General features: G+C 39.6%; 3 protein-coding genes across 12 annotated transcripts; 1 reads left to right on the top strand and 2 right to left on the bottom strand.

Moving 5' to 3' along the window:
- The first annotated feature begins 31,189 nt into the window (after positions 1-31,189).
- Positions 31,190-86,350, top strand: tnrc6c1 (trinucleotide repeat containing adaptor 6C1). Of its 5 annotated transcripts, XM_047800784.1 has the most exons (23): positions 31,190-31,736; positions 41,864-41,895; positions 42,218-42,320; positions 48,617-48,638; positions 60,759-61,064; positions 68,422-70,776; positions 72,016-72,201; positions 72,918-73,081; positions 73,220-73,297; positions 73,412-73,469; positions 73,556-73,704; positions 73,789-73,917; positions 74,020-74,160; positions 75,192-75,311; positions 75,432-75,515; positions 75,753-76,005; positions 76,121-76,285; positions 76,389-76,577; positions 76,704-76,853; positions 77,824-78,039; positions 78,684-78,754; positions 78,845-78,984; positions 79,067-86,350. In XM_047800784.1, exons 3-23 carry the CDS (start codon positions 42,258-42,260, stop codon positions 79,434-79,436), a joined length of 5,409 nt encoding a protein of 1,802 aa, XP_047656740.1. In that variant the 5' UTR covers positions 31,190-31,736; positions 41,864-41,895; positions 42,218-42,257; the 3' UTR covers positions 79,437-86,350. The 5 variants fall into 5 exon arrangements, with proteins under 5 accessions (XP_047656740.1, XP_047656739.1, XP_047656741.1 ...); XM_047800783.1 differs by lacking the exon at positions 41,864-41,895; XM_047800785.1 differs by lacking the exons at positions 41,864-41,895; positions 60,759-61,064.
- A 3,993-nt stretch (positions 86,351-90,343) lies between these two features.
- znf207a (zinc finger protein 207, a) lies at positions 90,344-100,432 on the bottom strand. 6 transcript variants are annotated; one of them, XR_003444590.2, is made up of 13 exons: positions 100,278-100,432; positions 98,511-98,637; positions 98,267-98,405; positions 97,987-98,160; positions 97,651-97,726; positions 96,607-96,677; positions 93,495-93,655; positions 93,054-93,134; positions 92,381-92,578; positions 92,038-92,194; positions 91,749-91,938; positions 91,459-91,545; positions 90,344-90,755 (listed from the first exon to the last, which is right to left on the bottom strand). XR_003444590.2 is itself a non-coding variant. In XM_027171763.2 (12 exons), the coding sequence occupies exons 1-11, from the start codon at positions 100,316-100,318 to the stop codon at positions 91,778-91,780; spliced, it is 1,386 nt and encodes a 461-aa protein (XP_027027564.1). In that variant the 5' UTR covers positions 100,319-100,432; the 3' UTR covers positions 91,229-91,545; positions 91,749-91,777. The 6 variants fall into 6 exon arrangements, 4 of the variants coding, with proteins under 4 accessions (XP_027027564.1, XP_027027563.1, XP_027027562.1 ...); XR_003444589.2 differs by having other exon boundaries at positions 91,754-91,938; XM_027171763.2 differs by lacking the exon at positions 90,344-90,755 and having other exon boundaries at positions 91,229-91,545.
- Positions 100,433-108,974: 8,542 nt separating this feature from the next.
- Positions 108,975-121,322, bottom strand: slc25a23b (solute carrier family 25 member 23b). The gene is made up of 10 exons (XM_027171693.2): positions 120,605-121,322; positions 115,234-115,357; positions 115,018-115,105; positions 114,816-114,927; positions 114,567-114,725; positions 114,096-114,242; positions 113,225-113,338; positions 110,284-110,451; positions 109,896-110,046; positions 108,975-109,808 (listed from the first exon to the last, which is right to left on the bottom strand). Exons 1-10 carry the CDS (start codon positions 120,803-120,805, stop codon positions 109,627-109,629), a joined length of 1,446 nt encoding a protein of 481 aa, XP_027027494.1. The 5' UTR covers positions 120,806-121,322; the 3' UTR covers positions 108,975-109,626.
- Between the last annotated feature and the right edge of the window lie 22,857 nt (positions 121,323-144,179).

The following is a 144,179-nucleotide window of genomic DNA, read 5'->3' as shown; positions in this document are numbered from 1 at the left end:
CTAAAAGCAGAGACGAAATCCTGTGGTCCCCAAACCGGACTCCCTCCGGCCCCATACTGTGCCTAGAAATCCTGTCCATATAAGTAATGAACAGGACCGGTGACAAAGGGCAGCCCTGTTGGAGTCCAACATGCACCGGGAACAAGTCTGTCTTACTGCCGGCAATGCGAACCAAACTCCTGCTCATATAGGGACCGGACAGCCCTTAACAGAGGGCCCCAGACCCCATACTCCCAGAGCACCCCCCACAGGTCACCACGAGGGACACAGTCGAAAGCCTACTCCAGATCCACAAAACACATGTGAACTGGTTGGGCAAACTCCCATGAACCCTCCAGCAACCTGGCGAGGGTATAGAGATGGTCCAGTGTTCCACGACCGGGACGAAAGCCGGTCTCCGTAACCACCCGGGCTGAAGCTCGCTTGGCCCTTCAGTACCTATCAGCTGCCTCTGGAGTCCCCCGATCCAACCAGGCTCGGTAGGACTCCTTCTTCAGCTTGACGGCATCCCTTACTTCTGGGGTCCACCACCGGGTTCGGTGATTGCCACCCCGACAGGCACCGGAGACCTTACGGCCACAGCTCCGAGCGGCCGCGTCGACAATGGAGGTGGACCACACGGTCCACTCGGACTCAATATCTCCAACCTCCCTCGGGATCTGGTTGAAGCTCTGACGGAGGTGGGAGTTGAAGATCTCTCTGACCGGAGGCTCTGTCAAACGTTCCCAGCAGACCCTCACAGTACGTTTGGGTCTGCCAAGTCTGTCCAACTTCCTCCCCCCCATCGGATCAGGTGGTGATCAGTTGACAGCTCCACCCCTCTCTTTACCCAAGTGTCCAAGACATACGGCCGGAGGTCAGATGAAACAACCACAAAGTCGATCATCGACTTCCGACCTAGGGTGTCCTGGTACCATGTGTACTGATGGACACCCTTATGCTTGAACATGGTGTTCGTTATGGACAAACTGTGACTAGCACAGAAGTCCGATAACAGAACACCACTCGGGTTCAGGTCGAGGGGGCCGTTCCTCCCAATCACGCCCCTCCAGGTGTCACTGTCACTGCCCACGTGAGCGTTGAAGTCCCCCAGTAGAACGACGGAGTCCTCGGTCGGAGCACTTTCCAGCATCCCTTCCAGGCACGCCAAGAAGGTCGGGTACTCTACACTGCCATTTGGCCTATAAGCACAAATAACCATGAGAGACCTATCCCCGACCCGAAGGCGCAGGGAAACGACCCTCTTGTTCACCGGGGTGAACTCCAACACATGGTTGCTGAGCTGGGGGGCTATGAGCAAGCCCACACCAGCCCGCTGCCTCTCACCATGGGCAACTCCAGAGTAGTAGAGAGTCCAGCCTCTCTCAAGGAGTTGGATTCCAGAGCCCAAGCTGTGTGTGGAGGTGAGCCCAACTATATCTAGTCGGTATCTCTCAACCTCCCGCACCAGCTCAGGCTCCTTCCCCCCCAGCGAGGTGACATTCCATTTCCCTAGTGCCAGATTCCATGTCTGGGGATTGGGTCGCCGAGGCCCCCGCCTTCGACTGCCACCCAATCCACATTGCACCGGCCCCTTACGGTTTCTCCTGCAGGTGGTGGGCCCACAGGAGATCGGCCCCACGTCGCTCTTTCGGGCTGAGCCCAGGGCTCCAGGGCGGGGGCCCCGGTTGCGCCTTACCGGGCGACGTCACGGACCTTGGTTTGACTTTACTTATAAGGGTTTTTTGAACCGCTCTTTGTCTGGCCTGTCACCCAGGACCTGTTTGCCTTGGGAGACCTTACCAGGGGCAAAAAGCCCCAGACAACATAGCGCCTAGGATCATTCAGGCACGCAAACCCCTCCACCACAATAAGGTGGCGGTTCAAGGAGGGGTTAATGGTGTATAGGTGAAAATGCTTATTTTAGGAACAGTAATATGATTGTGGGGGTGTGTGTGGAATGTAGAAAGAGATGTAGAGGTCAACATGAAAAACAAAAGTAACTATTATTCAATTATTCATCCCCTGGTTGCATGCAAGAGATACTGGATATTGATCAGCTACCTTTGTCACGAACGCGAGAATAAGAACATGAGAAAATTAAACACATAAGGACCAGGTGTACCGAGGTGGGGAGGAAGAGACAAGGGCAGGGCAGACACCTGAACACAGAACATAAACAAAAAGCACATGGCCAAAGTGCGGGCTAAGTCTTGACAGTACCCCCTCTCGAGGCGTGGCTCCCGACGCACCAATCCGTCCTGACAGTCCCGACGGGGTCAATGATGGGGAAACGAGGCACACGGCAAGGCAGGCGGGGAGAGCATGGCACACGGTGAGGCAGGTGGGGGGAGCAAGGCACACGGCAAGGCAGGTGGGGGGAGCAAGGCACACGGCAGCGTAGCCATAGAGGACCGAGCCGAGCAGGAGGGCTGAACGTCGTCCACAGCCAAGCAGGAGGCCCGAGCAACGTCCACAACCGAGCAGGAGGGCTGAGCGAAGTCCACATTTGAGCAGGAGGGCCGAGCGCAACCCACGATGCACCAGAGCCAGACCCAACTCTTGGAAACCAGGAAAGGGGAGGGGGGGGGAAATCCTCCTCCACAGAACATAAATATCAACAAAAAAGAATCCATGGGGGCAAAACACGGGCCTGCAACACCCCCACCTGACAGGTGTGGGGCGATGTCGCTTTATCAGTGACATGGCCCGCAAACAGGAAGTGAGGCAGCACCCCCCGTGGAGCAACCAGAAGCGGAGCGGCGTCCCTCACCAGAAAAATGCGATAAGAAAAAAAAAAATGCTCCCACCATTGGCCGGTCAAAACTACAGCTAACCTGCTGGGTCCTGATCTGGTGGAATCCTTCTGTCAGTAGCGGGGGAGTCAAAAAGGACCCAAATGCAGTATAGCGTAAAAGAAAAACAGGTTTAATAACTAAAAAACATGAAACACAGACACGACATCAGACGACAAACCGAAGATGAGGATCTCGCGCTGCCTTGGGAAACGAGGCACAGTTAAATACATGACAAAATTAAACACATAAGGACCAGGTGTGCAGAGGTGGGGAGGAAGAGACAAGGGGGATGCAGACACGTGAACACAGAACATAAACAAAAGGCCCATGGCCAAAGTCCGGGCTGAGTCCTGACAACCTTACTAATAAACCTAATGTAATTATTGTACTGAAATATAACAAGAAAAGGACATCCCTCATTTGTTTTGCTAAAACATGGCAAAATGTTTTATTGTGCATTTGGTATGAAAACAAACCGATTTTTCACCCAAAGTAAACCATGGCCTTGATGAAATGTGGTTGTGGTAGCATTGTGCTATTGGCCCAGTTTCATCCATCCATCCATCTAATTTCTGTACTACTTATCCTACACAGAGACACAAGGTGCCTGGAGCTTATGCCAGGGACTTTTGGAGAACACAAGGCAGGTGACAGCCTGGACAGAATGCCAGCCCACGGCAGGGCACAATATCATGCCCTTTCACACCAATCTACCAATCACCATACTTCTGTTAGCTAGCTGAAGGTGATGAAAAATGTCACCTTCCAAGCACAAATACAACTCAAAGCACGGATTTATGCAAATAAAGGAAAGGCTTCAGAACTACAAGATCAACATTTTTGAATGAAAGTGCGCAGGTTTTAATCCTTTGATAAAAATGTGATATGATTGAAAGGAGCTATGCACAGGAGATCTCCTTGTAATTTGATAGATCTGGATTGTTTTTCACATTTTGTGACACATCAAATATACCTGCTTTTTAACAGGGGTGTATTTATATCAGTTTTCATTTTGAATAGACAATAAGAACTATAGAATTATAGCCATATTTTACCTCCTTTTTGCATTTAATTTATGCCATAGATGTTTGTGTTGTGGCTTGAGCTTGGAGTAAGGACTAGATTGTATCAGATATTGATGGTTAAGGTTAAAGGGTCAGTGGGGCCAGACAGTGTCCTTGACCTTGGGGTCTTGCCCTTGGGTCTTGAGTCTGGATTTAAGGTTAGTAATAAATCTCTGCAATTACTTTGTCTGGCCAATAGGACAGGTCACAGTAATGAAAAATATAAATGCTGCCACAATTTCACACATAAACACATATAGGCTTATTTTAAACATATGGCATGCATTTGGTGCGCATAAGATGTTTTTTCATCTAATAAAGGCTTTCCTTGTCTAATGAGCACAAGCCCACGCAATATAGTGAGAAGAAACAAGACACAACAGGATCTATATCCTCAATTATGGCCTATAGAAGAACCTGCTGAGATCAGTGATGCCAATGTTAGAGGCCCATTATTCCAGTCTCAAACTTTAATACAAATAATTCTCTGAGTATTTAGCAGATTGACATTCTAGTGGTTGACCTGACACACATTAGCAGAACGCTGTGAATTTATATGGCACATGTGTAAGACTGCTGCTTGGTGTTATCCCAGGCGTTGCACCTTAAGTCGTTAATCTGATCCAAACACATTCAAGTCAAGAAGTCAAGTCAAGAAGCTTTTATTGTCATTTTAATCATATATATATATACAGTGCATGGTGAAATGAGACAATGTTTACATAGAACAAGGAAGTGTATCTGTGCAAACAAACGATAGAAAACACTACAAGACAATACACAAAGACAATATACAAAAGCAGTGCTGACCAGAGTACATACTGTTTATTCTATAGTACAGTACCTGTGCAAAAAACACAGGAATGAACACAATATAATAGCAGCAGTTGTATGAGGTATTGTAATGAGTAATGAGCAATTGACTGATTGTGTAAGACAGCATGTGCAAAGAGCAAAAACAATGTGCAAAAACAGCATGTACACAGTTTGATATGGGTGGTGCCGTAGACATGGATGTATGTTGGAATATATGTTGGAATAGTGTGTATTTGGTGCTGATCAGCACAGTGCAGTGTGTGTGTGTGTGTGTGTGTGTGTGTGTGTGTGTGTGTGTGATGTGCTTGGTACAGTTCACTTCAGTTCAGTGTTTGGTGAACTGGGATGTCTGAATGCTGTCCACTATTGCAAGTTGCTCAGGTTTGCAGACTGTGGAGTGGTGGGACACTTTGCATCCCAGGAAGCCTTCATGCCTGCGTCACCTTTTGGCTCTAACCTTAGTTATGCTGTCGTAGCTACATCGTTCATCACCTGATTGGAGTCTCATCGCCTGGTGGTCACCCTGCTGGGGATTGATCCGCATGGTCAGCCAGTGTCTCATGAGATTGCTGTAGCTGGAGCTGCCTGGAGACTGTAATGCCTTCTTTGAACTATTGTTGCATCAGTCAGCTGAATGGTCTGGTCTTTATCAGCAATCATTTGAAGATTTTGGCAGGAAGGAATTAGTGTTGGACATACTGTATACCTATTAGTTCCTCAGAAGCTCTTGTGTGCACAATTATAAACTGTTGTAGAAAGTATTACTATTTACATTTACTGTATTTATCATCCAGTCTCACCCAAATGAGGATGGGTTCCCTTCTGAGCCTGGTTCCTCTCAAGGTTTCTTCCTCATATCATCTTACAAAGTTTTCCCTTGAAAACCGTCACCTTCGGCTTCAAATAAATTGAATTAAATTGAATTGAATTGAGTCTGATGGCTTGCAGGAAGAAGCTGATACACAGTCTGATCGCGAGGGCGGAATGCTTCTGGACCTTTTTCCAGATGGCAGGAGGGTGAAAAGTGTGTGTGTGGGGGGGGGGGGGGGATCCACAATGCTGTTGGCTTTTTAGATGCAGCTTGTGAAATCAAATCAAAAGAAATTTGGTGCTCTTGACAATCTCTACAGAGGATCCGTCAATATTCAGAGGAGAGTGGTCGCTCTGTGCTCTTTTGAAGTCAACAATCATCTCTTTAGTTTTATCAGAATTAAGAGACAGGTTGTTGGCTTTACAACAGGCAGCCTCTTTGTATGCTGATACATTGTTCTTGCTGATGAGACCCACCATGGTCATGTCATCTGAAAACTTGATGATATGGTTCGAGCTGTGCATTGCTATACAGTCATGAGTCAGAAAAATTAACAACAGTAGGCTGATGGGCTCCAGTGCTCAGCATGGTGGTGCTGGAGATGCAATTCTCGACCCGGACTGAGTGAGGTCAGCCAGTCAGTCTACATTGTCCATGCTACCAGGTGGATATGTATTCAATTAAATTTAATTTAAATATTCAGCAACTTCACATGCTATAAATCCACAGAAGTATCATGTCAACCTTATAGTATCTTATCTTATAGAGCTACCATGCTACACATATTAATGTACTATATATGTACCATGAATTAAAGTCAAAGTAGGTAGACACAGGCAGTGAACATGGAGAGAATATAATCAGAAAGTAGATAAACAATTTTGAAATATAAGACTTGCCATTTCAGGAGATAAGCCTATACTGACTGATACTTCACACTGATTGAGGGTTACTAGGTTCTTAATATAGTGTGTAGGTGATTGAATCCAGGTGTGCATGATCAGTAATCTTGAGTGTGTGTGTTGGGAGTCAGAGTCCTTGGAGGCTATGTTTGTACTCCAAGGACTCTGACTCCCAATACACACACTCAAGATTACTGATCATGAGTGTGTGTTGGGAGTCAGAGTCCTTGGAGGCTATGTTTGTACTCCTCTGTGCCTCTTGGGAGTTGTAGTTGGACACAAATTCCTATGTTGATGTGCATATAATGTGCATTTAAACATCAGTGAAAGTGAACGTGACATACAGCTAATTCAGAATTTGTTCTCTGCATTTAACCCACACAGCAGTGAATACACACAGTGAACACATACCCGGAGAAGTGGGCAGCCATTTATGCTGCAGCGCCCGGGGCGCAGTTGGGGGGGTTCGGTGCCTTGCTCAAGGGCGCCTCAGTCGTGTGGCCGGCCCGAGACTCGAACCCACAACCTTAGGGTTATGAGTCAGACTCTCTAACCATTAGGACAGGACTTCCCCATTTCTTCGCATATCCCAGGCTTTTATGAGCCTGGGGTCAGAGCGCAGGGTCAGCCATTGTGCGGCGCCCCTGGAGCAGGTGAGGATAAGGGCCTTGCTCAAGGACCCAACGGAACCCAGAGCCTGGACTGCTGGACCATCACGTTCTTACAAAGGACTAGCTGTAAGTGTTTACAGATAGTCAGTGTCCCTGATTGTTTACTATACATTTCTCAAAGTGTAAAAAGGTGTGAATGAATGAATGAATGAATGAATGAATGAATGAATGAATGAATGAATGAATGAATGAAATGCTGGATTACCCTAACAGACTATGCTAGGGTCAATATTGAGTTATCAAGAAAAAAGAAAATTCAAACATTTCAGCTACATGTTATTTAATCACCACTGATAACACAAGCAATGTCAGACAGCCAAATCACAGCTGTACTTGCTTAGAAAAACCTTATATGGCCTTCATTCCAGACAATAGTAACAAGCCAGACAGCACTCTAACTGCTTCACAGTGATTGCCTGAGTGAGAATAGCTCGGAGAATGTGTTATCTAGCTGTGCTTTTATGTGTCAGTTTTATACCCAAGCAGGCACTTGAAGAAGTGCAACTATTTTATTTCATATTCTACACCACATAAATAAATGATATGTGTGGTGGTCTGGGAAAACCAGTCAGATGTTGCTGTGGCAAATAACCAAAAAAGATTAAAATACAGTTTATAACTTTGATGCCTCTACTTTAAAAAATTATAAACATATTTCTCAAGTAAACTGCATGTAGCAGTCTGCATAAAGATGCTTAATCATTGATCATGTTTGATCAGTTTTTTGGATAGCTGCAATATGCACCTTTGCAATATGTGGTAATGTAGTGGTTAAGGTATTGGTCTAGTGATTTTGTAGGTTGTGAGTTTAAATCCCTGGTCCAACAAGCTGCCACTGCTGGGCCCCTGAACAAGGCCCATGTTGTATAAAATGTAGGTCACTCTGGATAATGGTGTTTGCCAAATGCTGTACTGATGTTAGGTGTATTCAGTGGGATTGAGGTCAGGGCTTTCTGCAGAAGGATACTTGGGTTCTTCTACAATTTGGTAAATCATATCATCATGAAGCTTGCTTTATGCACAGGAGCACTATAACATGTTTGGCCAGATTAGTTCCAAAAAACTACATCACTGTCTATCTTTTCATTTTCTGTTTATTTTCAACCCTAAAAGGTTGAAGACACTGGATACACAGGAAGTTAGGCACTGAAGTCTATATATTTGGTAACAGGACACATTTTTGTTGTGAAAAGAGGCAAAGTCTTACAGATTCTTGATCAAAACATGGAACATTTAATTGGTTTCTGTGTGCCTACTACCTCAGAATAGAAGAAAAGTTTAATCACGTAATTCAAGCCTCAAATCTATCGCTGTGCAGCCTTGATGGAGCTGGCTTACAGATCAAATACTGAGAGCTGTGTCACTGTACTCTCTTGCATTTCATCTGCACACTGTTATTTGTTCAGGCTGTCTCCTGAAGGCCTGCAGTTTCATTGGATTAATTGGATTATGTGCCACAGGAGAGCACCTCCAGATGCTGCACAAACAGAGCTAATAAAATGTGTGCTGGAATTAGCCCTATCATTTTCACAGCAAGATTAATAGAGATTATGTTGGAATTAAACGAGCGCAGTCCTTAGTTGTTACTGTTGTTAGTTACTATTCACTGCAGCTGTGTAGTCAGTAATGATACAGACAGTGACATCCATGAAAGCAGTTTAGAAGAGACAATAAAGTAAGTTAAACAAATTTGGGTGATAATTTGTGTAAAATTGTGATTTATTAAAAAAGTTTTTTTTTTTTTTAGTATTTTTAGTATTATAGTATGAACACTGAAAGAAAATCTAATTTTATTAAATTTATTTCCTATTACAATTACAAATAGGAGATTATTTTCAACACAGAGTTGTGCAATTCTCAAATCTGATTAGTCAGATGAATCTTTTTTCATTATTATTATATTGTTTTATTTTTATTTATTTATTTATTTATTTTGCATTATTGTCTGCCTCAAACTATTCTGTCTTTGGTTTTATATTATGTGTAATTGTGTCATAACAATGATGCTGAGATATAACAAAAGTGCAGGTTAGTGACTTTTAACAACAAATCAGGCAACAATTCCAAAATGTAAACCAAATTCGAAAGTGAAGAAACAGGTAGTAAGGTGATCAGCAAACAGGTAGGGTTAAAAAAAAGTAAGCAATGCAAAAACCATCCATCCATCCATCCATCCATCCATCCATCCATCTATTCTCTACACTGCTTATCCTGCTTCATGGGGAAGGCAGGGACTCCCAGCAGACTCCATGGAGACTCGGGGCACAAGTCAGGGGACACCGTGGATAGAATGTGCTTGCGAAAGTGAGTGTACATTGTGGGAAATGGAGTCCAGTGGGGCCATGTTTCTAGGTCTCATTGTGGTTGTGCTCACAAAGGTTGTGGTTTGGGTAGACCTAGTCTCTCAGCCTCAGACATCTTGCTGACGAACCATTGGCTGAACATCTGATATTACACACAAAATTGGCAACACTTCAGGAGTTTCGCAGGCATCATCTGATCGGTTTCTACCGGATTTCTGGGAGTTGTGTGTGTCACATTTTTTAACACTCGACTGTCACATTTGAGTAAATATCATTTTTGATTGGAGTATCAGTCTGTATGCAGGAGGTGTTTAACATAATCCTGTCAGCAGTAGATCATCAGTAGCACTATGAGAGCAGAGAGAGCTCAGGCTAATTGAGTCCCATTGCTCTGTATGTGAGTGAGATTTAATTACACATTCACTCAGCCTCTGCCTCAGGAGCTGGACAGCATGCACACACAAACACTCACACACATGCAAGGAAGTGAAGTCGTGTGCTTAATAAAACTGATTCAAAAGCATCCAGAGCTAGGAATTGGTCAGTGTGTTATTGTATTATATTTCCTTTCTTTTTTAACCCTGCAATACTTTTTTGACCCTATTCTATTAGACTCTATTCGATTTTGAAAATAATAAGGAAAAAAATGCTATAAAAAATATAAAACACACATTGTTGCTGCTCTCAGAAATCGAGGACTAGTCCATTTATGTGTCCCCATTTATGCTTGACCTTTTTTGTCAGCATGCCCTCCTCAGCTCGCCTTGACCTTTGTGCCGTCTGTGTTGGAGCTGCAGTGGGATTTGATTGTGATTGCAGCTCTCACACTCCTGCTGCATGATTTATTCACCAGCTAATCTCTGTCTCCAACCCCCCACACACACACGCACACACACACCCAGACATACAGACAAACACAGTGCATTGCTCACAATCCCCTGGGGTGAGCACACACCACACCACACCACACCCACCCACCCACACACAAACACACACACACACAAACACACACACATGCAGAGCTAAAGCGCACTCACTGAATCTCCTCCTTCTCTTCCTCTGTGGGCAGTGAAACACAGATCACGTCACTGGCTCTCTCAGCTCTGGTTGTTTGCATTTCATTAGCTCTAGTGGGGATGCAAGCAGAGTGTACTTACATGTACATGCAAGCACATGCATTTAAACCAAGCAAAACAAACACATTCTTATGAACTTTCACTGTGTCACAAATGCTTACACATGTTGTGTGTAATGATTGCATTGGCTTTGCATTTTTTAAATCTCATTAGCACATCCACACAAATGAGGGTGTCTCTTCCTTAAAGGACCATGTCTTCATTTTTCTTACATGAAAATATAATTTTATATATTATTGCTGTTCTGGAAGTGCTGATAAATCAATGTGCAAAATAAATATGTGGAACATTTGACATTTTTAGATCTTTCAACTCTTTCATTACAACTTGCATGTCAGCTCAGTTCAAATCCCCGATTGTGGAACTGAGAGCATACAGCATGGAAGCCTTTGCCTATCATCAGATTCCTATGATGTTATAGCTCACTAAGCTACTGTCTTTGGACAGAGGATGCTATACATCTAAATCAGTGTCTGGGACACATCTATCTTCTTGTTTGGGATTGCTTTTTATAAAGTATGATTTAAAACCTGCCATGTGGCAGAAAAGGTGGCTATAAAATGATGCTGGTGGGAGATTCTTACACCTTGTTGGATAGTTTGTTGATACTTTCTGGCTATTCTAATTGAGTACAATAATTTAAAGAATCGTGCATTGGATTTGGAGCTCTTTCTGTAAAGGCGGGATTAATTCAAACTGAAACTTTATTAATTGCACACGCAATCATACACACTACCACATGCAGACAAATGTTGTTTTTTTAAATTAGTGTTGTTATTTTTTATAGCATTTTTTTCCTTATTATTTTCAAAATTGAATAGAGTCTAATAGAATAAGGTCAAAAAAAGTATAGCAGGGTTAAAAAAAGAAAGGAAATGTAATACAATAATACAATAAACAAAAAATGAACAAAATAAAACAGTAAGAAATGATATAAGAGATTAAATAAAATGGCGTACAATGCAATTTGCTGGGTAAAATAGAGTAGTTCAAAATTAATTGATAAAGTTAATTAGACCGGTGGAAGATTAAATAGAAAAACATACAGCATATGAGAAGGATACAATTCAATTCAAGTTTATTTGTATAGCGCTTTTTACAATTGACATCGTCTCAAAGCAGCTTTACAGAACATAAACATAGAACAAAGGCTTATTACAAGAATAATATAAAGATTAATAGAATACAAAATTCAAGATTAATATTAGATAGATTTAGTTCACAATGTGTATGTATATATCCCCAATGAGCAAGTCTGAGGTGACTCAGGTAGCAGTGGCAAGGAAAAACTCCCTTAGATGGTAAGGAAGAAACCTTGAGAGGAGCCAGGCTCAAGGGGAACCCATCCTCATATGGGTAACACAAATACAGTGTACATTGAAATACAGTGACTTATGAAATACAAAGTATAGAATGACTCTTATGAATAAAGAGCATATGTGTAATTGTGTGCAGTTTTTAATGTAAAATTCAATGTGAACAGTGAGTAGATGTTTGTACAAAGAGTCTGTTTTGTGTTGGATTAGTGATTAGTATTCATGCATGCATGGTTATGGTAACCGTACATATTTGTTAGCTATGGAGAGAGAAACTAATTTTTTTAATTTGTAACAATTTCGTACAAAATAATTAAGTGTTATTAATATTAAGTGTTTATGTCATCTGTTATGTTATGAATGTAGTTTTAAATATTACTATTACTTAATTAATTTTTTTCATTTCTGGTATGTGGCAATGATATAAATGAAGGAGGGAGGACTGACATTAACAAAAATACAGTGAAAGAACACTCACATCACCTCTAACTGAGACAACACAGCATCAAGAAGTCATGTGCACCACCAACATCTCCACCACTATCAACAACAAATCATTAGAAACCCTGTTATCAAGGTCAGAGCAGCCTGAGAATGCTTTTCCATAATGCCTGTCCTGGTTATGGATGATCACACACACTGAGTGCAGTGACTTGATTACATTCAGCCACATTTATACACCTGTGTGCGGTCTCCTTGTGTTTTGTTTTTTTTTTTCAGATAAATAAAAGGAGAACAAAGAAATGTTGCATATATACAGTATGTCTGCTTTCAGTGGTTGTATCATGTGTAGAATAATAACCTCCATATCTCCATGCAGATCTTGATCATATTTTGGATAGGATTAGAAGAGAAAGGTCAAAAGCAACAGGAGCTGAAGGGATTCTCTAATTTGGGTCTGAGTGATATTTAATGAGTGTGTGGATTTTAAAATGGGATACAGAACAGAGCATGTTTGAGTCAGTTGTTAGGTGATAGCTGTTATGGTTTTGTCACTGATATGGATAAACAGGGTGTGAGGGCTTTGTTGTTCTGTGTGTGTGTGTGTGTGTGTGTGTGTGTGTGTGTGTGTGTGTGTGTGTGTGTGTGTGTGTGTGTGTGTGTGTGTGTGTGTGTGTGTGTGTGTGAGTGTGTGAGTGTGTGTGTGTGTGTGTATGTTCATACAGATTTTTGTTAGTAAAATTTCTTCTTCCAAATAGTACTATTCTAAGATGTCTAAGCATAAACATTACAGATTCTCTATCGCATCTCCATGGGGATGGGAGTGTGTCTGTTCTTCTCTCCTCATTCTGATGCCAATTCCTCTGAGACCCCAGGCTGAATTTCATTGCTTGCAATGATCTGTGGTCTGCACATGCACCAGGATCAATATTTGGATAGGAGAAGTGTGTGTCTGGCCAGCAGTGCCTTGTCTGCGATCCAGACCCGATCATGAAACCTCTGTTAAGTAACCAGGGGACGATAATAGTGGCTGGAAGAGAACAAACATACACTAAATTATGTGTTTGTGTTTGTGTTTGTGTGTGTGTGTGTGTGTGTGTGTGTGTGTGTGTGTGTGTGTGTGTGTGTGTGTGTGTGTGTGTGTGTGTGTGTGTGTGTGTGCGTGCGAACATGTTAAGTCTCAATATGCTTTGCCTGCTTTCAAAAGAATCATATTATGAGGCAGTGTGCCATTTGCTCTCTTTGTCCTTGCCCATGCACTCCATTCCTCATCTCTCCTGCCTACTGGCTGGAACATTAACAGCACCTTCTCCCACACACACACACACACACACACACACACACACATGCAGACACACACACACACACAGAGCGCTCTACTCTCAGCTTCACCCAGGCTTCACCATATCTACATACTCAGAGTAATTGACATTTTCCATTTGGCGGCTTCTATAACTCCTGCCCGCCGTTGCTGTGGTAACAATCTCTGGGTCCCAGCTGGCACATTGACGCTGCCCTGTAGGCTACCACTTCTCTCCTCCCTGCTTGCCTACCCTTTTAAAGGACTATTTAATAAGGCAAATAATAAGACAGCCTTATTCATTCAGTCAGCTTTGTTATGAACAGGTATCTGATTACTCTTCAGTCAATAATATGATGCTGATATTGTATGATATTATATGATGCTGATATATCTTTACCAGATAGACACTTGACATAAGAGCTGGTGTGATATAAATGTCAGCAAAATATGTTGTGCTTCAGTTTAAAGTAAAGTCACAATAGTGTGTATTTCCATTTGGTTTCTATATATCCTAAGAATATTCATTTATAAAATGAGAGTTCATTTTAAAGAGATTTTATATGTATATACACACAAGATCCTGAAAGAGATATCCATTGTTTGACCCTAAACTAAATATACACCTCATATATATAAGTTTCCTGTGGAAATTGTGACAATTGACATGAACCTATATATATATATATATATATATATATATATATATATATATATATATATATATATATATCCTACAGGAGCCACTTCTACAGGATTTTTTAACAGGATCCATTTGGTTTTTTATTCCAGTCTATATGAGAAGTCACTGTGATATTTCTCAGAAAATTTGAATCAACATTTAGTTCAAATTTAGTAGAAAAATTACTATTCTCTAATTTTGATCACTGTGTTTTCCACAACATAAAGGATTTTGTTGAAGTACCATTGTTATTTTTTTAAACATGTTAGTAAAACAGTGATTTAGCCCATAGCTAATATTCTTTCACATTTTGAGCAATATTGTAGTAATTGAGTAATATTATAGTAATACCGCACCCACTGTCGTTTCCCAATAACAAGACAATTATTCCAACAAAATAACGATTTCATATAGATATATTCCCAAACAGATTTTAAGACCTTATAGGACAAACTGATATCCAATATTTTTTTAAACTGGTAGATCAAGACCAGCATGTTTTGTAAAAGAAAATGAGGAACCTGGAAGGAAACCCACGCAGACACAGGAAGAAATCTTGTGAAACTAAATTGCATTTGCTAATGAACCTTAAAGGCCCAGTTAACTAATTCCTGGTTTCACTCTGGGAAATGAGAATAATAAGATCAATCTGTCTCTCTCTCTCTCTCTCTCTCTCTCTCTCTCTCTCTCTCTCTCTCTCTCTCTCTCTCTCTCTCTCTCTTTATTACTGAGTGGAGTTTCACCCCATCTCTCTCTTAATTACAGCCAAATTACCTCGAAGTCCCCAGTAACTGATGAGACGGGTGGGATCACATACTGTAGGGTGATGAGCATTAATCCCATGTAGAGTTAATGTGGGTGTGTGTTCTTTATGTAGCAGCATTGAGAGTCTGATATGTAAAGATAAAAGTACTTCAGGTTATACAGCAGTATGAATTGTTACCCACCTACCCTGTGCCGGTGGTATGTGCTACTCTTGCGTTTGGATATCATATAAGTGTGTGTCACATTTCTTTTGACATGATTTTTGCAGTGAGGAATTTGCACTTGTGGCACCTGTTTGAAAGTGGGAACTTTTTACCAGCTCCCTAGAACACAATCTCAGCATTTTTTCGACTTATAAAAAGTCCCTAAAGTACCAGACACAGTTTTATTTGCTGACAGCACAAATTTCACGAGGCCACTGGGACCCATAAAGTAAAAGGTTTTGAAATGACAACACTAATAATAAGAGCTTGCTTTAGGTCAGTCTTAAATATCAACAAAACTATGCATTTTGTGGGTATAAAATCCATGTCCATTGATCAAGTGATTGTTTGGTCAATCTGGCTGAGGTTCATAGATTAAAGAGCTAATGGCTTTGTCCCAGGGCTTGTATTTACATTTACGGCATTTAGCAGACACCCTTATCCAGAGTGACTTACAACTGAGGGTTAAGGGCCTTGCTCAGGGGCCCAGCAGTGGTAGCTTGGTGGACCTGGGGTTCGAACCCATGACCTTCCGATCAGTAGCCAAACACCTTAACCACTGAGCTACCGCATCCCCGTATTCTTCTGTTTAGATGTGACTTGGTTTGCTGAAAAGTCTCTGTAAAAATTTAACCTGTGAGCCTTCTATCCATCAATTCTATACACTTCTACTGAGTCTTGGGGAACTTGGAGTATATCTCTAGAGAGTCGGGGAACAAGGTAGGATACACCCTGGACAGGATGCCAATCTATGACAGGACACAATTGCACACACACTCATATACTCATTCAACTACAGACAGTTTCGTGATGCCAATCAACCTCGATTTCAGGACCTGAATCTAATATATGCTGGGTATAATAATAATAATAATAATAATAATAATAATAATAATAATAATAATAATAATAGTGTAAGAAGTAAAAGGCAGATTTAAGCCTTAACAAAGGGAGATTTATTGAGGTGTCTCTACCTTATAAACCTACTAATTTTTTTTTATGTATTTAGACATTTATTTATATTTGTAATTACTAGGTACTAATATCTGAAAATAATACAATAGCAACTCAATGTAACATTTCTATTTTTTATTCTTTTATTTGATTGTCATTTTGACAAATAGGGCAGGCAAGGTAGCAAACTTTTGATATTCACTTACTCATTTAGGTACGTAAATGAAAAATATGTGATTGTTGTGCAGTTTGCTTTGTGTATATACTGCCTGCATGTCATTACTGTTGTTTTGCTTGGTGTGTATTGTAATTTGTTGCTAGCATTCTTTATTTTTGTTTTGTAATCATCTTAGTACCTTAAAGCATAAATCAAGGTTTTAAGTGAGGTGGCATTTAAGGTAGCATGGCTGCTTCACAGCTCTAATGTTCTGCCTCCAGGTTCTCTGGATTCCTCAGATCTCCCAAAACAAATGAATTCTGGTGGTCTGACGGTGATCAGTTGACCCTGGGGGTAAATGTGAGAATGTCTGTATGGATTGTTAAAGATGATGGACTGGCGGGACGTCCATGGTGCCATACCACAACCCTGATTAGAATAGTGGTTATGAAGACTAATGAATGAGTAAATCAGTATGATAGGGTGCAATTTCTCCGTTCTGAAACCAAAACGAATGTAATATAACCATCAGAGACTTAATTTTGCATTACCTGTGTTTTCCTCTACCATGTCTGACCTGAGAATTCTGCAGCTTTGTGTTGTAATTTTATAGGATACACGTGTGTATCTACAAGTTTTCAAAGTGAAAGTATGTACATAAAATTTAATTCTATAATAAACCTATAATAGTCCATAACTTTTTAATTTATGTGGAACTAGGGACTTTTTTTGGACAATCATTGGATTAGAAGGCAAAAATAGAGCCCTTTGTTGGAATCATCTTAACTTTACCCTTGTTGATAACAGTCCACAATTTACTGCAAACCAATTAATGCATTCCTGAAACACTTTTATTTGTACCAAAGCCAGGACCTACAGAGCAGTTAAATGCTGGGGCACAGCATGTAGGCTAGAGATACAGTAGATAGGAGGAGGGAGTACTGTGGTGAATAAAGAGGGGTCCTTGTTAGCCAGGACTGATCCTGGCACTCTGTTATGAGTTTGTGTGTCCTAAAAGTGGCAGCGATTTCTCTCTATTAAACACAGCGAGAGCCTTAAAAGGCTGGAAATATTCCTGCAACACTACTATGGCAATGTGTAATTACACACTGAGTGCTCATCAGACACACAGAGACCAGACACACTCACTGCCTGTGCCAGGTTGGCCTTATTATTAGGCATTTGCTTTATGCAGCCTTCTTCCCTCTACCAGTTTTTTCAATGAAGACATCAAAGCTGGGAAAATAGAGATGCAAGTATGGAGCAGGATGAAAAGGTACCATGTGGGTGAAAAGAAAGAAACCTTTCACTTAGCCACAAAATGGTCTGACATTTGCAAATTAGTGACACAAATGTTGATGGGGATATTTTTACCTTGGCAGCATAGCCCCTGGGAGAAGATACCTGGAAATTCCATGGGTCAGTCTCCTTTAGTAATAGAATTCATTAGCATGAAATTATGTAAAACTGTTCAAATCAGCAAAGCTCATGGATTATTTACCATTTTTTCCTTCACTTCTCTTTAGGAGGGTAAATCGTGTAAAAAAAATTACAATGGCAGAATGACTTCTATTAATTAAACATTTGTAATGAACATTACTTGACATGCACTCTATTTTCTTGCTTTCACGTTTTTTGTCTTTGCTGCAAGAAATGCACAAAGCCCTATGTTCTGAGTCCTTATTCAGTTTATTATCATGCTTAGATTATTTGGATGGATGGAAGGAAGGAAGAGAGGAAGGAAGGAAGGAAGGAAGGAAGGAAGAAAGGAAGGAAGGAAGGAAAGAAGGAATATGAAATATGCAAAAAACATCATTATGCATGTGATTTCCAGAAAGACTGCATTATTTTTATATAAAGACTGTTTCAATCATCACTTTTTCTTCCTTTTCTCATCTCCATCACTTCGTTGCTAGACAACCAGTCCCTCCTCACCCTCTTCATCAGTGTGTGTGCAGCACAGGAGCAGTATGGTACTGCATGCTGAAACTGGCCTTCATCAACAAACATTCAAAAACAACTGCATGTTGTGTTTACTTGTGTTATCTTTGACTAATATTTAATAAATAAATAATGTTTTATTTATTTTTGTTAATAGTTCTAATAGATCTCACTTGTTATTGTCCTCTCAGTTGAATGCTGTAGTATGCTGTGTGATGCTAGTAAATAGAAATCAGTGCTTAATTACAAACAACTATACTAGATTAAAGAGTCTAAAATCAACCAACTTCCAAACTACGGGACTACAAATATTTAAATCTTAAAATATTTGTATTTTTAAGAAAATGTAGGGAACTGATAAAAAAGGAGAATATTTAATCTTGATATTTTCAGATTTAACCTGATATTCTAGTGTTAAACATAATGTCATTAAGGATCTTTGAGGTTGAGGTGCAGTACAGGGTGCAGTCTGGAAAGCACCGGGGTTTACCATTCAGTCACACTGAGATAACACACAGACAGGACAATGAGAGTGAAACTACCTATAACTTCTGTTCACACAATGTACTTCATTGTCAGCGGAAATCATAAAGAGTGGCTCAAGATTAAATTGGTATTTGGTTAATTCTATAATTACAGTAGGATGCTGATATTACATTTACCAATAAGTGCAAAGTAAAGACAAGACATTTTAAACATCCATAACGTATGAACATATTTCAGATAAATATCTTAAAAAGTTAATAAAACACGTCCCAACTACCACTAAATTTGATCTTAAATTATAATAATTACAATACTTGTTTTTTGTATTGGATTTATTTAGCATATATTAAGCATCATTTTCTACATTATGAGCCATGCATTAAAGTGTTGTTTTTTTGTTTTTGTTTTTTGCTATACACTGCTATATAATGTGGTATGTGGTAGCTCAGTGGCTAAGGTGTTGGGTTACTGATCGGAAGGTCATAGGTTCGAACCCCTGGTGCACCAAGCTGCCACTGCTGGGCCCCTGAGCAAGGCCCTTAACCCTCAGTTGCTCAGTTGTAAGTCACTCTGGATAAGGGTGTCTGCTAAATGCCGTAAATGTAAATGTAAATATAATAAAACCTGGCACCTTTTATTTGAACTCACCTTTACTCTTTTTGTGATCAAAAATATTGGCACCTCTGACTGAGAGGTGTTTGTCATTACTCAAGTCTGCCTTATGAATGTGTCTGTGAGGATCCTGAGGCATATACCAGCTCCAGTTGGATTCTGCTTCATGAGGATTTCAGACATTTAAAGAGAAGATGCCAACTACATGCGGTCATTAAGTACAACAACCTCCTAATCAATACACAATTGTCAGACTGTATCTGACTGTAGAAAGGACATTATTTATAATAACACTCTCCGGTGTTTATAACAGTTTAATAATCACACCCTTTAGTGCCACCCAAATGAGGATGAGGTTCCCTTTTGAGTCTGGTTCCTCTCAAGGTTTCTTCCAGTTCTATCTTTTTTCTCACCACAGTCGCCTCAGTCACCTCAGGCTTGTTCATTGGGGCTAAATACAAACATTTAAATATAAGTCTAATATTAATCTTGAATCTTTGTATAATACCAAACTTTGTATAATGTTAAACTTTTTGTACTTTTTTCATATTTATTTTGTTCTGTGACAAAAGTTCTTTGAGACAATGTCCATTGTTAAAAGCACTATACAAATACATTTTACTGATGTATTAAACAGCCAGACGTCAAACAGGTCGGCAAAGGAAAACAATAGCAGTTAATAGCCAGAAGGCAAGATTAGAATTTGCAAATAAATATAAGGTTCTGAAACCAAGATGAAACTTTAGCAAAGTGATGAAAGGGGCAAAGTGTGGAGAAAGAAAGGATCTGCTCGTGATTCAAAACTTACAAGCTCTTTGAAAAAGTGGAGGTAGTGTCATGGCTTAGACTCACATGGTTGCTTCTGGAACATTCTCACTAATCTTTATTGATGATGTAACTCATGATGGTAGCAGCAGAAATAATTCAGAAATCTACATGTCTGCTAGTTTACAAAGAAATGCATTCAGTCAAATTAAAAGGAAATTTATGGATCAGAATAACAATATGACCCAGAACACACTGGCAACAAAACAAAGACTTCATCTTCCTGAAGAGGAGACTGAATTAAGAAATTCTGTCATGTGATGTAAGTTCTGTTGATGTAAAATTCTGTCATGTGATGTTAATGCATTGGGTCAAATGAGTGTTTTATTTGTTACAAGGTTTACATGGTCCCACAATTAAGGGATTTCTTATTTGGGATTTATTACTTTTTTATTTATTACTTATAAGCATGTATGGTCATTACCTCCTCCTTCCTTCCTTCCTTCCTTCCTTCCAGGATGGTTGTGTATACATGAGCAGAGATGCTCTCCAGTTATGCAGATATACAGTGCAGAGATCAGAGAGGTTTTCCAATCATCATGCAGGACTGAACTAGGAGGCTGTGCAGTGTGACGGGTAGGGTGTATGTGTGTGTGTGTGTGTGTGTGTGTGTGTGTGTGTGTGTGTGTTTGGGATAGGGTGTCCCTTTCACATCTATGCCTCTATGCCTCTGGTTAATAACTGCTAGCAAATCGTCCTCATCCAACACACACTTACCACAAATACACAAAACTAACCACATACAGTATTGGCAGTTCCCTTCTTTCCACTGTGTCTCTTTATTATGTTCTCTCTCTCTCTCTCTCTCTCTCTCTCTCTCTCTCTCTCTCTCTCTCTCTCTCTCTCTCTCTCTCTCTCTCTCTCACTCATTCTTTTGTCCCTTCCTCCCTCTCTGTGGCATATGGTAGCAGAAGCAGGGTTGCAAATCTCAAGGCAGCGCTTATAATTCTTTGCCCTATGTATAAGAAAAGAGAGCAGGAGAGACCTGGGATGGAAAAAAGGAAAGAGGAGCTCTTTGAAAAAGATTCTTCAACAGGATTTAGATGACAGCTACACACAAGCAATCATAAATAACGACTGCTGACTTGCTAATCTAGCTTGCATTTTTTTAGTTAGCCATTATATCAGTCTTTTTTAGCTAATAATCTTTATCTGTGCTTTGTGCTACACTGTTAGTCTGAAGATCAATCATATTCATGGATTCCTACTGATCCTCATCAACCTTTGTCTATAGTACTGGCTATAAAGATGCTTCTTGCCGTAATTTCATTGTCATTACAGTATATCTGATGACTGTTAAAGTCAAAATACAAGTCAAAACTTATATTTCTGAAGTATATTGTTTGCCAAGTCCACCTATGATGTCACTAACAATACTGTAGTAAGAGTAAAGTCAGGTTTTATTGTCATTTTGTCCATATATAGCTTGTGCAGTACATAGCAAAATTAAACCACATTCCCAGTAGGACCCTGCAGCTACATCAAGACACATCGTTACATAAGACAAGACTTTTCGACTAAACAATTTGAAATAACTATTAAATAATTAGCTGTATGGTAGCAATGTCTTTGGAAACGGTAGAACTGTCTGACTGATCTGCTGTTCCTGAACCCAATTCCAAAAGTCCTGGTTTGTGGGATGAAGAGTAATTGAAGCTGTAACATTTTAGTTTTAAACTATAAATTGCTCATTTTTCCTGAAATGTACATTACTTCCATGAGGTAAAACAATGTTCAATAAATCTTTTTTTTTAATATATTTATTCTTTCCTATTGCTTAATCTTAGTGTGCCTTCGGTTCCTTCCCTTTGTCACTATAGAACGGGGCTCATCAATTTTCCCAATGAGGTGAATTTGATTTGTTAGTATGTAACAAGGTAAAAAATATTCCCTTCGAGTGCACTTTATTTAAAAAGCCACTTCTGCTTGACATATTTTATATAAAGTGAATGATCATCCAATTTATACTTCTTGTGGAATTTGTATCGTTACCCAGTACATAGTTTTATGTAGTTTTAGCTACGTCATGAGATGTTTTTAGCTAGTCGAGTTGCATGAGATCACATCAGAGCAACTATTTCCTCTTCAAACAGACATTAGTTTCATGTGGTGTGTTACGGTGCTGAAAAATCAGTACAGTCACATCACAGCTTTTGTCATCTTTTTATGTGTAGTGACTTGAGATATGAGTTTAATTTGTAAAGCAGCGAATAATGCAGCAAAACAAACATTATGAATGAACTTTTTTATTGTCATTGAGTGCACACAGTGGTATAATATTAACAATGAGTAATTAAATAGTTAGTAATATACAGTATAGAAGCTCACATAACATTAAAGACAATATAAACAGTAGTGCAGTGACAGCATAGTGTCATAAGTGATAATAGTCCAAGAGGCGGTGCACATACTGTATGTTCTTGTGAGTTCACTATATATGCACAAATTCAACAATGTAAACATTACAGACATTTTGATGATTGTAACAATTTATACATAAACTGTAGTCCAGCATGTTAAACTACAAGAACAGTATTGTATGTGTGTGTTCATGAATTGTAAACAATGTTCACTGTTATGTATAAAAGACTGTATGTAAACAGTACACTCTGAACATGTGTATTAATAATTATATTGTGAGGTTTCCAGGTTGATTTAGAGCAGTCACAGCTCTGGGAAATAAACTGTTCTTGAATCTGGTAGTGTGAGGATAGACAGATTTATAATGCGTGTCTTATGGCAGAAATTAAAAGAGATGGTGGCCTGGGTGTGTGGAGTCCTTGCAAATACTAGTTGCCTTCCTGAAACACCGCGTTCTGTATATATGAGGCCCGTTGATTCTTTGTGCGCTGGAGACGACATTTTGGAGCGCTCTCCTGTCCAGTGTCATGCAACTGAGATACTGTATAGAAATGCAATATGTCATGAAAGTTACCAGCAGTTTTTGTGGTAGTTTGGCTTTTTTCAGTGTCCTCAGGATAAACAATCGCTGCTGTGTCTTTTTCAGTTGTGTAGTGGTGTTTGTGGTCCAGGTAAGATCCTCTGTAAAATGCACTCCTAGGAAACAGATGCTGGGAGCCCTCTCCACCCTCTCCCCAATGATGAAGACTAGAGCATAATTTCCATCCTGGGATCTCCTAAAGTTGATGATGAGTTCCTTGGTCTTTACAGTGTACAAAGACAGGTTGTTCTCCAAACAACAGTCCACCAATTTCTGTACCTTCGTTCTGTAGACTGACTCATCAATCATGATCAGCCTCACTACAGTGGTGTCATCTGCAAACATCACTATGATATTGTTGTCAGATGGAGGAACACAGTGTTATAGTGTCACAGTGTTCCCAGTGGTGAAGAGGGAGTACAGGATAGGAACAAACACACATACCCGGTCTGTACCAGTGCTCAAAGTAATGGTGGAGGATGTATAGGGTCCTAGTCTTACTACCTGGGGATGATCTGCCAGGAAATCTAGTATCCATTTGAGAGTATTGGACACTTAGTCCACGAATAGTGTCCTTACATGTTCTGTTTGTCCTGTTCTTCTCCAGATGATTGAAAGCAATGTGGAGAGGCAGGGAGATGGCATCATCTGTGGACCTGTTCGCTCTGTATGCAAAGTGATGCCAGTATGGAGACTTTGATGTGCAAGAGGACCAAAACACTTAAGAGACTTGAGTGTTGAAGAATATAAAATGTTTTTCCATGGCTATAGGTACTTTTTACGTAGTGTGAGCGTCTGTGTCAGGAGGATCTGCATTTTACGGTTTGATGCAATTTTCCCAGTTTTGTCAAGAGATGAGTTGTGAGTTGTGCAGTGTGCATTCAGATGACAAGATTTGTTTATTATTACAGTCTGAACCCAGCTCTATAACATTCAGCCTTTTCAGCTAACAATAGGAGTTTGTTTTCTCTAACAAATGTTCCTAACATTAACAGTTAACAAAAGGATTGTGTGTCTGGAAGTTCACATGTAAATGTTTTCTTACTACATCCTCATCACATGTCTAAAGAGTGATAATATCATCTATATGTCTAATATAGTTATAGATTCAGATTCATATAGAACAGTTTATACATAATTCTAATATAACCGTAAACTTATAAGGGATGAGAAGAGAGAGACAACTCTATAGTAGTGTATATCAATAGTGAAATGTACCCTGGTGTTAGACACTTTTCCCCTTGGGCCATTATCTCCCCATCACAGTCAGTTATGCAGTTGTGGTTATTTTGTCAGCTCATTAATAAACGCTCCTGTTTCTTCCAGTCTCCTGCTCTAATTTACAACATACCTTCTTCTCACATGCCTCTTTCCATTGCTGCAACCTCACCCCTCTCTCCACCTTTCCTTTTCTTCAGCCATATCTCACAGGACTACTCCAGTCAGTCAAGGTTGGACGGTTTTACCTCCAGTTTCACGTTTGAACACACACACACACACACACACACACACACACACACACACACACACACACACACACACACATCTCCTTTATGCCCGGTGCTGATGTTTAATAAATGTGTTGTCGCTTGCAGTGAAGCATGTCAGATTGGCTGGGTTTGTCGTGTGTGACAGAAGGGAATGGTGCTGAGTGGCACCGCCAGTCTCTGCAAGAGGGTTATGGAGACTCCAGCACGCTCTCCTTCTGGTACTTACTCATCCACTATTGGACCGTATTTTACAATATATTGCATTTTATGGCATGAGGGTTAGGATGACCCCAGTACTATTCTGTCCTCTGCTCTCCCAAGACACTTGTGTCTGGACCAATGGCATTAAAAGCCAGTTTGATTACATTTGAGATTAAAGTGGGTGCAGGCTGGATGGAAGTCTGCAGGGAATGAATTATGCTGCTGTTACCTGCTCAGGCTGGGAGTGATGCAGCTGCGGGGGCTTCATTCCATTGCGCTCATGACCTTGAGGGTCATAGAGGGGAGGGATGCATTTATCACAGGTATGCTGAAAGAAAGAGATGGCAAAGACTCTGTAGACATGGCTTCACACAACTAGTTTAAATGGGCTTCTTTCTGAGTAGGTGTCTTTGTAATAAATATATAAATAAATGCTTTAAAAAAATAACCATATAAATTTTTCTACAAACCACTATCCAGCACACCCCTTGTTCTCTTTCTCTTTCCTCATTCCCGCCTCTTTGTCTACCTCCGTCGATGCAGCCTAATGAATAAGAAATAGAAAGGCGAGTCTCTCTGACTCAAACCCTCCCTTCCCAAGGCAGCATATGAGACAACTGATTAGGGGAATCAAGGTCATATCCCTTCTCTCTGCCTATAATCTAACACATCTAACAGGGAATTACTGCCAGCCAGGCCTCACCAAACAGGTCATTGCAGTCTGATATGCTGCTCTGGTGTTCAAAGGTCTCTCTCATGTGGACTAGCAGCTAATAAAGTAGTAACTAGTAAACTAGTAAGTATTTTAATCTAAGTAACTAATAATTCAGAAAAGTAGTAATTTCCATTGGTAAAGCAAAACTGACTGAGGACACCATTATTTTAGTTGTTTTATTTATTCATTTATTTATTTATGTAATGCAGTTAAGCTCAGATAAACAGCAAGAACATGCCAAGTTCTAGCATTATTTAGCAAGCATATACTGGCTACAATTGACATTTCCAACTTTAAAGCCTTTATGGGCCATTTACAAAAAATTAATAAATCTGTGCCCTAAAAGTGCAAATAAATAAATCTGTGGATCATATTACTCTATTCAAAAAGGGACATTTTTTAAACACACATACTTGTGTACAACCTTGAAGATCAGCCATAATAATTAATTTTGGAAATAAGACTGCACAGCATGAACAGTCATGGCATCAACAGAGCCCTCAGTGACCGCTCTTCCTGTGACTGGTACATGTTATGTCTACAGCAGTGTCTGAGAGGATGTTCTAGACTGATAATGACCCCTGAGCTGAACCTCCATGTTAAACCTAGCATGCGCATCTTAATTTACTGTAAGTGGAAATTCTTTATGCTACAGTACAAGGATTTATGTTAATGTTATTTAGCTTTGAAGGACAACAAAAAATTACTCTGGGAGGATTCCCTCAGCATAGTCCTACACATTGTGTAGCTAGTACTCATGCCACAAGCACGTAAGCTGCATTGGTGTAGACATCACTTCTCTACCATTAAGCTGCAGGTCACTCTGCTCATGTGAGAACATATTGTAAATAGAGCATGACATCTGTCAAAGCTGTTTATGTCACTTTATGACTGACATCAGTCTTAGAGGATTTGGGAGTAGGGCTCTAACATGTGTGTCTACGTTCCTATCGAACATGGCATCTAGGATTATATTCCAGAGTTCAGTTTTAGACAAGACAAATAACATATTTCATGTAGGTTTTTTCCTGAATACAGAAAGAACTGGTCATTTTGAATATATGAAAAAGAAAAAAATGACATCTTGGTATTTGATGAAGAAAGCAGAAATATTGTGGTGCATATTGCGACTGAACATTCAGGATGTTCAGGGTGTGTGTTCACGGTGTGTGTGTGTGTTCACTGCTATGCGTGTGCACTTTGGATGGGTTAAATGCAGTATGGGTCACCATACTTAGCCATATGTCACGTCACTCACTTAAGGGTGTTTTTCCCTCTAATATAAGCAGAACAGATTTGTTTCTAAAAACTCCATTAAGTCATTAAATCAGGCACCTCAGGTCTTTTTTCACACCAGAAGTAATTTTGCACACCCAGCACATGCAGCCGCTAAGTAATACCTGTCTGTCATGTAAAACAAGAAAATGAAAGGAATATTGTTTTAGTATGATACACCTTTTCCCCAATTAAGATTAAGAATTCTCTTTATTGTTTTATTTCCTCAGAAAAGCATGCTAGAGGGATAGGATACACTAAATTTCCTCTAGGTGAGAATGTGTGTGTGTGTGTGTGTGTGTGTGTGTGTGTGTGTGTGTGTGTGTGTGTGTGTGTGTGTGTGTGTGTGTGTGTGTGTGTGTGTGTGTGTGTGTGTTGCATTGTAATGAACTTGCATCTCATCTAGAGCGTATTTCCACCTCACACCCTTAACCAGGATTAACTGGATACCGATGATGAACGAAGGAATGAATTTCCAACCTCTTTGTTCAATTTCTGCTCTTGAATCTCTTGTGTGCTCCTCAGGGTTGCTACAAAACCACAACATATGCTATTATAAAAATGTATATATAGTTTTGCTGGAAATTCTATTTTATTTTGTTTGGTTTTACTTCCTTAGAAATCGGATGCTATATTCAGCCCATTCAGAACAAACCCTATTACTGTGAACATCAATCAGCTAGAGACGCTCATTAAACAAATCAGCAATTTAATACATATTAATAAACAGACAATCGTACCACAGTATCATTTGAGAGAAGAACAGAAAAGTGCTTGTATACATGCCACCTTCAGTGGGTTAAGAGAAAGCTTAATTGGCTCTGTGGGGTTCTTATCTTCACCGTTACAGCAGCTCACTCGCAGGCTTGTGATTAGAAGCAAACACTAGCTGTTATAGTTAATTGCTCATTTGAATCCATAAAGGCAACCAATTATGTTTATGTGCGTTATAAATCTGATTAACCTCTCAGTACTGCTCCCCAAACACAGTGGTCTAATGCTTATTCAATGGGGATGCGTATCTCTGTGTGACAGAGAGAGAGAGAGAGAGAGAGAGAGAGAGAGAGAGAGAGAGAGAGAGAGAGAGAGAGAGAGAGAGAGAGAGAGAGAGAGAGAGAGAGAGAGAGAGAGAAATAATTATGTCTAATGGATCTGTAATTATTTTATAGGTTAAAAATAATAAAGCACTGAGGCTAATTACCGTAACTCTTTTCGGAAATAAAAAATCAAAACTGAATCAAATTCAAAATAGCAAAAAAGCCACATTTAATAGGATATAGAGTTACTGATGCTATAAAAAGAATGGTTTTCTAATCAATGCATTAAAAATCTGTGAAAATTTAACCTGATTTCTGACAAACTGTAAATAGTCAGACATATTAGTTCAATTTAACCAGTTAATGCAATTCATAGCCTTTTTAAACATTTTTTTATTTTATTTATTCACAACACAATCAAGATTTGGAAACCTCTGTTATGGCTAAAACAATGTTATGGCTCTGTTATGGTAGCGAGTCTCTTTTTAAGGAATTTGTTTTCCAATGCATTGGGCTAAATATGCATTTCTATAGGATATTTGAGCATTCTGTGATATGGTGCAGAAGCAGTCCAGTGAAATAAGAAGGCAGTGTAAGGGCTTAATTTTATCACCAGCCATCCAATCAGATGGAGGTATTTCTTGCTGCCATCTTATCCCCCTCTGTCTGCCCTCACCCTCCTTTCCAACCTCAGGGGAAATAAATCCAAGCCAGAGATGCCCAACCTATTATGCTGGACTGCCAGTCATAAGAGCCCTCCCCTAACCTCTCTCTCTCTCTCTCTCTCTCTCTCTCTCTCTCTCTCTCTCTCTCTCTCTCTCACACACACACACACACACACACACACACACACACACACACACACACACACACACACACACACACACACACACACACACACAAATGCACATGCCACACACTAAATCACTGCTTCAGTCAGAGTTCTATATCCGGTCCTATAATATTCCACATGGGCTGTTTAACACCACTACTACTGTTGTGTGGTTTGTAGTTCAGTATTTACTTTATTTTCAGACTGTGTAACCAAAGTCTCATATACACACAAACAACTAGTGACTACCTATCAGTAACTTGTCCGTACTATTTCTCACAGGCAGGAAATTATTATAGGAAAACATGCTCATTAGAAGACTTAGCGCTCCTACATCCTGTTTTTATGGCAGTTTCAAGTGACTTCATAGATAGTAAACAGAAAGACTGCACATTCTGCCAGCCAGCTCTTGATACACATTATTAAAGAGGATCTGGATGCATCATTGAAGCAGGTTTAAATAAATTATCCCTATTTACCATTTGCTGTGTGACTCTACACTCTGGGCTAGAAAGAAATTAGCCCCAACCTGTCTATTTTTGTTTACAGCCTTTGGCGATCATTTACATCAAATAAGATCCTTTTTAAAGGTATTTTTTCCTTAAAGGACAATGAAGGCTTGGCCAATTTGTACCAGCTGACTCTGTGAACTACAAAAGCAACAGGAAAATCTATTCTCTCTTATATATAAATAACATCCTTATTGAGTCAAGTCACTGCCAAACCACGAGCATTGATAAAGTTTATGGTGAGCTTTTAACTTTTTGCCTCAAGGCCAGATGTTATGTGCTCTGAAGTGACTAAATCTCATACATCTTTCCTCTGACTCCTTTTGACCTTAATCAATAGAGAGGGGGAGATTCCCACTTAATTCAGCACTCGGGGTCAAGTCTCTTTCCTGAGGTGACAGTTAACAGCCTGCTGCAGCTTGGGCTTCGATGCTGATGAATTATGGATCTGAATTGAGATGAAAGATGAGATTAATTACCATAAGCTCCATGGCTTTCTACCTGGATGAGTAATTGAGATTGTTTCATTTACAGCAAGGGCTATACTCCATATGCAGATTACATGAGGACAGATTGTTACTTCATAATTGGTCTTTCACCTGGTCTTTACACACAAGCCTATGTCCTTTAACTAACCTGTCAAATCTTTTCTCATTTACCTGGCTAATTTGTCTAGCTAATAGCCTGACTGTCAAAGGTTGAAGATGCTAGTGAGATGTATCCTTCGTAGTTGCTGTGCACTGCTCGTACTATAGTTTCATATTTTAAATTGTGGTTTACTGACAAATTTGTCCCTAAATTTTGTCCTAAATTTAATTTAATTCAGCCATCAAGCTAAGATGTAGGTTTATACCACTTTCTGTGTGATCAAGAAGGTGTTCTGATTTTCTATAACAGCACAGATCTGAAAGTTCAAATTACAGATCAAATCAAAGGCTCTCTTTCTAAAATCTTATCGTTTCTATGGTTACTAAGTTTCTAAAGAATATAATAAGTAATTGACAGGGTTTTGAAGTCAGAAACTCATATAAATCAAATTTTTGAAATGTGAACAAAATTCTATAAAATGGTGTTGTTTCATAAAAGAACATTTATGGAAAGAGTCTGCCATGTTTGTTTGTTTTTTTCTGGTTTCTCTGTAACCTGACAAGCTACAAGAGCAAAAATATAGACATTAATTAATAAAAGTCAGTTCTCAAGGTTTATGTGCCTCAAAGTTTAAGCAGGAAAAATTGGCAAGTGTGAGAATCTGAATTGTTTGGATCTTTGACAAAGGCCAAATTGTGATGGCTAGACGACTGGGTGAGAGCATCTATAAAATGGGATGGAGGGTTCCCGGTACTCAGTGGTTAGTAAGTGCCAAAAGATCCAAGGAAGGAGGATCGTTGAAATGGTGACAGGGTCAATGGCACCAGGTGCACGGGAAGAAGGCAAGCATGATGCTTGAAGTGGCGTGTGATGCTGTGGGCAATGTTCTGCTGGGAATCCTTTTGTCCTTGGGTGGATGTTACTGGCATTTATGAGTCTGTGTGGGTTCCCTTTGTGTTCTGTGGTTTATACCCACAACCCAAAACGTGCCAGTAGGTGGGTCGGCTTAGATAAACTGCCCGTAGGTAAGTGTTTCTTTGTGTGGTGCCGTGCAACGGTCTGGTGTCCCACCCAGGGTGTTTAATTCCTGCCTCAGAGTGAAATAATCGAATGTGCTTCCAGTGGACTGAGCCCTGTGTCGAAACTGCGTCCCCTGCTGATGAAAAGGTTTCACTTTTTTGGGTTAAAATGGTCAAAATAGAAGCTGCACCTGTGACTGGTGCAGTCTGGAAGTGTTTGTGAGGGAAAAACGTCTCAATGTTTGTCAAAACAGGAGGTCAAATGCCTATACACAGCAGAGACAAACATAAAACGAGGACGAAAGGGAGATGCATTGAGATGGCTCAGCAGGCACTTGTGAAGTCCGTTACTATAGTAACTAGGAGGCGGAGCCACTTTTTTAGGCTTGTTTGCGCCTAGAGGTCACGTGACACGGCGCTGGGGAATGGGGCACTTCCTGTTTGCAGTGAGCTGCTGTTGTCAGTTTCAACAAAATGGCTGCTAGAGGACCGCAAACGCAAGCCCAGTAAACGCCTTTATGTCACTACAGAGCAATTTAAATGGACATCTCGGAGTTTTTTTCCACTCAGAGCACGTACTCGTGTGGACTCGTTTGCACGCGTGTTAGCGAGATAAATGCACGCTGAGAACGTTTGTGCACTTTTATCGCCTTGTCGAGATGAACACGTCATTGAAAAGGCGCAGCGCGCGCGGTGGAGCTGCTGCACGCGCCGAACACAAACACTGAGCTGCTCGTCTGCGTGCTCAAAGCGCTTGTTTCCTCTGTTTGCACTGGTTGTTTTTGTTTGTATTGTTTTATTTTCTGCACAAAAAAAAAACGGACTGAATCCCTGACGTGGAAAAGCCAAGCTAGCTGTTTGACTGCAGTGTTGAGTCGCCGGGGTGTCAGTGCGGGTGTATAAACACGTCCCCGGGACACGAAAACCTTTCTGCACTAAACCGCCATTGCTGGACGTGTGATGTAAGGTAGGCATTAATGAGTCCAAAAATGAGTTCAACTCCGTAGCGATAAATCCGTGTAAAAAGGTATTTAACGCGGTGGCACGTGCGGGGTTTTGGTTGGTTTAGGATGAGTTGAACAGCCTGTGTGTAAACAGTTAAACCGTCCAGTCTGTAGAGTTTTATCATGGATTTGTTCACGTCTGATTTGTCAACATCACATCCAGTTAAATGTTGTGTGTTATTCAGTGCGCGAGGCCACGTTGTTGCTGTGCGCTTCTCTTCTGTGATTGTTTAATCTACACGTTTACTGTTCACTTCTGATGCAGAACAACACACAAACTGGTATAATAAACCTTGCAGGCTGATTTGACCAGATTATCTTTTGCTTATCTGTGGAGCCCCCGGTTGTAGCTTACGTCATCATTTCCCCTCAGACGTCACAAGTGTAAACACGATGCAAATTGAAAATAAAAGATGCAGCAGAAGGTAAATAAATACTGCATCTGTTCCCAGTGATAAATACATCACCTGAGACTATACAGGGGAAGATTTTTATACAGACAGCACCGCTGAGAATAGTGACAAATATTTGTGTGTGTGTGTATATATATATATATGTATATATATATATACGCGTATATATATATATATATATATACATATATATATATACACACACACACATATATATATATATATATATATATATATATATATATATATATATACACATACATGCATACGTACCTATTTATTTATACCTATTTATTTATTTATTTATTTTTTCGGAAATGTACGAATAAGTACTCAAATAAGTATTCAGATATTTTTCATAATGTATATTAAAAAATCCATTAAAAGTTTATTTCACTTAAGGATTTTGGACATATATAATTATCATGAAAATACCATGTGCTTTTTTACATCTATTATTTATATTAAATTATTATTTACTACTATTATTTAAAATATTATTTCATCAGTACATATATATATATATATATATATATATATATATATATATATATATTTATAACTTTTATCCTGACAAACTTAGTTAACTTCTAACTTGATTAATTGCAGCCATGAGAATAAATTAATAAATTGAAAAACAGCCCTTATATTGAGAGAGAAATTTGTAATCGTGAGTGCGATTTTTTTTTTTTTTTCAATTTTTATATATATATATATTTTGTGCATGCACAAAACCCACCATATATTTGTGTGTGTATATTTATTTTATTGATTTTGTAATACTGCAGTACAGCAGTGAGATTTAACAAAAGTTGTAAAACAAATAATCAAGACGTAATTGTCACGTATGTCAGGAAACAAGCTTTTCAGGGCTATATGATTTAATGTGACTCACGCAAGTAAGTTTTTTATTTGTTTTTATTATTTCTTTTAAGCTTAGCTTCAGAAAATACAAGGTCACATAGAGAAAGAACAAGGAAATAAACATGACATTTAAAATCGTACTTTAAAAGAATACTTTAAAAGTCCAGTAGTGCAGTGCTGCTCAAAATCTGGTTCATATCTTTCATTTTGTTGCAGCATCATTCAGATGTTTTCTATTTATTATTGAGTTCTTGCAGTTCTTATCGTTATGACTATAGACTCTGATTCTGAGTCTTTCTGGTGTGGTCACATGGTTTGAATTTAAATCTTAAGTCCCAAACAAGGCAGTGGATAAATAATCAGTTGGGACCCAGAGAGTCACCGAGGTGTTCTTATTGTAATATACATTACAGCATAATGAAATTCTTTTCTTCACATATCCCAGCTTTGGTAATCGGGGCCGGAGTACTGAGTCAGCAATGATGCAACACCATAAGTCAACCTGCAAACCTACGACCTTTTAGTAGTCAGAACTGCGCCAAAACTGTCAGTGTATACATCAGGAATGATTGGTACGCTCTCGGTTGTCTCAGTGGAAGCCCCGCCCCCTTTTCCCTGTCTCACACAAGTAAAGGTTTTCGTTGTCTGCTAAGCATATGCATGAAGAAATAGACCTATGACAGAGACGCATCATGATGTCCAAATGTCAAATGTAGAGAATAAAATGTGCCTTTAAGTATATAGAGATTTTCATGCTAACTACCAGGGCAAAACACCACAAGACCCCAAGACCAAAAAGGTTCTATCTCCGTTTGTGGTGGTTTCCACTCCAGCAGACGTTTCCCCAGATTTCAGACACGTTCATTCCTCAAATTCTCTGCTGCATTTCCACTACAAAGTTAAATTCTGTTAAATAAAGTAATTACTGTACTTACTGTAACACAGTGTGATGTTTTTAATTGCAAAATAAATTTTACATCTTTTTAATTTTACATTTTATAAATTAAACATGTGCATCTTATTATTTTGTACTGGAGCACATGTAAATATTAAAGTTTTGGTCCGTTTTCCAGTACAAAATAATAAGCAACAGGTTTCCTCGAATCTCCTCATATGTTAATTTTATACTATCATGGCACAGGATGATTCAGCTCATCAGGTGGTTGGCTAAAATGCCCTTCCATTAATTGTGTTGCTTTGGAAATGACAAACGTATGTGTTCTCTGCAATGTCGTAAACAGTAAATACTGGACCGATTGAATTTCCCTCGTAGGGTTCGCTGTTCTTATCGAGATGTGTTTTATCATCGACTTTTATCCAAAGTCTTCATAGAAATCTGATCTGAATTTATTCTCATGATTTCTTCATATCCAGAGCTGATCGGTGAAGCATGAGAGAGCTCATTCATGAAAGGTTTTAAACATGCTTGCGTTAACTGTTTGTTTTATCCGTAATGTCTGGTTTCTAGTTGAACCAGAGTTTTTTTTTTTTGTTTTGGCCATCGTGCCTCTAAATGAAAATCTTTGTAGAAAGCAGGTTTTATTTTTATCTGAAAAATAAACCAGTGGAGTTTGAAACTGAACAAACTAGACTAGTCAAGTGTACTACATGCTCACTGGGCAAGTCGTGGTGTAATGGTTAGAAAGTCTGACTCGTAATCCTAAGGTTGTGGGTTTGAGTCTCGGGCCGGCCACGACTGAGGTGCTCTTGAGCAAGGCACCGAACCCCCCAACTGCTCCCCAGGCGCCGCAGCATAAAAAAATGGCTGCCTACTGCTCTGGGTGTGTGTTCACGGTGTGTGTGTGTTCACCGCTGTGTGTGTGCACTTTGGATGGGTCAAATGCAGAGAACGAATAATGAGTATGGGTCACCGTTCTTAGCCATATGTCAGGTCACTTTCACTTACATCACCCCTTTATTAGTAGGTAACATTCTGTCCTGTGTAATGCATATACTAAACATTATAAGGCTCATGAATAAACACACACTGAGGGTTTCCATTTATCGTCATTCACAATTAAAAGTGATGCTTGGCTACAAAAAAGTTTTAAAACCACTGTTTTGTGTTTAGTTAAATATTTGGCTGCATTTGGTATTAAATGAGTTACAGACATGCTAGTAGGGGTGTATACACATGTGCAAACACAGATTTTAAACACTAGTGAACACTAGTTACTGAGAAGGACAGAGTGCAGTCCTGCTGACAGGATCAGCTTATTGTAAGAGTTTATCTGCAATCTGATTGTTTTCCTCTCGCAGCTATTTACTCCTAGTTGGTGTGGGATTCGCAGATGCTTTGTGGGAAACGTGTACAGGACTCTGTAGAAACTGCTGACGTGCCGTTCCATGTGCGAGCCCCCCTGGCCTCATGGCTGGCCAGTGCGGTGCAGTAGTTGCTAATTTTGGAGTGCAGATTCGGCCCCTTCGCAGGATCAGGGCCCTCCTGTCAGCGTGCAAGCGTTTTAGAGAAACAGTGTACTCTCTGCCAGTGAAAGAAGCTATTGGTTAAGCTAGACAAAAAAGAGGCCACATAATGCTCAGATTACCACACAATATGCTTTGACTGCATGCTTTTACACAGTGGTGTTGTGGCCTTGTGCACTGTGCTGAGCTTAATGCAGCTGAATGTTGCTGTTTGAATAGAAGAAGGAAAAAACTCTTATACTGTTGCTGACCAGGCAAAGACAGCTGTGAAGTGCAGTCGCTGGCAGAGACTCTACTGGTGTGACAGTTTAGATGGAAAAGCTGTAGAAAATCACAACATGCTGCCAAATACATAATATGCGTCCCAGATCGCATACTTGTGTGCTGTACTGTGCCATTTTGTCCTATTACCCGTGTGAGTATTGTCTTCTCTGTGAAAGTTCGAACAAGAAGTGCACTTCAAATACCAGGATGATGCACGTACTCAACTGAAAAAGAAACAAGTGTGGAAGCTTGGAAGAAGGTCAGAGCTAGCATGAGAAAAGACTTAAAGATACAACGATGAAAAATTGAAGACACATTGGTGCAGAGGACGTCTTTTTTTTTAAAAAAAAAAGAAAGAAAGAAAGAAAAAGGTAAAAGATCATTGTATGAGTGTTTGTCATCATTTGTCATAGGCTAAAAAACTGTTTACACTTCCAGGTAGTAATAAAATAATAATAATATGCTAGTGTTCCATTTGAGACGATAGAAATGTATACACTAGATGCTAGAGCACATAATGTAAGTGTATATCATGTAGTACGCCATTTAGGACACAGCTTCAGTTCATATGCACTTCTTTTACTATTTGGTAAACTAGTATGAATGAACACTCCAAGGAAAGAGTGTGCAATAAAACAGCGTGAAAAGCCCAATCTTAGTAAAAGCAGAGAGCCGTGTGGACCAAGCTTGCTGGGAAGTAAAAAATCTACATGGCTGTGGTTTAAAATGATTCTTCCGGAGCTGTATACTGTATATGGCTGAACTTTACTCTTATATTGTTCTTTAAATCCAGTATCGTGTCATATAAGACATATAAGAAGAGACAACCTGCAGTATCAAACACTGCTTTATTATCAGCAAAATACTACAACACAAAAAAGCGAGTTGTATTTATTTCTGCAGCACATAGCTCCCTGACCCCGAATAGCCATATTTGCTAAGCCTACTGATTTATTCAAATGTATTTATTAAATATAAGCTCTTTATTATGATGTTTTATTATTCATGAGTAAAATATTCCAGTAATTGATGATAAACGATCTTCTCCTTTGTGCCCGCTATCAGTATGAAGGCATCGTGACACCGGTGCCGTTTGTTCGTACGAACCCAGTTACTGATCTGACCGCACTGAATGGGCTTGTGCTGCATTCATCATAGCAGAAAATAATGAAGTTTTCAGGTCGGCAGAAAACATTTATTAATATCAATATTACAATGTAGGTGAATTTATCATATCCACTAGTGCAACGAAATCTTTCATTTGCTCCAACTGGCAACTAGATCCTTTTTTTTTTTTTGCTGATATACCCCTTAGTACACCTTGTTTGTGTCCCTGATGTTGACTGTGTGTATTGTTTAACATATGGAAATCACATCTAAATCTTAGTGGGTGGGGCTAAACAGCTGTGCAGGAAAACCTGACCAGTGGACATGACGCCACAGTCCCGCCATTTAAAACCTTGTAGAAAAGTCTCCGAACTCGAGAAATAGCATTGTTTTAACCCACTTCCCATCACTGTGCCATAATTCACCTCTGTGTAGTGACGAGTATCATTTTCTTTCTTTCTTTATTTTTAAACCCCCTTCCCACAGTGCACACCCAGACAAACAGTGAATAGATTAATAAATTGAAATAAAGTTGGAAAAAGGACATACTAAAAACAACAGAAAAGAGTACATAATCACAGACAGACAATAAACAAATGAGTAAAAGACGACCAATTTTAGACCTTAACAACAGCTTGTTTTTTTGGGACCCCCATGTTTTTATATATATTGGTTATAACGTCCTGACACTAAATATGACACTCAGCAGAAGTTCTACCCATTTATTTGTAGGGTGAAGGTGTGTCTGACTTCCACTGTCTCAAAATGTCCTTACATGTAGAAAGCACAGCTGAAGAGAACTGTTCATTTCAGTTTGAACACGTCGCACATTTAAGGTTTTGGATGAACTCAACCCTCCTACATGGAACACAATCGAGAGGGTTGGCAAAACCACATGAGAACATCGGCACCCGAAGGACACGTAACGTGATATAACAAGGTAACGTCGTGTGTGTGCAGCCGCTCTCGCCCGCCACACCACTACAACATGCCCTAAGCACAAGGATCCTGCTGCTAACACTTTTTCCTCTAAGACAGAATGAACACCCCTGCAGTTTAACCTCCTCCAGAGTAGCGAGTTTTGTGGGATTCATTAATTGCATGTAGGTTTTGCGCTTCATAGTATTTTCTTGCGAGACAGGAAACTTGAGAGTGGCGTCATATGTTGAGGATGTGTGACGTTTTTTTATATATATATATATATGTATATATACATATACATATATATATATGCCTGTGCATTTGGCCATTTTTATTCTTCAATCTACACAACAGACATTAAAGAGCAAAATATTTTTTTGTGTGAAATTTTAATAAATACTTGGCTGATCCGAGCAATGACCATGCTCGTGCTACTGGTCAATGCGTCTTGATGTGTAACGTCCACCTGGATGTTATGATCTAAACTAACCTAGTGGCAAAGCCTGCAACTATGTTGGGTACGTACGTGTCGCATACCCAGCCCACGCCTGCCTCTTCTGTATTTAAATTCCACTCGTTCAAGATTAAAAGGTTTCTTTTCGAGCTTCATGACTGCCGAGGAACACGTGCATGTGCCACTTACTGCATCCAGTGTACTGTTGGCTACCGCTGTCTCGTGTCCCTGTCTAACCTCTGGACGTTCAGCCAGCACCATGTAGAGATCGGGGTTCTGGGTACTCACTCAAATACACTTGCTCTTTTAGCCTAGACATGCAGATTAAACCAGCAGAGAATGAAAGTTAACCAGATTTCCTGTTGTTTTTTTCAAAGCACAGTCTTCGTTTGGTGTGTATAATTATTCAAACGTAGTGTGGCACCAAATCTCAGTGTATGCTGCACTACATTCACCAGCTGAAGTGCGACCTGGCTGATGGCAGATCGTTACCGGGCGGATTCATTCGCGTGTGTAGATGGCGGTCATAATTCTCTTCTCTGAAAACACAGACTCGCAGACTTGAAGGTTGCGATTTCAAATCTCAGGTCCACAAGCTGCCCTGAGCAAAGGCCCTTAACCCCCTCAATTGCTCAGTTGTATTAACTGAGATTAAAATATGTAAGACCAGGGTGACTGCAGGCAAATGCAGTAAATGTCTTTGTATCCTATAGCTTTATAAATTCCTTTCACTTCAACTAAGTGGCCCAACTAACCTGGTGAATGAACACCTCTCAGATGTCAAACATCCCAGCTTTGGAAGTTGGGGTCAGAGAGGTATTAAGGCCCAAAATTGGCCCAAATAAATCCACTCGCTGAAAGCACTTGCACATCTTTAGCCTGTGTTGTACAATGTGCACGTTTAAAAGTAATCATCTTGTCCGTTCGTGTTTCTTGAAAATGATTTGTAGATAAATGGCCTCCCACAAGTTTCCTCCTAATGCATTTTATTACTCCAGCCATTAAACACCCTAAGAGACGCGAGTGGAACGAGCAAAGCCTTTATAAAGGATGTTTGTGTGGTCTTTCGAAGGCAATAAATTGGGAAACCGCTTGTGAAAATGCTTTTATTAGCAGCTACTTGAAAATAAAAGTTGCCAGGGTCGTAACAATGGTGAATCAATCAATGGGTGCTGTTTTTAGCTACTTTAGGTGTAAAACAGTTCCGTACATCAGTTCAGTTCATCTTTACACAACTACATCATATATAAAAAAAAAAAGAAAGATGTGAAATATTTCAAATGGAATTGTTTACTTTCACTCTTGGCTCTGTCCTGTTCTCTGCCTTTGTTCGTTTTCACGTGCGATTCTCTCTCTCTCTTTCTCTCTCACACACATACGCACACAGAGAGGATTTTGGGTTCCCCGAGGTTGGACGGAGCATCGGCTTTACTCTTCACAGATGCCACGGCTATGTAACACTATGTAATAGCACTGTTTCTCTCTGACGGTGAAGCTGCAGGTTCCTTCCACCGCTGTTACTAGTCTCTGGGCTCTCTGGGTTTGTAGCAGTGGCATTTTTGGCTCGGCGCCCAGAGAGAATCCAACCCTACCCCCAACCCTCCACCCCAGCCCTCCATCCGCGCCCCACTCTCCCCTTCCATCTACTCCATCTTGTGCGCTTGCACCAGGCTCCCTGTCGATGCAGGTTAGTTACAGTGCTGTTTCATCCAGCTGCACAGAAAAAGAGGAAAAAGCATATAATTTTACTGTCGAGTTAAAATACTTCAGTTTTTAAGCTGTCTGTGTAATGATTGCCTTTAGAGTTACACATGGTTTTAGTGAGTACACCAGAGCCGAGAGCTTGTGCACTGCGAAATGAATCAAATCACCTTATTAGCTTCTGTAGTCATTTAATCGTGGGTTGGGGGGGGTGTACTGTATGCAAGCTGTATGTTAGTGTTAAATAAATTGGGAAAATACAAAAAAAAAATTATGGTAAATTGTGGTATAATTTGTTCTTGGACCAATTAATAATTACGAAATAAACCATGAAAGGATGAAGGGGTGTCCTGTAAAGTTTACCAGCCCCAAAATAGATTATTTTCCAATAACAGCACAGCCTGTTGGCTTTTATTGTTTGAATTGTTATCCGTTTATAGTTACGCTATGCTGTGGAAACTTCAGTGGCTCCAGTTAGTTGTTCCTGTTATCATTTTTTCTCGCTCCTTCACCCAGCCTTTTTATTTTCTTCTTCCTTGAAGTTAATAATACAAAAAAAAGACCAGCTGATGTTCATGTTGCCCAGAAACTTCCCTGTTGCAAAGCACAGACACTGGAGACTCCTTTGAACAACGGATAAGAAAAAGCCTTTATTACCTTCTCATATACATTACAGCATAATGAAATTCTTTTCTTCACATATCCCAGCTTTGGTAATCGGGGCCAGAGTACAGAGTCAGCAATGATGCAACACCATAAGTCAACCTGCAAACTTACGACCTTTTAGTAGTCAGAACTGCGCCAAAACTGTCAGTGTATACATCTGGAATGATTGGTACGCTCTCAGTTGTCTCAGTGGAAGCCCCGCCCCCTTTTCCCTGTCTCACACAAGTAAAGGTGAATGCATGAAGATGCGTCTTTGTCATAGGTCTATTTCATCATGTCCAAATGTCGAATGTAGAGAATAAAATTTGCCTTTAAATATATAGAGAATTTCATGCTAACTACCAGGGCAAAACACCACAAGACCCCAAGACCAAAAAGGTTCTATCTCCGTTTGTGGTGGTTTCCACTCCAGCAGACGTTTTCCCAGATTTCAGACACGTTCATTCCTCAAATTCTCTGCTGCATTTCCACTACAAAGTTAAATTCTGTTAAATAAAGTAATTACTGTACTTACTGTAACACAGTGTGATGTTTTTAATTGCAAAATAAATTTTACATCTTTTTAATTTTACATTTTATAAATTAAACATGTGCATCTTATTATTTTGTACTGGAGCACATGTAAATATTAAAGTTTTGGTCCATTTTCTTTAATATTTACATGTGCTCCAGTACAAAATAATAAGCAACAGGTTTCCCCGAATCTCCTCATAAGTTAATTTTATACTATCATGGCACAGGATGATTCAGCTCATCAGGTGGTTGTCTGAAATGCCCTTCCATTAATTGTGTTGCTTTGGAAATGACAAACGTATGTGTTCTCTGCAATGTCGTAAACAGTAAATACTGGACCGATTGAATTTCCCTCATAGGGTTCGCTTGTCTTATCGAGATGTGTTTTATCATCGACTTTTATCCAAAGTCTTCATAGAAATCTGATCTGAATTTATTCTCATGATTTCTTCATATCCAGAGCTGATCGGTGAAGCATGAGAGAGCTCATTCATGAACGGTTTTAAACATGCTTGCGTTAACTGTTTGTTTTATCCGTAATGTCTGGTTTCTAGTTGAACCAGAGTTTTTTTTTGTTTTGGCCATCGTGCCTCTAAATGAAAATCTTTGTAGAAAGCAGGTTTTATTTTTATCTGAAAAATAAACCAGTGGAGTTTGAAACTGAACAAACTAGACTAGTCAAGTGTACTACATGCTCACTACATCACCCCTTTATTAGTGGTAACATTCTGTCCTGAAGTGTTTTATTTCTCTTTTACCACAGCAATGTCGTAGAAAAACCAACCCTGGTGCAAGGTTTGTTCCTGTCCTCACTTTTGCTATAGCAGCTATAAACCGTGTCACTTGTCATTTGATTCAGTTCTCAAGTAACCACAGAGCTGGGAGAATGTATAAAGTGGCACTGCTTCGTTTTTAGTAATTAGTGTGTATTAAGAGAAATAAAAGTCTTATATTAAATTAAGCAACGTGTAAATTAATTTCAAAAACAGCTTGTCCATCGCAGATGCCTTTTTTTTATAGCTGTGTACAGTAAATACTTCCACTTCTCTCCTGTGCTGCATATTGCCTTAATGTGTGAGACACAGTTAACATTTGCCCACTCTGCCTTTTCTCACAGTCGGGAGACGAGGCAAGAACCACGAGAACAGACCCATTTGATGGAAGAAAAGAAAAAGAAAAAGCAAGAGGAAAAGAAGAAAAAGGAAGTCGCTCAGAAAAAGGTGAGGTGTTTTTTTTTCTTTTCTTCTTCTTCTTGCCCTTGCCCTGGGGTTTGTGTAAAGTATGTTTACTTAGCACCTCCTACATCCTTTCTATACTCTGAGGCTGGAGGGGGATTTCCACCCGTCATCTTTGCAGTCGGGCCGTATTACGTACCCAGGAGTGCTGAACCCTACAAGCCCTTAGTTCTCAGTTCGGTGTGAATATAGTGTATAGAATTTTAAAACTTTTTTAAAACAAGACACACAAACGGCCTGGTAACAGGTTTCTCAGCGCTGCAGATAGACGTCTCATGTCCAGGTCAGCCCTGCTGAAGGGCGCTCTAGCTTTGTGAGTCCATATGCGTTATTAGACTAAGTAGATATAGATTGTATTTGTTATATCAGTCTCCTTTAACTGACTTTAATATGAACAAATCTTGCAAATAAACTAACACTTGTATAGACGGTTTCTTCATATAATCAGCATCTGCACTGACTATTTTTTGATCATGGTTTTTATTTGGATTGTTTGAAATATATAAATGAAATTGCTCATGGTTTTATTAAGCATTAAGTAAGCAATAACACAACAGACTGTTGGGGGGGAGGGAAGGAAATCACGGAGGCGTGACCCTGGTGGTGTAGCCCACGCACTCGCAATATTTCCACAAAAACGATTATACCTAATGATTATACCTACTTTGTTAAACGCACATTTTTATAAATCATTCATTATCCTTTAGATTATGTGTGCAGCAGCAAGAAGTAACTGTACGAGCTGTTGCTATGGAAACTATGACATATCAGCTGAAGCACAGTGATATCCTGCTACGACTGGAGCGACTGTCCTGGTACACACCTTCTGACCAATCAGATTGGAGCATTAACCATGCTGTGGAATAAATAGTGTAGAATTAACCAGCATAGGAATGAACCTGGTGCATGGTGGTCTTAGTGGTGTGTAGAGGTGGGCAAAGTTTACTTCTTTGATAACATTGGTGTTTTTAGTTAAAAAAAAAAAAAGTTATCGAACAGAGCAACCAAACAAATTTCCCTATTTATGCAAATCTACAAGGATACAAAACCTGAAAAAGAAAAAAGCTCAGAAAAAATTTTCACAATGTGCTCTTCACATGTGGGTAATTCCTTTAAAAAATAAGAACAATCCAGCATTGGTGGGGTATATGTATATATGTATGTATATATGTATGTATATGTATATATATATATATATATATATATATATATATATATATAGTGTGTGTGTGTGTGTGTATGTATGTGTGTATATATATATATACACACACACGCACGCACGCACACACACACACGTATATGTACATGTGCTCTGATGATCACGTCAGCTTCCCAGTTTACATAGATGCTTTGTCGGTGCTTAAACAAATTTTCCTCGACATGCCCCATCTCGTCTTTGCATATTATACAAACAACTGTTGTTTACTCCGAGTCCACCGTGTAAAAAAAAATCAGCCATTCTTTATAACTGATGTTGAATTTGTTAGGCACCAAATCCTCCATGCTACCGGGCTGCCACGCAAAACAAAGAGGAAACTTACAGGTCATAAGTTACATCCCTCTTTGCTAATTGTGCACAATATTATAATAATTTATAAAAATACAAGTTGTTGATTTTTTGTTCTCCCCTGAATTTGCACAAATGAACCGGTTTAGGTGTTTACTAGGGGTGGCACGGTTCACAAAACCCACAGTTCGGTTCGTATCACGATTTTAGGGTCACGGTTTTCGGTTCTGTATGGTCCATCAATCCATCCATCTTATACCGCTTATCCGGGGACGGGTCGCAGGGGCAGCAGACTAAGCAGGGATGCCCAGACTTTCCTCTCCCCAGACACTTCCTCCAGCTCTTCTGGGGAATACCAAGGCGTTCCCCGGCCAGCCGAGAGACATAGTCCCTCCAGCGTGTCCTAGGTCTTCCCCGGGCCTCCTCCCAGTTGGACATGCCTGGAACATCTCCCCAGGGAGGCGTCCAGGAGGCATCCAAAACAGATGCCCGAGCCACTCGATGTGGAGGAGCAGCGGCTCTACTCTGAGCTCCTCCCGAGTGACCAAGCTCCTCACCCTATCTCTAAGGGAGCGCCCAGCCACCCTATGGAGGAAACTCATTTTGGCCGCCTGTATCCGGGATCTTGTCCTTTCGGTCATGACCCAAAGCTCATGACCATAGTTGATGGTTGGAACGTAGATCGACTGGTAAATAGAGATCTTCGCCTTGCGGCTCAGCTCTTTCTTCACCACAACAGACCGGTTTATCGACCGCATCACTGCAGAATATACACCGATCCGCCTGTCGATCTCCCGCTCCATCCTTCCCTCAATCGTGAACAAGACCCCAAGATACTTAAATTCTTCCACTTGAGTCAGGAGCTCACCGCCAACCTGAAGAGGACAAGCCGCCCTTTTCCAGCTGAGAACCATGGCCACGGACTTGGAGGTGCTGATTCTCATCCCCGCCGCTTCACACTCGGCTGCAAACCATCCCAGTGCACACTGAAGGTCCTGATTTGAGGAAGCCAACAGGACAACATCATCTGCAAAAAGCAGAGATGAAATCCTGTGGTCCCCAAAACGGACTCCCTCCGGCCCCCGACTGCGCCTAGAAATCCTGTCCATATAAATAATAAACAGGACTGGTGACAAAGGGCAGCCCTGTCGGAGTCCAACATGCACTGGGAGCAAGTCTGACTTACTGCCGGCTATGCGAACCAAACTCCTCCGGTTATATAGGGACCTCTACAGCCCTTAGCAGAGGGTCCCGGACCCCATACTCCCAGAGCACCCCCCACAGGTCACCACGAGGGACACAGTCAAATGCCTTCTCCAAATCCACAAAGCACATGTGGACAGGGTGGGCAAACTCCCATGCACCCTCCAGCAACCTGGCGAGGGTATAGAGATTGTCCAGAGTTCCACGACCGGGACGAAACCCGCATTGTTCCTCCTGAATCCGAGGTTCGACTATCGGCCGAATTCTCCGCTCCAGTAACCTGGCATAGACTTTTCCGGGGAGGCTGAGGAGTGTGATCCACCTGTAGTTGGAACACACCCTCCGCTCCCCCTTCTTAAACAGAGGGACCACCACCCCAGTCTGCCAGTCCAGAGGCACTGTCCCCAGCCGCCACGCGAGGTTCTCGGGGTGGATCTCATCCACCCCCGGTGCCTTGCCACTGAGGAGCTTCTCAACTACCTCAGTGACCTCAGCTTGGGGGATCGACGAGTCTACAACCGAGCCCTCGGCCTCTGCTTCCTCAGTGGAAGACATGTCGGTGGGGTTGAGGAGATCCTCAAAGTACTCCTTCCACCGTCCGAGAATGTCCCCAGTCGAAGTCAGCAGATTCCCACTCCCACTGTAAACAGTGTATGCAGGGCACTGCTTCCCCCTCCTGAGGCGCCGGACGGTTTGCCAGAATTTCTCCATGGCCTCACCGAACTCCTCCCAGATCCGAGTTTTCGCCTCCGCAACCACCCGGGCTGAAGCTCGCTTGGCCCTCCGGTACCTATCAGCTGCCTCCGGAGTCCCCCGAGCCAACCAGGCTCAATAGGACTCCTTCTTCAGCTTGACGACATACCTTACTTTCCGGGGTCCACCACCGGGTACAGGGATTGCCGCCAAGACAGGCTCCTAGCAGCCGCGTCGACAATGAAGGTGGAATCTGGTTAAAGCTCTGCCGGAGGTAGGAGTTGAAGATCTTTCTGACCGGAGACTCTACCAAACGTTCCCAGCAGACCCTCACAGTACATTTGGGTCTGCCAAGTCTGTCCCACTTCCTCCCCCACCATCGGATCCAACTCACCACCAGGTGGTGATCAGTTGACAGCTCCGCCCCTCTCTTTACCCGAGTGTCCAAGACATACGGTCGGAGGTCAGATGAAACAACCACAAAGTCGATCATCGACCTCTGACCTAGGGTGTTCTGGTGCCACGTGTACTGATGAACACCCTTATGCTCGAACATGGTGTTAGTTACGGACAAACTGTGACTAGCACAGAAGTCCAAAAACAGAACACCACTCGGGTTCAGGTCGTGGGGGCCGTTCCTCCATCACGCCCCTCCAGGTGTCACTGTCACTGCCCAAGTGAGCGTTGAAGTCCCCCAGTAGAACGTCGGAGTCCCCGGTCGGAGCATTTTCCAGCACAACTCCCAGAGATGCCAAGAAGGTCTGGTACTCTACACTGCCATTTGGCCCATAAACACAAATAACTGTGAGAGACCTATCCCCGACCAGAAGGCGCAGGGAAACGACCCTCTCGTTCACCGGGGTGAACTCCAACACATGGTGACTGACCTGGGGGCTATGAGCAAGCCCACACCAGCCCGCCTCCTCTCACCATGGGCAACTCCAGAGTAGTAGAGTCCAGCCTCTCTCGAGGAGTTGGATTCCAGAGCCCAAGCTGTGCGTGGAGGCGAGCCCAACTATCTCTAGTCGGTATCTCTCAGCCTCCCGCAACAGCTCAGGCTCTTCCCCCCCCCCCCAACCCCCCCCCCCCCCCCCCCCCCCAGCGAGGTGACATTCCATGTCCCTAGAGCCAGATTTCGTGTTTGGGGATTGGGTTGCTGAGGCCCCTGCCTTCGTCTGCCACCCAATCCACAATGCACTGACCCCTTACGGTTCCTACTGCAGGTGGTGGGCCCACGGGAGATCAGCCCCACGTCGCTCTTTCGGGCTGAGCCCGGCCGAGCCCCGTAGGGAAAGACCCGGCCACCAGTCGCTCGCAAGCGAGCCCCAACCCCGGGCCTGACTCCAGGGTGGGGCCCCGGTTGCGCCATACCGGGCGACGTCACGCACCTTGATTTTAAATTATTCATAAGAGGCTTTTTTTGGTTCTATACGGTTCTTATTGTTATTTTTTTCTTTTAATCTTCAACACTCCAGAAATTTCCTTCAGCATTTGATAGCTTATTAGCTTAATTATCCACAATTTAGGATACAGTATTAACATTTTTGTAATGTAATCATGCACTAACTGAATTTGACTTGACTAAGCACATTATTGGGACCATCTTTGAGTAAAAGCTAGGTGAGATTTTGATACAGCATGAGAGAAGACATTGATGATGACATGCTTTTCGTTTATTTGGCAAAAAAAAGGAGAATGTGTATTATCTCTACAGGAACTTGTGCCTTTTTAGCACACAAAGTGAAATTAACTTGCATTTATCAAACTGCCAACTTCAGTGTAGCTCTTACAAAAAAAAATAAAATTAAAGAAAAAGAGAGGAACTCTTACAAGCTCTGTCTTTTTAAACAAGTCAACATATTTTAAACAAATATATAATATAATGTAATAACATAATATAATGAGGCTATAACAATAACAAAGGCCATAATCATAAAGTCAGGCATAAGTTTAATAATAACATTGCACATGCGTCGAACCATGCGACGCACACACGAACCGAACCGAGACAAGCGAACCGAACGGTTCGGGGCCACCCCTAGTATTTACACATGCTTGATTTCTCAATACTGTGTTTTGTTACCTAGATGATTAACGACTGAATATTTCTTCATGAGTCCTTTGTATGTCCTGAGATGTTAAACATTCTACAGTTCTTCAGAAATATCCTCCAGCTCCTGCACATTCTTTACTTTTTCATCATCTGACCCCTTTCCAACAGCGACTATATGAATTTGAGGTCCATCTTTTCCCGCTGAGGATAACTGAGGGACTCATACATGACTAGAACACAAGCTGCAAACATTCGCTGATGCTCAAGGAAGCTCCTGATACATTAAGAGCCAGGAGGGGTGTAAACTATTGAACAGGAAGATTTGTATATTGATATTTTTCCCCCTCTCCTCTGTTTCTATACTTCTGTTAAGCTGCTTTGGGACAATGTGAATTGTTAAAAGCGTTATACAAATAAATAGAATTTGAATTAAAGTCTTTGCTTCTGAAGCACTGTTCTAAATAAAAATATGATCTTTAAAGAAAATAATTCATAAGCTCACTTGTATTCCTTTTAAATTAGTAACATTTTGCAGATTCAGGTTGGGAGTGTAAACTTACGAGCTCAGCTATGAGCTAAGGAAACATTTCTACTTGTTAGAAAAATGCCCTCATATCATGTTCATTGACTCTTTTTTCTCCAATGCAGCTTTGTTTCATAAAAATGTAAACAAACCTCAGTTACAATATTTTCTGGGTTTTTTTTTCAATCCTACATTTACATTCTTTAAGATGGAACCAGAATGACAAATGTTGTAAATCAACCTAGGCAGTGATGTGTATTTGGTGGCCAACCTCCTAATCCACTTCTAATATTTCTTCCCAGGCTGCTGAACAGGAAACCAAAGGTGAGTTCTCAACCTTATGTCTTTAAAACACTTTCATAGTAAACGGACAAGGTTTTCACAAGTCAACACAATGTTTTATTGCCCAAATGTATGATTTATCTCACTACACAGTTTCAGCTGATTCGTTCATTCTCTAGTAACTGAGGGCAGATTGTCCGACTAGAGGCTTGTGACCCCCGAGTGATGAATAAGGATCGATCGAAAGAAATCAAAAGAAAATTACACCGTATTAAAGACCGAAAATAGGTAAAGAAAAGGTTGACAACTTGGTTATTATTAAAAAAAATTCTTCTTATTAAAGAGTAACTGTTTAGTTCATTTAGTTATTGGATCTGCGTGAATATGGTTCGATCTTGTTTCTGCTCATTTTTTGAACAGTGTTAATAAGCTATATTTTCTCACCAGCTCCTCTTTCCGCCCTGTTAAGAAACGCTGACATTAGAGACTCCTTCTGTAAATGTTAAACATCTCTTCACAGCTTTAGCAACAGCTTTGTGTTTGTTTCTGCAAAATAACACATCATTCAGTTTAGTTATTATTAAGCTTTTGACATAACATTAGTGCTTTAATATATTCAGTTCAATTTTATTTGTATAGCCTTTTAAACGTGTGATTTGTTATACAGTCAGAGCTGCTGTCATACAACACCTTCTGACCAATCAGAGTTTAGTTCAGGTGCTTTCTTTTTGCATGTGTAGTGTTTTTTAGCAGTGGACATTAATGACTCTTGACCATTCCAGACAGAATTGCAGAATTATTGTTGTTGTTGTTTTCTCCCCTAATGAGAGCCTGTGGTGGTGGTGACAAAAAAAAAACTTCCTGAGATGATGTAGAAGAAATAAAAAGGCAGTTTCTAATCCTGTGCTTAGAAATAATTTCACATCATTTAATGTAGGAATGATTAAAGCCAATTTTTAGAATATGTTGTAGCTTAATATTTTTGATGTCCTGGGATGCCATATGTGTGTGTTTTCTTCAGTTCTGTAAATTCTGAAGGATCTCTATAACTGGATCCAGCAAAGCATCCATAGCCAGATGTTTCTGTTTCTGCATTATGTAAAACCTTTTTAAAAGTGTCCAATGAGATCAGCTCTTGAAGTTTCAGCTCATGTTCCAGACAGCGGAAGCAGCAAATTTAAACGCCTCTTTATTCCCAGTTCAGTATGCACCGATGGAACAGATAGTAATAGGAGTTCCTGTTTTGGTTTGGTTTTTTTACATACATCAACCAATGATGAGAGAGGGAGGGCTTTAGAATTTGTGATGAACCTCTGTAAACAGTGTCCAAAGAACGTAGACACTGAGAAGATGCAATATAGAAAAACCACCTGGGAAGCTTGTGTGTCAGCCAGAATTCAGTTCTGTTAACAAGAATGATGTGGAAGTACGTTGGTCATTTTAATGATAGGAAGCATATTGAGAAGTTACGAATAAGAGAGCGCATTTTAGGTGAGAGAACTGTCCGCTTCAGCCGAGGCACAGTGTCTTTAATAACACTGTGCAAAAGCAGGCTGAAGTGCTATCAGGGAGAACCGGGGTCCACCTGGATCGTAAGTACTGAGCATGCCCTTTTCACCTTGTGGCATTAAGACCTCAGCGAGGCCGCCGTGTGAGCTGTTTGTGACCAGATGGGAGAGGGGCTTACGACACATAAAATGTAGACACTCATAAATCTCATTAGAGCATCTGCTAAAGCTGGAAGCCTCCAACACTTAGCCTGTACACAAGGGGAAGCTTGTGTCTGCGAGCAGTTCACCGTTAATGGTGTTGAGTGTGATCAAGGCTGAACCTCTGTTGCCTTTAGACTCTTCTAATTAGGGTGTTGTAGAGCACTCGCTCGCTTTTCTTTCTGCTTGCATCTGTCTTTGTTGACACGTGAGTCATTCCCAGAGACTCGGTCAGGATACGTCTGGGGAATCGGCACAGTTCCTCTAATGAGGTCTAATCTGATTTAGCTTTGTTTCGTGGTTCTCCGTGTCCTGTGGCCATAGCGTGTAGTAGCCACAGAGCCAGCTTTGCATCTAGCCACGATTCTGCTCAGTGTTCCTGATATGTGTGAAAACATCACCTGTCATTAGTGCACACTAAATAGCCTTAAGCTGCGTCCCAAATCACGTGCGTTTAATCACTACTTTACGCCAGTTTGTAGAATAAATAGTGTTTGAAACTTGGCATGGAATATTGGATACTTTCAGCTTTGGCTTACCTAGTAGAAGAGGGGTGCAGCTACCAGGCAAAAAATGACTAGACTGCTGGAGCCACTCTGGTGGACAAGACATCTTACAAATTTATTTTAAACGAGCTCACGCATATTGTGTGATTGACTCATTCCATTAGAGTGATTAATTCATACCAAAGCCTGGGATACGGCTTACAGGTCTGGTTAGTTAAAAACAAACAAACAAAAAACTGTTATTTTAAATATATACGCTAGACGCTGTAATGTGTAATGTGTAGAAGGTCATTCAGAGTTCAGCTTTAGTAAGAAACGTCTTTGCATTGTCTGTAGTACAGCAGCTGCCAGCATGGGATGTCCTCATGTAGAGAAACTATTGTGATTATCAAAAACAAAATTAAATGGAATTTTGCCAACTGAGAATTTGATTTAATGCACAGTTTCTTCTTGGCGCACCAAACTTTTACTGATGCCACAAAGCGCAAAAGCCATATTAACTAGTGCCCAGAGGGACTGGACGTCTCAGGGCACAACATTGCCATTGAGTTCTACTTCACAGAAACTGATGACTTTTAAACTGTTCGATAAAAGTAAAAGTGTTGTTGCTGTACACACGATTAATACCTTGCTGTTGCTGCTGCATACAGAATATTTTCCTGTAGTAATGAACATGCTTTTTAAAAGTGTTTTCATTATGAGCTGTAGATATAAAAAGTATTTGTGTGTGCATGCTGTGTGTGCGTGTGCATGCGTGCTGTGTGTGTATTGGATGTGAAATGTGTTTTTATTTATTTGTTTGTTTGTTTATTTATATTGAAGACCTTATCTTCTCCAGGATGTCTCAGGGATACACACACACACACACACACACAGCTATAGAGAGAATGGAGAGCAGTGAGCAGATTGAAGGCAGGAGAAGGTGAAGGTCGTGTTAGTAGAAGGAGAAAAACCCTGACACGGCTGACAGAACGAGACCATGAGTGTTTGTTGTATATGTGTAAGGAGGGAACGGTGTGAGAGTGAAAACACACTCTGCTTTCCTAACTTCGTTCTCTCTGGGTTTTTGGCAGGTGTGCTGCTCGAAGGCTCTTGCGTTTCTCCAGCTGACAGAGAGCTCTTTTGCTCCCGCTAAGTCCTCCATGCTTACACTCAGTCACCTTTTTTTTGTGTGTGTGTCATCTTGTTAACGTTCATAAACACACCCTGGGTTCAAGCTGTAATTAGGTTGTGTAGATTGACTCAATTCAGGAATTGAAATATATGATTCCATAATATAGGCAGAATATTGAGAACCGGAGAATATGAATCTCTGTAAAAGCAGCCGTTCCTGTCGAGCGCTGCCGAAGTGGCTGAAATGACCACATAACTACCAGCCTCCTCCAATCAGCCTTCCTTTTTTACCCTTTCTATTTTAAATATGACACAAGCATCACGTACAAATGCTCCCTGCTGGTAGCCGCTGGCTTTATATCAAAGCAAACCAAAAGCATTGGTACGCTATCTCGAGTTTACGATCAGCAGCACGGACACGTTACAATTAAAATAACCGTCAGAGCTCGTAACGTGATGGCACTCGCTTCGCAAGATTCAAAGCCAAACTGTCTCACAAAATAAATAAATAAAATAAAATAGGTAGCTAATGAAATATTAAAATATAAATATTTAGTCAACATTCAAAAAAATTTGTGCTCACGTGTATAAAATGTTCAGGTCATGCAGTGCTTCTGCTGCTGCTCAGTTTTGCTCAGCTTCAGGCTCTGCTTTCGAAAAGACAGTGTGAACAAGTATAAATTTTCACCTACAGTTTTTTTTTTTTTTTTCTTCTTCTTCCTTCTTCTTCTTCTTTCTCTCTCCCTGAACTAAGTGGGCAAATATCATAGCTGCTTTCTATGACAATGATTTCTCAGATACACTATAGAAGTGTTTTGACACTCGGCTGCCATCGTGTTATGCCCGTGATCTCGGGTAATTACTCAGAAGTGTGTTTGTGGACTGTTGTTAATTTCCAATTTTCTCTGTTGCTATTCTGTATTCTTAGCAGTCATGTGACATTCTTAAACACAGTTACTGCATTTGTAATAGTCTATGTAAGTGACTTCAATCGAATAGAAGTAGAATGTGAATTGAATATTGAATGGGAATTGAATAGGCATGGAATAGAAACAGTATGGATTACAATAGAAAATGGACTAGAAACCAAAATGGAATAGAAACGGAAAGGAATTTAATAGAGATGGAATTGGAAAGAAATAGAATGAAATGGGAATTAAATGTAATGTATTAGAAAACAGAATTGAATGGAAATGGAATAGAAACAGAATAGATTTGAATATAAATGGTATTGAAACCGGATGGAATATAAAGGGTATAGAAGGATCTGAAATTAAGACTCTTCATTTTTAATGTTCTGTGTGCCGGAGGTTTGATTATAATGGTGACATTATTCTCGAACGAGGAGTGATAATGGTGTTCGGTACTGTTAGAGCTTTGATAATGTACCTTAAGTATAGCAATCTTTCATACACTTTTACTTTTTACTCAATATGATCAATTATCGGCACACATTATAGTAGGTAGCTACAGTACATGCTAAGGCTACCTTTTTTCTGTGTCAATGATAAAATAATGTTATGTACTTTCTGTTATTCTCGATTGCAACCTCCGTTTATACAAATTACACGGAGCTGCACGTACACTTTGGATTCGCCGCGTTTGGGTGCCAATGTAGGTTTGCAAAGCCATGAGCTTTAACAGTAAAGCAACATTTGCCATTGTTGATGTGTTTGTGTTTGCCGCTGCTGAGCTAACGTTGCTGGGAAAGATGAGACGTATTCAGTGATGTAACACTTGGCTCTGTGATGGCTCTCTAGCCGGTGGAAAGGCAAACCGGTTCTTAGAAGGATCGCCAGTGGAACTAACTTTGAACTAGCACCAGCATTAGCTCTGGACCAGCACCAGGTTCTTTCTGGTGGAAAAGAGGGCAATTGTGAAGATGTGACATGATGTGGCCAAAGTCCAAGCGTTTCGTGTAAATTTTCCGAAAACCAAACTTCCAGAAAATGTTTTATTCTTCTAGGCAATATTTATTTACATTTATTACATTTATTAATAATGTTTAGTTGCTGGTGTAAAACATCTGCAAAATGGGAAAAGTTCCTTAGATAATTCGTTATAGCAGCTAGAAATGGTCAATCCCTCACAAGCCACAGAAAATGTCACCAGATCATCAAATGCATTATGTGCTGCAGTATGTTCTATCCCTTTGAAATTTGTGGGATTGAAGAAGTGTACAGTGGAAAAAAAATCGACCTAATTGCACTCTACTATCAGCGAGCGTTCCAAGTGTCTCAGAGCCGTCCCACGAGGCTCATCCCCGATCGCTCTGGCTTCACGTTTATCGAGCCGGTCCCAGCATAGCGGAGCTCAGGGCCTTTTCATCTCCTCTTTCATCTGTCTCTCTCTCTGGCTCTTCGCATGCCTCTGAGAAAAAACAAGCTTTAAATACAGCTGCGTTATTTAAGCTCAGCTAATTAAGATCCTCAGACGTCTACTCAGCGTTCCGAGGTTAAAGACGAACAATAAAAAGGGGCAAGAAATGGAAGTGCTGGCTTTCAGGCGCGTCTTGACGGTGCTAATGACGAGCTATAAAACGGGTTCCAAAAGGCTTTGCGTTTTGGCGTAAATGTTTAAATGTACACACAGAGCAGATTTCCAGTTTGCACCGGCTCTGCCTTTATTTACCCAAAAAGACATACTTGATCTGTACATTCCCCCATTTCTTTTCCCCTTTGTTAGCTTCACCCCTTCAACCTGAGTGATTTGCCTTAACTGCCCCTGGACGTTAGTGAAAATATTTCTTTTACTCCTTTAATAGTTTTTAATTGACATTTTAATTGACACCGCCTCGCCTCGCCTCACTTGGTCTTACAGCCAGGATTTCATGCTTTGTTTCCAAAAGCCTTTAAAAAAAAAAAGTGTATTAAAAAGCTACAGCAGATATCATACACGGCAATGGGTTCGACTTCGTCACAGTCCATGTGCCTAAATCCAAATTTTTACCGTTACTCTCTGCTTACTAAATCGGTTATTCACTATTGGAGCTTTTGTTGTGTCATTTGTTCTTGGATGTTTCTCCTGCAGTGAGTCTGGTGATGAGTCTGTCTGCTCCAGCATAGTATGATTAGCTAGATTAATAGACTTACATTGAAATGCTACAGAATTCTGATTTCTAAAATATTTAGAAAATATGTCCTTGACCTTCGGCTGCTCGCTGTTCAACAACACAGTGGAACATCAGATCCTCCTCATATTTGTTTTCAGCACAGGTTTTTTTTTTCTTTTCTTTTTTTTTTTCCCTCTCTCTCTCAAACTCTGCCCTTTCGTATGCAACCCTCCCAGTTTACACGAGCTTGGGACCGAGGCTGAGAGTGAACCCCTCAGTGGCTGGTTGGTTTCCAGCCCAGGAATCAATCCCGGTGTGTCAGTGACATTTTCGTCTCTGCCTTGTCAACCCTGAGGTTCCCTGAACACACACAGCCACTTAATACCTGTTTATGGTTTAAATCTGATATAAAATCTGAAACTTCATCTGTGACAAACACATCGCTGTGAGCATCCCAACCCCCATCCTGTGACGGTGTACACTGAAACAGTACACACTGGCCACCACGTGTGTGTAGTGTGAACACAGTCCGGACATTATTACACCCACTGTCTTGTTAAAGTCATGTGATCTACGATGTCATTATTACCCCCCCCCCCCCCCCCAAAAAATCCACAATTTTTTTTTCTCGTTTAAAATGTACAATTTACTGAGTACAGCTTAAGGACATGAAACAACATTTCATCCCTCTATCACTTGCACCGTGTCCGTCCCATTGCATCATGGGACAGTGCAGTGTGCATTGACTCCATGCTGCAGAATCTCAGCAAAAGCAAATCAGTCTGGGTCATTTATACCTTTTTTTAAAATATTAATCCTACTCTCACTTCTCTCTTTTTCTCTCAGTATGTTTTGCCCCCCCTCCTCCTCTCTCTCTCTCTCTCTCTCGTGCTCTCTTTTGCTCTCTCGTTGTTTCTCCTTGTCTGTCTCTGTGTGTTTCTGTCTGTCTATTTCTCTCTCACTCTCCCTCTCTCTCTCTAACCCCTCCCTCTCTTTCTGTCACCCCCCCCTCACACTCTCACTCTCTTACTCACTCACTCACTCACTCATTCCTCCAAAATGTTTTCATGTCATTCTCTCTTGTTTTCTCTCTCTCTCTCTCTCTCTCTCTCTCTCTCTCTCACACACATTCTCTCTTTTGCTCTCTAATTCTCTCTCTCGCTCTCTCATTTTTTCTCCTTGTCTGTCTCTCTGTGTGTTTCTGTCTCTGGTCCGTCTCCCCCCCCCCCCCCCACTCCTCCAAAATGTTTTCCTGGCATTCTAAAGCAACTCATTATTATGAAATGTACTCATTTTATTGCATTTTTCTAGTTAACACCCGATGAATCGACTTATCAATGTTATTATTTCACCAAGCTCTAGGTTGTATTTTTCAGTCTTATGTTATGCTATGTTGCGAGTAAGCAGCAGATGATCGGCTCTGACGATCTACGGGAGGTCTGTGCACCGAAGAACGGGGGAAAAAAACGTGTAAGGTTGCTTGCATCTCCATAGCAACAGGGAGACTGTAGGACCTAGGGACCCACCAGGCTTCAGAGGGTTTCGCGTTAAGTGGCACCCCAAGGAACACGTTCACACACACACACACACACACACACACACACACACACACACACACACACAGTTCTGACACTTCACACTATTAAAAAAAATTGTTTGCGTAACTAATCTGTTCGAATGCAGTTAAACTCAGACATCATTTCTCCTGTTATTGATACGCTGTGCGTTTTGAATTCAAAAAGTAAACAAATTTCTGTAGCTAATCAGCAGTTCATTTAAAAAAGAAAAAAAGACTAATTTGCTGTATAGAGTCGTGTAAACGAGCTCAAGCGGATTCAGGTGTTGCCGTCGTGACTCTGCTGATCTGCGTGCTCTGAGGAGAGAGCGGTGTAGCACAGCCCCAGGCCTCAGTTCAACATGAAGCACAGATCAAGTGCTCTTTAATTAGTTGGGAGTTCTGTGATTGAGACTTGAGGAACTGGACCTTTGGGGGACATATTTTCAACCTTCCCATTTTTTTTTTCCTTTTGTCTCAAAAATGTCACAAAGGCAGGTGGTGGTTTAGAAAAGACGTGTTTTTTGTTTGTTTGTTTCACACTTAAATTCTACCCCTTTTTGATGAAGTCCAGAATTGACTCACACTTCACTTCAGCTGTTTTTGTTAACAATTTTATTTTTATTTTATTATTATTATTATTATTTTTTATTTCAGTTTGCTAATCACACCAGAAGGGAGCAATAACATAATCTTATGCAAATAACATCATCTCATGATGTGCTCCTGAAGCCACAATGATTTTAAATAAATAAATAAAAACCCAATACTTTGCTAAGTCTGTATTTGTAGACCTGCAGGTGACGACCCTCTCCATGGAGACTTCAGCATTTTTGTTAGGCTTTTTTGGTGCATGGGCTTTCAGCTGTGTGTGTGCGTGTGTGGTTGTGTGGTTGTGTGTGGTTGTGTGGGTGTGTGTGGTTGTGTGTGTGTGTGTGCCCTTCACAGTGTGTCGAGTACAGCAGATCTCATGATCTCACTCTTTCCTCTCACGTTTCAATTCACACTTTCGATCTAACAGTTAGAGATATGAACCTATTTATCACAGAAACGGTGCTTAAAAATAATCCACAGCGGTTGAGAGTAATTAAAGCATTTGTATTGACTTGGAGCTAATAATAGCATTGTTGGTGGGGGGTTGGTGTGTGTGCTTGTGTGTGTGCAGCCAGCTAGTTTAGCACACACACACTCAGCTTTCCTCAAACCTCCCCATGCTAACGCTGCTCTGTCATTGGCTGAGCATATGCAAGCTTCTAGAAGGCTCTTAGGAAGGTCGAGTCAGTCAGTGTGCTGGACCGACCTGCAGAAGTAGAATTCAAAAAAGTGAGGGATCCATTAGATATAGAGCGGATCAGTCAGTCATCGAGGACGTCTTCTGTTTCCTAACTCTTAATCTATAATCAGCAGGAACAAAAGAGCAGCTCAGACATGCAGAATGCAAGAGAGAGGGAAGAGTGGAGGGCGGGTGAGAGAGTGCAGGAGAGGGAACGGGGAGAGAAAAACAGGGAGGGAGAGAGGGGAGGTGTGTGCGTGTGTGTGTGTGTGTGCATGTGTACACGTGCAGGGGAGGGGTGTGTGTGCCTGCAAGAGAGAGAGGGGAGGGTTGTGTGTGTGTGCTTGCACATGAGAGAGAGAGAGAGATAAATGATGTGTGCTGGAGGACTCTCCTCCCCCTGCTGCTTTTCCTCCGCTCGTGGGAGACGGACTGAACTGGAATTAATCAGCGGCCAGCTTCACCGCCTCAGGACAGCAACAGCCGACTCCGATGTCATCGCTGTACTTTGTGATTGCGCTTGTGATATATCTTTACTTTAGCTTGTGTCACATGTGGCTTGTATTTATTTTTGCTGATATCTTTACACCAAAACGAACAAACGTATAATAAAGTTAGTAAACCATAAAACGTTGACGCTAAATTGTGTCCTAAATGATTCAGCTAAATAACCAACTCGAATCATCACCGAATCCACCTGCACATCACGCTTACCATTTTAATTGGACAAATCGGATAAAGAATCGTGATTTTCTCAAAACCTGTGTTATGTACTTCAAGCTCAGGTTCTGCATCCGAGTCTAACCAGCATTCCAGACTACTGTCAAGCAGTAATATAAAGCATATATATACAGTGATTTACAGTAATTAACTCTTAATTGCTATGCTGGGGTGACCAGGCCAAATGAATTTAGGGTGTTTGGCACCATGACACTTAAGCTTGATCACCTTACATTGTTGGACTATTAAGTAAGCGTCTTTCACACCAATAAAGTTCCCACTCATTTTATTCAACTCTGATGCTGCTGCTGTGTTGTGTTAGAAAATGCCTTAAATTCCTCTCAGCAGCATTCATGCTTCTTCACTTGGCAAATTTGTTACCTTTAATATTTTCTAAACGATCAGTCAATCCTCAGGCACTAGCTAACTCTCCCTTCTCATTTAACATCTACCAACATGTCATGTGAAGCTCTTAAAACTTTGCAATCTGCTACTTCATGCAGCATCACAGGGCATCGTAACGCAGGGGCTCAGTGACTCACAGTGGCCTTGTGAGTAACAGAATGGAGGAAGTATAGCAGCCCTCCCATCCTGGCAGCACAGCTTCTCATGGACTTTGATCACGGCTTGGTTCTTGGTGCTCGGCTGGTTTGAGTATTTCATGATCTCTTGAGATTTTCACACGCAGAATGATGCAAAAAGCACCCAGAGGCCGATCTGCCAGCAGAAATGCTTTGTTTATGATCAGAGAAGAACCCAGATTGGTCTGAGCTGATATGAAGGCTAGCATCTAGATGCAAACATCTAGACGTGGTGAGCAGAAAAGCATCTGCAAGGCTTCAGTGGGTGCAGGCTTTTTCCAGAACTGGGCAGTGTGTTCCTGTTAATAAACCGCTCCACACTCAGATGTATTTGACGGTAAACTATGGAAAATTAATATTAATCAGTGCCATGTTCCCTCACAGTCACTGGATAAACATGTAGCACGAGAAAAAAATTTTCTTGTACACTATTTGCTTCTGCATGTTAATCATAAAAGGTGTAATTCTACGCCGTGAAATGTGAACGAATGCCAGTAATGTGTCTGAAATCTTTCAGTAAGGCGTGATTTTCAGTGCAATGAGCAGAAGGATAGAACATCGGTCCCTGATCCCCGGAATACCTGTTCATTATGGTGTTGTTTCCTCTCATAACACTGGTTACATTAACGTATGTAGGATGGTACTGGACTTTTTTTTTTTTTTTTTTAAACGACAGCTTTATACAGGGCTACTGGGGTTGGACAAAATAATGTGAACACCCTTTTTTATAGGGGATAATATTATTTGTGTAGACTACTGTGAAAACATAAGCATAAATAAGTGATTATTGGTCTTTTAGTGACTTTTTTTCCTTCTGAGAGCTACTTTGATAAAAGCATTAAGGTGGCCAAGAGCTACTGGTGTTCGACTATTAGGCCCATTTATTTATGTAGCTTATTGCCATAAACCAAACTAGTTGATTGAGCAATTTCTGCATGAATTCAATATTAAACAGTTGTGTTTTGCAAATACATATTTTAAAATTCATATAGCAGTATTTTAATTGTTGAGTCGAGTTAATTGATTTAACACGTTATCAGTTAATGTTGTCAGATTTTGTTCATTCACACGAATCCTGTTGTTTATCAGCAAATTGTTAGTTACCCTGATGGCCTCAGCAAGACCGAAAATACAGTGAATATACAGTTGCAATGAGAAATATTAAATAGTACATCTATGAAACACCGCTTGCACTAATAAGAAATATCTACAGCAAACCCGTACATCTTCATGCAGCAAGCATGAAGCATTCATGCTTCAAGCATTTTCATTCAACTGTTTTGCTTTGGCAGCTTGGTATATTGGTTTGACTTTATCAGCCAAGAAGAACTGTGGACGACAATCAAAACTAAAGACTTAGGCCTATTTGTTAATTGTGGCTGGTGTCGTTGGTAGAGCTAGTGCAAAGGTGTTTAATTTGTGACTTTTGAGTCGTGGCCTTGGGCATACAAATGGATGTATGCTGAGGTTTCTTTAGGATTCTCCAGGTGAAGACCAAAAGCAGCAGCCGAACCAAATTTTCACCAAAGTGAACTCCAGTCTTCTGTCACAAATCCACTTCTATCTCCAGCGTCTCCTCTGATGCTTGAACTGACTCCTTTGCGCTTTGCTTTTAACCCAAGTATCACAATCCTCTTTCATCTTTGTTCACAGTGCCAGACTCTGCCAAGCCCAGCCCTGCCCCTCTTCCCCCTGCCAATCCCAGCACTACCAGCCCCTCTGTGCCCTCGGCCAGCAGCAGTGGTGCCAATGGCAAGCGTGCGCCCTCCAGCACCCAGCAGCAACCGCAGTCGGCAGTACAGCGATACCCACCTCGAGAGGTCCCACCACGTTTCCGCCAACACGAGCACAAGCAGCTACTGAAGAGAGGACAACCTCTGCCTCCTGGGAACCTTGCTGTTGTGCTGCCATCCTCAAGCAATCCTACTGTGCAGTCCTTCCCCAGCCAGTCACACCCAGGTCAGCAGCTGGTCCAGTACACTCACCCATCATTTTGAGAGGCAGATTAGAAACAAATGGTCTCGGGGTGAATAAATCAGAAATTGATTAGTTAGCCAAACTGTGCTGCATATTTTCATGTTCTGTTTGCATATGATAGCATAGACATGACTAGGGTTAAAAATAAGCTATTATTGAGCCTCAGGAACGGGTGACTTTGGAGCACCAGGGAAATCATTATCTTCTCCTGGTAATGCCTCTGGTGATTAAAAAGGTTTTAATTTTCCCCTTAGTTGAAATGCTGTAGTTTAGTAAACACTTTCCACATCTTTTCATAGTCCTGATTCCAGAAACATTGTCTAGAGTCTGTTCAAGCTCTTCAATATGGCTCGTTCCTACCAAGAGCCAGTAGCAGCAGGTTGTGGGATTTGAAAAAAGAGTAGCACTAAACCCAGCTTTGATGAGTTGGGAGTTTTTCTCTTGATACTCTCGACTCCTGTATTAACATACCACTGCAACTGCTTGCCTGTAAATGCATAAGTGACGGATTGGATACCTAGGCTGCTTGTCAGAGCAAGAAAATTGCAGCAGCCCAGCTTAGTGAGCTGCGGTGACTCACTGCTCATGGTATGTGAGACGTGGGCTGCTTTTGATTGACCCAGACCCATCTAAACCCTATTTTGAGGCAAAAGAATCGATTCCCTGCCCAGGACTAGATTTTGATTGGTCCCCGTGGTGATACAAACCTGTGAGCTTGTAAATAGGCAAGTTGAGACTTTGATAATAAAGTGGTCCCCTACCCTGCTGCCAGCAGTACACTCTCCTTTCATTCCTGTGCACATTTTCCTCCTCCTCTGCACTTTCTACCCCCACACAACCCAAAAGGTTTTCTCTCGAAGGAAAGTGGTGATTCAGAGAGAAACAAGTCCAGGTCTGATTTGATTTCCTCTGCCCACGTCACTCATTCTGTCTCCTTGTAATCTGCCTGTGCGACAAACAGTTGTTCCACTGCACGTTACTTAACAAATCGAAACCCAGCTTCATGATAAAGGCGTCTTTATTTTCACATGCAAGCATTTTTACCAAAAGACTGAAGTGTACCCAGAGCTCTAATCAAAGCTGGAGGCAACCCAGTCCTGTATTTAAGTCTTTCGCTTTTTCTCTTGTCTTCATGTTCTTTGCCGCTAGTATGGGTCTTTTGGTATTTGGGAGTTTTTTGTTTTTCAAATTAAAAAGAACTCAAATGAAAAAGGAAACAAATATCAATTCATTTTAACAGTTCTGTAGGAAAGATATCGTGAAGACAATGTTTTCCCCCCACATAGTATGTAAGAAAAACATTGCATAAAGAACACCAGTGTTTAGAGAGCATTTACACTTTTTTTTTTTACACACCTTTTTAAAAAAAGTACGTGGCTATAGATCATAGCAGTACGCTAGCTGGGGCGTTCCTTGTAGAATTTAGTGAAAATCTTCCACAGTCATCACCCTATAATGTTCATTAACATTCATATTATTTGTGGGGAGACTCAAGACTTCCTCTTCATACTTATTGGTTGAGCATTCTGGGTGCCTGTTGCCCCTTTGCCCCATCGGCCTGCTATAGAGATTGGGGTTATTGGCTTATTGTAAGCCAGTTACAGTATAACCAAACACACACAGCAGATTTCTGAGTGGCAGGCAGACTGTTATCCCAACACTTCTAAATTAGATTTTTTCCCAGATTCACATTAAAGGTTAATAATAAAGTTTCAATAGAGCAAATGTGCTGTGGATATCCTGTGTGTGTGTGTGTGTGTGTGTGTGTGTGTGTGTGTGTGTGTGTGTGTGTGTGTGTGTGTGCGCGCATGTGCGCGTGTGCGTGTGCGCCTCGTCCCCTACAGTCAGCTGCTGGATCTGGCTAGAGTGCAAGCTGATGTGCGTCACATCCTGTGCAGGAGGAATGAAGCGAGTGTGCTACTAAACTATAGTTGCATAAGTCTCCCACTTACCAACCCCCTTCTTGTTGCCTCCTTCCTACAAGCCTCTCTGTACCCATCGCACACGGCTGTCAGCACAGCTCCCTCAACACATTCGCACAGTGCTTCTATTGTTCTCTCTCTCTCTCTCTCTCTCTCACTCACTCTCTCTCTCTCTCTCACTCTCTCTCTCTCTCTCACTCTCGTGTGTGTGTCCGTGTGTGAACTCGCTAACATGCTCTGAGTGGAGCAGGTGGTAACATACCGTTCTCAAGGGTTTTTCGCTTCCTTATCCAGCATCACACAAGGCCTTGTTGGACATTTCAGATTAACACGGCTAATGCACCTCAGCCGTGATCATATTTTACCACCTAGATGTTAAAAGCATTTATTCAGTTATATTCTGTGTGAAATGTAATTCTAAAACGCAAAAGCCAGTCTAATACAATCTGTCAAATCTCATTGGCACAGTAGAGCTTAATGCTTTTGATTTGTTGATATCAAACACTGTATTGCTATTAGGACAGTTGTGCTTGAGTGTTAGCAGAGCACTAGTGGTATGTGTACCGCTGTGCTGGGACGTGTGTCTGAGATCTAGTCTACTAGCAGGGAGTCTCAGTCTCATCCTTAAGACGTCATACCCAACCATTGGCTCAGCGTCTGATGTATATGCCACACAAAATAGGACACTTCAGTAGTTTGAAAGTCAGTTGACAGGATTTTTGGTAGATGCGCGTATCACTTTGTGTTTTTAGAGAAAAAAGAATCAGGAGCAGGCCCTGGTTCTCACTAGAGACCATGGGGAAGAGCTCATTATACCCACTGCATACTTATCAAAACAGAATGAATGGATGAATGGATGGATGGATGAATGAATGAATGAACTTTTGCTTAGCTTTTTTTTTGGGTTCCCTAATTCAGCAAAATTTATTTAGAATGAACGTTTTCCAGTTTCTCATTACATCTAAGAATTAGTCAAATTTTAGACAATTTATTTCCTGTAAGAATGATGTTATATTAATTTGTTAAGGAAACTTTGTGTATAAACACACAATAAATGGCATTCATTGCTAAATCACACAGGGCCCGACATTTATTGAGCAATTTATATAAATGTTATTCATTTATTTATATTTCTATACTACTCTAAAGGTCCTTTTGAGACAATGTGAATTGTTAAAAGTGCTAATCAAATAAATTCAATTGAATGGTCTTTTTCCTTGTGACAAACTTTGTTGTTGAGTTCCCAGTATGTTTTGACTCAGTGACTTGCTGCATGATGAATTCTGCCGATTAATAAGGGCAGTGATTGCTCAAATGGTTAAGGCTCTAGATTAATCAGAGGATCTGGGGAGCTGGGTTCAAGCCCCGGCAAGTTACACTGTTGGGCCCTTAAACAAGGCCCCTAACCTCTCTGCTCCAGGGGCGCTGTATTATGGCTGACACTGCGCTTTGACCCCAACCTCCAAAGTTGGGATATGTTGAGAAAAAACTTCACTGTGCTGTAATGTATATATGACAAAATAGGGGCTTCTTCTAATTTGGACGTATTTCTCTGTAAATTGGCATATTTGTAAGAATGTTCCAGAAACAACCATGTAAGTCTAAGCTATGTCTCTTCCACCACAATGCTTCATAGAAGAGCTTGTAGGTTTTGAATCATGAGCAGATGCTTGCTTTCTCAACACTTTCCATTGCTTTGTTATCGCTTCATCTTGGGTCTAGAACTTTTGTGGTTCATCTCTGTATTTCACTGCTAATTCCAGTCCGGTTTTCCTTTTTTTGATAAGTGGAGATCGTATGGCCGCTATATTTCTACCCTCAATGTCTTTAAATGGTGGATTATGATTCCATGACCTCCATCCTGTGGAGGATGCTGGTTATGTCATTGAGGTTTTCTTCACAGCTCTCACAATGTTCAACATTAGCTGTGGTACTTATTTTTCTAAATCGATCCGTTCAATACATGATACTCTATGCAGCAGTTGACTCTTGCTGTTTCAGGAAATTCCAAATTGTTGTTTTGGCTATACCCTCTGATGTTGTTTTGGCTATACCCTCTGATAGATGTTGTTTTGGCTATACCCTCTGATAGATGTTGTTTTGGCTATACCCTCTGATAGATGTTGTTTTGGCTATACCCTCTGATAGATGTTGTTTTGGCTATACCCTCTGATAGATGTTGGCTTATCCTTCAAAAAAAATAAAAGAATTAGCCTTGTTTCCTATTGCTTCCAACATATCCTATTTCTTCACAACACATCCACCTTTTTTACATTTCTGACCTATATTTCAAACCCTAGCAACACTGCTGACTTAATTAGTAAGGCTTAATTACATGGTGTTTCCCTAAAGAGGTCTGACATTATTTTTGAGTAAGTAAAAAAGTCTGATCTCTGTAAATGTAATCAATGGACAGTGTTTATTAGGCATTTTGTAAATAACACCATCCATTTTTTGTCAAAAAGTGGTGTTCTCTCATCACTTGGTCATCTTGCTCCCCCTATGGTCTCTCTCTCTCTCTCTCTCTCTCTCTCTCTCACTCACTGACACACACATGCACGCACTATTTCCTCCCCCACTTCTTCACAGAGCATGCACACTGCAAAGACATTTAGCTCTTGGCCACCTGCCTGCATCCATGTCAGCCTGTTTCCCATTTGGCGTTGGAGTGTTTCTCTTTCCTTTTAAAGGTGGGGGTGGGTGCAGGAAGCCTTCATCTGATCTAGAGTGTAACAGTATTATCCTCTTTTCTTTTCAACAAAAAACCGATCATTTTAAACAAGCATAGTAACAGTAAGCGACAGAGAGTGTATGTGTGTGTGTGTGTGTGTGTGTGCAGCCTACTGTATGGACTGACGCTGTACTGCTTTTGTCTTTGTGCTGCTATTGCTGGAGTTTGGGATATGCTAATTGCAGCCCAAGCGGTCTTGGTTTAAGATTTTGTGAAGATTTACAAGCATAAAATTAGCCATGAACAATGGCAGGAAAAGAAATCTCTGCTGTTTTCCACTCTTGTGTGATTGCATGCTGTAAAGCACTCCCTGTTTTAACCTTCACCCGGGGTTCAATCCCTGCATGCAAGCACAAGCACAAGCACGAGGCTGCTCTCTGCTACAGGAGCATAGAGATATATAAATAAGGCTGGAGTGAGGGAGCGGGGTCGGATCCTGTCTTAGCAGTGTGGGATGAACGGGGCGGTCGCTTGCACGCTGTGCCGCAGTTTCTTGGCAGCGGTTCAGAAGTGAGCCTTGGAAGACATATTGTAGGAGACATATCGTAGCAGGAATGCCTGACGTTCTACACACAACCTAAAGCCCATGGGACGATGGTCGGGAGGCTCCTCTCTTCAGGTACTTTTCCACTTCGTCATTTCCCCACCCCCTCTAGACATTTCTCTTCCGCTCTCTTCCGCTCTCCTCTCTGCAACACCGCTTCTGTTTATTTTGGTTTCACAGTATCCTGATGACTACAAATAAAGCACAAAGCCACAGAAGGCAGTTTTATGCAGGGCATAAGTGTTCTTTGTTGAACATGCTTCTGAGCGATGCTGATATTTTGACGACAGCTCCAGGCTGTTTTGGCTACGTTTCAGGCTTGATAAAATGGCGTCCTTTGCTACGCAGTGACTCTTCAAAAGGATGGTGCTTATGTCAGAAACGCTGGCTTTACTATCTCTCTCTCTCTCTTTCTCTCAACAGTTATGTTCTTTCACTTGCATACAATGTGTCACTGTTTTTATCTGATCGCTGGTTGAAAGTGTGTACTACAACCTGCCTGCTTGGAGTGCAGGACAGCCGCTGATTTCCCTACAGTTCAAGCACCCTAAACAGTGTATTCACATGCAAAGACACACAAAAACAGCAGAGTTGATCCATGGGCAGTGATTGCCAAGTAATTAACTGCTCATGATCTTTGAGCGAATGCTTTCAAATGTTACTGATTTATTTAAAAGGCCTTGGTTCTGAAGGTAAAGATTGTGCAAATTTATGTATGCAGAGAAGCTACTGGTTTTTTTAAGACCTACATGCTATGTTTAACAAGTAGTACCTGGTAAATATTGGGTAGAAATTTTGTTGCTGTTTTTGGATGTGTAGATTTACTATTAATTCAAAATAAATACGGTTGATTGATTGATTGTTTTGAAAGGAATCCAGAGCAACAAAATCTACAAAAATAAATTGTATTTATTTAGCTTTTTTGTTGTTGAGAATTTAAAGATGTGGAGGGTTAAGTGGAAGACATATAAACTTTAAGGTAAAGCCTAACATGCTACACCTGTCTAATTGGATAAATCCAACTATACCACCAGTAATTATTACTGGTCAGTCACCCTGTTGATAGACAGTACAGGGACATCACAGAAAAGCGTTCACCCTATCATGAAGAGATCATGAATTCCCCACAGTTCAAAAGCATAAGTGGCTCCCAGTCAAGTGAGCCAAAATGGCAGTGCTCTCTTGGTGGAGATTCCATACTCACCTGGCCCTGTCAGTCACCACAATGCTAGCCAATCTTGGACATCTGTGAGCTCATGTGTGCTGAGGCAAGCAAGTACTGCTTTCCTCCGAGTGTGTTACATGCAGAAAGCAGCAGTTTGAAAAGATATGGTCAGTTGTCTTGGCATGTTTCAGAGAAAACACTAATTATTCTTCCAACAAACACACTGTATTTAAAACAGTGCAATTTTTGTGCTGTTCAATTCCTAAATGCATTTTCTCTCAATTTTATGTGATATATTTTACACATTTGTGTTGTCCAAGTGTCTTTTTCCCCCACACATGTGCAAATACTCGATAGATGTACTAAAAAGTAAAAAAATTGTGACCTTGGTTTTTTTTTGTTTTTTTTTTGTTAAAAATCTTAAAATACTTTGATTAAATGTCCTTAAACTATCTTACTCTTCAGGTATCGTTTTATATAGTAATATATAGTTTCTAAATGTGATCCTGCAAAATTATAGATCTATGGATGGTTCTGTCTTCTAAGTACTGCTGTTATCATAAACGTTGTAATGTGCAAAAACCCTTTACACTTTATTTTTTATTTCAACCAGATTCAGACTTTTCTTCCCTCATTTAATATGAGCTTTTCCTTGCCACTGTTGCCTCTGGCTTACTCATTGTGGATCTAGATCTGCAAATGTACAAATAAAGTTCAATATATGTGTAGTCAGTTGAATTGAATTAAAATGAATAATGATGTTAGTAAGACAATACTCAGTGGGTCTCTGTTTTGTCTAACAGTTAATTAATGAGTATTTAACAGAACCGACAATAGACAGTGTTCTTCACAGGCTGCATTTATGGTTTGCCTACACTTGTGTATATAAATGAAGTCACCCAGTAGTTATTTCACTATTATGCTATTTCATAAATTTTTTCCCTCATTGTCTTTCCTTTTCCTTATTGTCTTTATAGACCTGCCCTTGCAGAGTGCCCATTCAGCACAGTATGAAAGTCCCCACTGGGGACATACACCAATCAACAGCAGTGCTACTATAGTCACAACCAATAACGGTGGCTGGGATCAACTGATTATAGACAAAAGTGATTCAGAGGAGTGGCCTTCTATTTCTCACAGCGAAAGCCACATCCCTGCAGGATGCCCATCAGATACTGAGATTATCAACAGCAGCACAGACATCATGAGTATGGCCACAGGAGGCAGCCAGCAAGGACACTTTCCCACTAATCATCCCAGTAAAGCCAGTAACAGCCACTCAGGAGGTATCCTCTCCAGCCAGAGTGGGGCCAGTAGAGGCTGGGGCTCTGGTCCATCTCCTGCCATTGCTGGAGAGGGAAAGGGTGAGAGCAACAGTGCATCAATGGGAGCCAGGACCTGGGGCTCCTCCAACTTTAACTTGAATTTGAATCCCAATGCTAACCCCTCTGCCTGGCCAGTCCTGGGACATGAGGGGATGGGCGTGGGTGGCAGCTCTGGAGTATCCAACCAAGCTCCATCTAATATCTGCAGCCCACCGTGTGCTCCCTCCTCTGGACCGAGCAGTAGTGGAAATTTAATTGGTGACAATGGAAATTCTGCTGGAAACTCTGGTAACGGTAAAGGCAGCACCGCTTGGGGTGGTATGGTGTCTAATGACACCTCTGAGCCACACTCCTCTTCCACGAATGTGTCTTTTAGCTCTGAACCTCAGAACCTTAACACTGAAGGACCAAATCACACTAAGCAGGAGCCCATGAGCCCTGCCAATAGTATGCCTAACTGGAATGTCAACCCTGTTGGCATGGGCTCTTTTGTCCAGTCTTCAACAGGAAGCTCACAGGTCAATGGGGAGGAGGGGTCTGTGTGGGGTAATGGAGATGCCAAATCTGCCAGTAGCTCTAAGGATTCTGGATGGGATTCAGGAAGTGGTTGGGGTCAAGGAGTAGCTTCAGCCACCCCTGGCTGGGGACAAGCCACATCCAATGGGGACTGGGGCAAGCATTCCACTGAACCTAAAGGGTGGGAGTCTGCAGGATCTCCCACTCAAGAGCAGCCACTAAGTTCTTGGGGCAGTGGGGCTAATGCTCCAGCTAGTGAGGGAAGCAGTGACAGCGTGGATGGTCATTCTCACAGGAGGGAATGCTCATCAAGAGATATGGCCCCACCTCTCCTGCCTGCCCAGGACATGGACCCAAGAGTTCTGTGCAACACAGGATGGGGACAGACTCCAGTGCGTCAGCACACAGCATGGGAGACGGAAGAAGCTGCACACTCAAATAACAAGAATGATGCTGGTACAGAAGCATGGGGCTCATCTTCAAATGCACCTCATATGGCACAACCATCATCTCATGGTAGTGTTAATCCAAGTTCTCGACCTGATTCTGGGGGCAAGAGTGATGCACATCGCCCTGCTGCAGCAACTCCATCAGGCTGGGGACCGTCCCCCACTCAACCCTGCTCTGGATGGGGTGACAATGCCAAGAAACCCACTATTGGTTCTGGGGGCTGGGGCAACGCACCACAAGGAGGCCACAGTGGCAACTTGCAAAAAAGTGGGCAGTCTTGGGGCTCTGAAGACAAATCTTCTAATTGGGATGACTCCCATTCCAAGGCTAAATCTCAGGGTTGGGGAGAGAACCCCAAGCCATCCCATGGTTGGAGCAGTGAGCGAGGAGGGGACAGTGGAGCTGGAGATGAGTGGGGTGACTCTGGAGAAGGGAAGAAGAATGGGCCATCCAGCTCTTCCTGGGAGGGAGATGGAACAGGGTGGAAAGAAAGCCCTCGTAGTTGGGGAAAGCCATCCCCTGGTGGTGGATGGGGAGATGAACAACGCTCCAATGCCTCAACACAGGGGTGGCGCAACAAGTCTCAGGAGGGTGGCAATGGCAGCAGTACTGGTGCGAGCATGGGTTCATGGGGAGGATCAGGCTCTGTCAAGAGTGGTTCAGGTTGGGGGGGAAGCAATGGGGGAGGAGTAAAACATAATCATGCTTCAGAGCCAACGGGATGGGAAGAGCCGTCCCCACCGTCCATCCGACGCAAGATGGAAATTGATGATGGTACCTCAGCTTGGGGTGATCCAAGCAGTTATAATAAGACAGTTAACCTCTGGGACAGGAACAATCCTGGAATGCAGAGTAAAACAGGCTCTGGGAATGCTAACAATCCCCCCAGCAACCATCACCACCATACCCACCATAATCAGCCTCCGTTGCAGGGCCATGGACATGGAGGGCCAGCTGCAACCAACAGCCATATCACTCCTGACAATACAAGCCCACACCAAGTTGTGGCTCCTCATAACAGAGCACCCCTGATGACCACAGGTAAATTAACTTCCTTGTCTCTTGTTTACTGTTGGAAAAAAAAAGCTCTATACAACTGCCTTGAAATAAAAAAAAAGTCTCACTTTCCCTATGGAGAAGTCTATATATATTCTACATCCATATTGACTATATTTTTAGTTGTTCCTGTATCTTATTTCTTATAGTAAATAGTTGATGTGTCCACAGGTTTTCAGAGTCTATTTAACTAAACTGCCAATATTAAAATAGTAAAATATGTAATTAGGTGTTTTTTATGCCCAATGTCTATAGGAATTCACTTAGAAAATGACGTTACAAATGAAAAGCTGGTGGAATCTGGTGATATTACACAGAGAAAGTCATGAGGGGCCGAACATACTCTAGCAGTTTTGTGGTCATGTATAAGCTGTATGTGTGTATTAACTCTTTTTAGTATAAAGTATAAGTGTAAACATTAGTGAGAAGGCACATGCATGTGGGGCAGGTAAAATGTGTAGTTTAAAAATACAGTTTAATAGATTTTAACTATTTTAATGCATAGACTTGTATGGTATCTCCAAGCATTATTAAAATTCCAAAAGTAGTCCTACAGTTTAAGATTGCAGAGGAGGAAAAAAGACTTGATTAGTGAGACTTGCCATATTAACATAGATGTGGCTTGTAATAAAACATTTAATTAAAACTTGGTTTTTCTTGCATGTGTGAGACTGTATGAAAGGTGTATTGAGAATTTTGGAGTACTTGCACAGAAATTGAGCAGGTTGTTGGAAAGGATTTGATGCCCTCTACTGCTGGTTTCCTGCTATGCAGCCACTCTTCCGATTCAAGACGTAGAAGGACAGCTGGTGCCAAAAGTTACACTTCATCTATCATTCACTCGGACTATAGTCAGCTGATGGTTACATTTAAGGAGCATTTTTACAATGAAACATTGTGACAACGTTGTCACAACTTTGACCTCTTCAGTTTGAATTACTGCCAGGGTTCCCTTCCGTGCTTAGGTCTTTGCAGTGTTGTGTTTCTAAGCTAATTTGTGTGTTGCTACTGTATGCCAAGTGTTGCTTTTTCCTGGTTTTTACACGATATGAGACACATGCTGTTTAATAGCTGATTGACTGTTTACTAAGCATCTAGCTGTAAGTAGTGTTCACACAATAAAACCAACTTCATGGTTGTAGCAATAAAATCCTATTGTTCATTTTTTTAAAAAGTGTAATTGATCAGTGTAATGTTCCTGAAGTTACCTGTGCCTTTGTACAGGATGGGGGGAAATGCCTAATGTCCACTCCAAACCTGAGCCTTCATGGGGAGAGCCAGTACCTTCTCCAGCAAGCGTGGACAATGGCACATCAGCCTGGGGCAAACCCAGTGGGGGCTGGTCTGACAGTAGCCCTGAAGGCTATGGCCGAGGTGGAGGCCCACCAGGATCTGCCCCCTGCAAACCAGGTTGGATTTCACCATCATATCTACATGTCACATGTTCTCTGTCACATGTTCTCAGCATGGTCTAATCAGTATTCAGGGAATGTAAGATAACACACAACAGACCATTCACTTATCCAGGCATATTCTTCAATAATTTCTACCTACAGTTAATGTTGTGGAATGTAAAACAGGTTAATGTTATCACTTCGTACCATGTTAGACTAGATCTAAACATTCATTCCATCCTTTTCTCTTGAAGTTTGTTAGACAAACATGGCAGCTTGTCTTTTTACTAGGACACCACAAATCCGTTTGTACTCTCATGGGGCGAGAAGCTTCGGACTGTTAAAAAAAAAAAACAAATTTGGATCCTGGTCAATTTGTTCTTTTAGAAATCATAAATGATTAGATTATTTGATATATTAATATACATCTGTGATTTGCAACCTGTTGTCAAATCTGTGCTGTTACAGCAAACATCTGTTCAAACACACTGTAGAACTCATCAGTCCTATGTGAGGTCAAACAAAAGGTTCATATTGAGATTTGTTCTTTTATCGTTGGCTTAATGCTAACACATCCCAAACAAAATAAGGTTTCTGAACTACACTGACCTCTGCGTTGAGTCCGTTCATTACAGGATATTATGTATTTCGTCGCATTTTAATTTTTAATAAGGGCCGGATCATTGGGTATTTGCCATTTAAGTTGTAAGAGGAGACTGTTTATATTTACAGCCTCTAAAACTATGCAAGAAGGCTGGGGAGGTGGAGAGGACATGAACCTGTCGTCAGGGCAGTGGGAGCAGGATGAGGGTGACATGTGGAACAGTACAGCCTCTCAGGAGAGCAGCTCATCCTGTAGTTCTTGGGGCAACCAGCCCAAGAAAGGTTCTCAGAAGGTCAGAGACAAATTTATACTTAGTCACATTCACCTTCTTCTTTTTCAGCATTATGTGTAATTGGTGTGCAAGTTAATTTTTATTAGAATAATGTAGACTACGATATAAAACATCGTTTTTTTCCCCCTGATCTTACAGCCGAAGGTTCCTAATAAACAAGATGATGCTTGGATTATGACCCGTCTGATTAAGCAGCTGACCGATATGGGTTTCCCTGTAAGTCATGCTTCATTTTTTAAAAGTAATGCTTAATTAATGGACAGAAATTCCGCAAGATCAATATGGGATTTTAATGCATAACGATGCATTTTCCTTAATGTGTGTCTACAGAGAGACCCGGCAGAGGACGCTTTGAAGAGCAACAATATGAACTTGGACCAGGCTATGAGTACGGGCTTCACCATGACAGATTCACCTCAGTGGAGTCATTTCAATGTAATTTATAATTTATTTATAAAAACTTTTTTGTTGCAGCTGCCCTGTTAGAAAAGAAGACTGAATTAGATAAGCGAGGGTTGGGAATATCTGACTACAGTAATGGCCTCATCAACAAGCCAATGAGCTGCAGGCCTTCGATCATCTCCAAAGACTCCTCCTCAGACCGTCCTGCCTTCATGGACAAGGTATTCATTTTATTCTTACATGTCTGTAAAACGTGGCATGTTTTTTGCACTAAACGGTATAACGTAGGACATTCTTCATTGCAGGATGGAGGATTAGCGGACGATGCCCAAACTTCACCATTTATGCCTTCTCCCAGCCTGAAGCTCCCGTTGGCTAGTGCTGCCCTCCCTAGCCAGAGTATTGGGGTCACAATGCAAAACTTGAACAGACAGGTCAGGGAGTGAAAAAGGAATGTTGGCTGTTGTTCGACATACCCCTGTGTTTTCCCTCAGTCATTCTAAATGTTGCTCCTCATTGTTGTTTGGGGTGTATAGATGCAGAGTGGCATGTTTGGCAGTAGTGGAACAGCACAAGCCCGGGCCCTGCAGCAGCCTCCTCCTCAGCCAGCAGTGCCACCTCTCAACTCCTCCCAGCCTAGTCTACGTGCTCAAGTGCCTCAGTTTCTCTCCCCTCAGGTTTTGCTTTTTCTATTTTTTTTTTGTTGTAAATAAAATCGATATTCTTTTGGCCATTATGGGTCAATAATACACAGCAGTAGAATAAGTGGTGGTATTTACAATGTCCTTGAGTCACAACTACCAGTCAGCTATTCTTGTGATATTAACATTAATCGGCATAGGTAATGAATTATCTTCATGTTCGTTCCAATAAGCATGATTAAAATAACATGCTAGAAATTAAGTGGAAGATTCATCCTATCTTTTTTAAAAGCAGAACTGTTCTTAATTCCTCTTCAGGCTGCTACTGTACATATTGAAATCTCTGTTAGCCTCAGAATGTGACTAGACTGGCTTCCTTCCTTCCGTTTTTCCTTCCTTTTTTCCTTCCTTTTTATCTGCAGTCTATGCAATCTCATATATATATATATATATATATATATATATATATATATATATATATATATATATACACTGTTTTGCACACTTTTCTGCTGTTTTTGCACATACTGTCCAACATTCCATCTGTTTTTGCACATATTGTACAATATCTCAGCCATTACGCACATACTATACAATATTTCAGTCATTTGCTGTTTTTTGCACAACTCTATATATTATCCAAAGGACCTGCTGCTAAGAAACTGTGTTCATTCTAATGTTACTGCACGAAATATTGTTTGAACATTCAGTATTTACACTGGTCAGTCGGCGCTGTTTCTGTTACTGTTTATTGTCTTTTGTGTATTGCATTTTTTGTACTTTTTGTATTGTCTTGTAACTTTGTCTGCACTGTTTTTTGTCCTGCACTGTCTTTTGTCCTGCACTGTCTTGTTTGTCTTGTCCTTCACTGTTTGCACCAGGTCACACAGTTGCACATTATGTGGCTAAGACTACTCACATGTCCTTAGTCCTGTCTTTGTTTTATGTAGCACCATGATCCTGGAGAAACATTCTCATTTCACTGTGTACTGCAACAGCTATATATGGTTGAAATGACGACAAAAGCTTCTTGACTTGACTATATATGCTATTTTGTTGTCTTACAGGTTCAAGCACAGCTCTTACAGTTTGCAGCAAAAAACATTGGTCTCAACCCTGCACTTTTAACCTCACCAATAAACCCTCAGCATATGACCTTGTTGAACCAACTCTACCATCTGCAACTGGTGAGTGTTAGCATCAGTCAGTATGCTGTATGTCCAGTATTGTGCTTTGTAAAGTGCTGTATGTCAAGTACTGTACTTTGTAAAGTCTTAATTGGCGTGCGGTGTTCTGTATTTGTGCAGGCATACCAGCGTTTACAAATTCAACAGCAGATGTTGCAGGCACAGCGTAACGTTTCTGGCCCTATCAGACAACAGGAGCAGCAAGTAAGCTCATCTTTCCCTTTCTGAAAAACCTTTACGTCTCTAGTGGCCTTTTATAGACATATTAGTTTTGTTAATGGTCGTTTGTGGTTTCCACAACAGTAACATAATTATAAAACGGCAAGCACTCATGAACCCCTGTGAGAACAATGGATGTAGTTATTCAGTGGTTGTATCCTGACATATTCTGTTGGTATTTGACAGTGACATCCTTGTTTTGTGTGTGTGTGTGTGTGTTAGGTTGCACGTACAATCAATAACATGCAGCAGCAGATCCAGCAGCACCAGCGGCAGCTGGCCCAGGTTCTGCTGGTGAAGCAGCAGCAGCAGCAGCAGCAGCCTCCTCCTTCTCATCCTAGCTTGCATCCCAGCACAGGCAAATCAGCACTGGAAACGTTTTCATCACACCAACAGGCATCAGGCCTAACTGTCTCTGATCTGCCGACCAAAGAGCCGCAGTCGTCTCCCAACACATTCTCCTCTTACACTCTCTGTGAGTTGGCTCTATCTTTCTGTATCTTTCTGTAACTTTTAGAGGGAAATGATTATTTTTTGTTATTTTGTTGCCAGTGTTCTGTGAATTAAACATCCTACGTTTTCTTGTATAGCTGGACTGAACCCCAACATGAATGTAAACTGCATGGAGGTGGGAGGTCTGTCTATGAAGGACTCTCCTCAGCCTCAGTCGCGCCTGTCACAGTGGACGCACCCCAACTCCATGGAGAATCTCTCTGGCAGCTCCTCACCTATGGAACCTGGCCACAGCAAGCATGGTACAATTGCCACAGATCTGCTTTGGTTTTCTACATCTCTACATCTAGCTTATGCAAAGTCTACCTATTACTGTGTCTACTTATTACTCTGTGTTTGTCTCAGGTGCCATCTCTGTAGGTCCAAACCTTGGTGCTTCCGGTAAACCCACTATGGACGACTCCTACAACCCGTATAACCTGATGCAGGGCACCGACTCTCCTGCTAGTTCAATGGTGACCCCGGACAGCTGGGGCCAGGGAAAGAATAACAGTGACAAGATGTCCAATGGGACCAACATCAGCTGGCCACCAGGTCAGTGATTGTTGATCTTGATATTGCTCATCCCTCTGAAGTCCAATAATTAACTAAAATGCAGTATGTCAGTTTGTCATTCAGTATGTGAGTCAGTCTTGTAATAACCAATTTGAACTACATCAGAGTTCTGCCCAGGAGTGCCCTGGAAAGGACTACAGAATATTGACCCTGAGACTGACCCCAATGTGACCCCAGGAAGTGTTCCCAGTGGCCCCACCATCAACACCAACATTCAGGATGTGAACCGCTACCTACTGAGAGACAGGAGTGGAGGTGAGAAGTCACTGTAAAGAAGAAAATATTGTCTAAGCAAAAAATTGCCTTTATTTCATAGTTATCAGCAACAGTTTTTGTTTATTGTTTGTTTGTCCCATTTCTTGTGTTCTTTGGGACACAGCGTTGTTGGTTGTTTAGGACATGATAAATATAAAACAGTAAGTTTTTCTTCTAAAAGTATTTGCAGGTGGGAAAGTTGCCAAATGGAGTTGAGATGCTATTTGAGGAATCCTTCAAACTAATTGTCTGGATGTGTTGCTTTATCACATTATACCTAACACTCTAAGCTCAGTTGTTCTTTGTCACACCTTAGTTTGTCACTAAAATCTGATGGTTTGTGTGTCACTAGCGTGAACTGGGCTTAGACTGCAATACAATAATTCTCCCATCACAGTGTAATCCTTCTGAAAACTACAGTGTTCCACTTAAACCCATTGTGTGGAGGAAGACACTGGAATTTTAACAGAGATTTATTCAATTGCTGAACTCAACAGAAAACAACAAAACTCGCATCTTTTGCTTGGCCAGGTTCTTCATTTGTCGTGCATGCCTATTTGTATGTAAACATATTTTTGATCTGCGTAATGTCATTCAGCATTTTTCATTTGTATGAAAAGTATCATTTAAAGAATGATAGATATTGTGTAAATTGTTTTTTAATTCCTATATGCCATGAAATATCCCATGAAGCCGATATATCAAACTTAAATACAACACCACAAAGTGTAGACTGCTAGTAAAGGGACACGTGAGAATCCTCATGTGTTGACCTGCCTAGTCTCCATCTACAACTAATGCTTCTTTTTTTTTTTTGTCTTGTGTGTAGCATAATTACCAGCTATACATTGGCTTGAACACCAATTTCACTGAGTAGATTTTAACTAACAAAATGCATTACATGTATTAGCATGAAGTTCTCTTGGTTTTTTTTTCTTTTTTTTTCTCATACCTCTGTCTGCTCATTAAGGCAAACTGCCAGACCTGAAATCCACTTGGTCGCCAGGACCCATCTCACACACGCAGGCCTCGCTGTCCCATGAGCTGTGGAAGGTGCCTCAGGGACCAAGGAACACTACAGCCCCCACCCGTCCTCCACCTGGCCTGACCAATACCAAGCCCTCCTCCACCTGGGGGGGCAACAGCCTAGGCTTGGTGCCGGGCTGGAGTGGTTCTTACTCTTCAGGTACTTACCTGCTTTATGAAACAGTTTGAATGTATGAGGGGATTGCTTCCTGCTCATTTGTGAATCGCGTTCTGTGCATTTGTGAATCACGGCACGCATTTGTGAATCGCGTTCTGTGCATTTGTGGATTTGAAACATTTCTAACGTCAAGACGTGCACAAGAATCCACTAATAGGTGAGCACTGACATACAAATACTGCATGACTTTAGATTAGAGATAAGAATGAGACCCCAGATAACAGGAGGTGTATCATGGCTAAAGTAGTGCTGTAGCAGCGCATCTACCACGCGAAGCAGAAAACACTACTCTTTCAGCTCCTTGCAGTTTGCACACCTGCGTACAGCCATGCTGTCTCATTAAACCAAACCAGCAAGCCTAATGTTGCCTGCTGTTATATGCATATCATCAGAAGGCTTTTTTAAACAGTTTGTGACAGCTTTTTCAAAATCCATTTGTAATGTCCCTTACGTTTACTTCCATTACAGCCAGTTAAAGGCAATGACAATTCAGTAAAGACAGTTGGCTGTGTTCAGAAGACTGATTCTGTTGTACCTCTAGAATCTAGGCAAACATAAAGGTCTTTTTTTTATAAAGAAAGATCATTAGTGTTATTCTCTTTATCCTGTGTGTTTTATTTACACAGGTACCACATGGAGTACAGACAGCTCCAACAGGACCAGCAGCTGGCTGGTTCTAAGGAACCTTACACCCCAGGTACAACAGGAAGACTAAATACACCTGCACAGATTGTTTTCTGGAAATAAAATACTGATTTGAACGCATGTAACGGGGTCTGTCCTCCAGATTGACGGCTCTACTCTGCGGACGCTGTGCATGCAGCACGGCCCCTTAATCACATTCCACCTCAACTTGACGCAGGGCAACGCCGTGGTGCGCTACAGCTCCAAGGACGAGGCTGGCAAAGCCCAGAAGTCCCTACACATGTATGTGCTGCTATTCTTCTTCTTTCCTAGATTGTATTTAGTGGAAGACCTTCTGTGTAGCTAAGTGATGCTGTTTGTGCAGGTGTGTGCTGGGCAACACCACCATCCTAGCAGAATTCGCTGGAGAGGAGGAGGTGAACCGCTTCTTTGCACAGGGTCAATCCCTCACACCCACCACCAGCTGGCAGGCCAACCCGGGCACCAATCAGACGCGGTTGGGGGGTGGAGCGTCTGCCAATTCGCACCCTATTGGCCACTGGAACACCGCCGGCCTGGGAGGAGGCGGAGCTGGCAGTGCAGCTAAGGCAGGCAACGAGCTGCTATGGGGGGGCGTACAGCAGTACTCTAGCCTTTGGGGGCCGCCCAGTACAGAGGAGGGCCGAGTGGTAGGCAGCCCAACCCCTATTAACACGCTGCTTCCAGGAGACCTGCTGAGCGGAGAGTCCATGTGAGGGTGTCGACGCAGGAGAATTATGAATATTTGAAAAATCAAAATGAACATGAAACAGTGAAACAAATAAAAAACTTGAAGAAATATAATTACGCAGGAGCAAAAACCAAGCAAAATCATGTGGTGATAATCAGCATCAGTGGAACTGTGAACCAAGAGACGGGAGGCTGAAGATACACTTGTAGAGGCTGCTGACCTTCTTCCTCTTCTCCTCCTTTTTTTATTTTGCATCATTTCAGTGGATTTTTGTGTTCTTCCTTTTTTTCATGTGAGGCTTTGGTTACAGTATTTTCTAAGACTTATGGAGAAGAGCAAGTGACTAAACTGAAAGGAAATAGAACCTTTAATTACAAACTTTCTCTTAATAACTGAAAACTGTGTGAAACTGTATTTTACTACAACTGATCAGACAAGCTGCCATTTTTAAACGTCCCCTGGCACAAGCCCCTCATCACCCCAGATACACCGTACGAGCCTTCCTCCCTACTCCCCCAAAGAAACGCATCATTCTGATCAGCCCTTCCCTTTAGACTGTATCCACTGCTTTTTGTTCATCTGTTAGCCTGGCGGGTTCGTTTAACAGCACTAAACTAGCCTTAACTGCTTACCAGCCCCATCTCCTACACACTCACTCTGGGCTTACAGAAGAGATGGATCAGAGAATTGCACATTTTTCCTCACTTTTTCGAGCCAGCAGAGAAGAAAAGTTCCATGCTTGACTTAGCACATAGGCCACAGCACACATCTGCTTCTCCTTCAGACCTCAGTCATCACCCTCGTCTGTCCGCATCACTATTAAAGTGGCAGACGTGCGGCTGGTGCTTACTCATCTGCAGGACAGGCTGAGCAAATAGTTGCCAGCACCTGTGTGTGTGTATGTTTGTGTGTGTGTGTGTGTATGTCTGTGTGCTGCATTAACCACTGTCTTCAGAACTTTTTAACAAAACACTTGGAACACAACACACAGAACGGACACACCAAAACACGTTCATTTCCTTCTCTTCTGCTCCATGAATGACCTCAGTTATTTGTGACCCAGTGGGGGAAAAAGAAAAAAAATCATGTTTGTCGGACGTGCAATATGCCACAGACTCTTCCGTCCATCGTTATACAGAGCTTATGCTGGTGAAGTTTCCTTTTCAAATTGAAGTTGGGGAGGGGGGGCAAACACACACACACGCACACACACACACACAGCTCCCTCATCCAACAAATGCGGGGACATAGAGGAAGACTTTCCCATGGTGTGCGAGTCTGTAGTGAAGACGATCACTAGCACTTCCTTAAAGACACAGAGTGACCATAGCAGGATGTGGGCTTCAAACCAAATAAGTGTTTCTTGTAACCCAGTAGACAAGGTGCATTTTATGTTATATTTGGTACAAAAAGAACAGAACAAAGAGACTGCTTGGAAAAAAATTGGGTGGTTGATCATAGCACTTACCAAGAGCATCAAGCTCCAACTTCAATGCCAACAAATCACACATGGAAAGCTGGAACTGAAAAAATGCAAAGAAAAAGCAATCTACATAGCTTTTCCATGCTCTCTCTTTTTTGTTGTTGTTTTTAAGAAAAAAAAAACTCTAAGTGGAGTTTTTCTCCTTATGTCCCTTGGATGGACGTCAAATGGTAGCAAATGAAGGGTAGTTTAAAACAAAAACAAACAAAAAAAAAACAAAAAAAACATGCAAAACTGATTCTGAAGCGTTCTAGAGTTTATATATATATATATATATATATATATATATATATAGATATATAGATATATAGATATATAGATATATATAATACACATATATAGATATATATCAAAGTAAATATTGCTGTTACAGTACTCCAACATTGTTAGCCTTTTGTGTGGAGATGCTAGACATGTCCATATGTGGTAATAGATCCTGCGGGGCCCTTACGCCTGGCGGCCCCACCTTCCTTGGATAATAAGTGTGGCCACTGAGTGCCTATCTTGTTGTGGCAAGCCTCTGTGCCCACGCTGACTCTGTCGCCACTGTGCCAGACCGGTGCGCCCGATGCAGAGCGTACTTGGAGCTGCTGTTTGGCCTGGCGCAGAGTGGCAGCTCTCTCAGAAATGGCCCGACAGTACTCTTGCGCCAGCATTTTGACCTCGTCTCAACTATCTTAAAACTCTTTCTTTTCATGCAAAGATCACTTTAGCTGGAAGTGGACAAGATCCTTTCATGTCATTTTCAATTATTGGTTGTAAAAAAAATGTTTTTTTGTTTTTTTTTGGGGGTTTTTTTTTTTGTTCCCTGGAATCGCAAGTGTTATTTTTTTGTCAGCATTGCTGTTATTGTTGTCATTAACGATACTTTATGCTCTTTAAGTGTGTGTGTGTGTGTGTGTGTGTGTGTGTGTGTGTGTGTGTGTGTGTGTGTGTGTGTGTGTGTGTGAGTGAGAGTACGAGTGAGAGAGCGAGTGTGAGTTCATGCAGTGGTCTTTTTACAGTGTAGCTGCTCTTTACCAGCCCCTTTCACTGCACATATGCAGGAACATTTGGAGAAAGAGGCATGTGGAAGCTTTTTTTATTGCAACAGGTCATGTTACTATGCCATTTCAGACGATCATGCTGATCTAGAACAGCAGTTTTGGGGATTTTTCCTTTTCTGGGTTGCTCTTGTTGATGAGTTTTGGGGCACATCCTACTGGAATTAGGGAACTCTAGTTAAGAGTATTAGACATGCTCAGCCTGCCTGCTACCTCTCCATTAACACACACACACACACCCCGCTTTCCTCCTGCTTATCCCGGCACTGTCCTGCAAGACGGTACTCATACTGGTGCTGAAGACAAAACAACAGAGTGCAACTCTTCCCGTACCACGTCTCATTTTCACAGTAATAAAAAAGCAAATGACAAGAGACACCCTCTTTTTCTATGCAAAGTCTGAGTGAGACCTACTTGTTCACTGTCACCCAATACAGCTCATCGTTTCCTGATTTCGTTTTGTCAAGCTGGTGTGCAGGCAGCTTCCTGTTACTGTGGCCTTCATGTGTTCATATGTATGCATCTCTGAATGCCAGTCCTGAAAACTGATCTGAATTTAGCCCTTGTTGCTTTCCCTCTAAAAGATTTAAACTATGTGCATGCAATCTCAGGGCAGACTCGGAGAACTCCAAACAGTTTACCCAAATCTGGGTATTTCTGTAGTGTTCAGTGGTTGGCGTCTTTTTTCTCATATATTCTGTAGTTTTGGTTAGAATTAGTGCGGCTATAACGGTGGGCGTTACTGGAAATTTTGTGTTTGCCTTTGTATGTACGAGTTCTTCAGCATGCAACCTGTTTCTGTAACATTACCAAAAATGTTCGACACCCATGGGGAAAAAACAAACAAAAACAGATTTTCTACAGATTTTGATCCTTTTTTTTTAGATGGTTGAATACATGGTAATGGAAAGGTAGAATGCAGGCTGGCATCAAGGGTAACTGATGGGTAGCGCCTTGCCCCAGGCATTAAAATTCTCCAGAAAGGACTGCTGTGAACTAAAACAGGGATTGCCAAATTCTTAGGTATGCTGTAGGTAATCTATGTTAATGTGGGGTGCATCATGTGTTTCATTTTTAAGCCAAAAATAAGAGATTGTCCTTGTATTATTTTTAACTTCAAAGTAACTTCAAAACCTGTAGTAGACTCTTGGCTGAAGCCAAACTTTGGGGACACTGTATTTATGGGATTCTCATCTGTCCTGACTGCTCTGTTCTGACTGCTCTGGAGCTGAAGCACCCCAAGACATCAGAATTAAATATCTCCTGTATATTTAGCCCCAGGTTATATTACGTTAGTGATGAGTAGTGTCTACTCCTCGTTCATATCATCAGTGATGATGAAGAGGCTGCAATTAATTCACATCCAGATCTGGCTTGTGTTCTGTACTGTGACCTGAATAATATTGGAAAACTATCACAGGTATGCAGTTTGGTACAGAGTCAGCTTTTTAAAAACTTCATCATTTGGTTTCATATTTTCATTATTGCCAGCTCCTGAAGCAGCCGGTGAGGCTCCCAGTTCTGTACGGCAAATGTTGTGCGGCCAATCGACTAATTTTATGCAAGGGCTGCGGGTTTTTAGTTTTCAAACAAATTGTATATCATCACACATTTGTAGAAGGTTTAAAGACCCCAGTGATATTTATAAGCTGGTGCCTATGGACCTATCAAAATCAGGACAAGAGCAAATGTCAGTTGGCACCAGGTCTGGAAAGGGGGAAAGGCCCTAGTGAGTGACACTAGTAATAATCACTATTGCCTGTCTTTGTTCCCTTTTTATTCCAAACTGCCTTGCTTTCAACTGTACTCCAAGCCAACAGACGTCACATTTACAAGCGGGGTTAAGTGATTGATCCCCCAGTTGACTGAGACACAGCTGCAGCAGTCTCGTCTTTTTTTTTACCTCACTAAATGTCCGTTCCACTACTGTGGATCTGATTTAGGACTAATGCACCCCAACTTCCCCAACGATCAGAACGCTGCTTAAGCAAAAAAATGGGGATGGTTAGGGAGGGAAAGAGATCAGCTTAAAGAGAATCCAATCTTTTCTAATGTCCTGGGTAAAATATGCACATACTGGTTTATATACATGCACATTTGAAAACAGAGGCATGTATAAAGCTGGTTATCTCTTTCCACTTTAATTTTGCTCTCCCAGGCCAATTTAAAAATGCCAACTATTTTTTTTTCTCTGTGCACCCATATCAAAAGTATAAACATATCAAATTTACGAAAATGAACGATATACTAATACTTGAATCAAAAGAAGCGCCAATAATGTAATGTGAAAAATGTTTTGTAATGGTTTTTGTCATTCATACACTTCCAAGCTTTTTGATAACATCAGTTCAGAATGAACTTAAAAAAAAAAATAAAAAAAAAATGTGTGGAGGAAGAAAAAAAAAAGCAAAATGACATCTATTGTATGTGTGTTTGCACAAAACTGTGTGTTCTGATGGGTGAATGACTGTGATTGTTATTCTGTCTGTACAAGTGGGCAAAGGTTCAAAATATAATGTGCGCCTCTAGGGGGTTAGTTCCCACCTTATGGTTTATATTCAGTATCTTTACAGGTTAATTGTCCTTTTTTTTTTTTTTTTTCGCTAGTCTGTAGTCAGAAACCTTTTCGGATATGTATTGTTACTAGCTCCTAGCGTTGCACTGAGTGTCTGCCTCCCCTCTTTCAGCTAATCGTACAACATGAAATAAAGTACTGAGGGATAAGGTGACAATTCATGTGTTAAGGTTTACTCAAGGACTTAGAGGGAGAAAAAATTGTGTTTTTATCTGTAATATGATTATCTACTTTATAGTGGCTTTTTTTGCTTTCATGAAAAATAACTGAGTATTGCACCATTTTTTCCAAATTATAAAAGTAAAAAATAAATAAAATAAAAAAATTTAAAAAACGAAAGTAAAAAAAATATATTGTGGCCATAGGTTGGTATAGATGGACTTGTAACTTTCAGTGTCAGCTTCATGCTAAATGGAAGATGAGTTTGTTACAAGTCTTAATTCAGTGGTGCCTACCTTTTTTTTTTAATCATTATTATTATTATTCTTTTTTTTTTTTTCCTCCAAGGCCACCAACAGTTTACAAGCATTTCATGTTGTTCAAAGAAAAAGGAAATTACTGTGGGAATGTCCAAAAAAGGACATACTTCCATCATGAATAACAAAAAAAAAAAAAAAAACACTTTACTGAATGAAGATTATTGTGCTACTTGCAGAACTCTGGGATTGATCAGTGTTGTCATGTTGTGATTCACTTTTTTTTGTGTCGTCATTGTTGATTTCATGGACTATTTGAAGTCTGTATGTTTTTTTATTTTTCCTTTGTGCAAATAATTGCTCACTATCTTGCACATACATAAAAAGTGGATCATGTCTCAGGAAGGCAAGGGTTCCAGAGTACCAACTCCACACCATTTTAATGTTCATTTTTATAAGTAAAAAAAAAAATCAATTAAGAAAATGAAGCACTGAAGGTTATGGATTTCAGAAGAAAAATACCTTTTTGTTTCTAAATCCGTAGCAGTTACATATTTACCAAAAAAATGGACTCTAAATGAACTTTAAACAATGGAGTGCTTTATATTAAAAAAAAAGTCTATATATTAAAATTGCTTTACATTTTAGACAAAGTGATCAATGAATTTTGATTGTTTGAAAGACAGTAAAAGAGCATACAAGTACTGTATGTGGTAATCTTTATTGTATTTTCTTAACATGAGGTCCCTTCCTGTCGAAATCAGGAACATTTGTGCATTACTATTTCTTTCCTTTCTGCCATTCTCTCTCGTGGCGGGTATTATGTACGGAAAAAAAAGATGTATAAAAGCATTTCTTCTGCATCAATTTGAAGGATTGAAAGCAAGCTGGTTTTTAAGGATCATGATCTATGCACAAGTGGGGTGTAGAGGTGATAAAGACCTCTGTGACCCATCTCATGGGATTCGGGGAATTATTTTGGGGGCTTTTCCTTCCATTGTACTCATTATGTTGCCTCTTTATTCCTGTCAACATCTTTTATTAATCGTGTACTACAGTACCAGTACTTTACCATGCTGTTTTATTCCTAAACCAATGAGCATCTCACTCTAAAGCACTGTGGGGTTTTTTTTGTAGCCTGTGATAAGGGTGTGTCTTGTGTGTTCTCTTTGTTCCTGTGTTACTAGGGTTGGGGGTGGGCAGAGGGTTGCTTTTGCCTTTTAAAATATTAAGGGAAATGCCTGTACTGAGATTTTAAAATGACAGTGGCTTTTAATGTCTCTCTCTCTCTATCTCTCTCTCTTTCTCTCTCTATCTCTCTCACTCCTCATAGAATGTGATTGTTGATGACATGCACCGAAATGTTACATGAACAATGGAGCTTCTTTCAACCTATTAATAAATTGCATTTTTTGGCTGTAAGATTTTTTTTACTCTTTAAATATCAGAATAGCTTTTACGCAAGTAAAAGTGAGATTCTAAGTTAGTGCAGTCTTCAGCTGACTGTGGACTTTGTCCCATGATGTCACTGCATTCGGTCTTAAGAATTTAATGGAGGAAGCAGCATTTACTGGTTTGCAGGTTTCTAGTCTCAGGGTTTCATTTTGAGGCACTATAGGTGTCTAAACTACATCTTGTTGGACTTTCTGTCACATGATAAGAATTTATCTACCAGCTAGCTGGCCTTAGCAAAACCTGAAGAAAATACTAGAAGGGCTGGTTAATTTCTAGCCCGGTGGGTAAATCCCTTTGTAGTGACTTAAAAAGGTCATTTGAAAATTTGACATTAGTTACCCAACATTTTCCAACTAACCTATAACAATGTTTTACTCACAAGGTCAATGAAATTATCTTTATAAACATTTTGGTTGGTTTAATAAGCTATGGTGAGAAACAAGATTGACCAGTCAGTATCAAGCAAACTACTGGAAAGTTTCCAGCCATCAAGAGAATAACCAGAAAATTTCAAGAAATTAAATGTATTTTACCCAAATGTTCTATTTACTGATCTGAGAAGAATGTAATCAGTAATTAATCAACAGAAATTTTATCTTAAGTAATTGAATCTATGGGGTTTGTCATCAAACCCAGTGTTATCACTTAGCTAATTCAAACTGAGTCGAGGTTTCCATAGGAACTTTTGGCCATTACAGCAGTTTCCCTGTGATTTAGTGCCAAAGGTTGAGTCTGATGGAACCCCAACATTGTGACCTAGTGAATCAGCATTGCTATGAAGAGACATGAGACACTTTAAAGCACTTTTTGTACATGGCTCTGGATAATGGCATCTGATAAATGGTGTAAATGTGTAACCAGGTTACACGTGTAACCTAAAGATTTCATTGGCTGATTGGATAACAGTGTGAATGAGCAGGTGCCCCAAGTAGTTACTATTAAAGCAAGCAAAATAACCTTTTCCTTTGGTTTATTCCAAGGAAAGAAAACATGTTAAATCCTTGATCAGATCTCAATATATCTGAACTTATCAATATATAGACAGTCAGTATAGCAGTTTTGTCACTATGAGCTATGTTATAAGAAAAAGTAGCATCATTCTTAGTGGCATGGATTCCAGAGGCCAAATAACTTTTAAAGCACAATTGGACATCAATGAGCTGGTGCTGTTGTCAGGTCCCACACTTTGAGTAATTACTGATCTGATTAATTTTCCATGATTTATATACAAAATAAAGTGTACAGTGAAAAAAACAAACACACAACCAATGTAGTCTTTAGGTATACTTTATTTCTCTAAGGGAGGAAAACACTTTTCTAATGATACTCAGATACTCATTCTACCTTTACTATTTTGTTACAAAATCATAGTGGACAGCTTTCTTTTCATTATTGTCCATTAAAGTATATTTTTATACTTTAAAATTCATTTTAAATTAAAATTCATGTGTAGTATTTCTAGTGCATTAAGAAACAACGAAATTGTAATTTCTTTTAAAATAAATAAAACTTTGCTGAATGTACACAGTTAACTGTACACCATTCTCTTAAAATAAAAGTAATACCAGATGGTTTTTCAATTTAAATGGTAGACTATTTTATTTTTCTTTAATAAATATTTATTTAAGAAAAAGTTGATGTTTTAGTCCAAACAATACGGTGCATGAAGTATATGAAGATCTTTTGTCTATAGACAATGATGACGGCAATCAAGTTGTGATTGAAGTGTGAACAAGAGCTTTAACAAAAATATTGCATTAACACAGTAACCTCAATATTGGTATCAATATAAATATAATGATTATTAACACTTTAATTCCTTTGCAGACAATGACACGGAGACAATGTTTATTGTTAAAAGCGCTATACAAATAAACTGAATCGAAGTCTGGGAGTCTCAGACATCATCTGAGATGGAACACTATGAGATGATGCTTTGCCAGGGCTTTCCCTCAGCAGCTGCTTGTTTATGAGTCTTTTTGCCGTCAGTTATGTCTTCAGTAAGTAAAAAGCCGACTGACTAAGAAAATTCCTGTTATTTGCCTTAAGCAGCTCTTGGGTTGATTTTGTGGTATGTTTCAGGTCATTATCAATCTGTACCATGAAGCACCATCACTTTCAGCATTTGACTGAACCTGTGCAGAAAGTTTTGCGCTAGACACTTTAGAAATCATCCTACTGCCTCAATCAGCAGATGCTCTGTCTATACTTTCTAGCTAACCCTAGCATTTTTCCCCTTATTGGTTCAAAAATGCACTTTTGTACGTCACGCTCTATAAGGGCATCTTCCAAATGACATTTAAATGTAAATGCTCCTCATGATCATACACTGACAATGATGTGCCTACCTCCTTGAGCGTGTTCTTGACTTGACTGGATGATGTGAAGGGGTTTTACTTCTAAAATCATCCGATTTACTTGTCTGGTGCTACTGAGCTCGCTAGTGCATTGCTTCTTTTTGATAATATAACAATGTTGATTTGGCCACCTTGTTTCTGGTATAGGTCTGCTATAGGTTTTGGTTTTTTCAAAATAAACAGCTAATGCAATATTTGTTACATATTTTTAATAAAACTGGAAGTCTACACTTCCATCACATATTGAATGCTTCAAATCTATTATGGTGGTATACAAATGAAGTGTGCAACTGATGTCCTTTTTCTACATATAAAATATATAGAAAAGCTATATATAAAATTTGATCTGGTCTACAGGTAGTCTAAAGAAAATCAGCTGGAACACAGCTATCAAAGAAAAGAAAAACAAACCATTTATTTAAAAAAATTGTATTTAAAAAATTTAAATAAACAAAAGATCTGGGTACAAAGCTTACCATTTGAAAGCCTGGCCTGAGACAATGACACTTAAACACAACAGGCAATATGATCAGTATCTGATGTGAAAAACAGGAAGAGCAAGACCAACAAACAGCACTGTAAATGTCATGTGTATAATCTAAAAGAAATTACTGCATACTGTATAAGTGAGTACTCATTTTAGAAAACATTTCAGAAATCAATTTGGAAAAATATATGAATGTCTCCTGTACCTGCAGGTTTTGGCTGCATCACACCAAAGCTCAGAAATTTGCTTTGGGTTTTGCCCATCTATCGACTTTGTAAATGTTACACTAATATGGGTTCTAAGAAAGAACATTAATACTTTACATTTAATAGCCACTAGAACCAACTTTAGTGGAGAAGAGTGAAATAGAGCCACAAGGCACAAAAAGGGTATATCTAGATCTACAGTACATAAATAAGTAGAAATCTACAAGCAGTTATTTAAGCACCAGATTTATCTGATAATTCAGCCTAAGGAGGATTGAGAATTACAGGTTATATATATATATATATATATATATATATATATATATATATATATATATATATATATATATATATATATATATATATTATTATTATTATTATTATTATTATTATCATCATCATCATTATTATTATTACTACTACCACCATTTCCTGAATGTGACAGCACCATTACTTTTAACTTGAAGTTAATGTACTTACCAACTGAGCAGTGTAACTAAATACTATATTAGTTGTTGTCAGACTCCAGACAAAAATGTTAGCATTTCATCTACATTTAAACACACCTGAACAAACTCAACAGATAATTGCAGAGAACTTCATGAGCTATATTTGGAGCATCCCAAGGTGACATATTTATACGGTATCCCGGCAGGACTGGAGGCTGACATCCCTGTGAAATATCATTTTCTGTATGCCTGAGGCACATTACAGGTTTGTGGAACACAACTGACAACCTTCAGAAATGGTTATTTTCTGGATTTTGAGAAGACATGTGAAGTGAGAAAACATGAATAAGTGCTTTCAATTTCAAATCAATGAACAAAACTTGTTTACTTTTTAGTCTTCGATGGCACGTGTCATTTTAGGTGTGGATAAAATATTTTTGTTGTTTAATGCTCTTGTTAACAACAACACTTTATGAATATATTACCATGGCTTTAATTCACCATACTTTGTCAAGTGAAATATGGAAATGGGAATCAATTCGGTAAGGAACGCACTTTAAATTGTTCAGGATTTGGGACCCCTCTGACTTTACTTGGGACTTGAGTATTATGACTTGAAACTTACTTGTTACTTGTTCCCACCTCTGCACTTTGGAAACAAAAGCAGTTGAGGTTAGTTATAGGTTTTCTCTAATGTAAATCATAACAGGGGCCATCACCAAACTTGCTACAAGTTTGGGGACATTGGAATCCAACAGCCATGAGGCTGTGAGGGCCCCCCGCTCGTAAGAAATTAAAGAGAAAAACATGTGACTTGCCTCAGCCAGAACAGGGCACCAGTGAGACTCAACCTCAGCCGGTCCCATGGCATCGCTACAGGGAGAAGAAAGATCCTCAGTTTAGCAACACAGTCACCTGGGTCCAAAGTACTTCTGTTTCAACTTACATTCCACCCACCCCCCCACCCCCAATAAATAAATAAAAATCACACCCAAGATAGACACCCAAAACCACATTAGACTGAATCTTTTCGTGACCACATAATAGAATGATCCTTTCCCCACCCAACGAATGTTATTATAGGTCTTAGAGTGTGGCTTACTTCAATGAATACGACACACTGATTTTGACAAGACACACAAGCCATCCATATTCTTATTTTCCTTAAAACTGTTCTCCTCATTAGGCCAGGAGTTAAAACACTATTGCATGGGTTATTTAAAATGAATGTGGATGACTGGGTTGATGTTGTGAACAAATGACACTTCATTGCTTTCCCATATCACAATCATGCAGCCAGTACAAACCTTTCAACAGATCCATCGCTCTGTCATGAAGAAACAGTCTTAAGTTTTCAACACCGTTTATTACAGTTTTCATAATAATACAGACACTTTTGACATCAGCTATTACTTTTAGGATTTACTGTGTAGATAAGGATAAGCAGGCATACAAAAACAGTTATAGCTAAGTGAAGCCCTCACCAAGCAAAGCTGGGGACATGGAGTCCAACAGCACCAAAGGTGCTGTGAAGGCTTAATTTGTTTAGTACAGTAGTATGTTTACAAAGACTTGCCTTGATAAAAGGTGCAGTACTGTTCACGTTACTCCAGCCGCTTCAAATTATTACGAACCATATTTACTAAACTTCACTTCTAAAAACCTAAACGGAACATAGGGGGAGGAAAAAAGCCACACTATAGAATCGGCAACATATTAGAGGTTCAAATAAAAACTATGCAAAATTCAAAGTTTCATGCGTAAACCAGTGCTGTTTTTCCATTTCCCTTATTAAACTGAATTATAATTATGCTTAATGATTTGGCTTCTTAAGAACACCATTACATGAGAAAATGGTTGAATCACCAAACCTATCGGAGACTGGTGTTTGAGCTTCAATAACGGCCTCCCTGGGACATTACAGGAGGCCTCATGGCCATGGGCGGCCTTGGGGGAGCTCCCTGGTAAGGAGGAACCATTGGGGGTCCTTGTCCGTAAGGTGACATTGCCCCTGGCACATAGCCAGGCACTGTCTGGGATGGGGTACCATATGGCCCTGAGTTAAGGGAGAGAAAAAGAGGGGTTATATATATATATATTACATACATATTCATCTCTTGCATCAAATAAAAATTAACCCAAAAAGTGATTGTACCATGCAGGGGATGCCTGGCGCCTGGCTGTTGTGGAGAAGCACCTTGCTGAGCAGGCAACACTCCTCCCATTGGCCCAACAGGAGGAGTACTAATGTGTGCCTGCCCTGTGCTAGGGATCTTACACTGGTACCGTGGTAGTTGAGCACGTAGCTCCTCCTGACACACAAAAATGAGACAAATTGCAATTAGACAAGATTGCAAATGCCTGCTTTTCAAGTTACACAATGAGTATGCGATAAAAATATACGTATATAAAATACTAAAATTTTATAGCATTCATGGTACCTACATTCTGATATAATTACTTACTTTACAATGGTGGAGCCATATTTGGACACTTACCAGAGAGATATCCTCATCAGGGTGGATCAACTTACTGGTTGCACTGGTAGTGGTGAGGGTTGCAGGCTTACTTGTAATGGGGGTGGCAGGTTTGGCCACAGTGCTACCTGCGCTTGCAGCAGAGGGCGTAGGCTGGCTGTATGCTGGGAATGTGGCTTTAGGAGCAGCAGAAGTGGCTGCTGCTGCCCCAGGCACAGCCTGGAGATAAAGAAGAACCTAAATGAGTTATAATCATTAAAACATCTAATAGTATCCATGATGAACATTCCCGTTAGCCATGTCTGGCCCTGGAGGGCCATGACACTAAACAGCTATATTCAAGAGAAGCATCTACAATTTATTAATAGTTCATTTAGCTTTTTGGTTATAGAGCAGAAAAGACAAACTACACAGTGCTGTGGTCCTCCAAGGCTACACTAGCTACTGTTTTCTACCGATAAGGTGCTGGTACCAGCAAACCCACAAAGAACCAGACTTCTCAAATTAATTGGGGGAAGAAAAAAAAACTGAGAACGGGTACTGGCACCCCATCAGCGGAAAATTATAATAAGAGACTGGGGAATAATGATTATGCAGAGAAGCATTGTGCATACAAGTGCACCAGTATAGCTGTTGCTAGCTTTAATAGTTTTGTAAAAGCCTAGTTTCACTAGGTCAGCTGGCTGCTGCATACTTGCGACAGCGGCTTAGAGGGTGCTGACAAAGTGTCCATACTGGAGGAGGCTGAGCTTGTGCTGGGAGCTCGAGTCCCCATCTGCAGCATGGAGAAAAAGCAAAGAGCAAAATCCCTCAACACAGGTGCATTAATAACTTCATTGTGTTTCATACTCTCACAAATCAGTGTATATTTACAATGTACTTTCGTGCACCCTTTAAAAGGTGGGTGAAAAGTGGCTAATGATAGCAGCACGTGAGCACTACTAATCTGTACTAAAAAAAAACATTCAATACCAAGCTTTTAATTAACTAATAAAAAATACCCTGATCTGAATAATATGCATAGCTAATAGTCTGCATGTGGAGTCTATAATTAGAATAACCCAAGTTATAGGACTGCATCTCTAGTTATTAAGGATTATTCAAAATATAAACCAAAAGAGAAATGTGGGCACACCTGTCCTGCACTAGGGAACAAGGGCTTGGTTACAGCAGGCTGTGGAGAAGCAACAGTGGCTGCAGGTGTGGCTGCTCTTGGCATCATGCCTGCTGTGGCGGAGGCAGGAGCCTGAGGCATGTGGCTCATCCCTGGACGATGGCCCATAGGAGGAGGCATGCCTGTTAGGAAAAACAAATCACAGAGGACTTTAAAGATTTTTTTAAGCATATGTATATCACTTTCGGTTGTTAAACTGTGGGTGGCAGAGTGGGAAAAGTGTTGCACTGAATTACTCAGCTGCAGCTAAATTTACATTGCGGTGAATGACACAGAAACGACTTTAAGTCTGATTCTGACGCATCATTCAATGCATCATTTCATGAATCAATCATCTGACTTCTTTGAACTCAACAGTAAGTCTTTTTCTTTCGGCTTCTCCCGTTAAGGGTCGCCACAGCGGATAATTTCTCTTAATCTCAGCCCATCCTCTGCATCTTCCTCGGTCACCCCAATCACCTGCATGTCTTCCATCACATCCATAAACCTCTTCTCCTTGGCCTTCCACTTCTCCAATTGCCCAGCAGCTTCATCCTCAGCATTCTTCTTTCAATATACACAATATCCCTCCTGAACGTGGCCAAACCATCTCAACTTGCACTGCCTCCAAAACGTCCTACCTGCGCTGTCCCTCTAATATACTTATTTCCAACCTTGTAATATACTACTGTCCATCCTAGTCACTCCTAATGCAAATCACAGCACTTTCAGCTCCACCTCCAGCTCTCCCTCCCGTCTTTTACTCAGTGGCATCATCTCCAAACCATACAACATAGCTGATCTCACCATGGTCTTGTAAAATTTCACTTTCACACTTGCAGACACCTTTCTATCCCAAATCACTCCTGCCACTCTTCTCCACCCTGCCTTAACACTCTGCAAAGTAATAGTGGTAGAGAACTGAAGTAGAGTTGACCCAAAGTATTTAAACTCATCCACCTTCCTCACATCTACTCCTTGCAACTGCACCATTTTGCTGTTCTCCCTCTCATTTACACTCATGTACTTTTGTTTCTACTGACTCCATAGAAGCTCGTGTCTGATGTCGTCCATCACCCTTGAAAACAAGAAAGGGCTAAGAACTGATCCTTGATGCAATCCCAGTTCCACCATGAACCAGTCAGTCATTCCTACTGCACACCTCACTGTGTCACACTGTCCTCATACATATCCTGCAGCACCCTCACATACTTCTCTGCCACTCCCTACTTCCTCATACAATACCACAACTCTAGAGGTAGCCTGTCGTAAGCTTTCTCTAAATCCACAACCACACAAAACAACTCCCTCTGATCTTCTCTATACTAATCCATCAACACTTTTGTGGCAAACATAGCATCTGTAGCATATTCCTTGGCTTGAAACAACATTGCTGCTAACAGATTATCACCTCTCCTCCTACTAAAAAGTCCACTGCCTTCTCTCCTAAACATCTCCATGCCTGCACTGGTATCTCATCTGGGCCTTTCCACTGCCTTTCCACTATTCATTCTCTTAAATAGCTGTCCTCACTTCATCCGTACTAATCCCCTGCACTGCATCCCTACAACATCAACCCTTTGATCTCTCATTTACTTCATTCATAAGCTCCTTAAAGTATTCCTTCCACCTTCTCAAGCACATTTTCATTTCTTGTCAGCACATTTCTTTTTGCAACAGAACCTAACCTAGATCACATTCCTCCCAGTTCGTTCTGACTAGCCAAAAGGTACAAAATGCTTTTGACCTTCCTTAGTATCCAACTTCTCATATAGATTTCTATACATCTTTTCCTTTGCCACGTCTCTCTTCACAATTCGCTGCATAGCCATGTACTCCTGTTTACTTTCTTCATCGCGATGCCTTCCGAGTTCTTTCTCACCAGCTTCTCTCCTTATGCTTTCCTGTACTTCCTCATTCAACCACAAATCTCTTTGTCTTCCTTCCTCTGTCCAGATGTCACACCTAATACCTTCCTTGCTGTCTCCCTTATTGACAGTAACTGCAATAATTACCCAATTGTCTTGTCTTTCATCACTTCCTAGCACCTGTCCCATCGCCTCTATGAATTTCACACAACAGTCTTCCTTCTTCAGCATCCACCATCCGATTCTGGATACAGACCACCATCCGATGCTGTCTCTAATCTATTTCAGATTGCTGGCTCCCTACCCCTGGGTTGGAGTACCGAAGCCTGGTGTGCACTCTGCTGGAGATTGATCTGCATGAACAAACAGTGACTCATGGTATTGCTGTGGATGGGGCTGCCTGGAGAGAGTCACGCCTTCTCTGATCCACTGTGGGTTTTCATTAGTGTGGGGTCTATGGTGCACTCTGGAATTAGGCAACCAAGAGTTCCTGAGGAACTAATGGCTCAGTGCAAATTCTCAACAACAACAACCTGTCGTAGAAAGAACATTGTTTACATTCCAGTGTCGCCCAAATTAGGATGGGTTCCTTTCTGTGCCTGATTCCTCTCAAGGTTCTTGAGTTTTTCCTTACCACCATCGCCTCTGACTTGCTTCTTAGTAATAGATTTTATGGTTTTATTGTTTCGATACTTCTGTAAAGCTGCTTTGAGACAATGTGAATTGTTAAAAAAGCTGTACAAATAATAGTACATTGAACATTGAATAGTACAGTCCACCTGTGTACACATTCTTTTACTCTTACATGCAACCCTGTTCTCCTCCTCCTTATATATAAATAAATATATATGTATTGACCACTGCCATTTCCATCCTTTTTGCAAAATCTTCAACCATCTGTCTTTCCACATTCCTCTCACTTGATGCTGTACCTTCTTATCTATCACCACATCACCTCTGTTCCCTCAACGTACTGATAACATGGTTCAATTGCATATTGATTATATAATGAATAGGAGTACAAATAGTAGGCAATGAGAGAAAAACCCAGAGTAATAATTAAACTTATTATATAATATTTTATTCATACTATGACAATGGATTTTACTATACTATTTTAGTGGTACCTGAGGTAAATTATACCCAAAAAAGTGAGAACTCATATCATATAGAACAACCTTGTTTAAACTATTGTTGTAATAAAATCGATAAATAAAGAACTGAACCTGGTGGCATGCCTGGCATCATCGGAGGCATTCCTGGTCCAGGTGGCATCATCCCACCCATGGGCATCATGCTGGGGGGAAACAGATTGTGTCAGTGACAGTATGGAAAAGGGGCAAGGCATTAATTCCATACAACTTTACATTTACAATACATTTCCCTCCAAACGTATATTGTGACCAAGCCCATTCTGAGATTAAAAGATGAACACGAGACAATAGATCAGAATTTTTGCTTTAACCATTTATAGATAGTTATAGTCAGATGTAATTAATGAGGATATGAAGCTAGTGGGTGCAAGTGTTGAGAATGCAGAAGATAGGGATAGGTGGAGGATGATTCGCTGTGGCGACCAGTGAAGGGGAAAGCCGAAAGAAGAAGATAGTCAGATGACCACTCCCATTATTACTTGAGCTAAAATATAGGAACAGGACAGATTTATTTATTGTTATTGTCTTGGCAGGTGGTGATGATCCAATTAGATTTTATGCAATTCTCTGTAAACTGGTAAATAAAATGTTTTTGTAGATCTTATCCTTTCTAACAACAGATGCAGTCCTCACAGCTATAAACCAGGGTTCATACCAAGAGTAGACATTCAGAGTTATTGTTAAAACAATCAAACTAACACAGTACACCGTAAATGAGTCAGACCCTCAAACAGCTTCTATTCACAAGCCTTTAGACTCCTGAACAACACACCACACACCCCATATCCCCCACTGACTGCTGCCACACAACACACTGAGCACTTTATTCAAGTCTTAAAATGTATATACTGTATTTTTTTTCGGTTGCTAAGGGAGACATGCAAAGTAAGAAATTCATTGCTCTGTATAAACCATTGTGTTTTCACAGTGCAGATGACTTAACTCTTGAATAAGATGTAAATACTAAGAAATGAAAGGTGAATTTATAATCTATTGTCTCATTCTTGATATCAAACCCAAAATATCTTATTGTATAGTAAAAATTGGCCTTGATGTTCCAATACTTTTGGGTGGAACGTTTCTGATTAAACACCATTGTTATTGGTAAATTCTTACCCAGGGGGCATCCCTGGCATGACTGGGGGCATCCCTGGCATCATGGGAGGGACTGCAGGCATCATTGGTGGCATTCCTGGGACAAATTAAAAATCAAAACATATCAATGTGCTGACATATCTCTGCCACTTGCTTCAGTCGTATCTTTCCCTAAAAAACACTACAAAATGCAATATTCAAGCATACTGCATCACATGTAGTCCCTAATGCACAAGCTGTATTTCATCCTATCGCAGCAGGAATTGGCAACTTACACATCAGGATGCATATTAAATAAAAGATGCATTTTGCCACTCTATTTCATTATTAAAGCCATTTTAGAACAATTTGGTTCACCTGAGTAGCTCCCAGGTGGCATGCCTGGTGTGGGCACAGGTGCCATTCCAGGCTGTGCCATAGGAGCATAAGCAGCCTGAGGCTGGGCTGCTGCTTGCTGGAATGACGGTCCTGCCTCATCATCATCATCATCCTCATCAGAGTCATCTGGATTCTGTTTTTTTTTCTGGTTTTCTGAGTCATAAACAATGTACCAGTAATTAGGGGTGCATAAAATGACATGCATAAAAGGGTCAGACAAAATACATGTGAGAAAAAATGAATTAGTAAATTAAATTACCCTGTGTTTTCTGCTCAAGTACCCGTCTTCTTTCTTCCATATCTTTCTCTGGAATACCCTCCATCCCATAAATTTCCAGTTCAATATCTGTTCTTCCAGGTATGGCATTGGGAACTCCGTCAATTGTTTCTTTGTGAACCTTCAGCACAACAGAAAAGAGAACTTTATTTAAACTCAAGCACCAAGGAGATCATGGAAAATAGACACAATAGACACAGATCATGGAAAATAAACACATACTAACCTGCATACAGTGGATGGCCAGACCTGGACCAGTGTACAGCTTTTTATGACATATGTGACACTTGAAGTGTTTGGCCTTTTGGTGCTGAATAAGAATCTTTTCATCATCAAAATCCCTATTACAGTACCTGCATTGTCAGTTAAGGTCATACTGGAGCAAGATGGAATCATGGTAGATACTTTGCTTACTAAAACTGCCAGACACAGGAATCACCCTGATCAAAAACGCACCATAATTAAATTCACTGCTTCATATCTATAAGTACTGCATTATCAGGAGTGTCAGTCATCACATCATCTGTATATATTACACACACTACTGCTGCTATATATTGTACAAAAAGCATAATATTGCACAATATTGTTATAATATTGTTATAGCACTTTATGTACATAACTGATCAGTCATATTCTATATTCAAATTTAATACTCATTCTGTCTATATTGTCTCTCATCATCTGCATTGTCTTGTAGAATTTGTATAGTGTTATTTATGTCTGTACTTTTGGGAGTGACAAACAGCTGGAACCAAATTCTTTGTGTGTGCCAACACACTTGGCCAATAAACCTGATTCTGATACTCAGCTAAAAATACAAATGTACTAACAAGTTACGTAAAAATTGTCCCTTTTATTAGCTTTTGGCTGGTCTGACTTTGTGTACTAAGCCTCCATAAGCTTTTAAAAAAGAAAATTTTAATGTCATCAACTGGAGAAATCCATAGAGTACTTGGTTACATCTACACCAATGATGAATGATAGTTTTTTTCTGCTTTTGTTCCTGTACTTAATGCCTTTACTGTTTTTGGAGCTATTTGATTAATCATGTCTGTATAAACTTACAAGGCCCCAGAATGGTTAATGTTATAGATTTATCCAAGTAGTGTCTGAATATTAACTGAAGAACCCTTTAATTTGTCACACATACAACACGGAGAAATTCTAAAGCAGAAAAGAGAAAGCTTACATTGTTCAGTATCTGCTTGGCCATGTGACAAATCATAAACATCACCTGAAAATCAGTCACTATGAAGGTTCTTACAGGCAACATTGAGCTCTTACTGCAGCCAATGTTGTTAGTCTATGGGATTTGCCCCTTGAATTGAATAAACCATAGACAATAAACACACATATAGACAATATTACTGATATTAAACACTTCAGAAATTAAATATTACTATGTGCAGAGTCTGGAGTAGCTGCTTCTCGCTTCCTGTGTACCTTCATCGAACTCGACTGCGACAAAAATTATGTACCGATGATGGCAGCAGTATTTGTATATAGCAGTATATACACATATAGATATACATACATACATACATACATACATACATACATACATACACACACACATATATATATACACATATATACATATAGATATACATATAGATATACATACATACATACATACATACATACACACACACACACACACACACACACACACACACACACATATATATATATACATATACACATATATACATATACGCACATTGTGTGTGTGTGTGTGTGTGTGTGTGTGTGTGTGTGTGTGTGTGTATATATATATATATATATATATATATATATATATATATATATATATATATATATATATATATATATAACTGACTAACGGAATAAGCCTTCGAAGGAATCATGTTTTGCTAGCTGGCTACATTTGTTTGCTAGCTTGGCAGCTTGGCCACCCATTTGTTTGCTACCTGAATAAGAAAACGAAACTTCACATCTCGAAACCAACAGCTGTTCTCATGAAGGATACCAACACCATGGCTTCATCTGCTTCTTCTTTTTCCTTCCCATGTTTTAACCGAGTTGTGTACAATTTGTTTGTGAATCACCAAGACGCGGAACACTGACCGAACATTTGGCAGAAGAAAATGGCGCAGCCGGAAGTGCGTAAAAGTGTTAAACGCTTAAAGATATCGCCCCCTACTGGAGCGGAGCACGATGTGACGCGTACGTTACATTAAATACACTGCACCTTCGATTCAGACAGCTATCAGTCTGTGTTGTTCAGTATCATTTTTTGTTTGTTTGTTTGTTTTGTTTTGTTTTTTAAGTTTATTATCTTTACATCTCTCACATTCTTCTTTTGTGCATGGGGTCTGTGTCCTTTGTATTGTCATTTGGCTTTTCAAAAATACAGTAAATAAACAGAAAAATGGCACATTTCAAATTTTTTTTCCATTTTGTTGCATTGTCTACATAAATGTAAGCTTATTCTTTAATACACATACATCTGGGCCTCTCTGAGTTAGCAGATATTTGCAACATTTGGTCGATGACTTTACACAAAGCAACGTACACTTATGTAAAGGTAAGGGCTTTGCTCTCAGGCCCTGCAGTGTCAGATTGAAAGAACTGGAACTTAGCCACTGAGCTAAAAGGGGGGGAAAGTATAATGGAAAAAGAAAGATATTGTAAGGGATTGTTGACTAAAACCAATAGAAATAAATTTCATACTGCTAACATGCATTTGATTCAAATAATAATTATTAGAATTATACAATCATTCTCAGAGCAAACAGGTAGGGGAGCACAGAATTATGTGCACATAAATGTATATATTTTTAAGTAATTTAATTTAGTTTCAGACATTGCAGTAATTAACCAATATGGGAAACATTATAAACATATTTTATCTCTCATTAATAAAAATTTATACTGTAAGTAAACACTGATTCCCAGAACTGTAGAACATCAGACATCAAACACCAACCTTCTTAAACGTGATCATGATCAGAAAGTTCAATTAGCCAAAAACTAATAAAATAAGAAAAGACAAACATTTTCCACAACACATATGAACAAACACAAATATACTGGTCAAATGCAGGTATACACCAAGACAAGAGTCAAGTTGATATTTCTATTTTCCTTTACCAATAAGAAATGTGTCACCTTGTTCCCATGACCCCATTTGACATTCTTGTTTTGTGTAGTTTGTAGTGAGAAAGTTTAGCTTAAGATGATTAGTGTTTAATTCGTTGTTCTCTGCGGTTAACTGTGTCCCCATAGTTGTGGTGGTACATAGCAATGTGTGTAGTAAATAATTTAATAATTTTATGAATTCTTTTCATAAAACCTCTAAACCTCTAGCATTTCATGGCAGCATATCAAATTAGTGTTCTATCAGGCTTCTTTTTAATTATGGACAAGATTGATGCCCAATTTTTATTATTCTGTCTATAGGTCATTTTCAGCATTGTTCAGAATGTCACGAATGTCCACAGAGAATAATAGTCCTGTAGTGGAACCTAAACTTAGTCTAAGCTAGTTGGACCAAAATAAGTTGCAAATATTAGGCAGTATTTCACTGTTCATCACTACAGCCAGATGAATCAGAATCAGAATCAGGTTTATTGGCCAAGTGTGTTGACACACACAAGGAATTTGGGTTCAAGCTGTTTGTGACTCTCAAATGTACAGACATAAATAACACTATACTATACAAACTATACAAGACAATACAGACTATACAAGAAAATACAGATGATGTAACACAATATAGACAGTACAAGTATTATATAAGTATTATATATAATATAAATACAGAATATACGACTGATCATTTATGTACATGAAGTGCGAGAGTGCATGGTAGTGCAACAACAGTATTGTGCAATATTATGCTTTTAGTACAATATGCAGCAGCAGTAGTGTATTTGTGACATATGTGTGATGATGTAATGACTGACAGTTCTGATAATGCAGTAGTTATGAAGCAGGGAATATAATTATGGTGAGTTGTTAATCAGGGTGATTGCCTGGGGAAAGAAACTGTTCCTGTGTCTGGCAGTTTTGGTAAGCAAAGCTCTGTAGAGCCTGCCAGAAGGGAGGAGCTGAAAGAGGTCGTGTCCAGGGTGTGTAGTGATTTTTTCTGCCCGGTTTCTGGTTCTTGTATGGTACAAGTCCTGGGGAGTGGGCAGGGGGCACCAATTATTTTTTATGCTGTTTTTACTGTGCATTGCAGTCTGTTCCTGCCCTGTTTTGTTGCTGCTCCAAACCAGATGGTGATGGATGTGCACAGGACAGATTCAGTGACTGCAGTGTAGAACTGCATCAACAGCTCCTGTGGCAGACCATTCTTGCTTAATTGACATAGAAAGTACATCCTCTGCTGGGCCTTTTTGGAGTTTATGTTGCACTCCAACTCCAAAAAGGCCCAGCAGAGGATGTACTTTCTATGTACTTTCTTGAATGAGACCGATGAGTGTAGTATCATCTGCAAATTTCAGGAGTTTAACAGTTCACTTGAAGTGAAGTCATTGGTATAGAGGGAGAATAGCAGTGTGGAGAATTGCCTTAGTTAATTGCCACTGACGGATGGTAGGGATATAGTGAGATTTAGGAGTTTGGAGTGGAGAATTTCTGAAATTATTGTATTAAAAGCCGAACTGAAGTCGACAAAGAATCCGGGTATATGTCCCTGGGCAATCAAGGTGTTGCAGAATGTGGTGCAGCCCAATGTTGACTGCGTCATCCACTGATCTGTTTGCTCGGTAGGCAAACTGTAGGGGATCCAGGATCTGTTCTGTTACAGTCTTTAGGTTGGCCAATACCAGCTGTTCAAAGGTCTTCATGACGACAGATGTCAGAGCGACAGGCCTGTAGTCATTCAGTCCAGTGATGGAGAATTTCTTGGGGACCGGGAGATGATTGTGGAGAGTTTAATGCAGGAGGGGACTTCACACAGCTCCAGTGATCTGTTGAAGATATGGGTAAAGATAGGAGTCAGCACATTCTTTGAGACAGGAGGGGAGACACTGTCTGGGCTGGGAGCATTCCTTGTCTTCTGTCTCTGAAAGAGCCGATTCACATCCTCTTCACAAATCGTAAGCGCAACTTGAGTGCTGGGAGGAGTTGTTAAATGGGTTCCCAGAAGTGTGATGGGGCAGTCAGTTGACTGGGCTGGATGGGAGGTGTGAAGATATTGTTCTCAAACCTACAGTAGAAGGCTTTGAGGTCGTCAGCCAAATCTTTGTTTTCTTTTCCACACTGTTGTGGGATTGTTAGCTGAAAACCTGCATTTCAGCTTTGCAGAGTAGCTTCTTTTAGCCATTCTGATCTCTTTTTTCAGTAGGTTCCTGGCCTGCTTATACAGAGCTTTGTCCTCCCCTCTGTAGGCATCTTCCTTGGCATGTCAAAGTTTTTTCAGTTTGGCTGGGAACCATAGCTTGTTGTTACTGAATTTGCAGAAGGTTTTGGTTGGCACACACACATCTTCACAAAAATTGATGTAAGATGTCACAGTGTCAGTCAGTTCATCCAGGCTGTCTGTTCCAGCCGCAAAGATATGCCAATGAGTGCATTCAAACAGTCTTGTAGTACCTGATTTGCCTAACTTGTCCATCTCTTCACTGTTTTGACTACAGGCTTAGTAGATTTTAGTTTCTGCCTGTATGTTTGGATAAAATGAACCAAGCAGTGATCGGAGTTCCTCAAAGGCTGCCCAGGGTACAGAGCGATATGCATCCTTAAGAATTGTGTAGCATTGATCCAGTGTATTTTTCTGGGACAATTAATATGCTGTATGTATTTTGGAAGTTCAAGTGTTAATTTTGCACTAATTTTGCTCTGTTAAAGTCTCCAAGTAAAATAAAAAGAGAATACGGATTATTTTGTTCTTAGCCGGATATTTGGTTTGCCAGGTTTTGCAGTGCATCATTAACATTGGCCTGCAGTGAGATGTAAATTCCGATCAGAATTATTAAGGAGTATTTATTCAGCACTGTGACATCTGTGCACCAATGTTCCTTAATCTAGAAACAGATTCTGCCGCCTTTTATTTTACCCGAAGCCATAGAGAAGTAATCCACTGTCTGGGATTAAGTGACTGAGCTAAGTTTTGGTAAAAACAGACCAAAAAAAGTCTTTGTTTTTTCCATTGAGAAGAATCAGTTTGTCCATTTTGATATTAAACAGTTCTTCTCTAGTGTAAGTTATCACAGTAGGGTGACCAATCACACAGACAGTAAACAAAAAACAAGAAAGTAATAGAGAGACTCGTGCCCAGACTGCCATCTGCGGTGGCATCGAATTGTATTGTTGAATTGTATGTGTATGTGTTAAGGGTTATCATGCATTTTCTGCATTTAATATCCAAATACTCTTATAGGAATATGTGACTGGTGGGTCAAAAAGTGGCTATTTAGGAGCTCCAATAATAAGTAAAAGTCAGTGTGCATGTATATTTGAGGCAAGTGTGTAGAAGTGTTATCTATTAAATGTCATTTCACACATACTATGAAGGCCTCATAGTAACACCAAGAGGAGTATCACTTGTGGGCATAGATTACATCATCTATAGTCGTGAGACTTCAGAGACTAAACATTGCTACCACAGCCAATGAAATTAGATGTACTGTATGCATTTTAGCCTGTTAGCCTGTTGATGTACTATTAGATGTACTGTATGCATTTTAGCATTTTAGCCATATTGTATGACTTAAAATACCAAATTAATATTTTCATTTTCTTCATTAAAAATCAGGATCACACCCCAATTTTATCATCTTTACACTGGCTACTTATTAAATTTAGAATTGATTACAAACTGCTGCTTCTTACGTACAAGGCTCTAAATGGTTTAGCTTCCATGTATCTAACCAGTCTTCTAACAAGATACAATCCTTCACCCTCTTTGGGATTACAAAACTCAGGACATCTGTTTCCCAAAATATCAAAGTCTACTGAAGGCGATAGTGCATTTTCACATTTAGCTCCCAAACTTTGGAATAGCCTTCTGGACAGTGTTCAGGGCTCAATCAGACTTTCCCAGTTTAAATGTAGATTGAAAGATAGATGACCTATCTTTTTGTCAGACATACACATAATACTTTGTATAATCTTGTGCTCTAGTACATGCACATTATCATCTAGTTAATATAATCTTGCTAATGTTATGAACATAAACTAAGCTAATTCCTCTCCACTGCTTCTCTTTTTCTACCCAACCCGAGGCATCCAGAGATTGTTCCAGCTCCAGTTGTGTTTTGTGTCATGAAGATTTCAGAATTTCACTGAGATTAGGCCAACCCTGTAAGGATCCGGAGGCATCCAGAGATGTACCAGGCCCAGCTGGACTCTGCTTCATGAAGTATTCAGACATTCAGAGAGGAAATTTCAACTACATGTGATCTTTAAGGACAAAAACCTACTCATTAATACACAATTATTGGACTGTATATTTTTAATCACACCCTCTACTGTCACCCAAATGAGGATGAATTTCACTTTTGAGTCTGGTTCCTCTCAAGGTTTCTTCCTTTTCCATCTAAAGGAGTTTTTCCATGCCACACCACAGTTGCCTTAGTTACCTCAGGCTTGCTCATTGGGGATAAATCCAGATAAGTCTAAATATAGTCTTAAATATAAGTCTAATATTAATCTTGAGTCAGCATCAATAGAGGATATGTTACGAGCCCTTGTGACAACTTTGACATATGGCCTCCAGTAGTTTCAAAAGAAACAAGGTTTTCACATTCCACAAATGTCAGAGGGATCCCCAGGCCACCAACTCCCCTGAACCCATGCAGCTGGGACCCAGACTCTGTTGCTGGTCTCCCCGGTGAGCACCAGCAACACCAAATATGCTATTACCGTGGACAAGCTGGACATCGCTGTGCCACCTGCCCAGAAATACAGCAAACTAAGGAAACGTAGGTTAGCCTTTTCTCCTCACTCTCATAGCTTTCTCATCCCAGTGCAGATATGGTACAGTATGCTAATCAAACCTATCCCCTTTCAGTCCTGATCGATTCTGGAGCCACTGTGAACCTCATCAACTGCCAACTAGTAGAGGACCTCCCCAAATAGAGCCATGCACCATGCCCTTGAGGGTCAGGGCCGTGGACAACCTGTCTATTGGGGACAAAACACAACCCTTGCCACTTATAGTCAGCCTACTTTATCTCACCAGCTAATTCAATCATCCCGAGGTTCCCTTTGCTACAACTTCACAATCTCCTGGAGGATCAAGGACTTAATTCAGTGGTCATCTTTCTGCCTGAAGAACTGCATTCACTGGTACCATCCCCTACCCTGCAACACCAAGTCAGTCGAAAGCTCAGAAACCGTTACCCCTCTCCATGTTTCTATGGACTACCAGGACCTTGCGGAGGTGTTTAGTGAGCTCAATCCTCCATCACTCTGACCCAGACATCACATTTGTTGCTCAGGTGTATGCCCCAAGCTGCGGGATAGGGGCAGTATTATCAAAGAGACATTCACTCAAGGCAAACTGTTCCTGTGCACCATCTTCTCATGGAAACTTTCTCTGAAATAAACTACAATGTAAGTAATCAGGAACTACTATCTATCAAAGAGGCTTGGGAGGAGTGGCTGGAGACACTGGCTGGAAAGGGCATTTCAAGTTATAACCGACCATAAAAACTTGGGAGTACATCAAGAATGCCAAAAGACTAAACCCAAGGCAGGCCCACTGGGCACTATTCTTCACGAGGTTCCAGTTCCAGTTCTGTCACGTCTACACAACCCAGATGACCAGACCCCGGTACCAGAGCCCATCCTACCCTCTGCTTAATTGTCTCCCAGTAGGGTGGAACCTAATGGAAGACATACAGCTGGAACTAATTGTGGAGCCAGTCTCCCCAAAGTGCACATCTGGCAAACAATATGTCCCCTCTGGCCTCTGCTCCAGAGTGGTGCATTGGGTACACACCTCCTTGGTGAGATACACCTTTTGGTAGCCCTCTCTCGCCACCCCGGAGGACATTATAACCGATTGTTGGAAGGCTCTCTGTGAGAAACTAGCATCAACATGAGTCTCCCTTTCACGATCATCCCTTCAAACATCTTTATTTGGAGCTTGGCCACCTCCTATGGATATTTTGCAGTCAATATCAGAGGTGGTGCAAGTTACTTCCCTGGGAGGACTATGCCCAGAACTCCATCATCAGAATGATGACAGGCCTAACCCTATTCCAATGCATCCTCAGATTCCAACCTCCTCTTTTTTCCTGGGCAGGTGAGCATTCAATGTCTGGAATTAGAGAAGCAAGAGAGTCTGGAGAATGGACGCCGACAATGCATTCAGGCTAATTGTCACCGACACCCCCACGCGCAGTGTCAGCCCAGCCAATGGGTCTGTCTCTCTATGCAGAACTTGCGACTGAAAGTGGCTTGTAAAAAAACTACAGGCATATACAGATCTTTTCAAGATCCTCCAGCAAAGTAACCTATTGACTGTGAATGCAATACTCCTATAGAATCTCCCCCTCCTTCCACGCATCTCTCCTGAAACCAGCCCAACCAAGTGCCTCTGTTAGTAACACATCAATGGAGCTGCCACCTATATATACATTCAAATTTAATTTATTTGTTTAGCACTTTTAACAATTCCCATTGTCTCAAAGCAGCGTTAAAGAAGTATGGAAAATGGAGAGAGAGAGAGAGAGAGAGAGAGAGAGAGAGAGAGAGAGAGAGAGAGAGAGAGAGAGAGAGAGAGAGAGAGGAAAAACTCCCTGAGATGATATGAGGAAGAAACCTTGAAAGGGAAGCAGGCACAGAAGGGAACCCATCCTCATTTGGGTGACACTGGACAGCAAATAATGTAAATGGAAATAATGTCCTTTCTACAACAGTTTATAAAAGTGCAACCGAGAGCTCCTGAGGAACTAATGGGTCATCGCAATCTCTGAGATCAGCACAGACCTGATTGCTGATAAAGACCAGACCATACAGCTGACTGACACAACATTGGTTCAAAGAAGGGATGACAGTCTCTGGGCAGCTCCATCCATAACAATCTCAATATAGTATGTTTCATATGGACTCTAGGAGAAAGGGGGTAGGCTACGGTACCTGGTTGACTGGTAGGGGAACCGCCAAGAGGAAAGGTCCTGGGTCAGTTTTAATGACATCCTTGACCCTTTAATCATTTCTGTGTTTCATAAGAAAAAACCTAAACAGCCTGCTCCAAGACCCAGGGACCACCCTAGGAGAAGTACATGTAAAGCACCAGGAGGTGCTCCGGTTTGGGGGGGGGGGCGCGTTCTGTTACTCCATCACTCACTACCCCTCCAACGTGACGTCAGAGTTAAAGCTTTAGCACTTGTAACACGGAACACATCCGCATGAGTGTAATGCCATGTTGTAAAGTATTGTCTGGTTCTGCTAATATACAAAGCCTTTGCTTTTCGCTCCTATTGCTAAGTGTCTTGACCATTGATTGTTTTACCATTTCTGCCTTTGGATTAAGTGTTTTGCATTTGGGAGTGTTTGCATCGCAGACAGTTTATCACGGTTTATGGATTATTCTGCCTGGTTCACCAATACTGTTTCTGCCTGGTTATGATTTGTTTGCTGTGGTCTTTGTGCTCCATTAAAGCTCCGCTTATGGATCCTACTCTGCCTCATGCCTTGGTACAGTTAGATATGAAAACTTCCATTTTTTCCCCCCAAATACATCTACAAATATACCTGGAAATGTGACTAATTTTAAGCATTTATTAATAGACAAATAAGAACATTTAATGCTTGAAATAAGCAATACAAATTTTTACACATAAGTTTAAAACATGTTTTGCAGTGCACATTTTTTTTACTATTCACCAAAAACACATTGACATAAATATATAGAGCAAAGTTCTGCAAAAATAAAATCTTCAATCAAAATTCCCACTTTCAACATGCATTAGTTTGCTGATAAAGGCGATATCAGTTTAAACACTGTATTTCAACATTCAAGTGTTACCTATTATTCATAGCTTACTTTCAAAAATGTCTATTAATAAAGCATTGTTTAATTCTGTAAAAATAGTTCTCTGCGCTTGTTAAACAAGCATTTTAATATGCAGCTATAGCAATTAGTAATTACATTAAAACAGGATAAGGAATGTGTTTGTAACACATCTTAAAACCTGTAAAATGAAGTGCTATTCTTCCCATATATTATTAACAAGTATACTTCAGATGATTGGATGTAATGTAGATTAGGTTCTGAGCATTTTGTTGCACGCCTTTGCCTCTGTCTCCTTCTTCTTATGGTTGTGTAAGTCGTCTTGGTTTATTCCTCATCAGTCTTCTAAGGCATGCCCACAGTTTCTCATTTTAATTTGTTGTTTGTCGTTCTGCTGAAGGAGTTTCTATGAATTGACTCCTAGGACTTTCTTCATGTGCTCATAAACCACATAGGAAATACTAACAGCAGGAATGACTTTCAGGAAGTTGGGGGCAATGCCACGGTACAGACCTGGGACACCATCTTGAGTCAGTATGTGCTTGAACTGGCCCACCATGGATAGTTTTGGAGCACCCTCTGTGGAAGCTGCAAAGACAAAAGCACAGGATACCATTATAGAAATGTAAAGAGATATGCAGGCAATGATCTTCAATGATTGGGGACCTCACTCACCCTGCGCCTGCATGCGAGTACGGATAAGGGCTAATGGGTAACTGGCTAGCTGTCCACAGGTGCTTGAAACAGTTCCACAGCCAAGCAAAACCAATACACCGGGATCAGCTGAACCCATACAATACCTCTGCAGCCAGGCATTTTTCAGAGTCTGTGGAGAAATGGGAAATGGCAGAATGGGAAAAAGAGAGATAATTGGAGCAGACCAGGAAATATTAAGAAGACAAAATGGACTTGAGTACAAATGTGTAAGTACTTCATGTATTTTGTAACTGCTATGCTGGAATAAACCTATTCTTATTCATCAAGATCTTCACCCCCATTGTTTTATTTTATTACAAATGGCAGAATGAGTTGTTACAGGTAGCATGCACTTACTTGAACATACCTCATAAACAGCCAGATCAATGCCAGCATAAGGAATGATGCCAATTGTGTTGGGTATGTATCCCCTGTAGAAGGCTCGCACTCCTTCCTTATGCAGAATCTGTTTTGCACAGTCTACCATCCCAGAGTATTGCCCTGTCTTTCGTAGAGTAAGACGTGTCTTCAACACCTAAGAGAGGATTGTACAAATAATGAAATGAAAGAAAACTAGATGATAATTATACAGCAAATGAACTTTATGATGATGGTATCCACATCCATGTCTAATTTTATTACACAGCTGCCAATCAGATATGATGTGTCTCAAGTCCTTGCAAGGTTTAAAAGTCTAAATCGTTTAATGCCAGCATATGATTCAATTCAATCCAATTTAATTTATTTGTATAGCGCAATCTGGAGCCAGGGCCGGGGAGCAGACATGCAGGCTAATCCAACCGTCTAAGTCATTACCCAGGGTTCACAATATAGAGACTGTGTCTGTTTCCCGAGATAAACAAAAAATTATAAACACTTAGAAAATTTGTTTTAGTAACTTTATTAGTATAAAATTAGATCATATTGAATGCACAGCCTGCACCTTTGATCACATGCCATGTGAAGCTAGGACTGTTAAATATAAGATCTCTTGCATCTAAAGCTCTTATGGATAATGCAATGAGTACTGATCAGACATTTAGTGTTCTGTGTTTAACAGAAACATGGGTCAAACCAGATGGGTTTGTCACATTAAACAAAGCTTGTGCACTCGGTTATAGTTATACATACGCTAGCAGGCAGGGGAGGAAGATCCTCTGAGAACAGCAGTTGTTTCCATCTTAGATTCAGTAGGGGTTAACCAGAACATAATAGGACCCACTCATAATGGAGGTCACACTCTTGAGCTCGTTCTAACCCTCGGATTGAATATAGAAAATATAGTCACAGTGTTTCGATCAGAAGCTATCTCTGACCATTATCTCATTTCAATTAAATTGCAAAAAATGTACACCCTGGTACAATGAAAACACATGAACTTTAAAACAATCAGCTAGGAGTAGATCTGGAATGCTCATGGGCATAGAGTGTTTGGTGAACCTGTCTGCACTTTGCACATAATTTACATTGTCCATTACCTGATTACAATCAATCAATCAATCATTCAATCAATCAATCAATCAATCTCTGTCTGTCTGTCTGTCTGTCTGTCTGTCTGTCTGTCTGCCCCTAAGTTGATGCTCCAGCCAATCAGGAAGGTGCTGCTCTCATTTCTTGCAGCACAGCACATAGCCTATAGTCTCCCAACAGGCCTAGTAAATTTGTGACAAACCAGAGCCGTTAATCATTAAATCTCCTACATCCAAAACACATATTAACAATAAGACAATAAGTTAACTCTAAGTGCTTTTGATGTAAGAGATTTAATGATTAACATGGCATTAACATATAAGACGTTGAACGTTTTGTGTTTATCAGAATCATGGATTAAACCAAATGAGTATGTAGCATTAAATGAAGCTAGTCTCCCTGGATACATAATTCACATATACACTAGCCTCCCTGTCACAGTTATTTATGAAGATAATGTAGGTGTGATACAAAAGAGCTAGACCTAAACATAAATTCAATGTGTGTAAATGGTTCATTAAACTAACATAACAAAACCCACAAAAAAGTCTTCTGGGTCAACTACAATAATTGTTATTTACAGAACCCCAGAGCCAGATTCTGAATTTGTCTGTGAATTTCAGGATTTTATAACAAACCTTGTTGTTTCTTTAGACTAAGCAATCAAAAATTCATTTTTATAATCCAGAACAGCCTGAAAACAGCAGTTGCCTCTATTCTGGATTCAGTATGGGTTCTTCAGAACATAACCGGGGCTTCATATAATTAATTTCAATTCAATTCAATTCAATTCAATTCATTTTATTTGTATAAAACCTTTAACAATTCACATTGTCTCAAAGCAGCTTTACATAATTCTAGAAACAGAATAAAATTTAAAAGTTTAAAATCAAGTTGCTATATATCTATAACATCTATCCCTAATGAGAAAACCAGAGGCGATGGTGGCAATTACAATCACACAGATTACTCAGAGTCAATGTTTCACTTCGCTATAGACAATGTAGCTACACTTTATATAAAAGTAATTAGAGAAAAAACTAAAACCCTGCTGCAATAATTACATATTCACCTTACATGTGCAACAGACTACAGACACTAGAAAAGTAGAGTGTAAATGTGTCAGACTGTCAAATCTAAATTAGTAGTATGTCGTGCATCTTGGAAGCAGAGCCAATTGAACTAAGGAAATGTCTTAGTGCTGCTAGATCACTGTGTGTGTCTCTCTCCACCATAATTGAAGATGACAAAAATATAAAATTAAAATAAATTTAAAAAAATTTAATAAATAACGACTGGCCTATAATGCATTGAGCAGTCCTGCACTGCAGTTCCTGAGCAAATGTTTGTTTATTTAATAATCTGCCTTACCTACTTTGATTAAAAGGTGAATCTGTTGGTACTTGGTGAAGGCTGTGCAGGCCCCAGAGCTTTCTCTTACAAAGCTAAGTTTTAAAATCTCAAATCTTAAATCTTGGCTGAAAAAACATTTGTTCAGTCAAGCCTTTTGTGAATAGTTTTTTCTTAAGTAAAGGAGTATTAGATTGCTCTGTTATCAGGTATTTGAACATTCCGAGATCATGTAAAGATCATTACAAGTGGAAAAATGGTGGAAATCAATGCACCCTGAAATCAATGCTCAGTTAGTGTCTACCATTTTTCCACTTGTAATGTCATAGGTGAACATCTTTAATGCATATTCTCCTGACATGTAGATAGATTAGGCAGATAGTTGGATGGATGGAAGTACAGACAGGCAAAAGGGTAAATGTAGTTTTGGTTTATTTATTTATTATTATTTTTTTAATCATACAAATTTAAACTTTTCTCGTTCTTACCTCCATTGGGTAGATGATAGTTTGAGCAGTGGCTCCAGCCAAGGATCCAGCAACAAACCTCTCCTGAACCCTCAGTGTTCCCCCTTCTTTGGAGCCTCGAATTAGCCACTTTATCTACAGGATTTTACATGACAGATAACAGGATGCTTATAAATTTATAATTTTGTCAATGTATGTAAAAACATGGAAAACTGCAGAACATCAACAATTTTTTTTCTGCAATGCAAGTGTTATAAGTAATGACATAGAGAAGGAGCTAAAAAAAGGATCACTGTACTAGAATGACAGCAAATGGACACTGTATTACCAATAATGCCACTGACCACTTGCAAAAATGATGGCTATATATTGACCCGCTTCAGTTACTAAACATGATATTTTCATATTGGTTACACAATAATCAATAATCCTGTAGCACTGTCAGAAAAAAGCATCATTTTTGACATTTCTGAATCGCAGGAAATCAGATGTTGGCCTGAGCATAGAGAATGAAAATGAATGATTTAAATACAATGAACTCAACTGTACATTTACTCCGGCTCCTAAAGCAAAACAAAGTATTTAACATATAGATTTATCACTATTTTCCTGTGTGCACACTTTTCTATTGCCTGTCTGTCTTGGTAGCAACTGCAATTCTACAGTCAGTATAGTCAGTCAACATGCAACTATAAATGACAGTTTAGCACACTGTAGATTACATGCTAAGCAGCAACGGGTCTGTACCAAACCTCCAGTGCCCTAGTTACAGAGTAGTTGACCATCACAAAATCTAACATAGTTAACCATAGAAGCTTGCAAAAGAGCAAGAGGCAAAGTTGTATATGCCCACACAAAAAAATAAAGCACACACTCAAGTGACGTGTCTTACTTGTTCATATGCCATAAACTTGATTGCAGACTCGGGAGCAATTTTGACAACATTTATGCCATTGCCCCTCCATAAGGACATGACACCCCCCTCCTGTACCATTCGCTGCAGTCCACACCACAGACTCAAACCTGAAGATCCATGAACCTGCACAACAAGAAAACACTATTAAACAAAAATCCTTTTCAAAATAAAGGAGAAGGTGCTGAAAGGATTTTGACAAAATAATCTTTACAAAAATATTGTGCCTGTATAATGGAATAGTTTATTGTTCATTGTCTGAAAAATTACTATTATTGACAAGCTATCCAGCTAGCATAATTCACATAAACATAACTAGATTAGATGTATAGTGTTAGATAGAGTTAGATTAGATGTATAGTGGGGCAATACATGTTCATCACATTTTATTATTGGTAAACTTAACAAATCAATAGGAAGAAATAACTTTGACAAATGTTCTACCTTTACCTGTAAAAAAACTTTAAGTCTGTCTAGCGGAGCAGTTCCAGTTCTGGACACAGCTCCTGCAATTGCGCCAGCAACTAGTTGCCTCCAGACCAACCCTGCTCTGTGCTCACGTTCAGAAAATTCATCTGGCACTGTCAGGTGTTCTCCTATATCAAGCATCTACAGCAACAGGTATCAAAGTATTTTTTATTTTATTTTTTGTGAAAAGGGTGAACACAACAAATGAGCTTGCACTTTTGAGAAACTAACCAAAGAGTGCTTCCAAAAGTGAGCAATTTCCTCCATGTTGTGGAATGGATTGAACAGGAAATGATCTCGCCATTCATTCCAGTTGATGGTCATTGTGCCATCTCTGTCCATGCTGAAAACAAACAAAATATAAAGAAATCAAACTAAAGATTATATAATTAATAAAAAGACTGAATTTGTGGGCCTTTCCCGAGTCACAAACCTTTGCAGTATCCTGGAGGCCTGCTCAATCGATACTTTAACACCCAGACTTCGCAAAGACTGCTGGATTTCCCCTACATCTATTTGACCTAAATAATAATAAAGCACATCATCATCATCATCATCATCTTCTTTGTTAGACATCAACTATTATATAAAGAATAGCACAATGTATCAACGAGTAACTGCTCCTGGATGCATATTAACAGAACATCACCATCATTGTTGTTGTCCAAACTGTGGAACATGAGTCTGAGCTCTTTCTCGTGGGTGCGCAAGTACTCTGTGAATTCCTCAAAGTCAAGCTGTCCATCATGATTGGTATCACTGACACGCACTATCTGCAAGAATGAGAGGCATCGGTCATATGTATGAGATTTAATTGAAAATGATATATTTGCACATCAACAGAAATCCATCAACAGACATTCACCTGGCACCAGAATGGAAAAGACTGATGACATAACTTAGCATTTATCCATTATTTCAAGAAACAATTTAATGCAAATGAAATCCATAATACATTTCATTTTATCATTTGTCATAACATTTAGTATCAGTAGGTTGTTTCACAATTGTATGTATGATGGTGGAAAAGTATGTAAAATTGGCACAGTTTGGACTATAATAAGTAGCTATGTTTTGAGGCCTTGCAGCAGTAACCCAAACACAATGTGGACTAGTGTTAATCTCTCCTCTTGCATTGCAGGACATGATTAGCACAGTCACAGCCTAAGTGCATGGCCACACAATGCTGGCACACAACAACACCATTCCTATCAGAGGGAAAAGAGTCTTCAAATGATGTTCTGTAGTTTGTCGGTTTTCATAGGACAGGCTCCTGGTGGTGAAGGAATAAATATAAATAATATGTTTATATACCTTTTATGTTATATTCCCACCTGTGTGTGTTTCCACTGTGGTTTCCAAGTGACCCACATGGCTTGGCAGTCCTCTGCTTAGTTGCATAACCACAGTTATATATGTAACCTACTGGTCTTCTTCCTTCTTGATGACTACCCCCAGTGGTTTACAATGGAACTAGTGAAGGTCATGTACTCGAGTTGTTTCAAGCGTTTGCAGCATGTCCTGATGCACCTCAAAAATTATTTAGATACCATTCTGAGTTGAGTTGTGGGGGGCCTGAGCAAAAAAATTTTTGTAAATGCTTTCATTATGCAAGGCCAGTGTGTGGGTCTGTGAAAGCTGGAGTCTGGAGCCAACATACAAAGTGCCAGGTAGTACTCAAGGGGATATACCTCAGGCCTTCCAACACTGGATTTATGCAGTGTTTGGACTTTCAAATCCATGCTTTGGGAAGGGGCAGGGGGATTGAAAGTGAAATGTATTCACAGGCACATACACACTTATCCTATGGTACCTTACAATCACAATTATTCACAATCATGTATAAGGGACAAAAACCAAGGTGGCAATTAGTCCACATCTTTCCAAACCAGTAATCTTGGCAACAGATGGGTTTCCAGGTCTGGGTTTCAGGAGTTTGTGACATAAATTAAATCTTGGTGGGTCACAACATAATCATGAATGAACCAGTTTTTGGTACCAAAAAGTCTAAAACTATCAAAAATAGGGTACTTTAAATTAGAGAAAACACTAGGCCTTTGGTTATGTGTATCTTGTTGTAGATGTCATCTAGTGAATCTGGTGGCCATCCCAATCTTCTGTACATTTGCTAATGCCTTTCGGTGAAGAGGTCACTAGACAGCACTAATCAGCACTCGGATACACGTTATTGCAATAAAATCAATTTTTAACAAAAGTAATATTTTAGATGTTAAATGTTAAACGTCTCCATATTATTTGCAGAGGGAGTTCTCTATTCTGTGCATTGTTCATGTCCCACCTTCCATAAATGAAGATAGACTCCATCAGCACATATATTGTGCAGTTGAATCACTGAAGGGATGCTTTGATTTTACAGATTAGGATGTGCTCTATTTTCCACATGGTGAGGTCTGGTGACAGACTATATGAACTTCTGTGTAGACTGTCATACTCTCTAAAACTGTGAACTGCTTCCCCAGTAATAACCATTGGATCAGTTGAGAACAGAAAACGCTCCATCTAACTTGCCTCCAGTACCTCTCATCTCTGGACAACAGCAACTCATTCAATCAGCAGTTCTCTTACCACCTACTCCCACAACTCACATATTTACTCTTCAACTGACATTACTTCCCACACCTTTGACAAAGACCCACATATCCTTCCCCCAACTGAAAGACCACAGTTTGTAAGATTCCATGGCTGTGTGTCAGATATAGCTACTGTATATAGCGACTGTATGGACTCTCTTCCTTTTAACCTGTACACCTCAGATTTTTATGTCCTGTTATGTTCAGAAATTGTCCGATGACATGGCTATAGTGGAGTGTATCAGAGCTGGGCAGGAAAATGAGTACAGGTACTTGGTGTAGACTTTGTGTGGTGTGAACTTTGCTGAGAGATAGAAATTTCCTGGAACTAAACATCAGTAAGACTTGGTTGGTAAACATCAGTAAGAGTTGGTGGTGGGCTTCAAGAGATCCATGTCCCACCTATCATCTGTCAGCATCGATGGAAAGGATGTGGATGTTGTGATCTGGGTCAAAAGTCAAAAGTCATCTCTACTTTTTGAGGTTGTGGCCCTCTTATGTGTGCGCTTCACTCCTGTAGGTGTTCTACCAGTCAGCTGCAGACAGTGCACATTTCTATGCTGTTGTGTGCTGGGGAAATTCTAGCTGGATCCATTGGAGGTAAAAATGCTATGTCATGGACAGCAACTGATTTAGAACCAGGTCTAGAGCATCAATTATTATTATTATTATTATTATTATTATTATTATTATTATTATTTGTATTAAATTGTTAAAGAGCTAAACTGAGGTGAACTGAGCTGCTAAAAGCTATCAGAATGTTGTTGTTTTTTTTGCCCACTGTATCCTTGAGCTGAGTACTGTCACACATGAAAAAGGGTGTTTAAATGCAATCTGTTGCATCACATATTTAGTTTGTGTTTTAGACAGAAGGAGATAATCATCGAGCTAGAGTACTGGCTGATACCTCACCAGGTATCAGCAGCAGATGGTGCAAAATGTTTTCACCGATGCCATTTGAACCATTCAAGCATGTCATGCCATTTGAACCAACCAAGCAGCATGCTGCAAATCATTTGGGTTGATAAACACAGCTTCTCATCTTTGTTTATAAACCCAAATGATTTGCAGCTTGCTGTTTGTAGGAATCACATAGCTGGAATTGCTGCCTCTATGATTAATATTCCCATTGCATATTTTAGAGTTAAATTTTTTTACCTTGTGTGCTATCAACAACTATACCATGGTATTAGACCAGTCTTTCTAAACAAGGAATTAATATCAAGCCTAATGATTTTGAAAACTGCCATTGCAGCCAATACGCATGTTCTTTTTGAATGATTACGCATGATCTTCATACCAGAAAGGCACACTGTTCTATTAATGCATTTTTAAAGGAGAAAGTACCTACCTAAGTACCTATTTCAGATAATTATGGAAATTATATTATAAATCTAATTGTGTATTTTGTAATTGTGATGTTCCTAAAATAGTAGAACGTATATTAAACTTCTGCTAGTCAACATGTCAGCTTTCTTATATTCAAGCTGTGCACATAGCATGAAGGTTTCAACAGCCATAGTAAATGAGGACACTAGTCTCCATAACATAGACACAGATCCCAAGACTATGGCTTCAGTATGTTGTTTTATCAGATCACAGCTTAAACTCACTCTTAACCATAAGTAACTGTATCCAAAGCCGGCATACTAAGCTCACCTGATACTAAGCTGTATACATAATAGTATTGTTCGTGCAACAGTAATATTGTAAAGGAGCTTACCATTTTCCTGCCTTGTGGGATCTGCAGACATACCTGCTTCGCACTTTACTCTGCAGCATCAGAGGAATGTAATGGATTTCCAGCAGTATTTCCAGGAGTATTTCCAGCAGTATTATGCACACTTTGCATGATGTTATCAGCATTGAGCTGTACTGTAGGTATGCTCTGCAAGTGCTTGTCTAATGTCAGGTCCCCAAAAATTTGGTCATTAATCATGTCTATCATTCGATTTCATTTTGGGTAGGTAGATGAAACAGTTCACCATCCTGAACTGAAATACAGGAAACTTGGGGAACTTTGGGAAATTGGGGAAATGTAACAATTTTTGATAAATTATGGACTTAGATTTATAGATCCCACACTTCTACAAACCAAATCAAACACTAGGCCACATTATTCTAATTACACACTCATCTGTGGAAAAATACAATCGAATACTAGAGTATCACTAGCTACTGTACATTAACACATCCTCAGCTGATGGTGCAGATTTAACAATAAAGGGATTAGACTTATTAGAAAGAAACAGGATTAAAGCGCTATACTCAGCATAATTAAATCCACTTCCTCACCTCCTCAACAAAACGGGCATGGGAAAATGGACAAGCATGACGTAGCTAACCACATGGAGTTATGGTCATGAAGTGACAACTTATTATTTGTACTAGTTGCATATTATCCAGGACATGTGTCATAACTGTGATTCTAATTCTAAGAGACAACCCGATTACATACTTTTTAAAATTTAAATTGGGTCAGATTTGGAAGAACAGCATGTGAAATCCACTTAAAGGCTATCCTTGTTTAAAACTAATCATAAATGCTGAATTGCAAATGTGTGCAAAAACTTGAACAGTGGTGCAAAACTGTAACAAAACATCAATGTTTTGTCTGGATGCATGTTTTCCCATCTAAATAGTTGTAAATGTTGTGTTATATGTCACATATTCTTTTCCATATTATCTTTCACCCAGTGTTACCTCAGTTAGATGGAAAATGGCAACCATTCTTTCCTTGTGTTTGATTATTATTTACACCTAACTGGCTAATTGTAAAATGAGATCAATTGCATCCGATTATATCCGATCATCACTGTTCTCTACAAATGATGTATTTGAGCTTAATATATGAAAATTAAGTGAGAAAATCTTGTTAGGAAGTGTGAGAAGACATTCAAGGGAAGTTGGCAGCGTGATAGTAATAGTATTAGGTGAAACTGCAAAGCAGTACATAACCTGAAACCTGAACAGATTCACATCATTAAAACATTAGACAGTAGACCTCTGAATTATTCAGAAATCTACAAGGGTGTTTAGGTTGCAACTTTAGAAGTTCCTTGTGCTCTCTAAAATCCAAAATAGCTTCAGTCTTTGGTCTGGAGTACAATCACATCACAATCTTAAACAGATCATCTGTGGAACCACCCCTCGACCCAGTTTTCAAATGACGAAGGCTACTATTTTAGTGGATTAATTAATTACTATAAACAGAACTTGACGTCGCTGCAACACACTCACACACACACACACCAACACACACACACTCACACACACACACACACACACACACTGCTTTTTTCTGAGCCAGTCCAGTCAATAATGTAGCTCAGTTCTACCAGAAACTAGTAGTAAATGTGACAATTTGCAAAATAATTGCTGTCTTTAATTCTCTTAGTTTGTTATGTTAAAAGTCTGAGCGTGTCTCACCTCGTCCACGTCACTACGGACGACCCCCCACGCCGCGAGACCGTTCCGAAGTTCGTTCATATTGATCCTGCCGTCTTTATCCACATCGAGCTGGTGGAACAGTTCAGCCCATCGTTTCTCCCGCTCAGCTTCTAAAGCGCCGTTTTCTTCACAGCAAGCCTGAGTCCAACCAAAAGGCAGCCGAACCCTCACTTCTCCCATGTCAAACACTGAGTTTTCCCAAAGTAATAGTTTTTTATTTTAATCGGACTAACCCCTCCTGGCGCACTTTATCTAACAGTCGCTGTTGTCTCACCAAAATGACTTCACCATCAATTTCCCTCTCACCTGTATTCCTTGGAAGTGCGATAACTACAAGCTCCAGGAGAAAAGCGATTGAACAAATCCGCAGCACAGCTCCGTTAATTCCGCTCCGGCTCCAAGCGTTTTAATCCCGCGGTCACTACAGTGTGCACTTCATGTCTGTCTGGAATATTAATCCCTGTATCAATTGCATTGCTTTTTTTTGCAGCGATGGCGAAATCCATGATTTGTTCCAAGGACATGTTCCGGTCGGTGCTGCTCGTGAGTAGCTGCATTCTGAGATCCACTCAGTTTACCGCATAATGATGTGCTGCAGCAGTCTCACAACCGACTCCTATTATTCATTACACTTTATTTAACTAAACAACCGACGTTTGCTGAATCAGTTGAATCTGGTTTTTCTCACCTCCCTCCAATTTGCATCCTCTGTCTTGCGCAGTGGATTGTACACCAACTGAGACAAAAGTAACATCAAATGAGGTTTATTTCTTTCCAAAAACACAAAGGTTTTTATTACTTTTAATAATTCATGAGTCTGGCTAAAAACCTAAAGACAAACTTTTAGAAAGTGCTGATCACAAGTAGTGATGTCCAAGAAAATATTTTTGTGTCTTCTAATACATACTTTTATTTTTGGGTTAAATATAAATCCAATATGTGTTTCAGGTAATAATGATTCAGTGCCATTGTGATTGCAAATCCCCAAAAGTCACTATTTGTCCCTTTATCCAGACTTCTACACTACTACTGTACCGTTCTCTGTTGCTATGGTGGTACATCCTACATCCTTTATTTTTTTTTAACAATTTACCTTTCTTGACTTGACTTGACTTGACTTCTGTAATAACATGGATTACACATTATAGTAGGGGACAAGTGTCACACAAATGAGGATGGGTTCCCTTTTGAACCTGGTTCCTCTCAAGGTTTCTTCCTCATATCATCTCAGGGAGTTTATTCTTGCCGCAGTCGCCTCCAGCTTGATCATTAGGGATAGGGATAGATATATAGTATCATAAATTTTAAGTTTCTCTTTCTGTAAATTAATTTTAAACTTTAATTGTATATATTCACTTATTTATTCTTCTTCTTTGTCTTCTTCTTCGTGTTCTTCGTCGTCTTCTTCTTCGTCTTCTTTTTTCGTGTTTTTCGTCTTCATTGTCGTCTTCGTCGTCATCTTCGTCATCTTTGGCATCGTCTTCTTCTTCTACTTCTTCTATTATTATTATTATTATTATTATTATTATTATTATTATTATTATTATTATTATTATTATTATATATTTCTTTTTTCTCGCTTCTGTCTCCATACTTCTGTAAAGCTGCTTTGAGACAATGGGAAATTGTTAAAAGCGCTATACAAATAAATTGAATTAAACTGAATCAACATCCAGCACAAATGGAATATGGGAAAAGAAATGGGAGAAATGGGAGAAAGTTCACTCACTGATGATAGTAAACTGATAAATGATAAAAGAAGCAACAAATGCATAATATGTGGGAAGTACAAAGTCTGAAATGTAAATCATCTGTAAGAAATTTAATACAAATCAGAAATATTTCTCTATACAGTTCTGAAAGAGTAATGACTCACCCAGAAGAAGATGGGTTCCCTTTTAAGTCTGGTTCCACTCAAGGTTTTCTTCCTCCTATTGTCATCTCTGGCTTGGCTATTAAAGAGTACAACAATTTCCTTGTGACAATGTCTATTGTTAAAAGAGCTATACAAATAAAATTGAATGTTAAATATGATTGTTATAGTAAACCGATAAAAAAATAGGTAAAATAGTTAAATACATTAATACATAGTTTAATACATTAAAGAGTAAATCTTTACTTATAGAATAGATACACTTGAAGGCACCATCAGTAATATGGAAAGGTATATTTTAGTACTAATTTTTTAGAGGTCATGAACTCAGCTTTAATATTAGATTGTATCCTATATCGAGTGTAAGCTGTTGGGGTGTATAAATAAACAAAATAGTATAATAGTCCAGTGCACTAGTTATTATTATTAGACTGCACATGGATTAGTAGATGTGACGTAGATCTACTGTTTAGCGACAAAGTACAACTGATTGGAAACAAATGAATCAGCGCTTGTGGCATTGGATAAGATTAGAAGGGGAGGCAGTAAGACTGAGAATATGACTCTCCACTGAACCAGAAGAACAAACCAGTGCCTGAACAAATTCTTTTGTGTTATTTCAAATAAAGGTTTTGACCAGTATGTTACAGTATGCTATAATACAACCAATGCACTGTGCAAGGCAGATACATCCCAGTTTAACCATAAGAGCTTATAATCTTTTGAGCATGTACCTAACTGTGTTATCCAAACAGCAGTGGTTTGATTAACTGCAAATAAAATCGTCCTTTTATTATTGAAAAATATATTTTAATACCTGTTCATTCAGACTGTAATTTGAAAGCAATAAATGCAGTCCATATACCACCAGTGTCGACTCCATAGACCTGAAATGAGACACTTCAGTCAGTTTAGTGTAGAGACTAAATTAGATAAATGTGACTAAACCCAAGATATTGCTAATAAATACACAGTGGCCATGAATACTATTTATTTCGATTCATTTTTTAGTGCTTTTGAAAATGTAATTGGTTACAAAGCAGCTTTACAGCAATATATAAATTCATGATGGCAAGAGAAACTCCCTGAAACAATATGGGGAAGAAACTGACCGAAAAGGGAACCTATCCTCCTCTGGGTGAGAGCAGATAACTCTCTTCTATAAGTACTGTATGTACTACATGGACAAAAAGTTTATTTGTGTAACCTGAAAATTCATTTTATTTTTAACATGAACTCCATTTATAAACTGTTTACTGATGGAGACTTCATTGCAAAACTGTTTGTATAAATTGCATACCTATGCCATCTTCAAGAAGCTGCATTATTCACAGCAATCTTATCTACAGTATCTGACAGAAGTGAATACACCCCTCACATTTTTTAAAATATTTTGTTATAGCTTTTCATGTGACAATACTGAAGAAATGACACTTTGCTCAAAGTAAGGTAGTGAGTGTACAGCTGATGAGACCAAGATAAACTTATCTGGTTCAGATGGTGTTAAGCTTGTGTGGAGGCAACCAGGTGCGGTGTACAAAGACAAGTGTTCTGCCTACAGTCAAGCATGGTGGTGGGAGTGTCATGGTCTGGGGCTGCACGAGTGCTGCCGGCACTGGGGAGCTACAGAACATTTAGGGAACCATGAATACTAACATGTAATGTGACATACTGACGCAGAGCACAATCCCCTCCCTTCAGACACTGGGCCTCAGGGCAGTATTCCACCTTGATAATGACCCAAAACACACCTCCAAGACGACCTCTGTCTTGTTAAATAAGCTGAGGGTAAAGGTGATGGACTGGCCAAGCATGTCTCCAGACCTAAACTCTATTGAGCATCTGTGGGGCATCCTGAAACAGAAGGTGGAGGAATGCAAGGTCCACCAGCTCCATGATGTCGTAATGGAGGAGTGGAAGAGGACCGTGCCCAGAAGGGTTAAGGCCGTGCTGGAAAATAATGGTGGCCACACAGAATATTGACACTTTGGCTCCGATATTTCATTTAGGGGTGTACTCACTTTTGTGGCCAGCGGTTTAGACATTAATGGCTGTGTGCTTAGTTATTTTGAGGGGACAGCAAATTTACACTGTTATACAAGCTGTACACTCAATACTTTACATTGCAGCAAAGTGTCATTTCTTTAGTGTTGTCACATGAAAAGGTATATTAAAATATCTACAAAAATGAGATGGGTGTACTCACTTCTGTAAGATACTGTATCTCTTCAGACTGTCCATGTAGGGAAATCCTTTGATTATTTTTTTTATTGGATTTTTATTTATTTGTTTGTTTGTTTGTTTGTTTGTTTGTTTGTTTGTTTGTTTCAATTCAATTTATGACTTTTAACAATGAACTTTGTTGTAAGCAGCTTTACAGGAATATAAAAATTCAGAACAGAAATGAAAACATTTTAAATTTCTATCTTTACATATTTAATCCTAATGAGCAAGACAGAAACAACAATGGAAAACTCCCTGAGACAATATTAGGATCAAAACTTTAGAGGTGCTAGTCTTAAATGGGAACCAATCTTCATCTGGGTGGCATCTAGATTTTATTTTTATTCATACTATACATTTATTCACTTAGTTTTTCACATACCTTGTCCTCATTTCCTTCCTTTAGTAATTAAGTTCCATGTTTGCCTGACTTGCTTGCTAAAGTCATTGATTCCTAGATATTCAAAATAACAAATTTTGGAGGCAAAATAGAGACAGTCAGATATCTAGATATCTGTATTTTACAAATTTTGCTATCCTGCATCCTCACTTATCTGTCTAAACCTTATATAAACAATTTTATGAGGCTTATTATATTGGATATACAAAGAATCTTAAAACAGCGTGGTTAAAAGCTGATGTGGTGTCTGAAATGACGACAACACAATGTGAATGTCAGTGCATCAATACACTGCTGCTACTGCAGCTCTGTTAATTTATCATTCAGGCAACGCACAGCAATACACCGCTCTAAAATATAGTTACTCCAATCCAATATGCAATGGGCCATAGAATGGGTCTTGGCTAGGTTTCTAAGTGTACTTTCAATCACTCATAGGTCTGATAAAAGCTCAAAAGAATAGGTATCGAGAGGGTGCCAAGTATGTTTAGACACTTGTACTGAGTTTTTGGCATGTTGCAGAAGACTGTGTGTGGATTTTGTTAGTGTTATATTCATTGTATGATTGATTGTACCACCTGAAGTTGACAACAGAAATAAAAGAAAAGTTTAAGAAGCCATTCGAGAACTATAGCAGTTTTGTGGTGGATTTTATCTGGGGTTGGAAAACATTCACACTAACGATATAATCCTTTGGTATTTTCTAACTCTTGAGTATTTTTTATTTTCATTAAAAAAATATTATTAATAATAATTATCATATATGTTTATTATTATTTTCATTATTATAAGACCTAGCTTTTAGCAAATGCCTTAAAATAAATATATAGAAATGACCACTTTCTGTAAGAAAGATGCAAATGTTTGCAATTTCTTAAAGAAACATTAGGTATTTACCAATAATATTTCAGATGTTTTGTTATCTCTATTTCTTAACCATTTGTGTTGTCATGGTTACACCATCAGTGCAGGTTTGAAGATTTTTTGAGACAGTCCACAGTCAGCATTAATGTGCTAAAATACACAAGTCACAAAGGCATCCCATAGAGCTTTACAGAGGTGGTCAATTGGCAGAGATGTCATGTCTTAGACTTTGCTTGATCAAGCTGTGATCAACACAATGCTTGAATTGCACTTTATAGAATGCCCTTGTTGTTTTTGTGTAAGATTGGTATTAGTGATGTCATGTTTATTTCTCCTTTACAAAATCAGGTGTCTGCATCACCCCGTTAAAGAAAAACTAATAATAAAAATAAATAAATGAAAAATAATAATAATAAGTTAAAATACTATATATATCTATCTATCTACATATGATCAATCCCCGGCAGAGTGCATACTGATGCGTGACCATTAAGTGCTTTATAGGTTAGTAATAGTATTTTATAATCAATTTGAAACTTGCCTGGGAGCCAGTGCAAAGAGGATAAGATAGGCTTAATTTGTTCATATCTTCTGGTTCTAGATAAGAATCTAACTGCTGCTTTCTGGACTAACTGGAGCTTGTTTATTCTCCTACTGGAACATCCCGACAGTAAATCATTACAATAATCAAACCTAGTGGTAACAAATGCAGGAACTAGTGTTTCTGCATCATTGTCACAACCAGGAAGGAAGGAGACAGACCCATACGCAGGATAGCTTCAAATGAAAGGGGTTTAATAAATAATAAAGGCAACACCGTAAAATACGACAATTAAAACAATACAAATGATGACACTTAACAATGACTAACCATAACTAATGACAATTAGGAACAGGTTTGGAGACAGGGAGGAGCAGACGAAGGCGGGGCAGACACGTGACAAGGAACGTAATCAAAGGCACATGGCCAGATGTCCGGGCTGAGTCCTGACAATCATGTAATGGCAACATATTTCTTATCTTAGCAATGTTTCTGAGATGAAAGAAGGCTACCCTTGTGATTTTATTTATGTGCTTCAAATGAGAGACCGGTATCAATAATAACACCAAGGTCTTTTACTGCTGCACATGATGTAATAGAAAGACCATCCAGAGTTACTCTGTAATCAGAGCTGTCCCTTTAACACCAACAACATGTTCTAGCCTATCAAGGAGAATAGCATGGTCAATGGTATCAAAAGCTAAACTAAGATCAAGCTATACCATTAAAGAGACACAACCCTGATTAGAGGCCAGTTACAGGTCTTTAAGGCCTAAATCCTGACTCATTTCATGAATATTATTCCTATGTAGGTATGAGCATAACTGCTGATGCTACAAACTTTTCTAGGATCTTGGAGATAAATGGGGGTTTGATATTGGCCAATAATTGGACAGCTGGCTTGGGTCGAGGTCAGGTTTTTTAATCAAAGGAAAAAAGATTTAACCAGGAGATTTTATCCTTGTTTTTATTGCTTTATATTCTGTAGGGTACTAACCATTGTGCTATGGTTTCTTTTACATAGCCAGTGCTAAGGGAAGAATTTATTATCTTTAGAATGGGTTGGATAGCTACTGGTAGTATCTGTTTAAAGAAACACGTGGGTAGGGGATCCATTAATAAGGTTGATAATTTTCAGGAAAAAAACTTTGAAAATATGTCAGTCTCTTGAAGGGGATTAAAACAGTTCAAATACTGATCAAAAACAGAAATATTATCTACAGCATTATCTATCAATTTGTTTGGTATTAAATTAATGGTAAATTTTCTGCCTGATGTTATTAATTTTTCTATTGAAATAACTTATGAAATCATTACAGCTACAAATAATTTATGAAATCATTACAGCTATAAATAGATGGTGTGTGCTTTCCTAGTTAATTTTGCTACAGTATTAAATAAAAATTTTGGATTATTTTTATTATCTTCATTTAGACTGAAGAGATACACTGATCTAGCAGCACTAAAAAAATTGTAGCTATGAAGGCTTTTTCTGCAGGCCGTGAATTCTCCTTCATTGTGCGCAAACCACTTCCCAGGTAATGTTACTTGAATGTAACAATCAAATTTGTACATTTAGAATTCGCGAAACTCTGAAAGCCTGCAGAAATCACCCAATCGCAAAGCGGACTGGCTCTGTCCCCATAGCAATGGATGCTGAGGCTCATAGGTAATGCGGGCATTTGTGATTGGATGATTTCTGCAGGCCACAAATTCTAAATGTTCAAATTTGATCATTACATTCAAGTAACATTACCTGGTAAGTGGTTTGAGCGCAATGACGGAGAATTCACGGCCTGCAGAAATCAGGAGAATCAAATAAAACGGATGGTATTGTTAAATTATCAAGCACACTTTCGTGTTTATGTGTGGAAAGAAAGATGAGGATATTATTAAAAGAGAGTCATCAGGTAGTTTTAGCTGATGTCTTCAACACAGTAAAAGTAGATAAGGCTCATGGGTACTGTAGTATTTAGTTTACTGTCCGATTTAACACACCAAATAGATGGATAAACGACTTTTCTCAGAAAAGAAACCATAGCACAATGGTTAGTACTCTACAGAATATAAAGCAATAAAAACAAGGATAAAATCTCCTGGTTAAATGTTGAGTAATGTAGTGTTTAAAGTTTAAAAATGAATAAGAAATGAGTAAAAACAATGCTTCCGAGTGGCAGAAAGAAAAACGTGGTGCAGACACGAAAAATGCTTCCTACGGAAATACATGAGATCGAAAGTGCTGAGTGACAAAAAAGGAAATTCGTGTCCACGAACACGAATCAATAGATTCAATTCTGCCGTGAGACTGGGTTGCTATTTCAGAGCGTGTAAAGCTGCTTTGTGATGCAGCATGTGCATCAACATGTAAATATGTGTTTGGCTGGATTCCTATGTCTCAGAGGATGCTCTTCGTAAGCCTTTACCCACCTCTGAGCCAGGTGGATGAGGGTGCTGAAACTCCTGTTAGTAACATTTAACACTGAAGCTGTGTTACAGGTTTATCAGACCTTATAGAAATAAGTAAATTGTTTAAATATAATATTTTTTATATACTTTTTTGGTCAGACCTAAAAGTGATATCATATCTGTTTTTTTTTAATATAGCCCCCTTTCATGTAGGTAACTTGTGAGGAGGTTTATGTCTATATTTTGTTTTGTTTTATCCATTCTGTGATGTTGAATAGAGAGCTCTGTCAGTGTGTGTGTGTGTGTGTGTGTGTGTGTGTGTGTGTGTGTGTGTGTGTGTGTGTGTGTGTGTGTGTGAGAGAGAGAGAGAGAGAGAGAGAGAGAGAGAGAGAGAGAGAGAGAGAGAGAGAGAGAGAGAGACAGAAAAATATTGTAAAGTATGGTTAAAGACTTAAAGAGGTAAGAGACAAAGATAACATAGTAATACTTCAGTTGCATTGCATGTTGTTTGTTGTTTTAAGACTTGATCTGAGTTCTTCTTTCTTTGGTCTTCAGTTGTGGTCCCAAATGTTTAAAAATCACAATCCCTGGACGATCCTACAAATCCCCAGTGTTTTGGCCTAAGACGGAGATATTTTCAAACACACCCTCTATGTAGAAAAAGATTCCATAACCTGTAGATAAAATGGACAAAAATGGCACAACTGTTTCCCATTGCATGATTGTATGCCAAAAATAGTTGAGTACCATATTTCTCATAATAGTGTACACAGCAACAACAAACCATCCATTTCTATTTACAGAATTTGGCAGACACTCTTATCCAAGAGTAACTTACAACTGAGTAGTGGAAGGTTAAGGCCCTTGCTCAAGGACCCAGAATTAGCGGCTTGGTGATCCATAGTGGGAGTTGAACACACAGCCTTCTAACCAGAAGTCCCACTGAGCTACTAGTTTCTTCTGGTAACAAACAAATCACTCTACAGTGTTTGTATATCAACACTCTCTGTGTTCATCAATTTGCTGTGTAGTAAATAAAAGTTGGATCTAGTTTCTGTGCAGAAGAGACAAAATTGTGGATTGCTTATGTCCATAAAACTACCTAACATAGGTTTTCATACCGAGGGTGAAAAACAGCATCAAACTTAGCTTCCAACAAGCATTGTTGCATAAATCATAAATAAATAAGGTAAATTCATTGCACATTGCAAGTGGAGAAAAAGCATTTGTCTTATTGGCTGTATACTGTATTTGACAGATACCCATATACTTGCGTACTTAAGGGGCCTTTCTCAAGGAACCCAGCAGTGGCAGACTGATAGACCTGGGATTTAAACTCACAGCCTTAACCACTAAGCTACCACATACCATATCGCATTTATACAAATGAGCAATTGAAGATTAAGGGCCTTGCTTAAGAGCCCAGCAGCAACAGTTTGGCAGTGGTGGGATTTGAGCTTAAAACTTTTCAATCAGTCTTTACCTTCACCTATTGTATGAGAGGGGAGAGTGAAAACTGGATGGAAATTGACCAAAACTAAAAATAAGGGGAATGAATGACATTCCCATGTTTGGTTGTTTTGTTTGTTATATGTGGTTTTCTGGAAAAGTCTTAAAGTTCACAATGCAAAGTTGAACTCCATTCAAACCTATCAATCACCTATAATATATTGATATAATGCATTCATTACATAGGAAAACATTGGGACAAATATGAATGTAAAGGGAAGGCTTATGACTGCTAGAAAATTTACAATGTTACAATATATACTTTATACAGTACTTTTTTTTTGGTGATGCTGTATTTACTAATATAACCCCTAGAGGGAGTCTCATATACAATCTATGCTTGCTAAAATTGTCAAGGGCCTACTTAATCCTGCAGTGCTCCACATTGTGGACAATGGTAATCATCAAAATTACCATTGATGTGTTTTATGTGTTTAATATTCATGCCACAACTTCTGTATAAGGTTTTGTAATAAAAATTAATGTTCTACACAAATATTTGGCAACACTTGCAAGCAAACCTTAAAGATCATGCCATGTGATTTGGGCCTGATGCACTTTGGTTTAAAGAAGAAAGGACCTCTTGTTATTGGTGAAGAAGCTGGATCATCTGGGTGTACTGATGTATGGGTTATGTCAGAGAAAAGAGAAGACCTTTGTAGGGGGAGGGATGAAAAAACATCATCTGCATCCAAATCAATTGACCTCAAAATTAGACAGGGGCATACAGAGATATAGTCATTTTAATAGCAATGTTTTCTCTACACATTTATGATCTCCTACTATTATTTTGGATATGAATTATTTTTTTAAATTGCCCGTAGTTCTTAATGAGGTATGAATGTGTGAATGTAAGTGCTTGGGCATTATGATGGACTGACATCCCATCCTAGGATTCCTGCCTACCACTCATTATTTCCCAGATCAACTACAACTCTGACCAAGATAAAGCAGTTATTGTAAAAGAATAAATTCATTCATTCATTCAATAATTAAACATGTTAGAGAAATCTTAGAAAGAAATTATTTTTTTAAAGCTCATTTTGCTTTTCAATCAGCATGCTTCCTAAGGGGAAAAGGATTTAAAAAGCCTAAAGGAAAAGACAGACAGGACTATTCAGAAGCATCTGGGAGGAAATTATGGGTTGTTGATTTCCAGCCTCTTTCGTCATTTAATCACTCTCTTTATTGCTTTTGTCAGCAACTCAATGCTCTTCTAACGGCACCACTGAGAGACCCAGTTCTTCAAATAATTTCTTTCTACAAGTATTTACTAAGTCTTGCCATGAGGTGGCAGAAATGAACTGACATCTTGTCATTCTCAGGGAAAGAGTTCAAGACCAGACAAACCATTAACATGACATAAGACCTTTATTATTAATGTTAAAATTCTGCATGCTGCTATACAAATCAATCCAGTCAACAGAACATATCGTCTGCCTTTGACTTGAATGATAAAATTACAAAATTACAAGCTTGGCCTGATATACCACACAGGATTTAGAGCTCTGACCCAGATCTTTGTCCCACTGCCTTAGGCAAGCTCAAATGCACCAAGATGCCCATCCTGTTCTCACGCTTAGGGGTTGGGAGTTTGGATGTGTTTGTGTGTGTACATGTGGGAAAGAGAATGGGGGTTAGATAAAGTGTGTGATTGTGTGTGTGTGTGTGTGTGTGTGTGTGTGTGTGTGTGTGTGTGTGTGTGTGTGTGTGTGTGTGTGTGTGTGTGTGTGTGTGTGTGTGTGTGTGTGTGTGTGTGTGTGTGAGAGAGAGAGAGAGAGAGAGAGAGAGAGAGAGAGAGAGAGAGAGAGAGAGAGAGAGAGAGAGATGTGATGGCAGTGACATACCAGGTGGCTCCTTTCTTGTCAGGTAGTAATGGTTGACCTGATTTGTGTCTTCAGTCTGCTTGCCTTGAACATCAGCCAGCCAATTTACGTTTCTCCTATCAGCACAGCAGCATTGCGGTTTCTTGATAAGGCAGTATACCCACCCGCACACACAGACATGTATATTACACACAAACAAATGCGGCTGTTATGTAAATGTATTTTTTCGAGTGTGTGTACAGTATTTTATAAAATACACTACAATTATCTAGTCAGCCAGTCAAGTGACAGCAGAACCGATTTATAAGTATTGACATAAGTAAGGAGCTTCAGTTAAACTCACAGTGAACCTCAGAATGAAGGAAAATGTGTAGTCAGCGACTTTGTTATATAATTGTTGGTCTGAGTATTTCAGAAACCCCTGATCTCCACCACATGAAGTCTGTAGAGTTTACACAGAATGGTGAGAAAAACAAAAAACATCTAGTCAGTGATAATTTTGCATATGTAATTGGTTTGTCACAGGAAGGGGGAGATAGGTCATTGTCAGATTGTCAGATTGCTTTTACTGAGTTGACAGGAAAGCAACTGTACTACAAATGCCATGTTTTACAAATTTGGGGAGAATTTCATCCAAGAAAATCATCCAATACTTATAACATTCAAATAATCTTTCAGGTTTGACCAGACATTAACTGGGAGGTAAGAATGAGACAACTCATAATGGGGCTCTATATTTTTCCTTTTTATTTTAATTCACTTTGCAGCAATTTATCAGCTTCATCCTCCATTCACAAACTAGTGCTCAATCATGTTCCCACCATCACAGTGGTTGGAGACCAATTGACTCAGTCACTGGAAGTGTCTAGCCATACTTAAAAGGCCGATTTGCCAGATACCAACAAGTCTATACACTGGCATCCTTTACGTGCTGAAGCCACTGCTATGTGGTTTGCTTCAAACAGAGAGTGAAGGTCTGTTTTGATTGCATTGAAGGGTAAGGACTGCCAAATTCATGGCCAGACACTCTCAACCAATTGATTTCTTGATGTATTTTCTTGCATAGCGACTGAACTACAGCATGAGTATTTCCTCCCATACACCATCTGGAACAGCATGGCCTCCAGCACCTTGTCCAATGATACCAGTCTGCAAGACAAAGGAGAGAAAGAAGTTAGAAGAATGTAAGTGTGGTCTGCCAAAGAGTGCCGCTTTTACCTAAATAGAAGCCTGTTGGCACGGCTCCATCCCCTGGATTGGATCTGGTGCTCCCATTTTAGTTAGACTCAGTCATTGGGTTAGTGACATCAGAATAATTACCCACAGGACTACTATAATAGACAGCCAGCTGGGCTAATGGAACATCAAACTTCCTCCCATTTATCACAAGGGTTTCAGGGCAACCCTCAAATGCTGAATATGTCAAGTATGCCTAATAATCTGTGTTTCTCTCTCTCGCACCCATATGGACAGCCTAAAGATCAGTTAGATTACCATGGATGGTACCACATGGAAACAGATGGGTGTGGATGTTCTCTATTACATAGCCTTGAAATTCCTAAAAAAAAAAATGCTACTCTCAGTTTTGCCCTCAGTTCTGCATCAATGAACAACTGATAACTTCAACAAAAAAGACTTCAAATATAGATTATAATTGTAAATCCAACAGGACTAACACAAAGCAGTGCCCTTGTGCAGTTTGTTCCAATACAACATGACAACATGCAAAACACCACTGGAGAACATGCTGACAGAAACAGGCCCTTAAACGGTTCACTCTTTTGGCCTGATCTAAATGCTCCACCATAAGACTATGAAAAATGGCCTGGACCATTTTTCTACTGCTATTTGGGGCCAATACCTGGGTTGATTGTTGTTTTGTTTGAGTGTCCTGCTTCCAACCCACTGACCATCAAATACTTTTACTTGGTTGAAGGTGTGTCTGAGGGTGTGGTCTCATGTCTGCTACAAGGGGAAGTCCCTGGAGGGAGTTCCCCCAAAGGGTAAGGGGCATCCACAGACATTCCCCTCAACAATGTTAAAAATGCAGGTCAAGATGTTTCCAATATCAGTGGATGGGTGAAGTGAGGGATAACCACCTCTATTCTATGGTTTTGTCCTCGAAATTGAATATTGATAGCCACTTTTGGATATTTTGGAAATCCCCTTGCACACATCTAACCTTCACCCATTTGTTTTACCCTGTGCCACACCTCAGACTGGGTATCTGTGAATGGAAGTTTGCGTTGTATGTACACCACAGAATACTCACTGCTCAATCCCAGATTGATCAGGGGAGGATTGCGGCATGTCAGAGACCCTGGTCAATACCCCCACCTGCTCATTCCGCCTTCACTTCAAGTAGCTTGGCAACTGATCCAGCTCCATTAGGTTAACTATGTCTTTGACTGTTCAATGTTTAATGCTGTGGAACACCTGTAACATGAGTTGCTTCCTGTTGCACCTGCTATAATAACAATAAACAGTCGTTCCCTCACCAGTCTCTTTTTTTATGTTAATAAGGCAAAAAATGCAGATGTCATGTTACAGAAGAACCGCAAAACCCTCCATGTTGAGAACTTTCCCATGGCAAAAAACCTTCAGGTTTAACTCAGGTTACAAAGATATTGGAGACTCCTTCCAAAAATGCTACATAAACAGTTTCTCACAGAAAGCAGTGCCTCAAGAAAGTATTTACACCACAGTGATCATCTTTCTTTTTGCTGTACTTATCAAATTTAAGAAAATAAGCATTTTTATCATTTTAAAGTGACAGAAATATAATTAAATAAAGTAATTAGATGGTTTATTTGAAATAATTTTTTATCTTGGCTGTGTCTATATTAGTACTTTTTTTTTTTTTTAATTTCCTTCTACTCCTCAATGCAAATTTCTATCAAATTAGTTGAAGAATATTAGTGGAAATTTTAAGGTCATGCTACATATTGTCAGATGGATTTATGTCTGGGTTTTGATTCATACAGTCATTCACTCAGTCTTTCCAAAATGTCTTTTCTTCAATAAATTTGCCCCTGTGCCTGTCCTGTTGGAACACGTATCTTCACCCTAAATGCAGATGTCTGTCTTACTGGAACAGGTTCTCCCCAAAATGTTTCTTATATTTGGCTCGATCCATGTTTCCTGTGATGACAGCAAGCTTTCCATTTACTCTCTAGTCTATGTGACTGTGTAGCTGTATCTATTTACCCTGTGTAGACCCTGGTCTCAAGATCAATAGTTAATTCACTTTTAGTCCTTAGAAATATATAGCTATTAATCAAAATTGACTAGCATTCCTAATGTTTGCATATTTATATAATATAAATCATTATATTCATTATTGATGTGTATCATCATTGCCAAATTACCAATTACAAAATTGCTGCAGACATTTTTCCATTATCTTTGGATTTCTGGATAGAATTTTCTCTACACAATAAGGACCACGTTACAGACACGTTTTTTTTTCTTAAAGTGCAATTATCTACAGAGGAAAACAAAATGGGCTGTCAAGCATTTCTTGATGTTAATGTTTTCATTCATAAACTGATTACCACATAGATTTCTGTAGGCTCTACAGTTTCTATTTCTGTTGTATTGTTTCCATTATCAATTGAATACATTTCTGTAGCTGTTCACAGACATTTCTAATCAGTAATATGGTAAGAGGTCACCATTGGGCAATGGTTTTATGCATTTACAAAATACTATAACTTCAATCAAGAACACAGATTGAGAGTAATCATGAAAGATAAGGAGTCATGATGGAATAACTCTCTTTTAGTGTTTACTATATTACCAACAATAGAGTTTAAAACCAAGAAGAAAGATGTGTGAGGGTTGGACAATGTGAACATCAACTTGCACAAGTTCAACACAATCTGGCTTTACACACTGTTGGCCAGTCAAGCAAACCTTTCTCTCAGCTCATATTACAGCAGCTGTATCGAGTGCAGCACGATTGCTAATATATTCTCAAAAAGATGCTAGGCTCATTCTTAAAAATAAAATCCCTGAAGTGGTTTAAAAGTAACCAAATCTGTTCATTACTACATTATTTCTTATTAACTTATTTAGAGCTTAGTTGTGTTTGAAATCAAAATACATTTTGATGAAAAAAAATTACTTTCTTTGAGCATTAGAAGTTTCATAAAATTTTGTAAATTGTTACATTTACAACTGTTATGGACTGATACCAAATAATATACAGCATGAAGGTTTAGGATTTCTGATCCTAATCTGTATAAATCTCCATCATTAAAGGCTATCCATTCATAATTGCAAATACATCCTTAGCATAAACAGGCCTATGGATCTTTGGACATTTTTTCCCTTGTGCTCATGCGGTTTTCTTCTGGGAATGCTGGTTTCATCCATCCTTCCAAAATTTTGATAAGACAGTAAGTTGAATGGCTACTCTAATTTGCCCCAATATATGAATGTGTGTATTAAAGTATATGTATATGTATATTAGTGTACTTAGAAATTACCAATGAAATGACACATTAAACAATGTATTTCTAATCTTACTCTTTATCAGGGAACCGTTTTTATCCTTGTCAGGTTTGCGATGGACCCAAATGATCAAGAACACTGGGCACAATGCAAAAATACACCCTTAATGACAGGCCAGTCCATCACAGAGCAGCATGCACACACACATTAATGCCTAGGTGAAACCATAACACCTACTGGAATGTTGTTGTAAGGGGGAAAACCAAAGAAGCTGGAAGAAAAACTACACAGACATGGTGAGATCATGCATAGAAACTCCAGTAACCAAAGCTCATGGACAAACCAGGGAGCTGCAAGATGGCACTGCTGTCTGCTGCACCACCACGCAGCATATCGGTATGTGTCACACCAAATATCATTGTGTAAAAATATCAATATACAACAACCTACCAGTCTTTATACACTATTTTTAATAATCCCTGATTGTGAATCTAACCTAAATTAGACATAGTGAGTGAAGATATCTAGTGTGAAAAAAATTCCTGTAGCATGTAGTGTGTTAACAATCCTGCAAAGAGAACAAAACTATCACACATAACACTTACATCCAGGATGCATTCTTTTTTAATCAGCAGGAGAACTACACACCATATAATTTTCTCTTGAGGATATACAAGGGATATAAAAAGTCTACACACTGCTGTTAAAATTACAGGTTTTTTATGATACAGCCAAGATAAATCATGATGGATGTTTTTCCACCGTTATTGCAACTAGCAAATTTTAAACAAAAAGTAAACAAAAATTTTTGGCTAAACACTTGCCAAACCTTTTGATTGACAAAAAAGATTCGACACATCTTTAATCTGCACTTTCTTCTTGAAATAATGCTTCAGATCTATCAAATTGTGAGGGGTTCTTCTGTACACGGTCATCTCAAATCATTCCACAGGTTTTTGACCATTTTCTCCTGAAGCCATTCCTTTGTTGACTTTGATTTGTGCTTTGAATCATTACCATGCTTGAAGGGGAAAACTTTCTTCATCTTCAGCTGTCCAACAGATTTTGTGGCAAAACAAATGAGTATTTAGAGCTATTCTCTCAATTTTGCCCAGAGCCCAAGTCCCAGCTCATGAGAAGCTGCATTCACCACCATGCTTCCCAATGGGTAAGCAAACCTGACTACATATCCCAGACATTTGTAATGTTGCCATTGGTATCTTGGCAGCCTCCCTGATAAGTTTCCTAATTTTTTCCTGTTCTTAATTAATGTCTGTAATTGATCTTAAGAAATAGCTTTCAGCAATAAGGTCCTGGACATACTTTATAAGCTCTAGGCAGACCATGGCTTCAGCAGTTAGATGAAACAAAAAGATGTCAATAAAATCCAACAGAAACAGCTGATCTTTATTTAGTCAGAAAGACTTCATCAATGACAGGTGTATGATCAACATGGATTTGAATGTTATTCGTTATTCTGAGCTCCATTATAAAAGAGTATGCATACTCATGCAACCAGGATATTATATATCAAGCTTTTTTCTCTCTAAATTCCTTCTGTGAAAGATATAGAAAGTGTGATTTTCATGATAATAACAGGACATGGTGAGACAGACAGCAGGATTTATGACAGAGAGACTTTATGGTAACTGTACAAGATCTGTACGAGATAGCTGCGGGTAAACAACATCACAATTTATGACAGCGTTTAATCTTGCCAGGGACTATGCAACTTCAAAGAAAGAAGGGGAAGATTAGTACAAGAAGATATTTATGTATTGAAACCCAAGTAAGAAAAGGTAGGCTTTATCTCAGTAAACATCGCACTGCCAGCATGGAGACCATAAAAGACGTATACTTTAAATGATGAAAGGACAAAATAAAACAGGAAACACGCAGCCGAACATGCAGCCTGGGATTGGTCCAAATATCACATGCTTGCTTGTATGAGCACTTATTTTTGATGTCATAACATTAGCTTAGCTATAAGTATAAGAAGAAGCTAAGCTAATGTTATGACATCAAAAAATAAGTGCTCATACAAGCAAGCATGTGATATTTGGACCAAACACAGGCAGAGATGGATGAGGTTAAAAACCACTAATACTGCTTTGCATTTTTTTTTAACTTTGCTTCTTTTGCCTAGTTAATGATACAATACTAAACGATTGGTGAAAACTGTTGCATGCCAAAGCACTGCTCTATTCTTAAATCTAATTGGCCAGGAGGTTGAAAGTTCTGGCTAAAATTCAAATGATTTAAGGTTGCATATTGAGGTGCTTGTTCTAATACATTATTGGTTCTATGGTAACAATTTTTTCACACAGAATTGTATGGCAGATTCTTTACATAATAATCAAATAATTAATAATGTTGCATTGTTATATGAAAAAAAAATATCATTGTCATTGGTGATGTTTTCTGTTCATTTTAACATTTAAAGAGATGTTGTAAAGAGAGTGTTTAGGACAGAGCAGTTTGTGCTTAAAAACGACGAGGCTGGTGAGGGAACAACTATTTATATCTGCCACACATTCAAAATTGTGATTGTTGGCAAATTGATGAGGTAAAAAAATAAGGAATAAAACACTTTAGTATGCACTGTCATAGGAAAGTATCACACCACTTCTGTTATGGCAAAGTATCACACCACCACAGTGTGGGTTATTTTCCTATAAAGCATACCCTGTTGTTTTATTGGAACTGTCATTTTGTGATTTTTAAGATGTTAAGTTTTAGGTTTTGAGCTTCTAAAAGGTCAATACAGGCAGAACATAGAGTAAAATTAGTCTGCTATTTTAATTACATATGCACTTACTGTATGTTTTTATTTCAAATGATACACCATTTCACTTAATTCACTACATTTTCACTACTACACTTGCTACTCCTTAGTTCCCAGTGTTCCTGACTGCTTCTTCTCTCCAAACTTGATCTACCATGATGTCCTACTATGGATAGAATCACAAGACTGTGGTGTCACTCGGACCAACTGCTGTTGGAGCGGTCAGATTTGTGCTTAAGTCTCCATCATTGAAAATTTAATGGCAGATAGGAATTATTGATAAATCTATAATAATTTTTTTAAATATGTTCCTTTTTACACAGTTCCAATTGACTATACACAGTTGTAGAAAGTAAATCATTTATAATCACACTGGTATGGGCTTTCTTTTGAGTCTGGTTCCTCTCATGGTTTCTAGACCTGGGCAAGATTTGCTTCTCATTAAGAACATTTGAAAGTATTATAATTTCTATGTCATGACATGTCTGGTAGTTTATCTTTTAGTAGTATCTTCTAGGTCTGTATCTGATTAGTGACAAGCTTACTGTATATGCTGAGCTTTTCAGAACAAAAGTTGTTGCATGCTATATTACAATTGTAAATCCTTTTAAATAAGAGGAAATATATATGCTGAAAATCTCTGCTCTTTGCATTGAGGTATGGTGTACACTTTATTGTAAAGTGTTAATGTGATAGTAAAATGACTAGACTTGAGGATCTTTCCTTAAATTCTTTTTCTAGTGATGGTTATTAATGAGCAAGAACTTATATAGCATTCAGCTGCGTGTTCAGTATAAAACGTATTCTATCTACAGTACATATTTCTTTATAATGTAACATTTTCTGAAAATCATTAGCAGCAGCACAATGGCAATGTTTTTGCAGCTTTTACAGTTCCAGGATCCTGAGTCCAATCCTGAGTTCGTGTTACCATCTGTGTGGAGTTTTGCAAGTTATGACTATGTTTCCATGGATTTCCACCAGTTTTCTCCCACATCTGAAACACATGCCGATGTCAGATTGATTACATTAAATTGAACATAGGTATAAATGTGTGTGTACATAAGTGCCCTGTGACGATCTGGTGTCCCACCCGGGGTGAGGACTTCTGCTTTGTTGGCGGGGATTTGTCACAACCCTGAATAGGAGGTTTATGACAATAATTAGCACTGAAATGTAGACTGAGATGATCTTATCATAATAAAACACAATACATTTGTGCATAGTTAGTTTGTTAGTTTGATGAGATGAGATTTATGATAACAATATGATGATGATGATAACAATATTCTCTTGTTCTTTGTTTTCCATTTCTCTTCTTACACCCTCTGCTTCTTCATTATCTAGTTTTAAACTGCCACCTATTACTAAAGTATCATAGATTATTCATGAATGCAAACCTTTAACTAGTCAGTTGGATCCTCTCCCAACCTACTTAGTAAAAGCCTGCTCGCCTTCTTTATCCACTTTAATAACTAACATAATACATTGTTCTTTGAGTTCTGGACACGTTCCTTCATCCCCTAAAATTGCTGCAATAACACCTATACTTAAAAAATCTGGTGCAGACCCCAAGAACCTTAATAAAGTTTCGTCCTATCTTGAAATGACCATTTTTATCCAAAATACTAGAAAAAAAATAGTTGCAGGTCAGATTTGTGATCACTTAACTACCAACAACCTTTTTATTTGATGAATTTCATTTTATATTTGAACTTGTCCATTATTGATTATCTTTTATTACTTTATATATTTTTATTTTATTATTCTGTTGTCTGTTTGTATGTTTTATATTATGCTGTGTGTTTTAAATGTATTTTTGTAAGGTGACCTTGAGAGTCTGAAAGGTGCCCTCAAATAAAATGTATTATTATTATTATTATTATTATTATTATTATTATTATTATTATTATTATTATTATTATTATTGGCGTAGTGATTCAAGATGGCGGCGCAGCAGTAACGCACAGCGGCCACTCCAAGGGGCAAAATGCTTTATGTGGATAATACTTACTGTCAGTGCTTAGCTCTGTGGTGTTCTATGTAGTTCTGTCTTGTTTTGTGTAGCTCTGTGTTGTTCTATGTAGCACCATGGTCTGGAGGAACATTGTTTCATTTCACTATGTAAAATGTCACCTATACATGCTTGAAATGACAATAAAAGCATCTTGACTTGAATTGAATTGACTTGAAAAAGATTATAAGTTTAATTTATCACTAATGGGCAAATCAATGGAGGCATGGAGAAACTCCCTGAGGTGATATGAAGAAGAAACCTTGAAAATTTACTTTCTACAAATGAATACAGTCAAGTGGAATTGTGTAACCAGTAGCTTTTGAGCAACTTGAAAGTATTGGTGTGATTTCTGAAATCATTACAGATTTAACATAAAATCCGCCCTACTGAAGCCATCAAATGTTTATTGATGGAGACCCGAGGACGAAACCAAACATCGCAACAGCAGTGGTTCTATCCACAACAGTGCCATATACAGTACCTTCAGGTCAGTTATGTGGGGTTTTCCTCACATTAGGGAAAACCTACATATCAGAAATAGTGCAAAATCCAAACTAGTATAAAATTATTTCCCTCTTTAGGAAAAAAAGATGTATTCCCATATTGTTTGCACTGAGCCAGTTTGATATGAAGAGGAAGCATAACAATGATGGTGCATTTCTATTAAATTATAGTATTTATTTACTGGAATACTTTGCATTAGAGTTCAGTACTGTATATCTTTATATTGAGTTTTCCTGTTTTAGTTCCAGTCATTTTTGTTGTGTTAGTGTATATCAATGCTTGAAACATTCCTTGGTAAGTTATTATATGTTGTTTGAGGAAGATTTTCCCTTGTTCCTCCTACTGCAATTAAATCATATCTTTCTTTCCTATTCAGTCTTGAATCTTGTTGATGTACCACTCACAATATGGCACTGATTGAACAATTACATTGTATAGATTTTATCTTGCTGGCTACATATGGGCATGAAATATCGCATGTCTGATTAAACTACATCTACCTTACAGTATTTTTGGCATGTATGAAAGAAAAACTGCACCAGGCTAATTTTTTTTACAGTATAAAAGTTTAACCATATGTATTTTTTTCTAAATGTTAAGTGAGGTCCTTATTATTATACTTTTGTTTCTACATACAGTATATAATGGAGTATACATCAGATCTGTGGCCAAGAAATGCAGATTGTTGTTGCTGATGTGTGTTTTCCAGCCATTGTGTGTTTTTTTTACACTGGCTGCTATATCAGTCAGCTTTGTTTTATGTGACCCGTAGCAGAATGGCTGTGGGCAGGCTGTGTGTGTGTGTGTGTGTGTGTGTGTGTGTGTGTGTGTGTGTGTGTGTGTGTGTGTGTGTCTGTGCAAATCCCACAGCCATCCCATTAGGCATAACACACTACCAATCATTCACTACACTATAATACTGCTATATAATACACTATATAGAATACGCCTTGGTATTAGGGATGGATAATATAATGATTTAATATCAAAATATTTTTCAGCTATTGAGAAGTTTTTATTATTTATTTATTTATTTATTTATTTGTATATTGATTGCATTGGACACGTTAAAGTTTTGTAATGTGTTTCTAAATCTATTGAGTCTGTAAATTGTTCCAATGTAATTTTGTACTCTGTTTTAAGTGTTGTGTATGCATTCGGTAAAGGTTTGTTACTGAACCAACACTGAACCTGTATATTTTGATACATATTGTGTATCGTAAAAAATATCTTATCAAACTCATACTTATAAAAGCAGAGTAGTCAAAGACCTTTTTCCAAAAAAAATTCCAAAAGAAAACTCTTTATCAATAATAAATAATATTATAAATCTTTATAATAAACTCTTTTATTCATTCAAAAGAGCAAACTCTTTTTACAAGTCTTCCAGCTCATGCGCAAATCAGTCACTCTGAAACGATTTCATCTTTTGTTTATTTTGTAGAGTGTTTGTGCTGTTGGTGGAGTTTTAGGAATGGTCCTAATTTGGGTTAGTCACTGACATATGTAACCATATGGGGTGGCAGAGATGATTAGTGGTTAGAATTTGCAGAAGGTGATTCCAAGGGTGCGGTCTTGTGGCTTACTTTGGATGGTGGTTCACCAAAGCAGGCATGTATTTTTTTTTTTTTTTGTAAAAGCTCTTCTTAGAAATAATGATATGTGTATTTTGTAAAGATTATTCTACTCTAATCTTTAAGGTATAGGCTACATATAGGATTAGAGCAAAGAGGAAAAAACCCAAGAAAGACAGGAAAATAGACAGAAGTTAAACTAAATTAGACTTCTTCTAAGTTAAGAATTAGTATCTCCAGAACCACAAACAGAGGTGGGGTCTTTATATAACGTTTTCCTCTTATGATTGAGGCTCCTGTTCAGGGTTCGTCAATCTTCGTTGTGGAGTCTATCCCAGGGACACTGGGTGCAAGACAGGAATGCTAATATACTGTATTTTTTAGTGGCCAAATGTATAATTAAGGCTGTACCGTCAACTATAACAGCTACATATAGTCTATCGAGTCAGTATACAGTCAGTCTCTCTTTCTTCCTAATAATTACACAAGATGATATCCTCCCCAAAATAGGAATACCCCCTGGCTTAGCTTGAGTCAGATCAGTCACTGAAATCTCCCTGTAATTGTGTAATAATCC

The sequence above is a fragment of the Tachysurus fulvidraco genome, chromosome 15, assembly GCF_022655615.1.
Source record: "Tachysurus fulvidraco isolate hzauxx_2018 chromosome 15, HZAU_PFXX_2.0, whole genome shotgun sequence".
NCBI lineage: Eukaryota > Metazoa > Chordata > Actinopteri > Siluriformes > Bagridae > Tachysurus > Tachysurus fulvidraco.
The sequence above is the reverse complement of the archived record's forward strand: the minus strand, read 5'-3'. Positions and strand labels throughout refer to the sequence as shown.

Coding starts and splice junctions, on each gene's coding strand:
- tnrc6c1 (XM_047800783.1), top strand. CDS start 42,258: ATGGAAGAAAAGAAAAAGAAAAAGCAAGAGGAAAAGAAGAAAAAGGAA. Junction 78,755..78,844: donor TAAGGAACCTTACACCCCAG/GTACAACAGGAA, acceptor TCTGTCCTCCAG/ATTGACGGCTCTACTCTGCG. Junction 78,985..79,066: donor GCCCAGAAGTCCCTACACAT/GTATGTGCTGCT, acceptor CTGTTTGTGCAG/GTGTGTGCTGGGCAACACCA.
- znf207a (XM_027171761.2), bottom strand. CDS start 100,318: ATGGGAAGGAAAAAGAAGAAGCAGATGAAGCCATGGTGTTG. Junction 93,656..96,606: donor GATGCCAGGCATGCCACCAG/GTTCAGTTCTTT, acceptor TTTTCCTAACAG/GCATGCCTCCTCCTATGGGC. Junction 92,195..92,380: donor CTGATGAGGATATCTCTCTG/GTAAGTGTCCAA, acceptor TTTGTGTGTCAG/GAGGAGCTACGTGCTCAACT.
- slc25a23b (XM_027171693.2), bottom strand. CDS start 120,805: ATGGGAGAAGTGAGGGTTCGGCTGCCTTTTGGTTGGACTCAGGCTTGC. Junction 115,106..115,233: donor TTTGGACAACAACAATGATG/GTGATGTTCTGT, acceptor ATTATTATTTAG/GTCAAATAGATGTAGGGGAA. Junction 113,339..114,095: donor AGTTTATGGCATATGAACAA/GTAAGACACGTC, acceptor AAAATCCTGTAG/ATAAAGTGGCTAATTCGAGG.